This window comes from Pleurodeles waltl, chromosome 7 (assembly GCF_031143425.1).
Source record: "Pleurodeles waltl isolate 20211129_DDA chromosome 7, aPleWal1.hap1.20221129, whole genome shotgun sequence".
Classification (NCBI taxonomy): domain Eukaryota; kingdom Metazoa; phylum Chordata; class Amphibia; order Caudata; family Salamandridae; genus Pleurodeles; species Pleurodeles waltl.
Window position 1 is genome coordinate 1,453,132,148 of NC_090446.1, and position 144,179 is coordinate 1,453,276,326.

Here is a 144,179-nt window from a genome sequence, read left to right on the forward strand (position 1 = left end):
CCCTGGGAGTAGTTGTGTTATTCTTCCCTCTATCATCCCAAGGGAAATTCGATAGTAGAGAGAAGCAAACAACATATAAAACAGCCCTTATTGTGCTTTTCTGGAGGTGCTGTAACCAACTGTAAGTGGTGGATTAACTCAGAAAAATTAGTAATAGATTTATGTCCTTACCTTGAAGATAATGGTCTGGCTGCCTGATACATATGTGGATGGGGCATTGGTGTAGCCATGGGGAAGAATACGTCATTTGTGGCATTGTTGCACCCCTTCCATGTCCTGAATGAGTAAGGGCCACCTGAGACTGACCAATCAGGCTTCAGGATTTTGTTTTTAAAATTAAAAAACAAAATTGATAGACATCTACGCCATGTTTATGGAGTAGTACTTCAAATCTTAAAAGGCATTGACGGGAACCACCATTTCAGTGGCTCCTGTCAATGTTTTTGAACTGACTGCAAGCTTGGTGGTCATTTCTAAATTTGGCGGGTAGAGTAGTCTCAGCATGGATGTTAAGTCGGCTGTCAAGGCGATGGAGTCTTCTTTGTGAGCCAAAATATAAATTTAGCCCTTACTAAGAACTCCTCATTTTTGTGTTTTTTCCAATATGAATAGCTGTGGATTGTGGGCTCTAGGTCAGCTGGCACCTAGGCAAACCTGCAAAGTTTTTAAAAGTAGATAGCCATAGGAGTCCAGGCACTGTGTCTTTCATGGCTCTCTCCAAGCAACTTTACCCAGAAGCCCTTGCAAACATTAATCTTTGGTAGGAAAACACATTTTCCTCACATTTTTGTGAATAAAGACCTGGAATATGCAGGAGCTGCAGGTTTCCTGCCACCCAAGGTTCTCACATGTCTCCCGATAAGAACGGTACCCCACTTGTGTGGGTGGGCGGAGAAAACAAATGGCACAAAAATACCTAAATTGCTATGATGAGAGATAGGCGATAGGGATAAGTGTTATATTTGGTCTGTGCTGTGGGGTCACCAATGCAAATCTAGGAACCACAGACATTTTTGAAAGCTCGACAACCAGGGGAGTCCAGGGTGGTGGGTTTTGCATTGATTTCACAATGTCTTCTTACCCACAATGCTCTACAAACCTCAAACTGCCTGAACTCACACGTTTTCTTTCCATTTCTATGATAGAAATGGCTGGAATCCACAGGAATACACAAAATTCCTATAAGTCTGTATTACCCCACTTTTGTCAATAAAAACTGAGCCCCACTAGTGCAGCTGAACGTCAATGAGAGCCCTCGTCAGGAGACTCTTATTGACCTTGGTTCGATGTGTTTCTGTCACTGGCACTTGGTCTAGACACACAATTTAGTTACCATCTTTATCAAGAAACTTGAGGGAGTGTGTGGTTGGAAGTTTGTGGCTCCCTTCATATACCAGAACTTCCCATCACAGATACTTTGAAGTCACAGTGATGGTCTACATGTGACCATATTTTCATTGAAATGTGTGAAGCTCTTAATATGTTAATTGTTAAAAGTGATGCACTGAAACACTATATTGATGGGCATTCACTTTAGGCTCGCCACCTAACATGATGCGGTAGAGCAATTGTAATCTTAATGTAATCATTTGCTTCGATTTCATGTGATAGTTTATGATGTTACAAAGCAGATTTCATTAAAATGATAATGTATTTCTTAAAATTAATGCTGAATGCTATAGGCTAAAGATAAATTAATACAGTTCTGTTATATCTATCATTGTGATTTTTCAAGTTGTTTTCCTTAGCAAATCGATTGTAGCATGAACTTAGAATGAGACTGATTATGAAAATTACATGTGTTTTATTTCTGTTGAATAACATGTTTGATTAAACTGTATTTGCTTAGTCTGGCCATATTAATTTGCTAGGCCTCTGACTTTGCAGAAATGTGATTAAGCTGTTTTACTTTTGCTAACATGCCATTTCTTTTTGAATCCGTTACCATAGAATGTTAACTTGGAAATAGATGTCCTATTGTTTTATGCATAGAGAGCCTGAGAAAGTAACTTTGAATCTGGAACATTGAGGAGTTATGGACATGGATATACACAATTGTTTCAAAATTGCAAGGGAAAGGAAAATGGATGCCTTTCCCATGTTGGTAATGGGTATCCTTCCTAACGTAGCAAATGATTGTCATTCGATGGACACTGATTGATAATGGAATCTTTTGATCCTCATACTATTAATGATGAGCTTTAATTTACCTGTCACTGGTTGATTTGCATCATATGAACTTCAGGTCAATTTGTTATGTCCAACGAAGGTCTTTATGCATGCTTGTGGCTTCATCAGTGGCATAGAAGGTGGATTAGCATTTTCTTGCTATGGATCATTTAATTTGAGAATTATTGAGTGTTTGAGACAAATGTTATATGAGTTGAAACCACCTCCAAGACCAGCACAATTTGAAGCACTTTGTACTTGAAAACACATAGCTCGTCAGAGACAGAAAGACAAATATGAAGCTATAGTAAAGAAAGCAGTAAGAACAGTTGCAGAAGCAAGGTGGGATAATCAGCAAAAAACGTGATTGTCTTCAAAGACTCCATCAGCGTCACCACCCCCACCGAAGACACCCCTCTCGCCGCTGAACACCTGCATTTTCAGATTCGCACCGATCCGAGGACCACCCTCAGAGGATCCCTCATCTACCGTCCTCCCGGGCCACGCGCCCCTTTCAGCGACGCCATCGCCGACTTCATCTCCCCGCACGCCCTCGCCTCGCCGGACTACATCCTCCTAGGTGACCTCAACTTCCATCTGGAACAAAACAACGACCCCAACACCACCACCCTGCTCGACAACCTCGCCAACCTCGGCCTCAAACAACTGGTGAACACCGCCACCCACATCGGCGGACACACGCTTGACCCCATCTTCTCCGCCAGCAAACACGTCTTCTTCAGCCACGCCTCCACCCTACACTGGACCGACCACAGCTGCGTCCACTTCACATTCCGACGCGAGACCCGCCACCTCCGCACCCAACCCATCCCTCGTCTACAGTGGAACAAGATCCCCGAAGAGCAACTCTTCTCCGCACTCGCCGCCAACCAACCCACCCTCACCACCGACCCCAACGACGCAGCCCTCAACCTCACAAACTGGATCTCCAACTGCGCAGACATCCTTGCTCCCCTCAAACGCACGCATCGACAGACCAACACCAAAAAACCTCTCTGGTTCTCTGACACCCTCAAAGAATCAAAGAAAACTTGTCGCGCCCTTGAGAAAGCCTGGGGCAAGGACCGCACCGCTGACAACATGACCGCCCTCAAGAACGCTACCCGCGAACACCACCACCTGATCCGCACCGCCAAAAGGAACTTTTTCACCGACAGACTGGCCAAAAACAGACACAACAGCAGAGAACTCTTCAGCATCGTCAAGGAGTTCTCCAACCCCAGCGCCAACGCCAACGCCGTCACACCCTCACAGGATCTGTGCGAATCCCTCGCCACCATCTTCCATCGCAAGATTAGCGACCTCCACGACAGCTTCGGACACCAGACCCAACCATACACCACCGAACCGGCATCCACGGCCATCACCCTCAACAACTGGTCCCACATCAACACGGAAGAAACCAAATCCATCATGAACTCTATCCACTCCGGCCCCCCTTCGGACCCCTGCCCGCACTTCATCTTTAACAAAGCTGACGACATCATCGCCTCGCACCTCCAGACCATCATCAACTCTTCTTTTTCTTCTGCTACCTTCCCCGAATGCTGGAAACACGCCGAAGTCAACGCCCTACTAAAGAAACCTACGGCTGACCCGAGCGACCTGAAAAACTTCCGCCCCATCTCTCTTCTGCCTTTCCCAGCCAAAGTAATAGAGAAGACCGTCAACAAACAGCTGACCACCTTCCCGGAAGACAACAACCTGCTCGACCCCTCACAAACCGGATTCCGAACCAACCACAGCACTGAAACCGCCCTCATCTCAGTCACTGACGACATCAGAACCCTGATGGACAACGGTTAAACAGTCGCCCTCATTCTGCTCGACCTCTCGGCTGCCTTTGACACCGTCTGTCACTGCACCCTAATCACCCGCCTCCGCTCCACCGGAATCCAAGGCCAGGCCCTGGACTGGATCGTCTCCTTCCTCTCAAACCGTTCCCAAAGAGTTTACCTCCCTCCGTTTCACTCAGAACCCACCGAGATCATCTGCGGCGTACCCCAAGGCTCATCACTCAGCCCGACACTCTTCAATGTCTACATGAGCCCCCTCGCCAACATCGTACGCAAGCACGACATCATCATCACCTCTTACGCCGACGACACGCAACTTTTACTCTCCCTCACCAAGGACCCCGCCAGCGCCAAGACCAACCTACAAGAGGGTATGAAGGACGTCGCAGATTGGATGAGGCTCAGCCGCCTAAAGCTGAACTCTGAAAAAACGGAAGTCCTCATCCTCGGCAACACCCCGTCCGCCTGGGACGACTCCTGGTGGCCCACGGCCCTCGGCACCGCACCGACCCTCACAGACCACGCCCGCAACCTCTGCTTCATCTTGGACCCTCTTCTCACCATGACCAAGCAAGTCAACGCCGTGTCCTCCGCCTGCTTCCTCACCCTCCGCATGCTCCGCAAGATCTTCCGCTGGATCCCCGCCGACACCAGAAAAACCGTGACCCATGCCCTCGTCACGAGCTGCCTGGACTAGGGCAACACCCTCTACGCCGGGACCACAGCCAAACTCCAAAATCGCCTGCAACGCATTCAAAACGCCTCAGCCCGCCTCATCCTCAACATACCCCGCAGCAGCCACATCTCCGCACACCTGAGACACCTGCACTGGCTCCCAGTCAGCAAAAGGATCACCTTCCGACTTCTCACCCACGCACACAAAGCCCTCCACGACAAGGGACCGGAATACCTCAACAGACGCCTCAGCTTCTACGTCCCCACCCGCCTCCTCCGCTCCTCTGGCCTCGCACTCGCTGCTGTCCCTCGCATCCGCCGCTCCACGGCGGGTGGGAGATCTTTCTCCTTCCTGGCGGCCAAGACCTGGAACTCCCTCCCCACCAGCCTCAGGACCACTCAGGACCACTCCGCTTTCCGGAGACTCCTAAAGAGCTGGCTGTTCGAGCAGCGATAACCCCCCCTTTTTCCCCTAGCGCCTTGAGACCCGCACGGGTGAGTAGCGCGCTTTATAAATGTTAATGATTTGATTTGATTTGAAGAGCAGACATAATAGAAGGAACTAAATTATACCCTGTTTTAATGAGTGAAGAAGGAGATAGCACCAAACCAAAGGCAAATAAAAGGACATAAAAGACGGAACAAAAGGAACAGAGAAAAAGACTGAGGTCTATGAGAGCGATCCAGACGATGATGATTTTATAAATCAGTTGTTGTTGAATTGTCCGCCTCCATACAATTTTGAGCAGATACAAGTGTCAGGTGAGACATTGAGAAATGGTGTCTGTGATATATCTATTGCACCTATGGAGCAAAACACTAGTCAGACCGTACAGTGCCCAAATTGAAATCAAGTTGCACAGAGCCCTAACCAGACAGTACAGAGAGGTCAAAGCCTGAATTTGAATGTGATAGAACAAGGCTTGAATCAAATCATCCAAGACAGAATTTAAATACAAATTTTACAGACCAGTGTTTGGAAATGGCAATTCCACAGAACCAGATAAACCACATTAATCCAGGTGCATTAACTGTTCCAGTGACAATAGGTCCAGTTGTTCACCTGCGTGGTCCAGTTATGACAGGAAATGTTCTGCATGCATTAAATGTCCTGAATGCTGAGAATGTCCTGAATATTCCACATGTTCCAGTGGTTCCAAATGTCCCAAATGGTCTGGTTATTTTGATTGTCTCGAGAACCCTAGTGGTTCCGAATGTTCCTTTTTCAGCAAGTGCTAGGGATTTGTCAGTCCAAGGGGTTCAATGATAAAAAAAATGCGTTCACTTCCAAGACCTTTGAGCTCTACCCATATTTCAGATTCATCTCCAGTGAGAGGATAGACAGGATTTACTGCTGAAGCGACATTCTCTCAGAGATCCTGACCATATTTTTTGCCCAGATCAGAGATTAACCCACATATTGGTTGTAGTACCCCTAACAGAACATTAACCTTTAACTCTCCAGAAGATTAAATATGTACTAGAAATACTCCAGATCAGACAAATTGGGATCCTTCGAAAAGCGGAGCATTATTGAATGCTCCAATAAGTGTGAGAGGTTTAAATGCCCAGGAGCTAAATGAGTGGCTGGATAATTTAGATGTGTCAGGTACAACTGTAAGTGTAAATGCTAGGGCAAGATCATTGTATAACCCAGAGAGGGAGAGACCTTCGGATTTGACCAAATTGAAATTAGAATAGAATGAGATGACATTCTGAACCCTAAATACTGCTCACTTGGACACTTAAAGAGAGAATGAACTGCAGTTCATGTGCAATGACATTACCAAACGTGCAGGTCAGGCTTATGACCTACTAGCTGAATTAGCCCTGAAATATGATGTAATTTTGGACTGCTCTAAGCCCTTGAAGAAATGTTACAGATTATTATTCAGTGATAAAAAATATTTTTAACATGAGACCTCCTGGGATGAAATTACAGATTAGAGAGTTGATTTTTTACATCCAAAAATGGGGTGCATTAGATAAGTGGGAAGAACGATTGGCAGAGAAGAGAGATCAGAACAAAAAGTGAGAACAGGATCAAATCAAGGTGAAGGAAATGTAAAAATACTGCCCATGAGAGAAATTCCTGGTGGAGGGAATGTTCATGTACCTTGGAAAAGGAGTGACATTCTGTCATTTACAAATGATTTCCTGAAATTGAGAGAGGATCCTGGGAAATGGTGTACGCAAACTGACAAATTTGTAAAACCTTCAAAATGTTATTGAGAAGATTTTAATACATATTCGGACATTGTGGTTCCGAGTGATTTGTGGACCGAATGTAAAATTGCTGTTCATTGGCCTGTCCGAGAACCCCTAAGCGATCCCGTTACAAATGCACCGTCTGAAGAGGTGATGAAAAAGAATCAGAGGATAAAAAAGAAAAAGTGTCCCATAAATATATTGATGGGCTGAAAATTGACAGAATGACTCAGGAATCTAAGTAGTCGATACATTCCAATTATGAAAGATTGGTGCAGGCTTTCAACCACTTTAGTATTATTGATACCATACAGGGGAAAGGTATGGGTAATTTTGTGTTTCGATTTGTGCAGAGATTGAAACCAGAAGTAAATACCATGACTCAGAAGCATTTGTTATGCTGCAAGGATAAACTAATTGATGAGATTCTGTGGTATGGAGTTAAGGCTGAAAAAGTTAAAGGAGAAGCTGATGGCAATGCTATTAAAAGCTGTGCAGTGATCACATAATCCACAGTTTACAGGGAATGATGGTGAGATGCAGAGGATATATCAACTGGGAACTCAGGTGAAGCATGGAGGAAATGGTTTCTGCAACAAGTTAGAGGACGTAGTGTTCCAATAGATCAGACTGAAGGTGTGGATGTGACGACTTTGAAAATAACTAACTTGCGTCACTCATGCGGCCATTTGGGCCATTGGACCAGGGAATGTCCTCTTAATGCTGCAAATAATCAAATGCGAATAATGGGACGGTGCAGATGCAGGATGATAATCATGTTCAAATGCACGAAGTGCAGATTCCCTGAATGCAAACTTCAATATGTCCCAAAGACAACAGATGCAGGTTCTGCAAGCTCCAATGCCCATTAACAGTCATATGTTCCCCAACAGAAGTTCAGTCAGTTTACAAACATAAATTCAGATCAGCTGACATCTCAGTTTCTCCTGATTGATTTGAGTGATGGGGAGTTTTAAATGTTTGCCAGGTTAGATGCCCAAAAGATGAGGAGTGCCTCTTAGATGCATCCTTAGAAGTGTATCAGTGTGGTTGACATGTTGATGGTGATATAAATGGTCACCATGTGGCCTTTTTAATTGATACAGGAGGTACTCGCGCAACAGTGAGAATAGCAGAAGTACCAAACTTGCCCCTTTCTGGAAAAAAATTCAAGTTCTAGGTGTTGCAAATCAGCAATGGACTAACCCAGTGACAAAGTCTGTCCCCATAAAAATCGGTTTCTTTGAGGATGAACACCAATTAGTGGGTGGTGAATCATGCCCGGTGAGTTTGCTTGGACATGACTTGCTACGCGAGTTAAACTGTTCCATCAGTTGCACACCAAGTGATATTGAGATACATACTAAGGATGAGGATATGGCATTTAAAATTGTGACTCAAACTACAAGTGTCACATTGATCCCCTTGTTCACATGTAATTATGTAAGGATTTAAGAAATGCTGTCTCCCATGATGTTTGGGGCTTTTCAGGAAAGGAGGTTGGCCTCATCAAAGGTGTTGAGCCTATTGAGATAACTGTGAAACCGAAAAATGCTGTATATACAAAGATACCACCATACAATATGACACACAAAACAATTGCAGAAATCAGCCTAGTCATAGAGTCCTCGATTGAGCAGAGGAAACTTAAAGACATAATGGGAAGTCCATGTAACTCTCCCATTCTGGGACTGCAGTACCCCAGTGGAAAGTAACACATAGGGCCTGATTACAACTTTGGAGGACGGTGTTAAACCGTCCCAAAAGTGACGGATATAACACCTACCGTATTACGAGTTCCATAGGATATAATGGAGTCGTAATACGGTAGGTGGTATATCCACCACTTTTGGGACGGTTTAACACCGTCCTCCAAAGTTGTAATCAGGCCCATAGTCTAGGACCTTAGAAAGGTAAATGAAATAGTAATTTCTTGTTGTCCCTTTGTTCCTAATCCAGCAGTGATTTTGTTTCAAATTCCATGTGAAGCTGAGTAGTTCACTGTGATTGACCTGTGACAGGTATTATTCCCTATACCGTTACATGAAGAGAGCCAGTTTCTTTACGCTTTTCGGTTCGGCAGTCGTGCTTCGGCATTGTGCAGAGTCCCACAGGGGTACAGGGATGGTCCATACATCTTCAATCCAATTCTAAGGCAGAATCTGGAGTCCCTAGAAATTATTTTCACTCAGTCCCAATACAGTATATTGATACCCTGTTAGTGGCATAAAACACTCAGGAAGCATGCAAGTACTGTACAATTGCCCTGTTGTACCACTTAGCTAAGAATGGACATAAAGGGGGTCATTCTGACCCTAGCGGCCGGTGGCCGCCAGGGCCACCGACCACGGGAGCACCGCCAACAGGCTGGCAGTGCTCCCACGAACCGCCGCGGTCAGAAGCGGAAAGTCGGCGGTCTCCCGCCGACTTTCCGCTGCTCGGGGGAATCCTCCATGGCGGCATGGGGATTCAGACACCCCCTACCGCCATGAACAGGATGGCGGTAGGGGGTGCCGCGGGGCCCCTGGGGGCCCCTGCAGTGCCCATGCCAATGGCATGGGCACTGCAGGGGCCCCCGTAAGAGGGCCCGCAAAGTATTTCAGTGTCTGCCTTGCAGACACTGAAATACGCGACGGGTGCAACTGCACCCGTCGCACCCCTGCAACTACGCCGGCTCAATTCTGAGCCGGCGTCCTCGTTGCAGGGGCATTTCCTCTGGGCCGGCGGGCGCTCTTTTGGAGAGCGCCCGCCGGCCCAGAGGAAATGTCTGAATGGCCGCCGCGGTCTTCTGACCGCGGTGCGGTCATTTGGCGGCGGTACCTTGGCGGACGGCCTCCGCCGTCCGCCAAGGTCAGAATCAGGGCCAAAGTTTTCTAGACAAAATTGCAGTACTGCAAGAAAGAAGTCTTGTATATATGTTATACCAGTTTCAGAAAAATGCGAGGAAAGTGTCACAGGAAGAATCTTAGCAATTCTGAAGATGAATCCTCCAAACACTCAGAATAAAGTCAGGATGTGTTTGGGAAAGGGTTGCCTACTGTAGTCACTGGATTCAAAACCTTTCCATTTTGGCCAAGCCTTTACAGAGGCTGACACACAACGACGTGTATGATCCCGTACCATTGGAATACAAGTGTTTAAGTGCCTTCAAAGAGCAGAGAGAAGATCTCTGTTGTGTCCTTGCTTTGGGAATGCCTGATTATAATAAATGTTTTTCTTTGTATTGTTGTAAGAGGGAGGGAAGGGCTCTCTCAGTTTTGACTCAGTTTTATGGAAATTGAAACAGGCAGTAGCTTATTTTTTTGCTACTCTTGATCCTGTAGCTTCGGCATTGCTCAGCTGTCATGAGCCGGTTGCTACGACTAGTGTCAGCATGGAGCAATGTGAAAGCATTGTGAAAGCATTGTTATGGGTCATGTTTTTGTGCCCCACTCCGTGGAGATACTGTTAACATGTACCAAAACCCAATGTTGACAATCGCTAAGCTTAGGTGTTACGTGCAGAATCTGTAAGCCGTGCCCTTTATGACTCTGAAAAGGTGCACTACTCTAAACCCGGTTACATTCTTGCCTTCAACTTTTGATTACTAAAATAAAAATGGAAGGGATGAGTTTGAGCATGAGTGTCTAGAAGACACTGAACTATGCACCACGCCAAGACCTGATATCCAAGATTTTCCACTCCCTGAAAATGATTATGGGATGTTTGTTGATGGCTACTGTTTGAGAGACCAGGGTAGAAACCTGAGAGCTGGTTATGCCATATGTACTGTCTCAGGTGTGGTCGAAGCCGTCTGGCTTCAAGGAGTCTTTTCTGTCCAAGCAGCTGAACTAGTTGCTCTTCCTAGAGCCTGCTGAAGGTGACCTGTGTCTGGAATCGACCATGGCTCGTGTCACTGTGGAAAGGGCCCCTGCCTTACCCTTGGCGGAGTTGGAGAGACTGGTGGATGGGGTCCTACCGCCATACCGAATGCTGTATGGGCCTCCAGACCAACAGGTGAGTACAATGTGAGTACGATGCATGGGGCATGAATGCATGGAGTGCTGTGTGTGAAGGCCTCTTGTAGGGCGGTGTTGGTGGAATGGCCCAGGGCAGCGTGCTGCATGTATGTTTGGCCATGTCTGTGCGTAAGGGGATGTGAAGGGCTATGGTGGGCCATGAGTGTAACAGGCAGGACGGTCTCACTGATACCTTTACCTATGTGCATTTCTCTGCAGATCAGCACCCATCAGAAAAAGGGTATATGGCGTGCCATCGCCAAGGACATGCGGATCCTGGGGGTCTACGGCAGGCAGAGCACCCACTGTCGTAATCAATGGGAGGACCTGAGATGCTTGGCATGGAAGACGGCAGAGGCCCAGCTGGGGATGGCCTCCCAATGAGGAAGGGGTGCCTGTAGAATCCTGACCCCCCTGATGGCCCACATACTGGCAGTGGCCTATCTGGAGCTGGGTGGGCGCTTGGGGGCATCACAGCAGCCACAAGTGGGTGAGTACAGTGGCCCAATATACTACTTGTGCGTGGTAGGGTGGGGTCTGGGTGGGGGATATGGGCCTGTGGGTGCCCCTAGGCCAGGCCAGACATTGCAGGGTAGGTCCCATGTTGGGAAGGGTCCTGATGTAAAATACCTCCAACCAAGCTAGTAGGCATCCACTACAGGGTAGGGTCTGTGGGTCTCAAGTATGCTGCAATTGGCATTAGGTGTCCATGTCCATGGGCTGGTGACTAGCATTGTGACTGGTAGTGAGTTGCCTAGTGTGTAGGACTGTTCCCTGTGTGTGTGTGTCGTGTACGCCAAGTGGCGTTGTTGCCGCCATTGACCAAGTGTATTCTTTGTCTCTCCCCCCCCTTTTTGTTTTGTCACCCTGTCCTTATGTGCATTAGCATCATCTGGCAGAGGAGCAGAGGTACCGGCAATAGAGGGAGCTGCATCCCACAGGGCCCATGAGGCCGAATCCACCAACTGTGAGGGCAGTGGGACAGAGGGTGAGGGGAGCACCACGGCGGAGACTGGAAGGGACAGTTCGGACAGCGATACCTCCTCCGATGAAGGTCCCTGATGGTGGTGGACACCTCTCTTCCCACCCCAACTACAGGTACAGCCGCCCCCCCCCTACCAGCACTGCCCTCCCAGCAGCCCCTCAGCGTGTTTCCCGTGCCCGCTCACCCAGGAGGGTGGGCATCTTCTTCACCCCAGGCACCTCAGGCCCTGCCCCATTTAGCTCTGCTGCCCTGAGTGAGGAGGATATTGACCTCCTGCAATCCATCTCATTTGGGCAGTTAACCATTGTGAATGCCACCCAGGGGTTGGCAGCCCAAATGCAACGGACCAATGCATTCCTGGAGGGCATTCTCACTGGCATGGCAGCCCAACAGAGATCAATCCAGACTCTGACCTCCTCTGATGGCAGCCATTGTTCCTGTTTCTAGCCTCCCCCTCCGACCTCCTCTACCCAATCCCAATGCCCTCAACCCCAACCTATCCTAAGTACACAGGTAGACCAGCATGCACACAAGACAACACACAGGAGTGGTTCAGGCAAACACAAGCACCACACATCATCCCACAGGCACTCACACAAACACCATCCAGATGCAGACATAGCAACATCCACTGCCTCCACTGTATCCCCCTCCTTCTTGTCGTCCACCTACCTCCCAGTTTCTTCTACACTCACACCTGCATGTACTACATCCTCATCCACTCCCAGCATCACGCCTATCACTACACACCCCTCAAAGGCAGTCACCACCCCCACATCCATGAACACGTCCCCTGTGTCCACTCCCACTGTGTCTGTGCCCCCTCCTCCCAAAGTACACAAACGCAAGCACTCGGACACCCAACAGCCATCCACTTCACAACAGCATCCAGCCCATGCACCTGCACCCAAAATTAGCAGAGTAACACCTCCTACAACAACTTCCTTTTCCTCCACTCCCAAACCTTCACCCTCTTCCTGCCCCAATGTCCCTAAGAAGCTTTTCCTCTCCACCGTTGACCTCTTCCCTACCACTCCCCCCCCTGTCCTTCACATCGGGCCAGGGTGATCAGAACCAGGCGAGCACCTCAGCCACCCAGTCCGCAGCCACAGTAGTGTCGACAGCTACTCCAGGTGGGAAAGGATCCCGGGCACCAGGTGCTGCAAGGAAGGCTAACAAGGCACCACCAGCTCTGTCAAGGAAGGGAAAGGAGGCACCCCCAGCTGCTACAGGAAGGGCAAGGGGCCTGCACCAGCAGGCAGGAAGGACAGGAGGCCTGGTGCTGGGACTCATTCAGAGCCCCCTTCACCAACCATGGTGGTTCAGCTGTCCGAGGCTGCAGGGGAAGGGCTGGAGCCTCCGGCCACCACTGCCAGCACCGCCACCAGCACCACTGCCACCAATGAGCAGCCGTGACCGCCGGCGGACAGTGTGTAGTCCTGCATCCATGGGCTATTGTGCAGCCTGACCCCTGCAAGTACTGTGGGTCTGACACCCAGGTGAGAGACTGTGACCTTGCACTCCCCAAGATCTGCATCACAGGGCTCAATGCCCCCTCCAAAACCAGTGGAGAAGCCATCCACTCACCCTATCCTCCACAGGATAAAGCTCACTGGGCACAATGCCCCCTCCAGAACCAGTGGAGAAGCCGTCCACTCATCCCATCCTTCCCAGGATGAAGCTCACTGGGCACAATGCCCCCTCCAGAACCAGTGGAGAAGCCATCCACGCACCCCATCCTACACAGGATTAAGCTTACTGGGCACAATCCCCCATCCAGAATCAGTGGAGAAGCCGTCCACTCATCCCATCCTTCCTAGGATGAAGCTCACTGGGCACAATGCCCCCTTCAGAACCAGTGGAGAAGCCATCCACTCACCCCATCCCACACAGGTTGAAGCTCACTGGGCACAATCCCCACTCCAGAACCAGTGGAAGAAGCCATCCACTTGAGAGATTGTGGCCTTGCACTTCCCAGGACCAAGCAGTGGCCAAATCACCCACTTGAGAGACTGTGGCCTTGCACTCCCCAGGACCAAGCAGTGGGCAAACCACCCACTTGAGAGACTGTGGTCTTGCACTCCCCAGGACCAAGCAGTGGGCAAACCACCTACTTGAGAGACTGTGGCCTTGCACTCCCCAGGACAGCACACAGGGTATGTTGCCCCCTCCAGGCCCAGTGGTGTTGTACCATCTTCCGGCTGAGGTGCCCCCCATTCCCCGTCCCCCTGAGGTGCCTGGGTATTTTTGACGTGATGCCCCTGCATTGTTCTCTCCATGTTGTTGCAGGAGTGAGGTGGGGCCTTGGCCTATGTGTTGTGGCCATATGGCCCACTGACATTGAGGACTGAGCAGTGTCCCTACATTTGTAAATATGTACAGGGAGTGCAGAATTATTAGGCAAGTTGTATTTTTGAGGATTAATTTTATTATTGAACAACAACCATGTTCTCAATGAACCCAAAAAACTCATTAATATCAAAGCTGAATATTTTTGGAAGTAGTTTTTAGTTTGTTTTTAGTTTTAGCTATGTTAGGGGGATATCTGTGTGTGCAGGTGACTATTACTGTGCATAATTATTAGGCAACTTAACAAAAAAAAATATATACCCATTTCAATTATTTATTATTACCAGTGAAACCAATATAACATCTCAACATTCACAAATATACATTTCTGACATTCAAAAACAAAACAAAAACAAATCAGTGACCAATATAGCCACCTTTCTTTGCAAGGACACTCAAAAGCCTGCCATCCATGGATTCTGTCAGTGTTTTGATCTGTTCACCATCAACATTGCGTGCAGCAGCAACCACAGCCTCCCAGACACTGTTCAGAGAGGTGTACTGTTTTCCCTCCTTGTAAATCTCACATTTGATGATGGACCACAGGTTCTCAATGGGGTTCAGATCAGGTGAACAAGGAGGCCATGTCATTAGATTTCCTTCTTTTATACCCTTTCTTGCCAGCCACGCTGTGGAGTACTTGGACGCGTGTGATGGAGCATTGTCCTGCATGAAAATCATGTTTTTCTTGAAGGATGCAGACTTCTTCCTGTACCACTGCTTGAAGAAGGTGTCTTCCAGGAACTGGCAGTAGGACTGGGAGTTGAGCTTGACTCCATCCTCAACCCGAAAAGGCCCCACAAGCTCATCTTTGATGATACCAGCCCAAACCAGTACTCCACCTCCACCTTGCTGGCGTCTGAGTCGGACTGGAGCTCTCTGCCCTTTACCAATCCAGCCACGGGCCCATCCATCTGGCCCATCAAGACTCACTCTCATTTCATCAGTCCATAAAACCTTAGAAAAATCAGTCTTGAGATATTTCTTGGCCCAGTCTTGACGTTTCAGCTTGTGTGTCTTGTTCAGTGGTGGTCGTCTTTCAGCCTTTCTTACCTTGGCCATGTCTCTGAGTATTGCACACCTTGTGCTTTTGGGCACTCCAGTGATGTTGCAGCTCTGAAATATGGCCAAACTGGTGGCAAGTGGCATCGTGGCAGCTGCACGCTTGACTTTTCTCAGTTCATGGGCAGTTATTTTGCGCCTTGGTTTTTCCACACGCTTCTTGCGACCCTGTTGACTATTTTGAATGAAACGCTTGATTGTTCGATGATCACGCTTCAGAAGCTTTGCAATTTTAAGAGTGCTGCATCCCTCTGCAAGATATCTCACTATTTTTGACTTTTCTGAGCCTGTCAAGTCCTTCTTTTGACCCATTTTGCCAAAGGAAAGGAAGTTGCCTAATAAATATGCACACCTGATATAGGGTGTTGATGTCATTAGACCACACCCCTTCTCATTACAGAGATGCACATCACCTAATATGCTTAATTGGTAGTAGGCTTTCGAGCTTATACAGCTTGGAGTAAGACAACATGCATGAAGAGGATGATGTGGTCAAAATACTCATTTGCCTAATAATTCTGCACTCCCTGTATATATGTTTGGATTTTGATGCACTAGTATTTTATTGTATTACACTCACTTTCTTCGAATCATGTTGTCCTTGCAATATTCCTGAGGTGTACGGGGTAGATATGTTATGTTGCTGCTTCTGGTTGTGTGTATGGTGTTGGGGTGGGGTGTGTGTGTTGTGTGTGTGTGTCACTCTCTTTTTCCTCCACCTCCCTTGTGTGCTGGGCAGAAGTACTCATCGTGGTCGTCTTAACCAGCGTTGGTGTTCATAATGAAGCAGAAGGTAGACAAGCATGGGGAAAACTTGCAGCTCGGGCTCCATGGTGTCGTGGTTGTTTCCTGACTCTACACAGGTGAGTCCTTTGACTTCTGAGATCTGCTTCCGCCAGGCTTTTGATGTCGTACTGCCCCAGAAAAGGTGGCATAGAGGCCGGTCATAATAGAGTGGGAGGTACATTGTCTTCCGCCTGGCTGTTGGCGATTACCGCCGTGGTGCTTGTTGATTCCGCCCTGGCGGTTAGTGTGTTAAAGTGGCTGTCTGTCTGAGCGGTTTCCACCATGGTCATGATTCCATTTTTGTTACTGCCGGCCTGTTGGCAATATTACCGTCGCTTTATCACCGACCCCCAGGGTTGTAATGAGGGCCTTCACTCTTGCAATTAGAACTCTGTGTGTGGCGAAAATCGACGCACAGCCTGTCAGAAACATTACATATCCTGCATCGTAGTAAGATAATCACCGCACGCCGAACCAGAACTACGCAGCCCAGCTTCACAAGGAGAACATCGACGTGGTGGCAGCATAGCTACCGGAAATTTGCCGCACGGCCCACTGGATCGACATAAAGCTGACCGGAACAACGCAACCTGACTTCCTGAGAGGAGTAAACGTCTGCCATGCGGTAGAAGTTTCCACGCAACGCCCACCGGATCGACGCAGCCCCTGTGACTTCGTCCTGCCAGCACCGGATTTCAATGCATCGTCCCTGGGGCATCTGAAAACCCCGCAACCCGAAGAGGATTCAAGTCAGAGTGCCGGAAATCGATGCAAAGCCTTCCCTTTGGGAAAAATAAACAACGTATCACCGAAATTGACACACACGCCCCTGTTTTCCACGCACCTCCTCCTCTGTGGTTCCTTGCGGAGATTTTGAACGCAAACCAGGTACTTTGTGCTTGCAAGGGACTAAAGACACTTTATATCATTTTTATAGTGATATTTCAGCATATACTTATTGCATCTTAATCATTTTGACCTGCATCTTACCCGATAAATATTATATATTTTTCTGAACACTGTGTGGTATATTTTTGTGGTGTTCTACTGTGTTATTGCATGATTTATTGCACAAATACTTCACACATTGCCTTATAAGTCAAGCCTGACTGCTCATTGCCAAGCTACCAAACGGTAGGAACAGAGCAATTTGGACGGTATGTGACTTACCCTGTATAGTGAGGGTCCTTGCTTGGAAAGAGGGTAACCTGACTGCCTACCAAAGACCCCATTTCTAACAGTGGCCATCTCAATTAACTAGGCCTCTGACATTGCAGAAATGTGAGAAAACTGTTAGCTTGGAAATAGATTGTTTTATGAATGGAGGCCTGAGAAAGTAACCTTAAATCTGGAACATTGAGGAACTGTGGACATGGATATATACAATTGTTTCCAAATTGCACAGGAGAGGAAGATGGATGACTTTTCCATGTTGGTAATGGGAATCCTCCCTAGTGTAGCAGATGGTTGTCGTGCAGTGGACAATGATTGGATAAAGGAATCTTTTGAACCCCCATATCTTCAATGATGAACAAATCAGAACTCTCCTCCATACCATTCCCATTCTTCATGCACTTTCTCTTGTGCAGCAGACCAAAGATTTTGCTTAAACCCTTGGCTCCTTTTTCACTTTTGCTGGTGATGTCTCCTTGGGCATTCCAATGGACTCTTAGAGGTACAGACCTCAATGCCTTTGTCCCTCACCCATCCTAAACCTTTCGCTAGATTATATTTGGATTTTTTACCCTAATTGAGAAGACTCTTGATCAAACTTCTAAATACTGACACTTTCTATTTTTATCCACTTTTAACAACTTTGGTTAGTCTCTATTTGGCCCAAAATATTTCTATCCTATTTTTACTTTCCAGGGTCGGGCATGTGAGTGCATGTGCTGGCACATGCGTCTTGCTTGCAAAACTCTGTTGTGTACAGTAAAGGGCTTGAAGCCCGCATGTCACTTGCCATTTTTTGGCTTGCGTGGCACTCTTCTTTACAGCCTCATAATTCATGACTGCAGGCCTGGCATCATTTCTGTTCCTCCGAGTGGAGCAGGGAGCATGCACGGATTGATTTAACCTAATCATTGCCTGTCCGCTACTCCTGACATGATTAAGGTACTATTTTGTTCTTTTTAACTTCTAATGCCCTGCAAACAGATTTGCGACTGTCAAAAATATGCCCAGCAGGACAAACCAAATTGCAAAAATGTATTTTTTATGGCTAACTTGTATTTCGCCAAGTTGTCTTTTCTCAGCTTGCACTCATGTCTTCTTTTGTTTTTGCTCATGGGCACTGTTCTCAAAATATGACAATTATCTTGTTCTAATTATGGAAAAGTAACATTGTTTCTTTGATATGTGTAATTTCTGAACTGATGCTTTAACACATAATCGTGCAGTGTACTCCATTCCACCCCACTCCAATACACTCCACTACAAACCAACCACATCACCCCACCCCAATACAACACACTCAAACCCATCCAAATCTATTCTGTCTCACTCCAGTTCGTCCCACTCCAAACCAAAACAATCCACACCACTCCAAAACAGTCTCCCGCACTCCTATCCAAATCAGTCTGCCCTATCCCAGTCTGACTCACTCCATTCCAAAACAATATTCCCCACTCCAGTTAACCCCACCCCAGTCTGCCCCACTCCAATCAAAAATAATCTGCTTCACTCCAATCCAAAACAGTCTACCACACTCCAATCTGCCTCACTTTAACCCAAGCAATGCGCCCAATCCAGTCTGCCCCATTCCAATCCAAAACAATCTTTCCCATTCCAATCTGCCCACTCCAATCCAAAACAATATGCCCCACTCTAAACTGTTCCACCTCACCTCATTCCATTCCAATCCAACCCACACCAACCCAATCTAGCCCACTCCAATCCACCCACCCAAATTCACCCTAATACAATCTGCCCCACTCCAATCCAAAACAATCTGCCCCACTTTAGCCAGCCCCTGTCCATTCCAAAGTAATCTGACCCACTCCAAACCACCCCACTCCAGTTTGTCCCACTTTAATCCAAAACAATCTACCCAACTCCAGCCTGCCCCCCTCCAATCCCAAACAACCCACTCCAAACCAATACAATCTGCCTACTCCAATTTGCATCACTCTAATCCAGTCCACCAACTCCATCCAAGTCTACCCCCACACCAGTCCATCCACCCCAATCCAATCCACCCCAATGAAGACCAGTTCAATCTAACACAGTCAATCCAATTCACTCCACCCCAATCCACCCCAGTCCAATCCACCCCACTCCAGTCCAATCCACCCCACTCCACTCAAGTCAAACCCACCCCACTCCACTCAAGTCCAACCCACCACATCAGTACTTCAATCCAACCCGCCCAACTCCAAACCATGCCACCCCTCTCAATCCAACTGTTAGACTTTTCATCCTTGGTGTGGTTTCCCTTAACTGTTTGCCTCTGTTCCCCAGGCTTTTGATGTGTGCTGGACTCTGATTTTACTGTTTTTGTAACTATGGGCAGTTTACCACTGCTAACCAATGCTAAAGTGTAAGTGCTCCTTTACAAAATGTTTATGTAATTGGCGTATCCATGATTCGCATATTTGATTTATTAGTAAGCCCCTTGTACAGTGCACTAGAGGTGCCCATGGCCTGTAAATCAAATGCTACTAGTGGGCCTGCAGCACTGGTTGTGCCACCCACATAAGTAGTTCTGTAATCATGTCTCATACCTGCCACTGCAGTGTCTGTGTGTGCAGCTTTAACTGTAAATTCGACTTGGCAAGTGTACCCACTTGCCAGGTCTAACCCTTCCCTTTTCATACATGTAAGGCATCCCTAAGGTAGGCCCTAGGTAGCCCCAAGGGCAGGGTGCAGTGTATGGTTAAGGTAGGACATATAGGGGGTCATTCAGACCTTGGCGGACGGCGGAGGCCGTCCGCCAAGGTACCGCCGACAAATGACCGCACCGCGGTCAAAAGACCGCGGCGGCCATTCAAACATTTCCGCTGGGCCGGCGGGCGCTCTCCAAAAGAGCGCCCGCCGGCCCAGCGGAAATGCCCCTGCAACGAGGACGCCGGCTCAGAATTGAGCCGGCGTAGTTGCAGGGGTGCGACAGGTGCAGTTGCACCCGTCGCGTATTTCAGCGTCTGCAAAGCAGACACTGAAATACTTTGTGGGGCCCTCTTAAGGGGGCCCCTGCAGTGCCCATGCCATTGGCATGGGCACTGCAGGGGCCCCCAGGGGCCCCGCGGTACCCCCTACCGCCATCCTGTTCATGGCGGGTTTCCCGCCATGAACAGGATGGCGGTAGGGGGTGTCTGAATCCCCATGGCGGCCGCGGTCAGAATGCCCTTGGGAGCACCGCCAGCCTGTTGGCGGTGCTCCCGTGGTCGGTGACCCTGGCGGTCACCGGCCGCCAGGGTCAGAATGACCCCCGTAGTAATGTGTTTTATATGTCCTGACAGTGAAATATTGCTAAACTCGTTTTTCACTGTTGCAAGGCCTGCCCTTCTCATAGGTTGACATGGGGGCTACCTTTAAATCTGATTAAAGTGTAGATTCCCTTTGGGAGCGGATGAACATGTGGAGTTTGGGGTCTCTGAGCTCACAATTTTAAAATACATCTTTTAGTAAAGTTGGTTTTAAGATTGTGTGTTTGAAAATACCACTTTTAGGAAGTGAGCATTTTCTTGTTTATACCATTTCTGTGACTCTGCCTGTTTGTGGATTCCCTGTCTGGGTCAGTTTAACAGTTGGGCTGGTTGCACCTCACACTAGACAGTGACACAAAGGGAACTGGGGTGTAGCCTGCGTATCCTGATGAGCCATCTGTGCTAGGAAGGAGGGGAGGAGTGGTCACTTACACCTGAAAGGGCTGTGCCTGCCCTCACACAATGCAGTCTCCAACCCCCTGGTGAGTGTCTGGGGCCTGGCCTGGGCAAGGCAGGATTTCACATCCAAAAGAGAATTTACTTCGAAATAAGCCTACTTCAAAGGAGAAATTGGGTATAAGAAGGGAACCCAAAACCACAGACTTTAGAAACCCTTCTGGAAACAAGAGGAACCTCTACCTGGAGAAGAGCTGAAGAGCTGAGGAAGAAGAGCTGCCCTGCCTGTGACTGTGCCTGGTGGAGCTATCCTGCAGTTGCTGCTTCTGTCAGAGTAAGAGGGCAAAGACTGGACTTTGTGTGCCTTCCATCTTGAGAAGAAATCTCCAAGGGCTTGATTTAGAGCTTGCCTCCTGTTGTTTGAAGTCTCAGGGACAGCAAAGACTTCTCTCTGCCAGCACCTGGAGTCTCTGGAAAGACTCCTACTCTGCTCTGACGTGCCCAGCCAGTTCCTGGGACCCTGAAAGGAGAAGCTGGCAGCCTAAAGTCATGCAAATCCATGCACAGAGTGCTGTGCGGGGAAAAGATCGACTCATCTCCGATCTGCGGCAGAAGAAACGACACACCGCCGGCTCCGCAGCTGAGAATCAACGCTCGCTGGAAACGCGATCGAAGAATCGACGCACAGGGCAGGAGAAATTACGTGCAGCATCGCTGACAGAGGCTGGGAGATCGCAACCCGCGCTGCAGGGTTTTCGGATCATCGTCTGGCTGGATTTCCTACTCAAGTACTGCTGAGCGTGTAACAACAATGCAAGGCATGCCCAGACCCGAGAGTGCTGACCGGATTGACGCACTGCTCTCCTCCGGAGAGAAGCAAGGACGCGCCCGACTCGCCGAAAGGAGAAACAACGCAAGGTCCCACTCATAAGTGGAATCAATGCATCACAAGCCCATTTTGACGTGTACTCGCCCGTGCGGGGTTATTTTTGACGCACTCAAGGTATTTTTTCACGCTAACAGTGTTAGTGTGTGTTTAAAACTACTTAAAAAATATTTTTGCATTTTTATTCATGACTTGTGTATTGTGGATTTTTGTTGTTTTGGTCTTGTTTTGTTTAGATAAATATTTCCTATTTTTATAAACCTGTGTTGTGTCATTTTGTAGTGTTTTCATTAAGTTACTGTGTGTGTCGGTGAAAATACTTTACACCTAGCACTCTGAAGTTAAGCCTACTGCTCTGCCAAGCTACCAAGGGGGTAAGCAGGGGTTAGCTGAGGGTGATTCTCTTTTACCCTGACTAGAGTGAGGGTCCTTGCTTGAACAGGGGGTAACCTGACTGTCAACCAAAGACCCCATTTCTAACACCAACCCTCCCTACTCCAGTACAACCCACCCCACTCCAATCGAATCCTACCAATTTACCCACTGAAATCTACCCCACTCCAATCAAGACCAATGCTACCCAATCCACCCATATCACCTCAATCCATCCCACTCTGAAAAACTCTACTTTAATCCACTGACTCCAGCTAAAATCAGTCCACATTAATCCACCATACTCCAGTCGAATCCACCCCACTTCAAAACACCTTAATCTACCACACTCCAATCAAGTGTACCCCTCTCCAAGTAATCCACTCCACACCAATTGAATCCACCACACACCAATCCAATGCACCCCATACCAATCCAATCCACCGCAGTCCAATCCAAACCTCTCCAGTCCAATCCACCCCACTCCAGTCCAATACACCACAATCGCTTCACCCCACCCCACTCCAATCCACCCCACCTTTTCACCTCACTTCACCATAATCCACCCTACTCAGTCCTATCCACCCGACTCAATCCAATCCATCCCACTCAGTCCAATCCACCCTACTCACTCCAATCCACCCCAGTCAATACAACCAATCCACTCCACCTGAATCTGAGCCACTCCAAAATGTTCCACCTGAATCTGATCCACCCCACCCCAGCCCACCCTACTCCAGTACACCCCAAATCTATAGCAGCTCAGTCCAGTCAACCTCACCCCATCCTACTCCAATCGAATCCTTCCCTCCAGTGCACCACTCCACTCCACCCCACTCCAATCCACCCCACTCTACTTCTATCCACCCCACTCCAGTCCTACCCACTCTACTCTAATGCACAGCACTCTACCCCAATCCAGTCCAGTCCAGTCCACCCTATCCCAGTTCAGCCCACCACACTCCAGTCCAATCCTCCCCACCCCATCCCACACAAATCCAATCCACCCCACTGCAATCTACCCCACCCCAGTCCACGTCACCCCACCCCACTCCACCCCAGTTCAGTCTACCCCACTACAATCCACCCCACCTCAATGCTACCCACTACAATCCACCTTAACTCAATCCAACCCATCCCATTCTAATCCAATCCACCCCAAACCATCCCACTGCAGCCCACCACATCTCAATCCAGTCCACCCCACCCCATATCAACTCACCCCTCCCCCCTCCAACCCAGTCCATCCTATTCCACCCACCCCGCTCAGAACCACCCCACTCATACCCACCCTACTAACTCCAGTTCACCACTCTTTACTCCAATCCAACCCACTTTATCCCAATCCATTCCACCCCACTACAATACAACCCATCCAATCCACCCCTCCAATACTCCCCACTCTAGTCCGATCCACCCCACTCCAATGCAATGCTCCATACTCCAATCCAATCCACCCCACCCCACCCCACTACAGTCCAGTCCAACCCATTCCTATCGAGTGAATCCAATCTACCCCAATCCAGTTCAATCTAATCCATCCAACTCCACCCACCCCACTCCAATCCACAGCACTCCAATCCAATCCAGTGCAACCCACCCTAGGCCTATCACTCCAATCTAAACCATCCACCTCTTTCAGATTCACCCCAATCCAATCCACCTTACCCTATTTCACTCCACCCCACACCAATTCACCCTACACCACTCCATTCAATCCACCCACTCTACCCCAATCCACTCTACTGCACTATACTCCAATCAAATCCACCCCAATACCTCAACCCACACCAACACACTCCAGCCTATTCCACCACACTCTACTGTACAACACTGTCTACCACTGAATACTATTCCCCTCTACTCAACACTACAACACTCTACTCCTACACAGCTCTATGGCACTCTTCTCCCCCACTCCACTCTGACACTCCATGCCACTAACTTTTACCTAGACTGGACAGCAGCCACACTGGTTTACAACATGCTAAACACATTGCCAAAGACAACAGCTCTTGTATAAGTGAAACCGATTGGCTTTGCCAATGGTTGTTACTTTCTGTCCTCAAATCTGATAGCCCAGCACATGTCAGTTAGTGACTTGTCCTTGAAGGGATTTTTCCTTTTGCTTATTTAACTAACTTGATGCATTTAGATTGTCTTTATGTTAATGAGTGCTGGTCAGTTTGTTTTCTGACCACCAAGTACTTCTTTTATTGTTCTGTGTTGCACTGATAGTGTGCTTAGTATGTTTAATGTTGATTAAGCTTCGATTCTTTCAATGCCTGGGTCACCATAAGGTGATTTTGTACCTTTAGAATTTGGTTTTGAGACTTGTCTACATTAACCTGTGTGTTAACTTGTAGTAAAACTCTTTAACATTATTTCAACTTGTGGTTTTCTTTGTGTGGACAAATTTGTTATAGTGTAAATGCTAAATGTTTTGTTGATTTATGGTCCCCTTATCTCTTACTTCCAGATAGGGTAAAAATATTTGTTGACCTCAACCAAACCATACCTGGAAAATGCTTTATCTCACGTCAACCCACCCTGGATACCCCTAGTTATCTAATTTTACAAAATGTACAGGTTTTCTTAGTTTCCCTAGGTGTCAGCTGAGCTATGGTCCAAAATCTACAGCTACACGTGTTGGAAAAAATGGTCACCTTTCATTAGAAAAATGTGTTGTGTCCATTTTGTGTTTGCAGCATTTCCTGCCACTGGCACTAGGCCTACCCACACAAATGAGGCACCATTTTCATCAAGACGCTTGGGGAAATGCTGGATGAATAGTAGTTTGTGGCTGCCCTCAGATTCCAGGTCTTTCCAACACAAAAATGTGAGGAAGACATGTTTTCACATTCAGAGTTTGTGGTTTGCAAGGGATTCTGAGTAAAACAGCCTGGTGAGAGTCATGCACGTCACCCCACAATGGATACCCATAGGTGTCTAGTTTTTAAAAAAAATACTAGTTTGCTAGGTTTCCCTCCATACCGGCTGTATTTACTTCTACCCACATTAGGAAAAATTATCCATTTTCAGTGGAAAACTGTGATGCTTCCATGTTATGTTTTGGGCTGCTTCCTGTCGCTGACAGTAGGTCTAACCACATGTGAGGTACTATTTTAATCTGGAGACTTGGGGGAGTGCTGGGTGGATGGAAGTTTGAGGCTCCCCACAGATTCCAGAACTTTCCATCTCAAAAATATGAGGACAGTGTGTTTTTAGTCAAGGTTCGAGGATTCCAAGATTCTAGGTAAAACAACCTGGCAAGAGCCTTCAGGTCACCTTCCTCTGGATACCTCTAAGTATCTGGGTTTCAGAAATGTATAGATTTGTTAGGTTTCCATTGGTGCCGGCTGTGCTAGGGTCGAAAATCCGCAGCTCCCCACATTGAAAAAAAAGGTCAGTTTACAGGGAAAAAATTTGATGCGTCCATCTTGCATTTTAGGCCATTTCCTGTCACTGGCAGTAGGCCTAACCTCACTAGTGAGGCACCATTTTTATCAGAAGAGTTGTGGAAATTCTGAGTGGTAGGAAGTTTGTGGCTTCCCACAGATACCAGAACTTGAGGAAAATGTGTTTTTAGTCAAAGTTTGAGTTTTACAAGGGATTCTGAGTGGATAAACCTGGTGAGAGCCACACCAGTCACCCCATGCTGGATACCCGTAGGTGTTTAGTTTATAAAAATGTACAGGTTTGCTAGGTTTCCCTAGGTGCCGGCTGAGTTAGGGTCAAACATCTAATGCTACCCACATTAGGAAAAATGGTCTATTTTCAGCGAAAAACTGTGATGCTTCCATCACAGTTTCCTGTTGCTGCCACCCCTGTTGCTGATACCTCTAGGTGTCTGGGTTTAAAAATGTAATAGTTTGCTAGGTTTTCCTAGGTGCTGACTAAGTTAGGGTCAAAATCTAGAGCTACCCACATTGGAAATAAAGGGTCAGTTTTGCGATGTGTCCAAGTTGTGTTTTTTGGCCCATTTCCTGCTGCAGGCACCAAACCTACCCACACAAGTGAGATACCATTTTTATTGGAAGTCTTGTGGAAGCACAGAAAACTAGAATATTTGTTCTTACCAGTTGGATTTCACTGCATTTGTGCCTTTGAAAAATACCCTTCAAATCATACGCTAATAAGGGCACCTACAAATTTAGAGATGTACAAATAGCCACTGCTCCTAAACTCCAAACCTTGTGCCCATTTTGGAAATACACAGGTTTTCTTGTTAACTATTTTTCACTTCACATATTTCCCGATATGAATTGGTCTATACTCAGTAATCAATGAAAAACCATTGTACGGTGTAGCTCAGTTCTTGGCTCTGGGTACCTCGAGTTCTTGGAGAACCTACAAACCCTATATATCCCCACAATCAAAAGGGTCTAGCAGACATAGGCCCTCATTCTGACCTTGGCGGGCGGCGGAGGCCGCCCGCCAAAGTCCCGCCGTCAGGTTACCGTTCCGCGGTCGAAAGACCGCGGCGGTAATTCTGACTTTCCCGCTGGGCTGGCGGGCGGTCGCCTTCAGACCGCCAGCCAGCCCAGCGGGAAAGAGGCTTCCACGATGAAGCCGGCTCGGAATCGAGCCGGCGGAGTGGAAGCTGTGCGACGGGTGCAGTTGCACCCGTCGCGTATTTCACTGTCTCCACAGCAGACAGTGAAATACATGTAGGGGCCCTCTTACGGGGGCCCCTGCAATGCCCATGCCAGTGGCATGGGCACTGCAGGGGCCCCCAGGGGCCCCGCGACCCCCCCTACCGCCATCCGGATCTCGGCGGTCCGACCGCCGGGATCTGGATGGCGGTAGGGGGGGTCGGAATCCCCGCGGCGGTGCAGCAAGCTGCGCCGCCGCGGAGGATTCAATGGGGCCGCGGTACACTGGCGGGACCCCGCCAGTGGTGCCGGTCCGACCGCGGCTTTACCGCCGCGGTCGGAATCCCCATTGGAGCACCGCCGGCCTGTCGGCGGTGCTCCCGCGGTCCTCCGCCCTGGCGGTCAAAGACCGCCAGGGTCAGAATGACCACCATAATGTTATATTGCTATTGTAAATCAGCCATCATGACAAAACGTTACATATGAAAATGTTGTCACAAATAGCAGTTTTACCATACTCATTTTCAATATTTCTTTTTTCCAACAGTTATTTTTCTCGGGAAAACCTTGAGAGATTTACACATATGACCCCTTGCTGAATTTTCTCTACTTTTCTGAAATCTATACCTTTCCTGGGGCACCCATAGGTTTTAAACTGGTTTCTTCAACAAACTAGAAGTAGGTTGAGAGAACAAAGAATAGGAAAAAGGACTGCCTCTTTGAAAAGTGCCAAAACTGTGGTACAAAATTAGATTTTTTTGATTTGGCTCTGTATGTTCCTGAAAGTTGGGAAGATAGTGACTTTGGTACAGCAAAACATTAATTGAAGACATTTTTAGCATAAAACCAGCACTTTGTTCCTATTTTTCTAAAACAAAACAAAATGTTGCTACATTTTGCATATTTTCTTGGTCACCTTTGGGGGATTCTGCAAACCCTGCATACCTAGGGAATCCCCAGGATATTGGAAAAAAGGACACAACTTTGGCATGGATACCTTATGTGGAAAAAAGTTATGGAGCGCTAAGTGTGAACTGCCCCAAATAGCCAAAAGGGTTCAGCAGTGGAGAGGACAAAGCCAAGGAGCTAAGAGGTTAAGGAAACTGCATGCAGGGGTCTCAGGTTCTTCTTCAGCCGCCTTTGTAGTTTTTTTTTGCATGTTGCACACGCTTTGCACCCACAACAATACTGCACACTATGACATTTATCCAGAAACCGAAAGTCCCAGTTTCCAAGTATCAATAGCAAGCCAAATTTGAGCCAAACCAATTTTAAGTGAATTTATTCCTCTTCATACTATAAAGCTGATAAAGTCCTAAAAAAGAAGTGGGGCGACTAACCGAGTTAGACAGTGTGCAAGTGACATCATGGCCCGTGACATCACAGCATGTGACATCATGGCACATGACATTGCAAGTGGCATCACAGGAAGTGACATCACAGGAAGTGGCATTAAAACCCATACCTTTACAGGACGTGACATCACAAGAAGTGACATCTGATCTGAAGACTTCACACATATGTTTAGCAGGTCCATACGGAGTACATAACAGCAGATTACCAGATTTACCAAATGGGATTTTGCGTTGTAGTTGTGCCAAAACAATGACACAACCGGACACAAAATCTAGGCCTCAATTTCAACATTTAGTTAAAATTTATGTCACAAGAAACTGCCACAATGAGAAACTTGGCAATGAATCTGTTCTGCTTATTTGGTTGCTAAGACTGCATTTTAAAAATTATTTTGGGCTTAAGGCACCTGCTACAGAGAGATTTGTATGTCCCATAAATCTCAGGAAATAAACATAATGGTAAAATACCTCTGGTGGTTATGTGTCATGTCTAGTCCCAGTTTTCAATCAAAGTAGCATAGATAATTGACGTATGTCCTGCAAAACACATCATGACAGATTTTTATTTTATATAGATAGGTAAGTAGGCTACTGCTTTTAACATGGAGCTCCTTTTGTTACCTGCAGTTCATACATTGTAATCTTTATAATATAGCACAGTGAGCTATGAAAGGCATGTGACTCCTACACCTTGTAACCCTCAGTATCCTATGTAGCACATCCTGTGCATAGATTTAGACTCATGATTTATTGTCAATGTATAATGTGCTCATGTGATATAGAGTGCTCTGAAACACTGCATTGGGATAAGTAGCACTATAAAAGAAATAAAACAAAATAGCAATATTTAAAATGATATTTGTGTAAATACAGGAATAGACCAGCATACCTGGCAATCTTACTGTGCATGCATATCTCTTATATCAGGGACTGACCAAAGTCAAAATCATGCCTCTCTTAAGGATCTGTGAAGTGACAACAAGCTGTGTGCCTTTGTTTCCCCTCCATTGTATTTGCAGGTAGGTGTGAGGCTCCAGACAGCTCCAGCGAGAACAAAAGAAGGCCTGATGGCCACTTAACTTCAGCCTTGGTTTTAGCCCCAGCTAGAATGTAAAATTAAAAACCCCATCACTACCCTACCCTGCATGTTGGTGCTCAGAAGGAAAGCAAACAACTTGCAGAAGCTGCTGAATGTGTCGCTGTGTTTAAATATCACACCAGGACGAGTTCAGCATATTACAGTGCAGCACAACTACTAGGCAGGGTGGACGACGTCCGCCTTGTGAACATAGCGGGTGTACGCCGTGTATCCACATGCACCACCGACTTCTGCACCTCACACCTTCTGCACACATTGCTTACAACAATTTAAAGTGATGTGCTCTTGAAGGCACCTGCATACATGAATTGTGTTTTAGTAGCAAGTAATGAAAGGTGTTTAGCTCAAAGGTAGGCACTGCTTTATTGAGGTTGCCTACAGACTGTGAATAGCAGCTGCAACTGTGGCTCTGCTTGCCCACGTCTCCTCAGCTCAATGCGGGTCTCCAATTCTATGCGTACAGGCGCTACAAGCAGGGGGCTGAACCTGTCAGGGCCCCTTTAACCTTTCAAGTGGCCCACATGCAGCCCAAGGCCAATGAATATCTGAGAGATAGCAGACTTCAACTCTTCACATTCTGTAGAGGGGGTGGGGTAGGATGACCAGATTTTTAAGGCCAAAAACCTGGACATTTCATAAAAATAGAAGAGGGACTACAATGTTACTTCGACTGAGAGCACAGAATAACAGCGCTTTTGAGCACAGAATTACAGAAGAGACACTAAGAACATAAATAAAATTCAATTGTTAAAGCCAGTATAATACCTGTTAATTAAATGTATTTCTGAGAACACCTGCTAACTATTTTTTCTTTGGAAAACAAAAAAATTCACCTCTCACCGATTTCAAGCGACCTTCTCTGAAAAAACGGGACATGGGCTAAATTTCCTGACATCTCCCAGGACAGCTGGTGAAAAACCCGGACTGTCCCAGCAAATCCGGGATGCCTGGTCACCTTTGGGTGGGGGCATCATTTTGCGTTACGCCACTGATTACAAACTGTATCAGCCTCCACATTCTTTCAGCGCAATGGCTTGGGGCAGAGAGAGCCGCCCCCAGTGTCCCTTGCATTTCACCCTGCTGCCCGCTCAACTTGCCAACAGGCTCCCCCAGAGGGGGTGAGAGAGACAACATGGATCTCAGCCCTTGGTCCAGGGCTATAGGACCGGTTGCAGGCAGGCTCATGCTGAGAGGTCACAGGCCATGGCTGGCCCCATGGCTGGACTGCCCGTAGCGGGTGTCAGGCGTTTTCCCAGGAGGCTGCAAGGGTGCAGGCCAGTTTCTCTGCGGTAAGGGCTGGTTTTGTGACTGGGGGCCAGTTTTGCAGAGGTGCTGCAATATTGGCCCCAGTCACAAAAGCAGCAGCAATCTCACACCTGCACAGCATCTCCCCCCCCCCCCCCCAAGTGGGGCTGGTCCAACAAAACTCCCAGTCCAGCCCTGGCTGACCCTTTTTGTGGAGAAGGAGGTATGGGGGGGGGTGAGGAAGCTCAAGCCCAAGGTGTTAGTGTTTGCATTTCATGTGAGTTTTTAAGTATCAAATAATAATATTTGTCAGTGGGTGTTACAAATCGTGAGCGTTGTCTGCTGTTCTATGTTCACATATTTGGATACGGTGGCCACATTTAAAGGGTGGGGACATCCTTGTCTTTTTAGGACTGTGACTATGAGCCAATGATCCAGTTACTTACCATTAATATTCATTACTCTAATTCCTGGTCTTTTTAGTCACAGTTCGAAGGTCCCACCCTCCTCTCCTAGGCAATGTGTCCAGAGGGCCCGAATTAAGCTTAGTCATAACAGGAAGTCCTCTGATTGGGGCTAGCTTTTACATCGAGAAGGAGGGTGGGGCTTACCTAGGTCAATCACTGGTTTAACTAGCTGAGACACCTAAACCTTGTCATTGAGATGAGGGAGACCTCATACTTTTAGTACTGACTGGAAAAACACGGACTACGTTTTATCAGTAGGTAATCAGTCCATTAACACTACGCTATTGAAAACAATAGAGAATATATGTTTGTTAAATTAATAGAAGAGGCCGGGAAAGCCATTCTTTCCTGTATGTGTTGCCTGTATGTGAGCATCTAAACTGATATTTCCCTCCTAGTGTTAGCTTTGACCCCTGAAAGTTACAGATTGCAAAACAGGTATTCGACTTTAGCAAGGTTACTTCAGTATCTGGGTCCTAAGGTTCTAGAGGCAATTGCTAAAATGCGTTATAAATGTTATCGAAATGCCTCCGACCTCCCTAGGCCTGCTAGAAATGACGTGACACTTAGCTAAAGGCAATAGAAGTGCATATCATAGTATGAATCAAAACATAAACCATTTAAAACACACAATATCAAGCGATCAGAAGATTGAAAATGCATCACAAGGACAATAGTGAATTGAGTCTCAGAACATATGACGAGTAGGAAATAATTTAGTAACAGTACAGCAGAGTGTCAACTAAAGGAAGACACGAAATGATTTGTTTGAATGACCAATATTTTTGGCAAGCGTAATATATTTGCAGTATGTTATAATGGAAGGAAAATATTATCAGCTAGTAGCAAGAACATTTTTGGGATGCTTCATTTTGAAAGAACTGATTTTTGCCAACTTCATGACGGAAATAAAATTTAATTTTGCAGTTTAATATATTCAGTATCACAGATTAGTTTAGTGAGTTCTCTTGAATAGTAATATCAGCAATGCCACTCAGGTGGCAGGAATATCAAGTGCTTCAGCGGTGACCTCATCCTACCACCCATGCCTCAATGTGCAGCGTGTGCCTTGAAGGCACCGAGGCGATGGAATCAAACCTGTTTCACATTACGCATATGGCCTGGGCACCATAGCCATCTTGGTCTGCGATTCCGAAAGAGAGCAGCTCAAACCTTAAGTTGGGATGCGTGACACGATGTGACCCAGCTCTTTGACCTAATGTATATTTGTACGACCCCCAAGAGTAGTTGGTGTCCGGGAACTGGTACCACTGGACAGCTTTAATAGGCCGTCCATCGAATCGGAGCCCCTGGATGCCTGAGGTCTTTATCACAATTAATGCGGTGTTGATAAATTTAGTGCTGCCATAGATGCTGTAGGATGTGCAGAACTGACTGGTGTCCGGAATACCTATAAGAAACTGATCGTACTGTTTATATTGGGTCAGGCCGCCCGTGCAGTGGAACATCACTTGGATGCCGGCGCTTGCGGTGATGAAGAGTGGGTGACTGAACCTCACCCGAATTCTGAGAGCCTCTCCCGCCAGCATTTCTCTTTTCATCTTGGTCGAGCCACTTGTGTAGCTGACTGTTGTTTCCTGGGAGGCTACGACATACGCCACATCATACCTAGACTGGAAGGGCAAGGGAGGAACAAAGAACTCTGTGCCCCAGCTTTTAACAGGCATCAGCTGCTCGTAAACAAGGTCGCAAAGACTATGTAGCCAGGAGCACTTGTTGCCTGTCAGCACAGCAACTGGAATCTCAGACACGATTCTGGTGCCTGAGAGGTCATCGGCGCTTTGGAGCTGCAGGGCTTCAAGCGGCGCCATCTGAACCTGGAGTTTGTCACCAGCCATATAGGACTGTCCGTGGAACAGCACTCGCCCCTTGAGGTAGACATCTACAGTGTTGGCCTGGTCGTGGTTGATGATGGCAAATTCTTTGAAAGGCTCTTGTGGCTCCTCGTAGGGGGTGATCGCGTAGTATTCTGTGCCTAGGGCTGCCACAGGATAAACCACCGCCCTGCCAGACGAATGCAGTCTGCGACTTTGTGAAATCACAGAGATTGGTGTGTCAGATCGGACGGTAATCGTGGAGGCTGCGAACACTCCGCTCCCTGTCATCTCCGTAGAGCTAGGGATGCGTATCCATTTCGACTCTTTCCGATTGAAAAGATATTCCTTTGCTTTGGTCTGCGGGATGGAGATTGAGACAGTTGTGGGCTCCTCATAGGCTGTGATGACCAGGCTCAGTATGACGTCGGACGCGGCATCTTCTCCGTTCTGCATGAATGCTGTGATGAATTCCTGGCCAAGCTGCGCAGCCAAAGATGAACCTAGCAGGGACAAAATGAAACCGTGATTGTTCGCGAGCAGTTGCTGTACGTTAGCACATTTTAAACGGCTTTCCATTGCCTGATACTAATAATACAGATACAAAGAATTGTCTCTGGCTTTTCTGAGAACCTAATTAATTAGCCATGATCATTATCTGCCTTGACTGCAGGCCTCTAATTTTATGATGCAGAAAGTGATGTCCAACAGTCTGCACTTTGCCGATTTGTGGTTGCACGCTTTCCCAACCTAAGTAATTGGACATGCCATGGTCTTTGCTCACGCTTACGTCAGTGACCTGTGATTGTTTCTGAATGGGAGTGGAACGAGATTAGCATTATCGTCTGTCGTAAATACTGCGTCTTTAATATTGCCTGCAAAAATATTGCATTGTTACTAATGGAACCTCTAGGAGCCTGTTCACCAGTGGGTTTGTTGATTCCGACCATGGCGCATGTTTACGCATGATTACGGGTTTTTTAGTATTTAAGCATCTGATAACTATACGATGGACCTCAAAGATCGTTAAATTTCAGCAGCTCACACCTACCGAAGTTTAACAGGGGAAAAGTGTGTGGCATTTACCGTATCATGAGGATTTTGGTGCGCAAAAAAACAAAATCCGCATGTTATCCCCCACAAAATCGTATTAGGTGCGACTTTTTGCACCTGATAAAGAATGCACCCTGTGGTATCGTTATTTATCAGGTGCTCTAATAGAGTCTACACTTGTAATCAGGGCCCTAGAATCAAAGAGACAGCATTTTTGTAAGTTATCTCCGGGGAACGATTCTTGTCTTTATATGGTATCCTGACATAGACCCTGAGGGTAATCATCTAACATATATGCCCAGATTTATGTTAAATTGGCGCAGTGCTGTGCCATAAATAGCAGCATCTCGCCACTTTAGAAATGCAGAAGTGTGCCTTATTTAGAGGCATACGGCGCACCCCTGCGTTCCCTCTGCGCTGGCGCTGACTTAAGCTGCCTAGCGCCAAGTCAGTCATCCTTGCACCATAGTCCCAGGGTATCTGCAGTGAGGGGATAGATTGTTTATGTGCAGGAAGGTGTTCCTTCCTGCACATAAACAATCTACAATGGCGATTTGGCACTCTTATGTGTGCTGCAAAACGCAGCACACATGGAAGTACCAAAGCGTCATTTTGAAGGATTGTTTATGTGCAGGGATGTGTCCCTTCCTGCATGTAAACAATTGTCCATGGCATTTACCAGAATGTAGCACACATAAAAAAGCAAAAAAACGAGGAGGAATGAAAGCATTCCTCTTTGTTTTGCTATGGTAACACCACCCCTGGGGTGGCATTAGTTTTTGGCTCTGCCTCAGGTTTACGACAACTCGTAAATCTGAGGCAGAATCAAAAGCAATGGGTGGTGCGGTGGAACGCCCACTGCAACACCCATTGCACACCCCTCTGACACAGAAAACTGTGTCAGAGGGGCCCATATTTTCAAGGAGGCGTAACAACACAAAAAAGTGGCGTTACACCTTCTTGTAACTATGAAGCAGTGCTTAGCACCGCCGGAGCGTCACAAAAAATGATGATCTGGTGGCGCTAGGGGCTCTTAAATATGCCCCTTAATGTTTATTGACATTGTTGTGTTCTGTCTGCATTTGATTCTTCTACAGTATTTTCACCAGTGTCCCTCCTTATTCATTAAAATCCGGCTGTCTGAGTAACTTGGTTTGGTGACCCATCAATGTTTATTCAGGAGGAAGACTATGCTATATGATTGACTGTAGGTCGTTGGTTTCTAATTGGTGCTGTCAGTAAAAAAGCAGGTTAAGTTCTCAGTTAAGTTCCCTGTCTGTCTGTAGGGTACTACTTTGTAGATCCTTAGACATGACTTTTTGGGTAAGTGAAAGACAAACCACACTAAAATCATAGAACAATAGCTTCACATAAAAAACATATAAATGTCAATAAATAAAAATAATCGTAAAAATATAGTATCCCAGACAAATAAAGAAAAATATGAAAAATACATCAGATATTACATAGCCAATGAGGTCCTATTCTTGCTGGTAAATTGGATATAAACAGTAGTTAAAAACAGATTTTCACAGAAGGAAGAGTCTCTAGATAATTAAAAGAAGCTTTACAGTATCAAATGTTCCCCTCTTTAAAAAAAGGTAACAAATAGCATTTTCTCAGCAACTAATACAATTTGCTAAAAGAAAATGAAATGACGCGTGCTTTCTGCTGAATAATTGTCACAGGGGCAGACAAGTAGTCTATGGAAGTAAGAACTCTGACAAGGGAGATGGCCAAAACGTGCACTGTGCATAGTCGGAGTCTTACTAACAAAACTCTGTACGCTGATTACACACCCATATCAGATAAGGCTCAATGCTGACATTGACAATGATCCGCATATGTACCTGTACAGTAGACATATTAGCCACCCTTTTCATTCTGTCCTCTGTGCGACTAGCTAGAAAAGTGTCCTTTAGAGAAGCGATCAAGGCAACTTTCCCACTACTAGGAGAGGTAAATAAGTCCTCCTGTCCCAGGTTCAGGCAAGTATCAGGTATGTACCTTATCCAGGTAATTGTGAGGCAATGATTAAGTTTCAGGAAGTCAGGAAGCACAACCCTGTTAAATGAAGTTTGAACCACAGCAAAAGTAGTTGCAACCTTGTGAAATCTCTAATGTATCCAATCCCGACCTCCGAATGACATCTGAGAAAGCTGGTGCTTTTTGAGACAGATAAAGATCCTTTTAAGAAAGCCATGCTCAATAGCTTCTAGACCCCTTGACCATTTATACCCCATAGTTCAGCCCCAAAGGAGACAACAGCACAGCATTTAGCTTTGTAAATGGCCACAAGTTCCTTAATAGGCTTATGGCTCAATCTACAGGCAAAGTTCAGGAGACCCTCAACGACTTTGGAGAAAGCATCGGCTCTACTAGTATTCAAGGGACCCCATTTTAAATGGTTGACGAGGGGGAATTCCTAGGTACATGAACTGGGGAACAATGCTGACCTTAGAACTATTAACTACAAATGCAGTACTATACTTTTTCCTTGCACCTAAGATCAGAACGTGCACCATTTCCTGATTGACCCTGATATTTAGTCTAGTCATAAACTCACAAAAATGATCCAGTCAGTGTTGTAGGTTGATTGCTGTTATGGCTACCAGGACAGTATAATCAGCATAGATTAGCGTGGGGACACTGCAATCGCCTATGCCAGGGCAGTCAACCCTAAGTTCAAGCAGGTTCTCCTCCAAGCCCTTTATGTACAGCTAGAATACAAACAGGGCCAGAACTTAGCCTTGGCATACACCTTAAGCCATATGGAATGCTGACATTGTCTCTCCACCAGGGCCATATCTCGCACTGACTGTGACCTCCTTATGAAGCTCTCCCAAGAAGTGACAATGTGCTAATTCACCCCCATATCAGTCATCATGCTCCAAAGCTTGGACCTATTAACAGAGTTGAAGGTGTAACTCAGGTCCGAAAACGCCAGGTACAGCTTGCCCTTCCTAGCCAATGTGTGTTTATTTACTAGCAGGTATAAATTAAGAGACTGGTCCACAGATCCTAGCCCAGGATGAAAATCTAATTGAACCTCTGAAAGCACATTGTGTTCATAGGCCCATTTCTGAAGGCAATCCAACAAAGGGTGCCCCATGATTTTGGCAGTTGAATAAATCAGCGCTTTGAGGCTATAGCATTGCAGGTCACTTTTCAAGGCCTTTTTAAGTATTGGAAGTAAGGTGGCATTAGACCAACCCTTGGTCATATCAGATATTAGGGCTACATTGAGAACATTGGTCAAGAGGGGGGCCCATGGGGAGGTGTTAGCCCTAAACATATCTGATGGTATCCCATCTTGGCCAGGAGCATGCCCAACCGGGAATCTGGCTATTGCCAGCAGAACCTTACTCAACTCTATCTCTGGGGCAGCCAAAAATGTCATCAGTGGCCAAAGATGAGCAGGGGAACCTAAGGGCAGCCCAGCTCTTTCAGTGATAGAGTAATCTGATGGCACAGTCACCTCCATGGGCAAATTATCTAGGGTGGGACGTGTTATCAGGCGGCACAATGATCGAGAAAGTTCCTAATTTTAACGATTTGGGTTTTCTCTTTGATAAGAATAGGAAATGGAATCTGCTAGTTACTGTTAGATCACGAAAAATGGTGGTAGCAAGTGATGTGACTTTTAAATTTGCTTCAAGATTGGGATGTAAGCTGGTGCAAGAGCTCCTCCAAATTTATAATAGTAAATGAATAGTAATAGGTCCATATGGTGCAGGCGTTTGGGGGTTTGCTTCCGCAGGAAAGCTCCAGACTCTTAAAAACTGATTGATAGGGAGACTTATTGCTGCACCAAGAAATACACCGAGTTTGTTTTGCTTACAGAATTAGGAGCCACATATATAGAAGATCGTATTAAGTTGGCCCCTTTATGCCTTTGGTTGAAGATATGGAGTAACCCTCTAGCAGTTTTTTCGAGACAAGTTGTAATGGACTGCCTTCGACAGGATGGTGCATCCTCAATCTCTTGGCTCGCTTATATAAAAGCTTCTTTTTACAATCTTATGTGAAGAAAGTTATTTGATAATCAGGAGCATTTTATGTCTGATGCCAGTTTTAAACTGAGCAGCATTACGTATCTTACATGCAGGAGTTAAAATTAATGACCATATTGGATAACAAAACGGTAATACAATATCTCCAAGTAAGTGATACTAAACGGATGGCGCCGTGTTTGGCATGGATTCGAAACCTGGAGTTTTGATTCTATTTGACAAGGCTAAGGCTGAGCATTGCCTTTTTTTTGGTGGTCTTTCCTACTGTTTGCACATGGCATCCTGCCTTGCCACCATGTCCTTGTGATGGACATACTCCACAGTCTACACCTAATTTTATGTTTTTTTGCACTTTGTATAAGACCCTCAGATTGTGGTTTCTATGTCTGATTTTAAAGAAGCAACATTTTAAGTCATATAAAGAGCGATTATCATATATACAAAATCTTACATCTATTGAATCACGTTCTTCTATCATGAGCTCTGTAAGTGCTGCTATCTCATTGAGGAAAATCTGCTTCTTAAAATTAGATTTATGTGGAAAATGTTTTTTTTTAATTTTATGATGATGATGGAAAAGTTTAAGTCCTGGTTGAAATGCTGTATTTATGACCCAAGGAGATGAAGTTTTTAGTTATCTGTGTGATATTTTTGTAAATGGCTGTGTTTTATTTTTTTACTTTTATGGTCTTTTGGCCCAATAAAGTTATTTTTGATTTGATTTGCACCAAAAAACGAAATAAGAAAGCCAGAACACGCGAAAGAAAGAAGACACCACTTTATAAAAACAGTTTTATGAATTTTTAGAGACCTTGATGAACAAAATCTACCAGAGGGTTCCAGAGATACAGATTGTAGAAGATATTATCACTTTTAAATGCAAATTCAAACAATCATTGTCAACAAAAACTTTGGAAACTTTTGAAAAGTTTGAAATAATTTGTTCAGCCAGTTACAGCTCACAGTGTTAAAAGGGGCATGGTGGGGAGCGCGGCCGGGAGAGGGTTGCAGGGGGAAGCAGGGGGGTTCACGGGGGGTTAAAAATATTATTAAAGTTTTAAAAAATAAACTTCCCTGAAAGCTGTGCCACGTCCTGCTCCTCTGCTGGCTGCAAGCAGGCACAGCGTCAATATTGGCCGGGAGCACACCCAGCCAGGGCGCTACTAGGCAGACTGGGAGCCTGTGCAGGCTCTCTTCAGCCCGTCGACTGTGTTACTGGGCTGGAGAGAGCCCTGTGCACCCTGTGTGCATGTGTCTTTAGCCGACCCGAGACGGCCGGCCAAACACACAAGCGCTTTACTCCCCCTCACAATCGTCATCCCCATGGCCCCACCCCCTTACAAGGAAACAATAGTAAACACTAAAGGTTTTGCAGCTGCTGCTGCTGGAAGGTGGGGCGACGCTCCTCCGCCCTCATGGACAAGCCGCCCCTGAGTTCAGCTACTACGGCCCGGTTTGGGTAAGCAATTCCAGTAGGACAGGGTTCTGGGGGGCTCTGGGGGCACTTTGCACAGGTATCTGACCACCAGAGCATTTTGGAAGCAAAATCCAAACTTTACAGGACAACTGCCGTAGACGATAAAGTGATCCTGATGTGGAGGGATGCAGGCAAAAGATGCTCAAATAAAGCTATGGTTGTGGTGTGGTTGACAGGGGTCTATTTGTTGGTGCTCCGCGGTCCAGAGGAGAAGTGCGGTGAACTTGACCACAGAAATTGGGGTCCCTCAAAGTCCTCCACATTGCAGTAGCAAGCTGGTGGATGCTGGGCGGTTGGGGCAAAATCCTTAGATGGGGGCTAGTGTCCCTTGGGTGCAACAAATCTGGACCTGGATAGCACTTCTGAATCAGGCAGACACAGGTGCAACTTTTGGCTATCTTGGGTGCCCAGCGAATAGTAGTGCCAACATTTCTGAAGTGGCTGCCAACTTGTCAGTTTGGACAACTTCAGTTCTTCTGTCTCTGGAGCTGGTTGCAGGAGATCAGCCAACTGATCTTTGAAGTCATTGCTGTAGATTGGTGCTATGAATCAACTTTTTCCAGAGCCAGGGGCTGCAGGCACAGTCCAAACTTTTCTAGTCCAAAGTGCAGCAGGTACATTGCTTCCAACTGTACAGTCTCTCTTTGTGCGAGTTCAAGGACAGCTGGACAGTCCTTCTTTAGTCCCTTCTCCAATTCCAATGTGATCTGAGGTCAGAGAGCCAAGGGTGCCATATTTATCCTAGGAAAGTGCCTTGAGGGGACCGTGTAGATACTAGCCAATGGGCTACTGGGTACCTTCTACCTAGTGACAAAGGATGTGTGATGTGTGGCATCTGGCTATCCCAGAGTGCCACATTCTTGCCCCTTTCAAGATGGCACTACCCTTCCTTGGTCATTAGGAGCTTGGTAGCCCACCCTAGAGGTAGAACAGGTTTGGGGATGGGTTTCCCTCGGTGCCCCTGTTTCTACTTTGTCTGAAGGAACAAAAGGCATCCTGCTCAGGGATTTTGGTGCTACTTCCCTCACAAAGGCAGCTTCATCTTTGAAGGTCTCCTTTTGGGCTAGCATCCTGAGTGGCCATCCTTGGGGAGGAGGTGTCACCCTTCTCCACATCAACTGCCTTTGTTTCTGTGCTGGAGAGTCATTCACATGTCTCCCCAGGCAATCAGAAACCTGTCTGTGTATCAGGGCCTTTGTGAGGCCGCTGGGCTTCTAGAGCACAGAATGGCAACTTCTAAAAGTCGCTTACCTTTAACAGTGGTATTCAATTTGACCTGGGTATCATGTTAGGTTTAATGCCACAATTAATTTGATGACCCATTTAGGTAGTCCCATTCACGAGTTAGTTGCATTGGGATGCCAACTAGTAATCCCGTGTCAGACAATGGGGCTACTAATTGTATCCACAGCAAAACAACAAATTAGAAGTGTTGCTGTTAAAACATATCACAAATATATGTCTTACCTAACAAAATATAGCTCCCTGCCTAGGACTTCACAGGCCTTCCTTAGGGGAGACTTACATATATTGTTAAGAGATAGGGTGGCTTTGCCACTGGTGTGGATGGGAAACTCAAACTGGCAGTGAAAACATTGTCCTTTCAGTCTGCATTGGCAGGCTGGAGATGCCATTTTGTAGTTTGTCACACACAGGGTGGCACAAACAGTGCTGCAGTCCTGAGTGGGTTATCTACCTTACATGCCCTAGGTACCCTGGATACCATATACTAGGGACTCATAAGTAAGTCAGTCCTTGCCAATTGAATGTATCCAGTTCTACATGCAATTTGAGTAGAGTCAGAGCACTGGCACTGAGATTTGGTTAGCAGACCTCAGTGCACTCTCAGAGTCAGAAAAACCAGCAGCATCAGTCAAAAAAGTAGGGGGTGAACAGGAAAAAAGAGGCATTTCCTTACATACATTTTTTTTGTATTTTTTTCCTTTTAGGGTTGTTTACCTGTAATAGTATACTTCCATACCTGTCATTATGGTGTAGCTTGTGCTTTCTTTGTGACTTACCGTACAATGAGGGTGTTGAATTCTAGTATTAAGGGCCATATTTATACTTTTTGACGCTAAACTGCGCTAACGCAGTTTAGCGTCAAAAAAATTAGCGCCGTCTAATGCCATTCTGAAGCACCATGCGGGCGCCGTATTTATAGAATGGCGTTAGCCGGCGTTAGCCGACCGGCGCTGCCTGGTGTGCGTGAAAAAAAACCACGTACACCAGGCAGCGCCGGCGTAGGGGAAAATGGCGTATGGACGTCTCAAAATGGGGCAAGTCAGGTTGAGTCCCAAAAATCGCCTTAACCTGATTTGCGCCATTTTTTTACGACGCCTATCCCCCATTAACATGACTCCTGTCTTAGCAAAGACAGGAGTCATGCCCCCTTGCCCAATGGCCATGCCCAGGGGACTTCTGTCCCCTGGGCATGGTCATTGGGCATAGTGGCATGTAGGGGGGCACAAATCAGGCCCCCCTATGCCACAAAAAAAAATAAAAAAAATACTTACCTGAACTTACCTTAATATCCCTGGGGTGGGTCCCTCCATCCTTGGGTGTCCTCCTGGGGTGGGCAAGGGTGGCAGGGGGTGTCCCTGGGGGCAGGGGAGGGCACCTCTGGGCTCATTCTGAGCCCACAGGTCCCTTAACGCCTGCCCTGACGCAGGCGTTAAATTCAGGCGCAAATGCGGGGTTTTTTGCCCCGCCCACTCCTGGGCGTCATTTTTGCCCGGGAGTATAAATAACACGCACATGCCTGGGAGTCATTTTTTTAGACGGGAACGCCTACCTTGCATCTCATTAACGCAAGGAAGGTGTTCACGCCAAAAAATGACGCTAACTCCATGTACTTTGGCGCTAGACGCGTCTAACGCCAAAGTATAAATATGGAGTTAGTTTTGCGTCTAATTTGCGTCGAAAAAAATGACGCAATTTCGGCGCAAACGGAGTATAAATATGCCCCTAAATGTGGTGGCTGTCTGGAGTTAGAAGACGGTCTCGCTAATTGTAGTGTACCACTTCTACACAAGAATGCAACTCCATTATATTTCGCCTGACTGCAGATCTTTGATTATTACAATATTGGCAGCCTGATACTGCGAAGTCTGTCAGCTTTTTTTGATATGGTCGATCATACATACCTTCGATTGACCATCTGAGAAAAGCCAACCTAGATGGCTCTGCCCTACGCTGTTTCATATTCTTTCTAAGTAGAAACTCACAGGTTCTATCACTACCTTCATTTTATTCAGCAGACACCAGAAAGCGGGTGCACACAAGCATGAGTACTTTTATGATGTATTGGGGCGTTAAGGACATGCCCTGATACTGCTGGTGACACACCCCCTCATTGGTATAAAATAAAAAAAAACATTATGTACATGGTTAGATCAAGACCTAAACATTTTGGTTTTGCACTGTACTTGAGAGTTCCCAGGGAAGATCTGAGGAAACTCCAGTATATCCAAATATGGTTCTGCAGCTCATACTTGGATTAAGGAAGTTTTCTTCCTGGTTAAGCAACAGATCGATTCTGATGGCCTCTGCCTTATCCATGGATGATTCACCATGCAGGTATGTAGTTTTGGTCACACATCATTTGCCCTCGTGTTGTATGAGACCCAGCTTACTTTCCCTTCATAAGGTTTCTCACTTTAAGAAAAGTGTGCTGTAGATGAAGAGGGCCCATGGCCTTTGTTTCATGCGTTATGTAACGATCTCTTAATCCTGCCCTATCTGACTGATGATTACTGTCTTTTGTCATTCTCTTTTGTTTTCTAGGATGTTTCTGTCTGTGATTTAGGGTGAAGTTCTAGCAGTACGCATCAATATACTCCTGGGAAGCAGCCTGGTTATAGAATATTATGTGCAAGTGAATGTGGCAGCAACTTTTTTCCTACTATTGCCTTGTTTGATAGGAGAAAACTCAGAATATAAAGTTAATTCAGTGTCCTGAAGGTACCCATAACCACATAGAAATTCAGATGTTAGTAGAATGAGGGCCATGATAGCCCTAGTCCAAAACCTCAGTGCATGTTAGCACGCTTGTTCAGTCTTACGTTGTGTTCGGCTTTGCCAAATACTATTAAATTACCAACTCCAAATGCCAAAGATACAGGTGTGCGATACCATAAAAGTGTCCTACCCATGTTACAATATTTTTTGTTGTAGACAGTGCCTTATGTATAGTATCTATAGGCTGCCAACTTTGAATGGTACACCATGTCCACAATAAATGTGTCACCTCCTTAGAAAAGCACTCTCTTTTCACATGCCAGTCCATGAGGCCAACTCCTACTGCGGATGGCCACATAGTATGCACAGCGAGAGTTGGCAATACAGAACCAGAGTAAGTACGCAAAGGCTTTCTACAGTAGGGGTTGGCCATACAGAATATTGGGTAAAGGACCTGGCTGCTGGCAAGCCTTGTGGCTAACCCCCCCACAGTGCATGTCTAAAGGTGGCACACATTTTGATTTGGTCATTTGACTGGTTGGCCGCAGAGCCAGCCTCAAGCATCTACTCCACACAGCTAAAGGCTGTCCTAAGCTGGCTCAGTGGCAATAGAACTGCAGAGGAGACTGACTTCATGGGAGTTTAGGCACATGATATGGCCATAGGTGTCCAACCCTTACAGCACTAGGTGTGAGTCCACGTGCAGCAGGGGAGAGACAGAGATGAGGCCACCCAGTAGATTGTGTGCAGGCAGTTGGGTGTGTGCAGTGTTGAAATGAGGCACAGGAGTTTTGAAGCAGGTCCTGACTTGACCCTGCATAGCGTTTTGATCGCATGGGAAAGCGAGTACATCTTGGGGCCAACACCCTTCATAGGCTGTATACAGTGGTTCATGAATAAAGGAAATGGCTGCATGGTTGAAAGCCTCACACAGTGGAACTGGGCGTATGGGAAAACTGCATGGGAGGTTAGGTACAGGCCCTGCACCGAACCCCACAGTTAATGACTAAGGTCATGCCCTGTAAGAGTTGACTCCATGGGAGGTTATACGCAAAGACTTCTATGGACAAGGCTGAAATCTGTGCTGCATTATTGGGGTTAGCCAAAAACCAGGTGAGGCAACCAGCGCCTGATGTACATGGCTGTAGGCTGTGCCAAGCAGGGGTTGGGATTATGTAAGGCTCAATATGAGGCTGCGTTCAGGACCTGTGGACAGTCCTTGCTGTGTAGTGCTGAAGGAACTGTATAGGTCTTTAAGGGAGTTTGCACGTAAGACCTGTAGTAGTAGTAAATACGCTATTTTGACTATGAAGCCATAAAAGTGCATTCATGATAAATAAGTAAAACACATTAAAATCTTGTTCATACTAAGATCAATTAGAATTTATACAATTTGCTATGTCAAGTATTTGCAGCAGTCAACGCACAATAAGTGGATTGTATCTATTTGTGCCTGCATGAGTACTGGGTCTTTTGAGTGCTAGTTCACAGTCTCGATTTCCATTGCCAGTGCACATAACAAAAAACTCCAAATCATGTGCATACTAAAAATCATTTACAATTAATATAATTTGCCATGTCGAGTATTTACATCAGGCAGTCCACAATAAGTTCAACAATCACATAAAATGCTATACCAGAGTCATAAATAGATAGTGTCTATTTGGGCCTGCATGGTTGCCGGGTCTTTTAAGTACTAGTTCTCAGTCTCAGTCTCCAAGCCCAATGCAAATAACCAGAAAATTCAAACACGATTGTTTCTTGGGTTTCACTTTTTAAGATTCGTAACTTTACCTTATATTGTCTCACACCCATTAATTTACATAGTAGAGTTATCCTTTTTTTCTCCACCTGGGCATATTGTGGACAAAAATAAATAAATAAATAAATGAGCCTCAGGCTCACTAAGCACTAAGCTGCGCGCGCAGGAAAATTGGTCGCTGGATTTTTTCCCCAACTTGCAGTGAAGGACATTAGGGGAAGAACCCCACATCAGTAATTTTTCTTTGGAGGGATTGATTCTGTCAACATATGGTTCAAACTTAGGAATACACTTATGCAACAAAAACTGTGCTGTTATACTCCCATTTTTCTGTTCAACCCAGACTCTTAGCACAATATGATCCCAATATTCCTTTTTCAATTTCTGTACAATGTCTTTCCCCATTGACCAAGGCCAGCTCCACAGTATAGGTCTTTAAGGGATTTTGCATTTAAGACCTGGCCATAGGCACTATGCCTAACCACGCATCTGGTGAGGGACAGCTGTGCATGGCCTTGTGGCAAGGCCCTGTATTCAGGTTCCAGTATGGCTTCCTGTGTGGCTATTGGATGCAATGCATAGTGGAAAGCTGTGCCTAGGAGGAAGTGGCTACATAATATACTGGGCACTATGATAAACTCCTGCTATGCCCAGCCAGTGTCTGCAGTCAGCAGGGATGGCTGTGCAGGAAGTTGGATGGAGGCCCTTAGACAATCTCTAACTGTGTCAGGTCAAAGGCTGTGTGCAAGAGGCGTTGGCTATTGTGCAATAATACCTAAACGCATGGCTGCAGTGCATGCATAGTGGCGATTGATCACACAAGTGTTTGGCTGGAGGTACTCACTACCCACTATGCAAAACCTGAGGCCATGCACCTTGGAGGTTAGCTCTAGAAATAAGTTGTGTGAGACCTGCTTTCTGGCAGGCTCTCTGGCAAACCCTCATTGCATATAGCTAAATGCATGCAAGGAGATTTGGCCATATGGTAGGTTTTTTGCAGAGGCTGATCTTCAGATTCTGGTGCAAGTTCGTCCACAGCTGGCTAAGTGCCAAGGAGACTGTAATGGAGACTGACTGCATAGGAGGTTAGGCACAGGACATGGCCCCTCGACAGATTGTGTGGCCAAACCCTGCTGCACTTGGTGGTTGTCCATGTGCAGCACGGTTTGGATATTCAGGAGGCCACAGAGGAGGTTGACCTAGCCGGGGATGGGAGGTTGAATACAGGGACATATGTAGCTGAAAGCATAGTGTTGCCTGGTTTGGCCATAGAGGATGTTAAATAGGAGGTTGGGCACAGGACCTATGGACAATCCTTGCTGCTTTCTGAAAAAAGCCATGTACAGCATGGATTGGCCTTGATTGAGGTTGGATGCAGAGCCTGAACCTTTGGCAAGGAATTGCACACTTCCTTCAACATAACTTCTTGTACATCAAGCGACTGCAGTGTACAACAGAAAGCTGTGCAAAGCGTGAATTGGATTTATAGGAGATCGGACCCTGTGGCAAACCCTCACTGCGTGGGTTTTGACTGCAATCAACCGAAAGTGGCTCTATAGGGAGATGGGTGCAGACCTTATGGCGTAACACCACTGCACATGGTGTGGACTGACATAATAAAATATAAAACATTATACTATGATGAAAGTTTTCCACATATTTTATGTAACTTTCACATTGTTGTTACAATACAGTTGTAAAAAGTTGTAAAAAACATATGGCACAGTTTCATTAACGGATCAAGGGTATTGTGTATTATAAATACAGAGGGACCTATTCACAAAGGTACATTTACATGTGTACCTTCACTGTGAATACATTTACTCTTACACGTTTGAGTAATTTTACTACATTTCTCTGTTCACTATTACTGAGTGTAAAGGTATTCAAAAGTGCAGACTTGCATGTATCCTGAAACCAGGGGGTAGAATAAACTTTATGAGTGTAAAGTCACTACAAGTAATGTTTCACACAAAGGTAGAGATCTCTACCACCAGGACAGAGATCTTCTCATAATAAAGCATAGTGAAATTATAAAATGTTTATTGAACTTAAAATAATTACTAAAATATTTTATGGTAAATATTATTGTAATTAAATTGTATATATTTATTTTAAATGTAGAACATGTTTTTGACAATGCTGTAGCAAAACTAACTTAATCCCTGATTTAGGTCTTGGTGGAGGGAAATATTCTGTCACAAACATGACAGCTATCCAGTCCTCCATATTACCATCTCATTATCCCCTATAGTGATTGTAATATGGTAGACAAGATATCCATCATGTTTGTGACAGAGTATTCCCTCCCCCAAGACCTAAATCAGACCCTTCATTTTGAATTAAATATTTGTTATCCTGGCATCCTTGGAGTGTTTTGCTTACCTTGTTTTTGCTGGCTTTAGGACTGTGGGCATTTTATCCCTGCTAACCACTGCTAAAGTGCATGTGTTCTCTGCTTAAAACAACATGGTAACATTGACTCGTCCATAATTGGCATAGTTCATTTACTCATAAGCCCCTAGTATACTACCAGTGTCCAGGGCTTGTGAATTAAGTGCTACTAGCGGGCCTGCAGCACTAATTGTGCACCAACTTAATTAGCCCTTCAACATGTCTCAGGCCTGCCATTGCATACCCTGTGTGTATGGTATCAAACTGCCATGCTGACCTAGCAATTTTACCATCTTGCCAGACCCAGACCTTCCTTTTTAATATATACAAGTACTGGACCTCGGACAATACCAACTCAGTGCACTTCTGGACCTGTGGATATTCTGCCAGGAAGATGGACTGCTGTGCTGCTGAAAGGACTGGACTCTACTGGACTCCTGCTCTGCTGTGCTCACCTGCTGCCTGCTCGCTCCTTGCCTGGGAGTGAGAAGGACTGGACCTAATCTCTCCAACTCAAAACCAAATTAACTCCAAGGGCTTGTTGGTTCTTCTGAAGTCTGAGGGCTACAGAAGACTACCAACTCATCACCTACAGTACCTGGACTTTGCCATCCAAGAATCTTCCCCTGCTAAGTGGTGCCTATCCAGTATTAGAACATTGGAATGTTGGCATGTCCATTGAAGACAATGGACTGCTGCGGGCTTTTACAGGCCGGTAAAAGCCCGCAGCGCCAACATTCCAATGTTCGCTTTGTTCACAGCAACAGCTGTGAACAAAGCCTCACGGAGCCCGAGGGGATTTAAATCCCCTCGGGCTCCGTGAAGATTTTTTTTTTTTGATAGAACATTCTGCCCTGTGTGGCAGAATGTTCTAATAGCCTTAGAACCCGCCGTAGCGGGCTCTACCGGCTATTAAAGTCCCTCTCCCTTGTTAAATGCCCTCGCCTTCGGCTCGGGCATTTAACGCGGGGAGCGGGCCTTTAATAGCTGGTAGAGCCCGCTACGTTGGGTTCTAAGGCTATACTGAGCCCTTGGAAGCTGGTATTAAGTGCTTCTCCGGTCCAAAATCCATGCATCAATGCTGTTGCAGTGCTCATAACTGGTTCATCTCTATCGACGCCGATGCATCGCTGTGAGGACCTAAGACACCACATTGCCACTGGCGCATCACTGCTGCGGTGAGGATCGGAAACACAGCATTGCCAACTGCGCGGGGCATCACCTCAATTCCCAACGCACATCCGACCTTATGTAGCTCAGAGCCCACACATCACCTACATCTTCAGGACTGATGTCAACACATCGCCTTCTTTGCTCCTTGCATATTGTTCTCAGCATTGATGCAAAGTATTGTTTCAGTGGGCCAAGGCTGGTTCCTATATCGGACCCTCACTCCATCACAATTGGCCTGACTTTTCAGATTTGACCCAGTCTAGCATGACAAAATAACCTTGATTGCGCTTTATGCTTTTAAGCATTACAACTACGTTTATTCTTTAAATATTCATATATCGACTTCCACTTATTGGATTTTTGCCATTTCTGTCTTGTTTTGTTCATTATAGAAGCTCTATTTTTCTAACTAAGGGTGGTATCTTGTTGTGTGGTGGTTTCACTGTTTTACTGTTTGAAGTGTTGCACAAATACTTGCCTCTTAATGTAAGCCTAACTGCTCTGTGAGGTGAGCACAGGTTAATTTAGGGTGTGTTGGTCACTTACCTAACTAGGATTGTGGTTCATGCTTGGACAGAGTGCATATCTCTGCCAATCAGAAACCCAATTTCTAACAATATTTAATGAATTTAAATATAACAAATTAAATTACAAATGTTTTCTTAAAGATTTATTTAATAGCAATTCTTAGATCTATGAATAGAAATAATTTGATTAATTTAAAAGAAAGTTACATGCATTTTAAAGTAAAAACATATATTATTACACTAGTTTATAAAATAAAAACGTTTTATATTTATGTATTATATCTTCCATATTAAATTAAAATTATAAGAATTTAAAATACATTCATTTATTTTAACATTGTTTCCCATGAGGTTCTACTTTAAGTTCCTGGATTGATTATTTTTCATGAGAGGCTGTTTCTATACCAGTGGTTGGCCGTGTGTGACACAGGACCTACTCCAGGTCAAGGATGGAGTACATCTACTACTGGTTTGCGTCCTTTTGGGCTGTAATAACTTGACATGCTGTGTGTGAATAGAAATGAGCTTAATCTTTTGTGGGTGAGTGCTTTTTCCCTCCTTAACCCCTTATAACTCCTTACCATTTAGCGCAATGTGCTCCCCATTTTCCATCCATTCTCCACTGTCCTTCCTACATTTACTACTAAAATGTAGGCATTCATTCACAGAGATCTCTGCAGTTAGGTGCAGAGATTTCCCCACCTAAAAGATAATGGAGCAGATATCTCTGTATGTAGGTTTGTGAAAAATGTTCAGGAGTAGTACTACTGGTACGGTAGAAAGTGGTATAACCATGACACAATGACATATTGGGCTGATGGTGGAAGGTGGGTATTCTCTGGTCACCCTGGCTTACAAGATGTTTATGGTTGAACTATGGAGGTCATACATTGTAAACAAGGGTGCATCACTAAATTTATTGGAGTGTGATGATAAAGTACTTCGCAGAGTTTTTATATGAACACTGGTCGACTGCTGATTTGTACTTTTATTGTACCTTCTATAACGTATTTTGGCAAATATGCTCCCACAGTTTTATTTAGATATGGTTTAAATATTTGTTTTAACCCAAAAGAAACATGTTTTAACAGTAATCAGTACACCAATGTGTGGGGGGCTAAAGAGCAGAAGATTGAGGTTAATCCTGCAGAAAATTGTTTGCTACAGGGCCTTCTGCAATACCTAGGGCCATATTTGTTACATCAACAAAACAAGCCAGTATTGTAGTGAGCTCCTATGAACCCCCACAATGTCTCTGTGCCACTGGACAGTCATATATGCTACGACCGCTGAGTCACTTCTTAAACAGGACTTATACACTTTGATCTAATACTTTCACATTTTCTTGTGTTTTATGTTTTTTGGGACAAGCCCATTACTCTAAATAAAATTTCCTGAAAGCTTGTTTGGAAGTAAAGGTGTAGTCAATGCTCCTAGCCCTACCTTGGAGTATGGTAGCTCTTCTACTTATAGTGGAATGTCAGCTTGAATAAGTTAAGTTACAAATCAACTTTTTCTGGAGATAAATAGGCAGACCTACCGAGTTGGTGAACATCAACAAAAATCCCCCAATTAAAACTTGTATGAATATGATACTCTTCTACTTGAAATCCAATGCCAAACAGAATAAACATAGATCCTTTTGTGTATATGGGCCCAAATGTAAGAAAAGTGGTGCTGCATTGCATGCAGCGCCACTTTTCTTGTGCCCCTTAGTGCCTCCCTAATGCCACCATGTGTGCGCGTATTTTACATAAGGAGCACCATGGCGCAGGTTAGAGACAATAGCGTCATAATTTTTTACGCTATTCTTGTACATTGCAATATTTGTGCCAAAAATATTGGCGCCAATCCTGCAAAGTACAAAGGGGCCCATTAAGAATAATAGTGTGCACCTTTTTAATGCCTGCTCTGTGCAAGTGTTAAAAATGCAGCTAAAAATGGCACAGTGGAATTTCATTGATACCACTGCACCATATTTGCGATCCCCCTAATGAGGGAATGCCCCCCTTGCATACATTATGCCTGGCGCAGGCATAATGTGGCGCAATGCATGCATTGTGCCACTTTGTAAATCTGGCACGGAGAATTTGGCCTATTTGAGCCACATTAGCATCATAAAAAATGATGCTAATGTGGCCCAAGGAGGCACTAGGCCTTCTTAAATTAGGGCCATAGTGTTTTTCTCCTGAAGCAAAAGAAAGGTAATTTTGTTTTACACAGATGGGATAGGAGTAGGAAACGAGGTTTATGCTAACACAGGAGTCTCCAACAACTGTCTCTCCCAGTAGCTCGTAGTCTGTCTTTGAATAGCTCTCTGCCTCTCGTTTGAGTGTGACAGTAAGCAGGTGTCCCCCAGCTGATGCTGCACTTTTGAACTCCTATACTATGAGGCAGAGGAATTTGATAAAAGAAGCATGCAGCCCACCCTCGTCTTAGAAAAACAGTACTGTCCTGCTTCCTGGAAAGAACCCTTGTCATAAATACACGCCTCAGATCAGAGCACACAGTCTGTAAACTTTCATCCTGCTTAATATTGCCTCTATGAACCTTTGTTTCATTCAACCCAATGTAAAATATTCAGAGGATTATTATGATTTCTTTTCCGTATTTGTTTTTTTTCGCTTCTTCGTATGGTCTATACTTTTGTTACTTTCTTGCTTTTCCATTTTTTCTTCTTGCCTATGTTAATTCTTTGCTTTCTTTCTTTTGTTCACTCCTTCCATTTCCTTGTCTCTATCTCATGCTCGTTTTTTCACTTTTTTAGTCCTTTTTTAGTCCTTCTTTAGTCCTTTTTTGTTTCAGTCGTCCTTTCCTTTCCATCTCTTTCCGTCTGTTTCCTTGTCTTCTCCCATTTGGTATTGTTTTCCTTACCCCTCTCTTCATCATTCATTTCTGTTGCTTCTCCCCTTGATTCCTTACCCGTTCTTTCTGTTTTCTCCTTCCTTCTTTTCTTTCTTTTCTTTTAGGATTGTGGTTCATGCTTGGACAGAGTGCATATCTCTGCCAATCAGAAACCCAATTTCTAACAATATTTAATTTCTAACAATATTTAATGAATTTAAATATAACAAATTAAATTACAAATGTTTTCTTAAAGATTTATTTAATAGCAATTCTTAGATCTATGAATAGAAATAATTTGATTAATTTAAAAGAAAGTTACATGCATTTTAAAGTAAAAACATATATTATTACACTAGTTTATAAAATAAAAACGTTTTATATTTATGTATTATATCTTCCATATTAAATTAAAATTATAAGAATTTAAAATACATTCATTTATTTTAACATTGTTTCCCATGAGGTTCTACTTTAAGTTCCTGGATTGATTATTTTTCATGAGAGGCTGTTTCTATACCAGTGGTTGGCCGTGTGTGACACAGGACCTACTCCAGGTCAAGGATGGAGTACATCTACTACTGGTTTGCGTCCTTTTGGGCTGTAATAACTTGACATGCTGTGTGTGAATAGAAATGAGCTTAATCTTTTGTGGGTGAGTGCTTTTTCCCTCCTTAACCCCTTATAACTCCTTACCATTTAGCGCAATGTGCTCCCCATTTTCCATCCATTCTCCACTGTCCTTCCTACATTTACTACTAAAATGTAGGCATTCATTCACAGAGATCTCTGCAGTTAGGTGCAGAGATTTCCCCACCTAAAAGATAATGGAGCAGATATCTCTGTATGTAGGTTTGTGAAAAATGTTCAGGAGTAGTACTACTGGTACGGTAGAAAGTGGTATAACCATGACACAATGACATATTGGGCTGATGGTGGAAGGTGGGTATTCTCTGGTCACCCTGGCTTACAAGATGTTTATGGTTGAACTATGGAGGTCATACATTGTAAACAAGGGTGCATCACTAAATTTATTGGAGTGTGATGATAAAGTACTTCGCAGAGTTTTTATATGAACACTGGTCGACTGCTGATTTGTACTTTTATTGTACCTTCTATAACGTATTTTGGCAAATATGCTCCCACAGTTTTATTTAGATATGGTTTAAATATTTGTTTTAACCCAAAAGAAACATGTTTTAACAGTAATCAGTACACCAATGTGTGGGGGGCTAAAGAGCAGAAGATTGAGGTTAATCCTGCAGAAAATTGTTTGCTACAGGGCCTTCTGCAATACCTAGGGCCATATTTGTTACATCAACAAAACAAGCCAGTATTGTAGTGAGCTCCTATGAACCCCCACAATGTCTCTGTGCCACTGGACAGTCATATATGCTACGACCGCTGAGTCACTTCTTAAACAGGACTTATACACTTTGATCTAATACTTTCACATTTTCTTGTGTTTTATGTTTTTTGGGACAAGCCCATTACTCTAAATAAAATTTCCTGAAAGCTTGTTTGGAAGTAAAGGTGTAGTCAATGCTCCTAGCCCTACCTTGGAGTATGGTAGCTCTTCTACTTATAGTGGAATGTCAGCTTGAATAAGTTAAGTTACAAATCAACTTTTTCTGGAGATAAATAGGCAGACCTACCGAGTTGGTGAACATCAACAAAAATCCCCCAATTAAAACTTGTATGAATATGATACTCTTCTACTTGAAATCCAATGCCAAACAGAATAAACATAGATCCTCTTGTGTATATGGGCCCAAATGTAAGAAAAGTGGTGCTGCATTGCATGCAGCGCCACTTTTCTTGTGCCCCTTAGTGCCTCCCTAATGCCACCATGTGTGCGCGTATTTTACATAAGGAGCACCATGGCGCAGGTTAGAGACAATAGCGTCATAATTTTTTACGCTATTCTTGTACATTGCAATATTTGTGCCAAAAATATTGGCGCCAATCCTGCAAAGTACAAAGGGGCCCATTAAGAATAATAGTGTGCACCTTTTTAATGCCTGCTCTGTGCAAGTGTTAAAAATGCAGCTAAAAATGGCACAGTGGAATTTCATTGATACCACTGCACCATATTTGCGATCCCCCTAATGAGGGAATGCCCCCCTTGCATACATTATGCCTGGCGCAGGCATAATGTGGCGCAATGCATGCATTGTGCCACTTTGTAAATCTGGCACGGAGAATTTGGCCTATTTGAGCCACATTAGCATCATAAAAAATGATGCTAATGTGGCCCAAGGAGGCACTAGGCCTTCTTAAATTAGGGCCATAGTGTTTTTCTCCTGAAGCAAAAGAAAGGTAATTTTGTTTTACACAGATGGGATAGGAGTAGGAAACGAGGTTTATGCTAACACAGGAGTCTCCAACAACTGTCTCTCCCAGTAGCTCGTAGTCTGTCTTTGAATAGCTCTCTGCCTCTCGTTTGAGTGTGACAGTAAGCAGGTGTCCCCCAGCTGATGCTGCACTTTTGAACTCCTATACTATGAGGCAGAGGAATTTGATAAAAGAAGCATGCAGCCCACCCTCGTCTTAGAAAAACAGTACTGTCCTGCTTCCTGGAAAGAACCCTTGTCATAAATACACGCCTCAGATCAGAGCACACAGTCTGTAAACTTTCATCCTGCTTAATATTGCCTCTATGAACCTTTGTTTCATTCAACCCAATGTAAAATATTCAGAGGATTATTATGATTTCTTTTCCGTATTTGTTTTTTTTCGCTTCTTCGTATGGTCTATACTTTTGTTACTTTCTTGCTTTTCCATTTTTTCTTCTTGCCTATGTTAATTCTTTGCTTTCTTTCTTTTGTTCACTACTTCCATTTCCTTGTCTCTATCTCATGCTCGTTTTTTCACTTTTTTAGTCCTTTTTTAGTCCTTCTTTAGTCCTTTTTTGTTTCAGTCGTCCTTTCCTTTCCATCTCTTTCCGTCTGTTTCCTTGTCTTCTCCCATTTGGTATTGTTTTCCTTACCCCTCTCTTCATCATTCATTTCTGTTGCTTCTCCCCTTGATTCCTTACCCGTTCTTTCTGTTTTCTCCTTCCTTCTTTTCTTTCTTTCTCTTTCTTTAATCTGCATCTTTTCTTTCTTTCCATTATTCTTTTCTCAACTTCCATCCTTCGTTCTTTTTTTCAACTCTTCATTTTTTCCTCTCTCCCATCCTCTATCGGTTCATTCCTTCATGCTTCTTTTTTTCTGTTTTCCTCTCTTAATTATTTTTTTCTCTCTTTTTTTCTTTTCTTGTCTTATTTCCTTATTTCTCACTTTTCTCTTTGTATTTCTTTCTTTCTCCCTGTTCTGTTATCGTTCTCTCCTACCGTTGTACAAGAGTGCCTAATTCATTAATTTAATGACGCTCGCCTCTCACAGGTGATTCAAAAGCTAGAGTTAAAAGGACATAACAGTTCCGTTGGGGTCCTACAAGATATACTGTTTTTGCAATTAGTAATTCCTGCTCAATGCAGCACGACTGGGTGTTTCTAGAGGAAGAACTTAAGTCGCTTAGCCATTGTTCCACCCTAATGAAACCAAAGCTTTAGACAATAGCTCGAAGGGGGCGGGTGGGTTTGTGGGGTCATTAATTAGGTGAAGTTCTCACTATAGAAAAGTATGGAAACCTCTGGGCTAAAATCTATGATGGTCACATAAATGGGCTTTATACTCACCACATATCAGCAAAGTCCACATACACACCTGTAGGTTGGCCATAGAACACGTGTGTGTTTACTCCTGCCTACATGGAGTAAAAAAACACACAGACAGTTAGGAACAGAGCAGTGCTACAGTTCTCTATGTATCTATAAGTTATGCAGAGGTCGAAGTGTTTGGTGGGATACAGGGATATGAAGGGTGGATGGAAAGCGGAAATAAACAATCAATAACATGCAGGAGGTGCACAAAAGCACACCCATGGAGATTAATGGTAGTGGCGGGACGCCCGCTTTTCACAGCACTTGTTGAAGCCGACTGACATTTTGCTGCCTGCAGTACAGCACCCAATTAAGCGCACTGCCCTTTGAGGTGGTGAAATGTCAGTGGGCATGGTGGGGCGGAGGTATGGAAGACAGCCCTGTAAAAAAGAATAACAAAAGACATTTACCACAGGGAAAACACCTGCCTTGAGAGTTACTTAAGGACTGATTAGGAGTTTGGCGGATGGGAAAACTCATCTGCCGAACTTTCGATGGGTAGGTCGCCGCCACTCTGGCTACCTCCCTGGAAGACCCATTACCAGTTTCCCACAAGGCTGATGGGCGGAAACCGAGCTTTCTTCCTTCAGCATATTGGGAAACTAGCAGCAGCATTGTCTAGAGCTCGAAATCGAGCCGGCGGCAATGCTGTCCCCTACAGGGTGCACCAGCACCCGCGCAATGTTCACTGTTTGCCAGCAGACATTGATCATTGAAGGGTGCTGGGCAGGGGAACCCATGCACTGCCCATGCCAAGTGCATGTGGCCCCCTGCGCCAGCCTTTTCATGGTGACAAAACCGCCATGAAAAGGCTGTCAGAGAACAAGGTTGTAATCAGCAGGGCAGCAATGAATGCAGCGCCACCATGGCTGATTTTAACCTCCATCCACTGTCATCCCGTCAGGATCACCGATCTCGACAGACACAGCGAACCCTGATGGTCGGACCACCAGAGTCTTAATGTGGCAATCGGAGTGCCACAGCAGCAGCGGTCCTGACCACCACCGTGAGCCTGGGGGTCTCAAGACCGCCAGCCTTGCAATGAAGCAATTAGTTTTAATCCTGCAGTAGAAAGTACACAAACCAGAGAGTTGGAATATCCATCATGTGGTAAGAGTCACAAAAAGTAAGTAGCCCACAGTTACCTCGTTTCAGAGGTTTAAAAACTCTGATTTTCTGATTTTTTATTTTCTTCTCAGACTTCATTACCCACTTGCGCAACTACTAAGTGGTACTAGAGGTTTAGTATGGATGGTCATTCAGCCCACCCAGACTCATTGTGTATGAGACCTGTTTTTACTAACTTTCAAATTGTAAGTTAACATCATAAAGTCAAACGTGTTCCACAAAACATTGTTTCTGTTGATAGATGGTGTCACTAGCACAGTTATTAACTAGTCACTGAGCAAGACCGTAATACAAGCTGGCCACCACAACACCACTGAAATAACCATAAAGCCAAGATCACTATATGCATCAATGAGACTGCAATGCACAAAAAAAAATTCTTCAAAAATTGACCAACCTAGAATTGATAAAGATCACACAGTCGCTTTCTATCAAAATTTTAAGGAATTAACGAGGTTCTTCAAAACTAAAATAGCAAAAATTGTGGACATCTTCTAATCACATAGGTTTAAACTTTAGTTGGTTCTGTTGAAATAGGTAATAACAACTTCTTCAGGTTCACTCCTAAATGTAACTTTTTCCAAGATGGCGTCTTAGTAAGACACGCACTCGGCAACACGCTGCCGTTGTACTCGGAAGAGTTATTGTTTATGGTATTCGGACCTTTATTTGAAATGATGTCATAAAACTGAACATTATACCGCCTTGATGAAGCCCCAGGCAAAAATTACCGTAGGGGGCGAAACACGTGTTGGCTGTCACAACTGCATCCTAATCATCTAGCTGTGATAATTGACGTATACACAGTTCAAGTTTTGATATACCCATGTATTAATGATTGTTTAACTTTCACCTACCGCACTATGATATGGATCTGTGAATTTCCTAAATAAAGATTTTCCAGACATATAGAAACTTATAATGTGGGTTCTCATCTTTACATAGCCTTTGGATTCACTCCTAAATGTATGATTGCTCCATGATCATCACATATATGACTGACTGAAGAGTTTGGAAGACAGACAAACATCATCTACACTGAAAAAAATGTTTCATATAACTTGCGGGATGTAGGACATTTGGAGATTGAAGAGCAAGGAAGATATTCAATATTAGAAGAAGAGTTACAGAAAGAAAGCAATGCATTAAAAGCAAGATGAAGTACTAAAGAATTGTAGCCAACTTTTGCCATTTTTATTATCAAACACTCAATAAATAGTTTCCTTCACAACCCTGATGATACCCCAACATTCTATCTAAGTGAATCAATATTCAAAGAACTGAATATGAGTGTGGAATAAATATTCTAGCAATGACGATGTAGAATGTAAAGAGACTTGGTAGAGTAGGAACCCAGTACAGTCTGCCTTGCTCTAGAAGAGAAAAACACAACATACTGAAAGGTTGCAAATTGCGGTGGAGAAAATTCACATGCACCACATGGAAAGTATTAATACACACATGATTATAGTTCAAATTCAGAGTAAGGATTAAAGTATGAGTTCAATTTGGTGTTGGATGATTACGTTAGAGTTAGCGACTGGATTATGGTTATGGTTCAGTTATTATTCATTTGTTTGGAATGACATTTGTTGATTTTATCAGTGATCCTGTGCCTTAAAATAGGTATTAACAAAATCTAAATTTAGGTTTCCAGACAGATTTGCCTACATGTTAATTAGGACAATATGGTGTAAAATTACACTTGAGAAAGATTACTCACTTGTAGGAATTGGTTGCTCTAGGGTTCTAGGTCAGTATGTGTTACAAAGTGGGTGATCAGCCATTAACAGATTTGCTTGTGGGTATTTACAATTGTATACATGGTTCATTCACCTCATGGATCCACTCAGATACGTATGTCTGTATAAGGCAGGTGGAAATCTCTGTTGGTTTTACACATGTAGAATAACATATGCATGTAGGTTCTTCAGGTAGCTTCTCTAGAATACTTCAGGAATTCTTCTTTCACTTTATATATGTGAAACACCTATCATGGATCCATTATAGTTCCCTGCCTGGGCATAGGAGATAGCATAGCTTTTAGCTTGTGGACTTGTTACCATTTTTACCTGGTCCCCTTTGGCCTATTGTTATGCTCTGTTTTATTTAATTAAATTATTTATTTCCTTTTTTTAACTGCTTGCAGATGCGTGCAATCTAGAGAAGTATTTTCATTCTCCTATTCAGTGTTATTCTGAGGAAGCATCATTATCAGTGATGCACATGGTTAATGTCATTATGCTCCTTTTATTTTACGTTGACAAGAACAGAATGCAAACATGTGAGGTATTTGTTATGTAATTGCCGACACAAGTTTGCATTCACAATCGGATCGTTAGGTCCATACTTGCATCAGAATTCCTGCACAGGCAATGCCCCATAAAAACACCTCACAAGACCAAGGTCATTAGAGGGGGTTCCACTAGGATACATCATCTAAACTCCACACTGCTTTGCAGCAAATCACATCCTTGTGTCTCTACGATTCCTGATCCGGAGACTAAGGGGACAATGTCATCCCAAGGTAACAGGGTTGGGGCGTTTCTCATGAATGCTGGACTGGCAGATTAGGCTTATCTTGCCCAGCTTTCGCTTTAGGATAGTGTTTGGGCCTTATTATTACGAATTGCATATTTCATGTTTATTGCAATATGTTTTAGGGTGTTCATATTTACCACTTTTATTCTCTCCATTCTACTGCTTTTATTTCTCATTGTCATAGTCATTGTAGCACATGCACTCTATTGTTGATTGCAGTCTTTTCAATAAAAATATTAAAAACTGTCAGGCATCTTCTTTATTGCCTGTGTGTGTGTATGAGATGTATTTGTAACAAGAGAAAAGGGGTGAGGTTTGTTACACGATGACTTCCCTGAGAGTTCACTAGAGTCCAGGCGCTAGGCTGCCAGAAATCATCTTTACTACTTAGGGTTTGGGTGAGTTACTGCTAAAGAGCCGAGAGGTTTGGGCCGACTGCTTTTAACTGCCATAGGAGTGACTCGGTCACCTGCGAACAAAAGGGTTGCTGCCCCTAATGCAGCAGTTTCGCTGAGAGGTGAGAGTCATTCACAACTTAGTGCCACCAAAAATGGTTCTTAGGCACTCATTTAAGAATTGCTCTAAGTATCTCTTTCTCACACACCAGGTACCCTAAATGCAATTTTACGGAGAAGTCCGTGGTCTTAGGAATATTCCTCCACAGTTGAATAGGGAGTAGCTATCCAAACTATAGGTTGTTCAAGCTTGAACTTCGAAAATGATTTCTCCCTGTTTGATGTTCCGTTCTCTGTTACCTAATAATAAACATGGCTGATGCCATAAATATTGTGGAGAATTTCAGACAAGCCTTAGCACAGTGTCTCCTAGCCCATGGCTTAACAGATGAGGGCGTAGACGTAACATGTGTTGTAGAAGCAAATGGAGCTTACCAAACAGAAACATTTTACTCTCAGGTTACCTTTCCTGAAATAAATGCAAATACACATGCCTTTCACACAAACAGATTAGCAAATGTACTGCAGTGGTACCAAGCTTAACACTTAGAAATACTGTACCATACCAAGATCACCAAACTGGTTTAATGGTGTCCTACCACATGTTATACAACCTGTGATACTAGGTCCTCTAAGTAATGACAGACCAACATGGCCTCTGTTTGCCACATACACGCCATATCCAGGCATACAGGCTATTCAAAGAGCTGATGTACGCACAATTTACAATGAGTTAGTAGCAATTTACAGACAAATAGTACAGTTTGTTATGAAAACTCTGAACACCGCCCCAGCAAGGGCTGCAACAGCTGTTCAACAATTTGCCATTACAGGCATCAACACATAAACATTCCACTTAGTAATGTGTAAAGCACCCACGGAGCGGGAGAAGATTATGTTCTGGATAGGACCGAAAACAAATTGGCTGGAAGCAGTGTTTTCCCTTACGGGACCCCAAGCCAAACATAGAATTTTCACAATATGCTTGCCATTTGGAAAGGTTCCCTCAGCAGAGGACTGGTACTCTGACACTTGCTAATTCACCATAAGTGTTGAAACAAATTCCAAGTGATCATGGGGTTGCCCCAACCCTAGACTTGGGTATGCAACTGATGAACAGCTTTGACACAGTCTCCCCAGTTATTCTCAGTAACATTAAAAGGGGAAGAAGCTGCACTGACAATCCACCAGCAGCTCAAGGAGGTTCCTCAACAGGAACAGCAGCGCAAGACGCCAACAATAATTTCCGAAACCTATACAAGTATAGGATGGGATAATTTGGGTCCAGAACAACAAAGTCTCAAATACAAAGTACCACCCATAAGGAAGGTACTAAACAAGTACTAGAGGGTTCTAAAAATGCTGGGACAAACAAAAACATAATAAAGACAAAAGAAGTCAGAGAGCGGATTCTCCTTATCTGGAGACCTATTAAAGGAGACATATGCTCCGAAATAGATAAACATAAAAAAAAACAATAGATGCCAATATACGTCCCTCTCGTTCCTTTCAGGACACTACGGATAAACAGAGTGAGAGAATAGTTTGGTCAGAGCAACGCACTGACTATATGAAGATGAAGGACTCACATCGATCCACAGAAAAGAAGGACAACAAATCTCCTCAACAAAACCACAATTTAAAAAGAAAAAGGTGGCAGCAATGTCTAGTAAATATGTCAGCAACATTGAGAACATTGCTGAAGAACAAGACGTGGGTAGTGACTCTGCTAGACAGTGCAGCAGAGGTTATGATATGTTGCCAAAAACTGATAGATCATCTGGAGGCAACAGCAACTAATATCTTTCTTGTAGTCGAGACTGCGGACAGGCACATCTCCCCATCCAATAGGTTTTATGAAACAATGATCTAAATAGAGGGAGACTTGAAGCACACTATAGAAGTAATTTTCTGGGAAGAACTTAATTGTGATATCCTATTGGCAGAAAAAGACTGGCCATCTGAATATGTCTGCGAGCTCCCACGAGGGGAAGATGTCATTTTGCCTTCTTTCTCAGCCCTTGTTTCTGGTGCAGTAAAGGAAGCCTATGCTGTTGAATGGGCTTTAAAGCAGGAACCCATGCTGTACCACAACCACGTAGGGTGAGATAAAGACTCCCCCTTCCATGTAGTACCTACTAGGTCCACACAGCAGCCTTAACCTCAGTATAGTATTAAACACAATGCTAAAGCCCCAGCAAGAGAAATTCTTAACCAACTTGAGTATCAGGGAGTAATTGAGCTCTGCATCTCTGCAATGAATAACCTGTTATTTTCCGTTGCTAAACCAGACCATTCATATAGGAAAGACTTAGACTACAGACACGTAAACAACTAAACACGCACATATGCAATACAAAATTCACACAGCACAGCACTCATCAACAATATGGTGCACCAGAAGTAGAAAACAACCTTGGATATTTCCAATGGTTTCTTCTGCCAAAACTTAGCGCCTGAAAGCCGGGACCTAAGTGCATTCCTATTTGATCACAAAAATGCTTTTGCCATCCACCACAGGCCTTTAAGAGCAGCCTGTTTTTTTTTTAGCCTGCGTGACATCAATATTACATGATATTGATCAAGGGGCGTTGTCTTATGTGGATGACATCTATCTCACAGATGACGACCTCGACATTAATCTTGCAAGGGTCAATCAGATTGTTTTAGGATTTGCAGCTCTTTACTCCAAATTTATTTTCAAGAAAACAAAGATAGCCTTTCTCAGTGTCCTGTTTTTTTAGATATGAGCTATCAGATGAAGGCAGAACCTGGCCCCTCACTTTCTGGAGAAATGTGCTCAACTTCAACTACCAAATATGATTAAGAAGCTACAGTCACTACTTGTTTTTTCTTTAACTTTGGAGGAACATATATAATCCAGATTATGCTAAATGCATAAAACCACTCTAAGACTTAATATGTCCAGATTTTTTAAATAGACATTGGACGGTTGAACACACATCCATCTTTAGAGGGTTGTAGCAAGATATGCGAGAAGCAAAACACTAACACATCCATGACAGCAAAATAACCTTGGTCATCAGAATATTTGCTGGTGTCATTGGGTTCACCTATGTCACTTTCAATGAAGGTGACACAGTACCCATAGCATGTAAATTTAATTTGTACTCAAATGCAGAACAACGTTTTGCACCCACAGAAAAAATACTGACTGCTGAACAGATTGCGGTCATTGAGGAGAAGCCACTTTCCCAAGGGAAACACATTATTGTTGTTACCCTAGTGCCGGCCTTAGAGGCGATCACCAAAGCTATTGTTCCCAACACTAGAGCACTACCTCCATGCTGGATTCAATGGGCAACCTCCCTGACTGCCACTGATGTTGAGTAGATTTTTAACACAAATTCACAAACACAAGAATTTCTCCAATATGAACAAGAGTACCCCACACCTAATAACACCTTGCCACTTGATGAATACCAAACTTCTGTTTGCAAAGATGGTTAAGCACAGCCAGCTGTAGGCACTGAACATCAATACTCAGCTGCTTTTGCAGCGGTGAGCGGTGTGATGAGCGAGCGTGTAATTCACCCTCAGAATACCTGCACGCAGACCCTAGGAGACTGCACACCACAACTGGCAGAGCTCAAGGTTCTTATCTTTGCACACTGGAACACACGGATCCTGAACAGCTCACACCAATAGTGTTATTTGTATTACTGTGTCCAGTCCTACAATGATTATCTTAATCATTGGCGTCCAATGGAGTAATCATTGGTGACTCCAAAATGAACACCATCAAACACAGAACTCTGTGGGGGAGGGTAGCTGCTCATAAAGACAGACTACCAGAGGCGCATGTAGTATACATTGGGCCATTAACGGGTAGGAGTACATTGTGTAGGAAACACTTTGACTGATGAAGCTGTCAAATCCACAATTGTTACGGCTTCTGTTGCTACAATAACTTGTTCTCACACAAAGTTAGACAATGAGACACTAGCTGCTGTGAAAGCCTCAGCTGACGGTCAGCCCTTGACAAAACCATTCTCCCAAAAATATTCCTATCATATCAGTGCACAAAATGTTGCTTTTGCAACTATTCCTGGGGTGGGTGAGTGCATGATTCCCAACGAAGACCATAGATCAGATCTAAATAAAACAGCATTTGAGGGAGTCACCTCTGCTCATGCAGGAGTGGCGGACACTATTTCTCTCTTACAGAAATGCTTTTGGTGGCCAGTTCTATACAAACAGACCAAGCAATATGGGCCAGATGTATCAAAAAAGCCTTTTGCGATTCGGTAATAGAGATTTTTAAGAAATCGCTATTTCTGAGTCGCAAAATGCTATGTATCATATTTGCGATTCGGTAATAGCGATTTCTTAAAAAACGCAAATGCTATTACTGAATTGCAAATTGTGATACCAGCCCCATTCACACCCATATTTGCAATTTTTTTGCATTTCCCAAATTGCGAGTTCCTAATTGGAATTTGCAAATTTGGGAAATGCAAACTCCAGGGTGCTGGGGGCCTAAGGCCCCCTCTGCTGCACCCCAAGTATTTTTTTAAGGACATGTCAGGCACACACATGCCAAAGGGGCATGTGTGCATTACATGTCAATTTTAAAAATGCATTTTTAATGCATTTTTAAAATTTGCACATGGTTACCACCATGTTCAACTTGGCGGTAAAAGCGATTCCTTAGTGCCCAATTCACATTAAGGAATTGCTTGTTACATGTGGTTTAGAAATCGCAACTAAGGATTCCTTATTTGCGATATCTTACTTAGAGAATCCCAATTTGCGATTCTCTAAATGGGCTCTCAATTTTAAGGAATCGCTATTTTAGTGATTCCTTAAATTTGCGTTGCGAATGCCTTTCATATATACTGAAAGGCAGTTTTGCATTCGCAAACGGCCATTCGCACCGTTTGCGAATGCAAAAATGGATGAGACATCTGGCCCTATGTCCTTTGTTGTGACATTTGGCGGCAAATAAAGGGCTTAAACCTCTAATGCCTACCACAGACATCCCTCTTAGTGTCCAACAGGCCACTACAGTGTGTTTATCTGGACAGCTGTGGTCCCTTACAACCTGATGGTGCATACAAATTCATCTTAATTGCTGTAGACTCTTGTTCTAGATTCCTGCGGGTATGGCCACAACGGTCAGCTGACACGCAAACTTTTATTAAAGACTTGCTGGTCTTCACAATTACATTCCACTGAGACCAGAGTCCTGTATTTGCCTCCAGAGCATTCAGGGACACCATGGGAACAATGGATGTTGAACGTCATTACTCCTCACCATATCATCCCCGGGGCAACAGTGTTGTTGAGAAGAGGGACCGAGATCTAGAGCAGTCCTTAACAATGATAGTATTAGGTTCAGGCTGTGGTTGGCTTCATCACCTATATGGGGTCCAGAGAGCACTGAATAATCTGCCAAGGTGGTCCTTGGGAGGGCGTACTCCATATGAGATCCTGTTTGCGATACCTATATATGTCCCAGATCTGGGTAGTCCTGGCATGGTGGTAACAGACACACCATTTGACATACATGAACGAGTTACTGTTTTTCAGGAACAACAACAATTTTGAGATGACAATTTATTTGCCTGTGCTGCCACCTTGGTAATAAGGGATTCACCAGCAACATCTACAGTCGGGATTCCCAAAGTTGGGGAACTGGTTCGTGAAAAGATTTCTGTGAAGAAAGAATTCGGCCTGTCTGACAGAGCACCAGTTCCAGTCCGGGGAATACACGGTACCATAACTGTCATCATACCACCGATGCCTGGTTCCTAAGGAAAGAAATGGGACTGATTCTACAGAGTAGTAGTACCTGCTGCCCTCTCACTAACCAACAGGACATACCTCTACAAGCACTAAGCTGCATCTTTATAACTACATGTACAAGGAACCATGCTACAATTGCCTCCTAGAGCTTGGGGAGGGCGGATAATGAGCTTCTGCAGATTCCTGTTACAACTTCTTCATCAAGAACTGTCCAAGATATGGAACAACACTTCTCCAATTCAACACAGAAGGATAGAATCGTCTACTATGAATGACCGCAAGAAGTGGGTCCATCCACCAGTGCTACATGAGCTCCTGTGTTTGAACAGACTGCTTCTGGTTATTTTATCAATGTTGAGGATTTTTTAATCTAACTCTTCAACAGAAACTGTTTCAAAGACACGTAAGATGTACATATGGCTTAAAAATAACTATTTCATTTATCCATGGTATTATCTGTGGATATTAACGACATTGTTTGTCTTTCTATTATGGACTGGGTTTGTAAATGTTTTCTTTCTTTTGACAAATGGACATTATCTTCCTGAACGTTCTGCTGTTGTGCCATTGGATGAGGTTTTAACTCATTACCTTTCCTCCCATAAAGTTGGAAAAGACTTGTAATTTGTGAACATTTCAGCAATTCCTAGTCCAGATGGGATAGTTTGGGATAAAGTTGCCTTCGATATATACAGTCCTACTGAGGTCAATAAAATTCCACATGTGTTTACAATAACATTGACTCATGTAATTTCACCTGGTGTTGTTTCTGGTAACTTGGATGTTAAGACAGTTGATCCTATGCTTGCTGAACTAGACCACTGCACTGTTTTTGTGAAGATGTGTATATGAACACCGCAAATTATGGGGTAATGTACTGTTATCATCATTGGGGACATTTCTTTCTGCACCAAGCTAGTAAACACAGATTAGTTTACAATTACCCGCAATGGGAACATTGTTCAACATTGTTGAACTCCACCAGTGGGAAGTTCCAAAACAAATATAGTTAATTTTGCATATTTTACTGGTCAAGGCTCAGCTACACTATTCCAAATTACCACCATCCAAAATGCAGAAAAATACTGCTAACCGACACCAAATTAATCTATTCAAATTCTTTTGTTTCCCAGCTTACTGTTGAAGGCTATGAGTTTTGGAAAAACACTATTGAATTGAAGAGTGTATGGAGAACAAAAGATTGCCAAATACATATTAGGGAAGCATAATTTAGAGCATGACTTTTGAATGAAACTGTCCAGCAAATGTCCTGATTAAGTTTGGCAAAAATAAAATACATCAACATGCCCAGTATCCCCACACCGGCCAAATTTGATAATTGTCAAACATTCCTAAATGTCACAGAAGAAGTATTGAATGCTTGGATTTAGAATGGTACCTTTAATTCCTCACTTTCCAGTCCTTGCAGGTGGTTATTGTGGCCAAAGGACACAAATGGTTGCCAGGCACATTTTGCCAAATCTTCAGGGGGTTTCAAGACAAGCTGGCCAGACTCTCACTTTGTCTCATGTCAGCATTAGGGTACCATCACTATATATAGTGGATATCAACAATGCCAACAATGGTTACGCTTTTCTACCTTATCAGCAAGGAATGAAAATCTTAGTCTCCTGTCAGGGAAGAAGACTTATGATATTTCTTATTGGGATAAAAAAGCCACGCTCAAAAAGATTCCTGTATTCCAGCTATAATGAAATATGGAAGCTTTCTCAAATGGAAGCCGCCTCACATTTAAGGTAGATAGGTAAGGAAAATGATAATGGCATGAACACTCTGTCCAATAGAATGTTTACCCTAAATAATATTGTGTCTTCTGTGATTGATATCATTCAGAATGACATGACTTTTTTTACAACAGTGACAAAGTCAGCTGCGTTCGTATTAGGCGGCTAGGTTGGACTCTGCTTTGCTGTCCCATCTCAGCAAAGCAGAGTAATGGGGCTACCACTAGCCCAGCTGTGTTGTGAAAGCATGATGCAGTACTTTGGTGCTCCCTTGCTGGAGGAGCTGGAGAACGATTGGTCATTGTCATTCAGACCAGTCTTCTGGTGTGTACAGCCTGTATTCCATTTAATCTGGTGCTTCTTCAAATGCGCAACTACATACAAGCCATACAGCCCGTGCCTCCTGTGGACATGTAACTGGTAATGTTCTCGATGAGGGTTCATTCACCGCCACATCCCTTGAGACTGAGGTTGATTCACGAGGCAACTTCTGAGCCACCGCTTGTGAACTATATGGATCCAACACCGCTTGGCACAATGAATGAGGCTGCCTATGCTGGTTCCTCTGCATTTGAGACTACTGCACACTTCTGCTCCATGGATCCTTCTGCCAATGCGCTGGTCACTCTGATGCCTGCCAAAGTGGAGTCCTTTTTGGTCTCTACCTGTTTTGATTACATCAACGGCCTCCTGCTTAATCACACTTATTCTTACATACAAAATGTGACACCAAATTGCCTTTTTATTGGGCCTGTCTCTTGGCCTGCTTTCCTTGTCACCTTTGACATTATATAGCTCTCATATATGTTTTTAAATTCTTTTTAATATAAACACCAGAGAGATACAAGGTAGGTTTTAAATACAGTTATTAAAACAATACAATTCTTGCATAGTGAAATTGAGCTGTGATCATTAGGCAGGTGAGAAAAAAGCAAAGTAATTGTATTTTGAAAATGGCAAAGAGGATGAATAAACCAACCATTATAAAATATTTCTAGATGTTCTTACATGACCCTAAGCTATACTGAGAGCATAGCAGCTGTACCCTCTGCCTGTGCTGGATCCACAGGATTAGCCCTAGCCTCATACCTGAAAACTGAGTAAGTAGTCAGCTTGTAATGTGGATTGTAATCCTCTCAGGAAGCTGGTAGATTAGCACCAGCAGAGCTGCATGACTAATACAGCTTTCGTTCCAAGAGGGTCACAGCTGGAGGTTCAGAGTCAGTGCCCTATTTATATAATAAAAATCCACTGAGTCAGAAGCATGGCTCTGATGTAATGCTATGTCTAAATGTTAGAAGTTGTTTCCTGAATGGGCAGTACAAGCACTAGGATATTGCGTACTGTGTTCCTAGCCTTGAACACAATGTACTGAGTATATGTTAATGGAAGGCTCACTAAAAAATATATTCCTAGAAAAATATCATGCAAGTGGAGTGTGTAAAAATGTCACTGCTAAAAAGCCATGCTAAAAATAATGCAGCTGAAAGGAGTAAATTGAGGAATATAAAAGAAAGCTAAAATAGGTGACCAGCGTGGGCCCAAGAGGAATTATTACACCCTCCCCTTGGCCATAAAAAGACAGGTTCTAAAGAACCCATGTTATTAAAGGAAGAAGAGGAATAGAAATAAAATATTTACTCCAACAACAAAATAAAAAAACTGAATAAAAAATGCGCAAATTAAAAATATAAAGTTAATCAAAGAAATGTGCTCAAAGACAAGTGGCAAATTAAAACATTTGTGGAAACTTTCAAGATATTATCAAATTCTCAGTGTCAGTATAATCCAGAACAGATCAAGCTTCGGCAGATGATAGAGCCAAAAGAGTCTCGTTGAGCAAGTTGAAACCCGATCTCCACCTTTTGGAATCCAGCCAGTAAGTGCTGGTTGCTCCTTCACTCCTTTCCTGGCAGCATAATTGGTTTAAAACTCATCTCAGAAGTCTTGGAGATCTTGTAAAACAGCAAAACATTCATGTATGTCGTAAGGTGTGTCTGCCACTGCTGCACCGGGACCATCAGAATCTCTGACATACATCTAGATGCAGAACAAGACTTCATGTTGGCTCCAGCCACCCAAAAATCATCTAGGCAGATTATTTAATGCTCCCTGGACTCCATTTAGGTGATGAAGCCAACTGCGAACTTAACCTAATAATCTATCTGTTAAAGATTGGTTTTTCATCTCCACTATTGTGTTCCCCTCAGGATGATACGGAGAGGAATAATGCGCAACTACACCCAAACACTAAAGTGTCCCTGTAAGCTTTAGAGGCAAAAGCCAGGCCATGGTCAGAGTATAATGCAGCTACTGTATAGGTCCCAATAAAGACTTGCAAATCAGTGTGAGTCTCAGTAGATCACTGTGGCCACACCATGAGGAATCTGGAGCAAGAATCTACAGCAAGTAAAATGTATTTAAATGCACCATCTAAAAGTAATGGGCTGCAATGGTCTAGGTACATGCATTGTAGCGGTTTGTTTCAAAACTAAGTGAAGTGTCTGCGGTGGGAGCTTGATGGTGGAGCCGTTAATTTGTTGGCAAATGTCACAAATGAGAAAATACTACTTTGTCTGTTTATACACACCATCCCACCAATAGCATTTTTATAATAGTGAAGCTGGGGCCACCACACCAGCATGGAGCTCATGCTACACCCTCATGTACTGCTTTAATTAATTTTAGCCTGCGGTCTTCATTGGGGATCAGTTGATCACCCACCACTAGAATGGTAGCATAAGGAATGTTTTGGGCACCTAAGTGTTAGGAGTATTTTGTGGGATATGTTTTTGGTAAAGGAATAAGGTGGCTGGAAGCATTAATGGCTGCCATTATTTCTTCATCCATCCATGTATGAGTATGAGTAATATCAGCTACTGTTGCAGTCTTGACTGCAGATTTGGCTGCTTCATTAGCCAATGAATTTGATACAAAGTGCACTCCAACACGTTGAAGACTCAATGTACGTATTGTTTGAGTCTGTGGCTGATTGTCTTTGACTTTTCCTACCTTTCCCAAAATCACTTTGTGCTTCATAGTATTCCTTTTTGAGTCACTGAATTAATATAGGCACCAATAGTCCAAGTTGTCATTGAAAGACTGGGTAAAGAAATACAAATCACATGCTATAAGAGTGGAGAATTTAGGATTTGTATGATCAAGTTCCAGAATCAAAGCTTTGAGTTCAGCCATTTGTGCAGTGCAATCCCTTAGGGACTGTGTAAATGTTTGTTGAAAGTGAAACTTTCTATCCCTCAGCACTCCATGTACAGCTGTGCAAGCTGCTGATTCTTGGTGCTTGGTGCCTACAACAGGCTGAGCTGAACCCTCAGTATATATAATATATTTATACTCATCATGAGGCAATATGTTGGTGGGGATGAGGTATTTCTGTTCATACTGTAGGAATTCTTGAGATTGCAGTGTAGGGTCAAGGACAGTCTACATTAGTGGCAATCAAGTAGTTGACCCACTGTATCCATCTAGGATGTAAGGATTTCGTGTTCAGGGTGCTGTCCTTTGTGACAGCCTCTTAGGCTGGGACAGGAGTAAAAACAATGATGTGTTTCCCTTGAGACAGTAGTATTTCTTTATGACAGCTATCTGAACTGCAGTCAAAAAGATTTCAGTGGATGAAAAAACACATTTTTGCATTAGAATATTAATATAATTTATGTGCAATCAACACTGCATCACCTTCATTGAATGTGATGTAAGTGAAGCCCATGACACCCTGTATTTTTCAAATGACCAAGTTTGTTATATTTGCACATGTGTGTAATAGTGCATTGCTACAAGCATATCAGTCTGTAGTGATTTGAGAATTTGTGTATGTTCTGGTGTCCAATGTTTACTGGAGAAAACCGGCTGAATTAAATCGTACAGTGGTTTTATGAGTTGTGCATAGTGTAAGATGCATGTTCTGGCAAAATTGAAAAATCCTAATAAGGATTGTAATTTTTTAATAAGGTTTGATGGTTGTAATTGGGCACACTTATACCCCCAGAGAGCCACAAAAATGGCACAGTGAGCCGAGAATGGATAAATCAGTCACATCCCTGCTTTCCGATGATATGTTTTGGCAGAAAAACCTGTTTGAAATGTCCAGGGTTGTTTTGTATGTTTTACAGACAATATTGTTAATTAAGTCTGTACTGTGTGAAGTTTGTTTTCGCAAATGTGCGTTTATTAAAGTTTACATGTGTATAATCTAAGACTATTATATACAAGTGATACAGCGTAGGTACTGGAAATATAGGGTTGTTCATGGGAGACACATAGGGTTCAATTATTCATGGCAACTTTTTCTTCATGTTTAATTGGGTATTGACGTTGCAGTAGTGGGTTGAACCACATGGGTATTACATGATAAAGCAAGTTGTTATTATAGCCCACATTGTAGCGGAATAGCACAGGGCCTATTGCAAGGGACCATTCTGTATCGTAGGCTTGTTTAACGTCTTCAGGAGCTAGCACCAAGAAAGATGTTAATATTACATTGTCCCTTTGTGGGATAGTTTAAACAAACTTTGGAGGCCAATCCTTTTCAGACAGAATAATGTCATAGCCCATGTCCTTGCCTGGCAGTCCATGCTTGAATGCAAGGAGACCTGGGGTTGAAGCGCAGTGACACTCACACCTTAAACAAAGGAGCCTTAAGGCTTTAATGTTAATGGGCAGACACAAGGTGACACACACACACACCTTAAAGAACAGATCTTTTTGTAGTTGTTACGGATAAAATTCACTCACAGTAAGTAAATTTCAAACGCAATCTGGTGATACTTATCTGTGTCTGAGAAGGTAACGGTCAGCAGGGCTCACCAGTGAGGAGGGAACTTGGTTGAAGCTGCTGTGGAGATTTCAATATTCAGACTTAGGGCCTGATTACTACTTTGGCGGAGGGGTTTAATCCGTCCTAAATGAGACGGATATCCCACCCACCGAATTATGAGTCCATTATATCCTATGGAGCTCGTAATAGGGCGGGCGTGATATCCGTCACATTTGGGTATAGTATACAAGTTAGGTATGGTAATATGATTTTAGCTAACATTTTTAAAAAACGTAAATATTAACTGAAAAAGTTTAAAGGGTTGTTACAGGTTGACATAGGGTAAAAACAATAAAAAACACTGAAATTAATCAGTTAGTTTACAGTGCTTACTATAACTTGCACCCCATCCATGGCCTGCATAAATGCCTTGTGTGAATCTGGCCTTAAGAGCTCATTTACAAGGAGTTTGTGCTGCTGCAGTGTAATTTTTTGTTTTGATGCAGCGCTGCACAATCATTGCTCCACACTGCTCCATATTTATAAACTGATGTATTGGGCCCAATGCATCAGTTTGTAGAGGCTAGCATCACATTATACCAGCACCAGGTATTATGTACACATGGTAGGTGTTCCCACGTTAAAAGCCAAGTAGAAGTGATGCAGTGAAATTTAAGTCTTTTCATTGCCTTACTCCCTGACTTGACTGCATCAAAATTCCCATGCCTTTTCAAACCAGGCATAGAGATTGACACAGGGCTTTTAACATAAGACTCGCCTCTGCACGCATCACTTTAACGGCAACAGATGCATCAGAATTTCTCACGCATCCATACAGTGAGCCCTGCATTGTAAATACAGTGCATCCATTGCATCATAAGGGCATTCTGGCAGGCGCAAGAAATCATTAATGTCAATGTTTCAGTTCTTGTACATGAGGCAGTTAGTGTTTATTGCAGTGGGAAGCCAGGCAAAAAATGCCAAAATAAGGAAAATATTTATCAGCCTCAGGTTGAAAAGTGTAAATTGCATTTGTCGGAGTGCAGTAAATGACATGGGTGCACATTAATATGCATTTTACTATGTGGATGTGTTCTGGGAAAATGTGCAGATTTCATTACTTCCAAATTTAGCTCCTACTTAAGCAGAAGATATACTAGTGCTTTACATGTAGATGTTAGTGTTCCATCGTTCAGTCATGCCAGATCCTGCCTATGGCAGTCCAGGTTTTCCAGTGCTGATTTTTCATTATGGGACATGTAGCCTCTCCTGTTGCCTGACCTTGCTCTATAGTGTCCAGATGGTGATATTCAATTTGGCATCATGATTCTTGACTCCTGCAGATGAACCAATACAGACTCACTCCCTTGAATTGGCGCACTCAACTCCATTATGCACTCATTGTCTGGTTTCCATGTTCCCCTCGTTATGCCTGCTGGCTTCTATAGACTTCCCTTCTACCAGTTCTTGTGTAGCCTTTCCCTCAATTTTGGTTCCCTAATTCCTACTCTATTTCAAACTAGTTCCTTGTTTTTTCTACCTGTTGATTTGGCATTTCTTACCGGTTCAAGTGTTGGTCATGTGCTTACAAGGGTGGAAAATACAAATCAGGGAGTAACATACGCATGAACGAGTAAGTTAGCCTTGAGTTAGTGGTGAGACATGCCACGTAAGTAATTAATGAGTGTGTAAGTTGCACCAAAGTACTTTATTTGCAGTTTCAAGTTATATCATAACGGTTATCCAATGGGTGCACCCAATATTCATGAAAAATACAAATCATATAGGTGTGGTTATTTTTTATTGTCAAATTATAGGTAAAATCAAAAGTAGTGTAAATCAATTCCTTTTTGCTCATGTAAGTTGTAATTTAAGACTGAAAAATTGTAAAGTAACTGTATTACCCTGTTTGTGAATAAATTCAGCGAAAAATATTTGAGCATTATCCTAATGGAAGTTGTTGCTGATTTGCAAGAGGAGAAAAGAAAATCTGAAGACAATCTCAGGTTACTCTCAATGACTTTTTAAATTGTGATATTGTGGTTAAGAATGCTCTTAAACCTTTCTTAACATTTTCAAAAGTTAAATAGTTAAGAAAACTGACCCCATTGTTTTTTATTTTATTTTTTAACAGTAATAATCATGATTTAAATATGGTTTCCATGTCTGTAGTTTTTTTACTACAAAATGTGTTTTTAATTCTTATATGTATTTATCAATAGATTTTAAGACAAGTTTCACAGCGGTAAATATCAACCACCCCCAACCCTAATATATGTTTTTGTGGCATGAGTTTGAATGTGTGATAAAATCCCCCACGTATATGCATGTTCAGTAATGTTTTGGGACTGTTGTTAAGATATTTATATTAACACCCAAATATATTCATTTTTCCTAATGTTTGTGGGAGTGGACTTAGAATGGTAAGTGAGACCCCTGCCCCTAAATATATACACTTTCTCCAAAGTTTGTTCAACAGGAATTCGAATATTTTATCTGATTAGCACAATTAAACGCTTTCTCCAATGTATTTCAAACTCAAGTGCATGTGCAGTGCAGGGGACCCTTGTGGCCACCTGTACCTATTCTCCGCCAGCATTTTCATGGCAGTGTTACCGCCATAATAAAGGGTGGCAGAGATTGAGACGTAATCCCCAGGTCAGCGCTGCTTGCAGGGCTGCCCTGGTGAATTAGGATCTCCACCACCTCCAGACCACCGGGATCCAAGATCCTGGTGGAACTGGTGTTTCCCAGGCGGTCCAATCACCCGGGTTTTAATGTGGCGGTCGGACCACCGCATTGACGGCGGTCGAGACAGCCACCCTGAGTGTGGCTGTCTATATACCGCCAAAAGTAGTAATGAGCCCCTATGTCTGGGTCCTGCTGTGTTAGGTAATGCTGCACCTGCCGTATCTTGTTGGGGGAGTTAAGTCCCTTAACATTAAGGGATAGGATTTTAATGGTTGACGTTGGATCTTTGCAACTGAAATGGGAGTGGTCAGTATGAGGATCCTCATCTCTCCATGTCTCATGTCATCAACTAACAAAATCTGATGTCCACTTTGACATCCACTGAGTTTGAAAAAGCTAAGAGGGGGACTTGCGGTGGGGGGTGTATTGAAAATAACAGTGTCAACAGGGTTCAACCTGATGGGCCACTCCGTCTGGAGATAAGTGGGAGATCCCACTAAACCATTCTGAGGTTTCGCCCTCAACAGAGGTAAGCCCAAAAGGGAGGGGGCGTAAACCGGACAAAACAGTGTATGACAATAGCCTGTGGGAAAAAAGTTAGATCAAACAACAATCAATGAGGAGTATTTTGGGCCCCAGGCTGTGAGCCCTGCTGAAGGAGAAAGAAGCACCACAATGTTGTAGCGGCCCACCAGTGGGGGTCTGTTAAGGCCAGGAATGTTTTGTCACTGTGAGTGAATTGGGAGAGTTCCTGTTTCATACTCTGAAGAAGTGCAACGATATCCTGTTTTGCAGAAATAGCTTTTTTCACTGCTTTCTTACAGCCTAGGGGGCCTCTTCAGACCGTTCGCCAGTTGCCGAATTGTTGGACTGGGAGAGCTTGGGGTCTTCGCCTTGGGGACGCCAAACAGGCATTTCACTTCTTGAAGTCTGCGAACCACTTTTCTCTGGCCATTCCATTGAAAGAACAGTCTGGAAGGATGTCTCCATTGATCTTTAATTTCCCTCTACTGGACTGCCTCAGTAACAGGTTTGAAGTTGCACCTTTTTTGAGCGTTATTGTAGAGAGGTCTTGGAAACGTTTTCTTGGTTCTTGTTGAAGGTCATGATGTCATCACCTTTGGCCCATCGAGGTACTCCCCTAATTCATATATTATTGCACTGCTCTAGTTTTCTAAGTCTTCTTGTTTTTTCTGCAGCTCCATTTACTGTTGCTCCAAAGCATTGACTCATCTCCACAATGCCGCTTGATTCTCTGCATGGGAGTCCATTTTGCGCTCTAAATAGTCAACTCTATTACCTACTGCAGCGACATCCTTGTGTAGCTCCTGAAGGCAACTCTTGAAATCTGATTTCAGTGGTGTGATCTATCGCTAAAGAATCTTTCCAGATAGTCCTGCATGATGGCAGAGCTAGGGTGGTTCCAATTGGTGGCGGGGGATATCCTGATTTGTCATCCATTTTGTTTCAGGGGATTTTGGCCAGAGCGACATCACTGAAGTATCTTTAGCAGTCTTGGTTTGCGGCATCTCTGGAGAATCAGAGGCTTTAACAAGCCCTCAGGGGTTGCCGGGGAGAAGGAGCAGTGCTGTCCCTGATGGTTGTCTGTGGAGCTGTGGGTTGTGGAGCAAAGTCAAGGAGGCATTTGCGTGCCCAGGTCTCAGGTGGTGGAGGTGGGATGATCGTTCCCCAGAAATGGCAGAAAATGCTTTGAAACACTGTTAGGGTGGTGCCAGGCAAGCAGGGAAAGTAAAGGTGTGCCAGAGAAAATATCAGAATGGAGAAAAGCTCTCCTTCTCTACGCAGAGCAAGAATATTTTGTCCCTAGAGGTGCTTGAACAGTCGTGGAGACAAGCTGTGCTTTTTATTCCCTGCAAACAACTCTCACTGCAGATTAGCACAATCTCTCATTTCATCCACTCCGCACCTCAAGATGCGGAGGGGTTGATAGCTCGGAAGGGAAAGACAGGATTCAGTCACTGCCTTCAATTCACTCCCAGTGTAGCCTGCGGCGGGGGCTTTATGCCCAACAGTCCACAATTGCTAACAGTCTTTGAGGCCCTTTTATTCCTCACTTGGTGCTTGATGTAGAGTTGCAATGCGCAGTAGGTGCAGGAGCTATGAGATAATGCCACGGGGGCCAGAGTGGAGGCAATGATGCCCTAGTCCAATTTAAGGGGCCTGGAAAATGGTGTCCGCAGTAGCAGACCCCCAAGCTATGCCCCAACATGCTGAGGCCCATGAGTCAGTCACCAATATGGAGTTCAGGAGAGTTCAAAAAGCCCCTGGATTCCAATGGGGCAGCAGGCACAGGCACTCCACACAAGATGGTTGCCAGCTGGTGTCGCTCCCCTCTGCCCCAGGATGTAGGGCCCCCTGCAGAGTCCAAGCTGCATAGCTTCCCTCTCTCACCTACCTCATGGTGCTACTCAGCCTGCTCCGGCCTGCCACATCCAGGCCTGGCCCTCCTGCTGCTGGCCAAACTAAAAAGGAGGCAATTGTGGGCCTAAACGTAGTCTAAGACCCATTCTGGGCCTCAAGTAGTGTAGCAGGTGAGAGATTCAGGATCTTGTGCTCCACCCAGCACTGGAGAGGCTGCCGATTCAGGCCAGCATCAGGAAGCAATAGTGCGGCAGTGCAGCAGCAGCTTATAATCATTGCCACAGGGAGTGGGAGTTCCAGCGTCAAATCGGCTGGGGAAGCACTGTTGGGGTAGACACACCCTCCATAGAGACAGTCGGGCAGGCAGAAGCAGTCTGCACAAATCATGAGTGCCCAACAAAATGGCGCACGCTCTCCCGGCCCAAAACCTGTGCTCAGGAGTTTTTTGGTGCTGGCCGCCATTGTCTGCGTATTGGTGAGCTCAGAAGGATCACAGGTAGTAGGGTGGTCGGTGGAGCACAGTTGTTAGTTGATGGGCCATGATGGGAGTACCTGAGACACTAATGAGGCCCATGTCTCACTCCATTGCCAGCTCAACCACGCCCCACGCATATTTGTAAACATAGAAATCTATATTTTCAATGTTCGTTTTTAAATAGGAATTTCACAGCACATGCAGGTTTTGTCTTATGCTATTTTATGGAACTTTGCACGTTGTACAGTTGCATCAAGGATCTTCATATGTTTCTTATTACAAAAATGTCCACAAAAATAAGTAAACCATGTCCTAATGTACAATAGAGTTTGACACCCCCCTATTGTCAGCAGCACATTTATCATAGTAATAATTGTTTTGGCAGAAAATGAGAAGTGCCAGGTGTTGCATGATGCACCTTGATCTCAAACTACAAATGGCTTCAACATTTCAAAACAAAGTCAATGTCTGTAATTGTATAGTTCTCATCCTATGCCTATGTGTACTACATAGATAATATTCGATGGAGGCCATAGGGTGCAGTCACTCTTTGGGACTCTCTTCCACCCTAACACCAGGACTCTGAGGGCTGCTCAGAGATGGAAGGGAATCTAAGCAAGAGTCACAAAAGGGAACTTAAACTGCAAAATGGAAAAGGAGAGATATGGAGAAGAGGAAGAGAGGGCGAGGAGGTAGTAAAAGAAGAAGAGAAAAGCTATTGGAAATGGTGGAGACTTGAGGACAGAAGTATTACTAGATGGGCGGATGAGAGTGAAGAGCCAAAGATCTGAAGCCCGAATGCAGATTTGAATAACTTGGCCAGTCCTATTTTTTTTCAATTACTATAATTGTACTTTTGGTGCTAGCATTAGCCAAGGACTACTATTTGTAAACTTTGTGGCAGATTTGCACATTGTTCACTCCATACAGCACAACGCCCAAATGTGCTGCATTTGTAATGGGGAAAACAGCACATTTCCATAACTACTTATATACACCACCACTGCTGTTATCCCCCAGCACTTATGCTCTAAAAAGCTGCCTGGTATGAGACACAGCCTCACAGAGAACAATGTGTACTATCAAGCATAGGGGCAGATTTATGAAAAGTGGCACTGCACTTAGTGCAACAACACTTTTCTTGTGCCCTTTAGCACCCCCCCCCTCACACCACCATGTGGGTGCCGTGTTTAGAATGCGGCGCACCATGACGGTAGTCAGGGGTACTAGCGTCATCATTTTTTATGCAATTCCGGTGCCTTGCAGGATTAGCGTCAAAAATGTTGATGCTAATGCTGCAAAGCACCCAGAGGCCTACTGAAAACAATGGGAGCCTCCCTTTAATGTCTACTTGTAGCAGGTGTTAAAATGCCAATAAAAATGACTCTCTTAGATTGCTTTGCACCATTTTTTAGCCCCCCCCAGGTCCGGAACACCCCTGTTAGAAATGGGGTCTCTAGTTGGCAGTCGGTTTGCACCCTGTCCAAGTAGGGACCCTCACTCTGGTCAGGATAAGGGAGATACCCACTCCGATAACCCCTGCTCACCCCCTCAGTAGCTTGGCACAAACAGTGGGGTTTATCTCAGAAGCAATGTGTAAAGCACACAGTAATACATGAAAACACTACAAAAGGACACCACACCAGCCAATATTTATCTACAAAATAAAGACCTGTACGATAAAAATTGACCATACAGTAATAGATATATGAATTCTGCAAGATTCACTTAAATATACAGTTCCTTGAAGTCAATAGCTCCACCTGGAGCTATCATGGCGTCGTGATCAACAAAACCAGCAGTTCAGGCTGGCTGTGGCACCGCAAGCCAGTTACGGTGTCAGGAAAACCTGCAACCAGTACCTTTGGAATTGCAGGTTGTCATGATCCTCGCGGTGAGCTCCAGAGAGCGGCATCACTGGCAGCGCGGTGTCGGTTCTGGAGTCGTTGTGGGAGTCGTCAGGCCCTTGAAGTCACACACGTTGCAGATCGAACTCTGGCTGATAAGGTTAGGGGCGCTGCTGTGGATGGCGTCGGGGATGCGGTGCAAAGTGGGCAAATGCGACGTGCAGTGCCCACAGGTCACAGTGCAGGCAGCGGCTTGGTGACGGTGTCCAGCAGCGTCGGTGATACCAGGGCTGCAGGGTGAAGCAGGGCAGTATCACATGGAGTGCCACCAGATTACGTGCAGGCAGTGGCGTCGTCTTTGCTGAAGCGCTTTTGTTGGTAGACTCAAGCCAGTGGTGCGGGAAGGGAAGGTGCTTTGTGACCCTCATGAGCGGTGTCCACAGGCCACGGGGCAGACAGGGATGCCTGCCGATGACACTGGAGTAAATAGTGCTGGCGTTGTTCGGTGCAGGATGGTGCTTCATGTACCTCGCAAGTGGTGTCCACAAGCTACAGTGCAGGCAGTGGCACGGGTGTCAGCAATAGCATCGTCGTCGGGGATGCCCAGGATGCAGTGTGAGCAGGCGATGCTGGAGTGCGGGGCCCACAAGTCGCGGTGTTAGCAACGGCTTGGTGAATTTGCCTGATGACGGGCGTCAGTGAGACCTAGGTCGCAATGTGAAGAGGGACAGTGCGGCTCTGTGCAGTATTGGCAGGTCACAGTGCAGGCCAGTGGTTTTGTAGGCGCTGTCGCAGTGGTTTCTCCTCTTGAACAGCACAAAACACACAGGCCCTCATTCTGACCTTGGCGGGCGGCGGAGGCCGCCCGCCAAAGTCCCGCCGTCAGATTACCGTTCCGCGGTCGAAAGACCGCGGCGGTAATTCTGACTTTCCCGCTGGGCTGGCGGGCGGTCGCCTTCAGACCGCCCGCCAGCCCAGCGGGAAAGAGGCTTCCACGATGAAGCCGGCTCGGAATCGAGCCGGCGGAGTGGAAGCTGTGCGACGGGTGCAGTTGCACCCGTCGCGTATTTCACTGTCTGCGCAGCAGACAGTGAAATACATGTAGGGGCCCTCTTACGGGGGCCCCTGCAATGCCCATGCCAGTGGCATGGGCACTGCAGGGGCCCCCAGGGGCCCCGCGACCCCCCCCTACCGCCATCCGGATCCCAGCGGTCGGACCGCCGGGATCTGGACGGCGGTAGGGGGGGTCGGAATCCCCGCGGCGGTGCAGCAAGCTGCGCCGCCGTGGAGGATTCAATGGGGCGGCGGTACACTGGCGGGACCCCGCCAGTGGTGCCGGTCCGACCGCGGCTTTACCGCCGCGGTCGGAATCCCCATTGGAGCACCGCCGGCCTGTCGGCGGTGCTCCCGCGGTCCTCCGCCCTGGCGGTCAAAGACCGCCAGGGTCAGAATGAGGGCCACAGTTCCCAGTGCTGCAGGTCGAGGAAACTGAAGTTGTTGGTGTCCCTGAGACTTCCAAAAGGAGGCAAACTCTACTCCGAGCCCTTGGGGAACTTTTTCAAGCAGCACACACAGCAAAGTTCACCCTTTGCACTCTTGTCAGGCAGAAACAACAACTGCAGTCCAATCCAGCAAAGCAACACAACAAAGGGACAGTATTCCTCCACCAGCTCTTCAGCTCTTCTCCTAGGCAGTCGTTCCGCTTGATCCTAGAAAGATTCTACAAGTCTGGGGTTTTAGGTCCAATACCTATACCCCTTTCTGCCTTTGAAGTTGGCAAACTTCAAAGCAAAGTCTCAAGTGTTTGCAAGATCCTCTCTTGTCCAGGCCAGGTCCCAGACACACACCAGGGGGTGGCAGACTGCATTGTGTGAGGGCAGGCACAGTCCTATCAGATGCAAGCGACCACTCCTCACTCCACTCTAGCTCAGATGGCTTATCAGGATATGCAGGCTACACCCCAGCTCCCTTTGTGTCACTGTCTAGAGGAGATGTGTAAACAGCCCAATTGTCAAACTGACCCAGCCGGGAAATCCAGAAACAGGCAGAGTCACTGACTTTCGAAAAGTGGCATTTTCAAACTCACAATCCAAAAAACAACTTCACTAAAAGATGTATTTTTAAATTGTGAGTTCAGAGAACCTAAACTCCACATTTCCATCTGCTCTCAAAGGGAAGTTGCACTTTAAAGTTATTTAAAGGCAGCCCCCATGTTAATCTATGAGAGAGATAGGCCTCGCAACAGTGAAACTTGAATTTGGCAGTATTTCACTGTTACGACATGTAAAACACACCAGTACATGTCCTACCTTTTAAATACACTGCACCCTGCCTATGGGGCTTCCTAGGGCCTACCTTAGGGGGGGCTTACATGTATCAAAGTGTGGGCCTGGCAAGTGGGTACACTTTCTAGGTCAATCTGGCAGTGTACAACTGCACACACAGACACTGCAGTGGCAGGTCTGAGCCATGTTTACAGGGCTACCTATGTGGGGGCACAATCAGTGCTGCTGGCCCACTAGTAGAATTTGATTTAGGGCCCTGGGCACCTCTAGTGCACTTTACTAGGGACTTACCAGTAAATCAAATATGCCGATCATGGTTAAACCAATCAACAGTACAATTTACATAGGGAGCACTTGCACCTTAGCACTGATCAGAAGTGGTAATGTGCGCAGAGACAATAAACCAGCAAAAACAGTCCAGTAAACCATAAAAACAGGAGCTCAGAAGGTAAAAAGACAGGGGAGACACGCCAAAAAGATACAAGGTCCAACAACCCCTCTTGCATACATTAAGCCAGGTGCAGGCATAATGTGGTGAAAGGGGTTCCAAAGTGGAGCAATGCAAGCCTTGCGCCACTTTGCAAATATGGTGCAGTGTTTTTGGCCTTCCAACGCCACATTAACATAAAATAAATTACTCTAATGTGGCATTGGAATGGCGCTAGGTTCTCCTAACTCTGGGCCATAGTGTTTATACCCACACATAGCCTCTCATACACTATGCGCCGGAATTGCGTCGTTTTTTTTACGCAAATCCGACGCAAAGCTAACTCCATATTTATACTTTGGCATTAGACCCGTCTAGCGCCAAAGATCTTGGAATTTGCGTCATTTTTTAGCGTGGACACCTACCTTGCGTTAATGATATGCAAGGTAGGCGTTCCCGTCTAAAAAATGACTCCAAGGCAAGTGCGCCTTATTTAAACTCCAGTGCAAAAATGACGCACGGGAGTGGGCGGGTCAAAAAGAATGACGTCCAGCTGCTTTTGCGTCATTTTTTAACTTAACACCTGGTCAGGGCAGGCGTTAAGGGACCTGTGGGCTCGGAAGGAGCCCAGAGGTGCCCTACCATGCCCCCAGGGACACTCCCTGCCACCCTTGCCCACTCCAGGAGGACGCCCAAGGATGGAGGGACCCATCCAAGGGAACTTAAGGTAAGTTCAGGTAAGTATATATATATATATTTGTTTTGTGGCATAGGGGGGCCTGATTTGTGCCCCCCTACATGCCACTATGCCCAATGACCATGCCCAGGGGACTTAAGTCTCCTGGGCATGGCCATTGGGCAAGGGGGCATGACTCCTGTCTTTGCTAAGACAGGAGTCATGTCAATGGAGGGTGGGAGTCAAAAACAATGGCGCAAATCGGGTTGAGGCAGATTTTTTGCCTCAGACCGACTTGCCCCGTTTTTTGACGCCCAAGCTCCATTTTCCCCTACGCTGGCGCTGCCTGGTGTGGGTCATTTGTTTTGACGCACACCAGTCAGCTCTGCCGGCTAACGTCATTCCATAAATAAGGCGCCCGCATGGCGCTTTGGAATGGCGTTAAAATTTTTTATGCACAACTGCGTTGGCGCAGTTGTGCGTCAAAAAGTATAAATATGGCCCTTTATTTCTGCTCAGTGGCGCAACAAAACTTGACGGGGGCTGTAAAGTTCATGGAGGGATGCCCCCCATCAAACCTAGTCAGGAGGCCTCAGGCCAGGAGCCCACCACCTATGCACTGTGTACTGTGCTGAGGGGAGGGGGCCTTGGAGCTCGGGTCACTCTGCCCCCACACCACATGGACTGAGGGGGCTAATGTTATGCCGATGTGTAAGATGTTATGCCACTGTGTGTTGTGTAAGACCTGGGTTTCTTGAGAAATGAAAAAAAAGTTCCTTGTTGGCACCTGTTTGAAGGAGACAATAATTTTTTATACAAAGCCTTTGCTGACTATTGTAGTAGATTGGGCTTTGCATCAAGAACTAGGGGTGTTTGCACTGTAATACCCCTGTAGCCCCACCATGCCGTAAAGTAACACAAAGCAGGACAATATGGTACTTGCGCTGAGAAAAAGTACCACTCCACAGAAAAATACCTTTGTGCAGGAATGTAAATATTCTGGAAGACTATGCGTGGCTTTGGCATTGGGCAAAGCCTTGGTAAATCTGGACCTTTGCGTCTCACTTTTTATCTTCATAATATAATTGAACTGTAGATCCTCCAGATCATTTTCCTCTGGCTTTCCCATTCCCTTACATGACTTTTTCTTTCGTTCCTGTCCTTGCAGTGCTCAGAAACTGTTAGGTGACAAGTAAACGCTGTGTTAAACTCCATAAACGAATAGATAACTTGTATGCTCTGTTTCTTTCTTTGGGGCAGTCATTATGTTATTCATTCATTCCCATCTATTCGTCCATCCCATCAATAATTGCTGGACTTCTAGGGAGAACGATTTGATTGCATCATTTGACACAGGGACCACCCGGCAGAAGAGATCACAAGAAAAATATAAACTGTGTCACATGGTGGTATTTTGGTCCTCTAGGCCAAAACGAGGGAGTGAGAATTTGAGACGGCCCCTTCACTTTCTCAGTCTATAATACCATACATCAAATCAGATCAGACCTCTAAGTCATCATTCGTTTATCTCTCTCTCTTCCCCACTGGTAACGGCACCTTTCCAAAAAGTATTCCTACCCCCTAGAAATAACACCTGGAATGCTTCATCATAGAGTCCTCGTCCAGACAACTGTGACTGGACGGGCTCAACCTTAGACCCAAGAGAGCTTTTTGTTTTTTGTTAGGGATCCAAACAATGATTAATATTGCCTATTGTATGCTAATACTACAGTATTACAAGAGCTCATTGACAAGGTTAAAAACAGGCGGGAACTCTATTTGAGAGCATTAGTAGCCCCAGCGTCTACAGTTCAACATGTTTCAGCCGAGACACCATGGCCATTAAGGTTAAGGTCCTCCGATCTGCTTAATTCAGAATTCTTGTTATCACACTGTTTGTGATTTTGTGTTCATGCTAATCGCTATGTCAATCACTCATACAAGCACGCCATCCACACAAACCCACTGGTTAGACTTCTATATGTTGTATGAGTAAATGAACTCATCTTACACCATGAAGTATTGGCGTGGGTGGAGCTTAGTGTTGTGCATTCGTCAAACATCAACACCATACGTACTTCACCTGGTCAAATCCTCCAAACCCTGCATCTACAGATGAATACTGTTTCGAACAAACAGTGAGATAACACGAATCCGAATTAAATAAATTGAGGAATTACATTTCGGTCCTGAAGAAAGGCATCTGACCCTAAAGGGCAGGAAGTTCATTTGGGTCCAAGGTCAACCAATGCAGATACAGGAGGTATCTGGATGAGAATTACTTTATGATGACGCATGCCACTAGTACCCCTAGTGGGTTTGAGTCCTTTTTCAAAATACTTCCGGAGTCCTTACCCATGAGGAAGAGTGAGAAAAGAAAGATGACCTCAGGTCTCCTGTATTTTGACATTTGGTGTTATTTTGATATGAGAATACATGCAAGAAACTGTCACTGGGCAATAATAAAAAGTTTTTTTTTAAAAGAGCTTAGCACACACTCCTGTGTTTCATAATTGCTGTAAGCAACAGGTGCACCAGTAGCGCACCTCCACTTCTATCCGCCTGTTCCATCTGATCACTGTTTACTTTTGCTGAGAACACTAAAGTACAACGCCCTCACTCCTCCTGTCTGTGTTACATGCACAGCCTCAGTGCTCAGTGTAGGAGACATGTGTGCCCTGAAGCACTGAGTCCTTGACGGCAGGGGTACAGTTCCAATCTCTTCTGCTAACACAGTGTCTGTCTCAGCTCTTCGTGCTGCATTTCTGTTGTGCTTTTTGGCCAGTGCAGCGCTTACAGTGTCCCCTTCTACCTGACCCATGCCTCATTGCATACATGCACCACCAGTGTGGGTTTGGGTAAGTACTTCGGGTACATACTGGTTCTTGCATCCATAAACTACTTGGAAAAAACATGAGCATCACTCATTAATCACACAGTATTAACCAATATTAATGTATTGCTATAATAATTGACTAGCAGTTATTTTCATGTATATGCTTGACCGCGTAATCATAGATTTTTGGGATAAACATATCTATTTGAAAAAGGGATGAAACACATTTTGTGTTTAGTTTTGCCTGTTCCCCACATGCCATAAGAACATTTATTCAGGGCAGGTGATAAATCTGGAAGTAGGGGTGCAGGGGGTTAGGGGTGGCTGCAGCAACCTCAAAATAACCATGCTGGAGTTGGAAGGTGAAGGAGCAATAAAGATGCCTCTAAATCTTGTTTTTATCTTGTCACATTTGCTGTGTCCAAAGACAGAGATCAAATATGAGAGTATCGGCCTGATTTAGATCTTGAAATTATTACTGCCATCCCCCCACGATGGCGGGCCCGATTACTTTGTCAAGTCAACAGAGTTCCCGACTGCTGTATTCAGATGTATTGATGTTGAACCACCGACCGCACAATGGAGTGTTCTACCTAACTATCAGGCTGGTGGGCTCCCGCCGACTCAATTTAGATGTTACAGTTCTGCAGGCAGCGTACTCGTGGCGGTTTGAAGATGGAGGGAGATTGTTGCGGGACCCAATTCACAGTGTGCAATGGCAGTGGCTATGGAATAGAGCTAAATTACACACACACCACGTACCTTAGCCATATGTGTCCACTTGCATAACACACAACACACTACATACACACTATTATCCGTTGCCATTCCACCACAACACAACATGTGCATGTACGTGCTGAAATCACATTAACACAACATACACACCTTATTGATACTACTCTCACATACAACACAACCACAACAAGCAACGCATTGCCACACTCATGTACACAAACACACTCACACAAAAGCACAAGTATGCCCATCATGACAATGACCACAACACAACAGCATTAGTCACCAGAATGATACACACAATCAACCACAAACAACAAACATCAGACCGACATGAAAGTGGCACATATACAGCCACAACCAAATCACCCACTCCCTCTACCTCATCCAGCCAATCCATTCACCACACATGCAAGCACTGACTCACATGCACAACTGGAAGTATAATATTACAAGTGTAGGCTCCACTGCATTGGCCACACATGGACATAGTTGACAAGTGTGATGTTATCATTATATTGGTGCAAGCATTAATTTGGTAATGAATACTTACTCCAAAATAACACCTGTGTATGTGACTGATTTGTGTCTTGTATCGGTATGTCCCCCTCAATGTATAACACTGATGTACAAATATCGATGTCACAAGTATTTTTTTAAATATTACTGTCACATGTATGTGACTGGTCCAGAGTGCATGTGAAGTGGACAGACTACTGAGGCCAGTATTCCAGAATGCTTACTTTTGAGTCTGGTGGCGGCGGGGTTGTTTGTCTTTTAATCCAGTGGCAGTAGTGCGGCAGGTCTTGTCCAGTCTTGTCCAGTCGAAAACAGAAGTGGAAACGTGAAAAAAGGTATGTTTTTACCTCAATTTCCCTCCAATCCATCAACCCAGGTGTGGAGGTAACACCACCACAGGTGCCTTGGAGGGAAGGCCCATTGTAATCTCCTCAGCGGGAATAGTGGCTGGTGTCCAGCCTCTAGCCACTATTTCCAATGATGTCATTGACACAGGTGGAGTTTTCTGACACAGTCAGCGGGACTCAGGTAGTCTTTCGCCTATGTCCTGCCAATATTTAAATCATGCAGGAAGACCACTAAGGCGGTGGACAGGTTTACCATTGGAAAACTGACGGCGGAACAGTTACTGCCAAGATCTAAATCAGGCTCTATGTCTTCTTACAAATTGTTGCTTATTCTTTTAACACGGAACTTGGTGTTTACTTTTTCTTTGACTGCAAAGTGAGAGAATTTTGTAAAATGAACTATCTGACTGTCTTGCTGATGTGAAAGGAAAGGCTGCAGATGTAATTTTTTCAAACACACAACAAAATTTAAAGAGCTAAAAACGACCTGTCCTATTTCAAAACATATCAATGGTTAGTAATAGGTGCGTGGCTTCCATTTGTGTAGCTGGTACAATTGCACAGGAGCCCAGAAGCCAGTTGGGCCACTGAAACCTGATTAACTTAAACAGCACCAGATTCTTTCATGCATTAGGGCCCATGATACACTGGTTACGCTACTAGCTAGCAAAGCACAAATGAAGCACTTTTTTGTAATTCTGAAGTGTGATGGAATCGAGGATTTAAAAGGATCAAAATAAATCAAGACACTTTAATTGGTGGTTCACAAATGACAAATATGTGCTAAAGCCCAATTTCCACTTCCACTATATTGTTTGTGGGCTATGTGGTTTTATCAGTAAATCTGTATGTATTTACAGATGTAGTGGCCATTTCATTTTATATTGCATTTATTTAGTGCAATATGTATGAAAACACACAGCAGGTAAAATCTGCTGGAGTTACAATTAGATATACAGCAATTTCAAGCATAGCAGGGCAGGTGATAACCAATGGGGGGAGTGGAAAGGGTAAAAGAGACCAGGCACGGGAAGCCATGTCTCAAAACATGGCTAGTGGACATTTTATTGATGAATGTGCTGTCTGTAAATGACAGTGTGCTACTACACCATGCTTTAGTAATAAATGTGCAACAGTGTGCTCTAAAATTCACCACCAGCTACAAACTCTACCCTTACCACTCTTGCTGAATGCTGCACCTGCTATGCTTGTTATTTATGTGCCACTTGGACTTTTGACAACCCCTTTAAGTTCAGTGATGTGACGTGGATGGCAGCACCCTCACTCCGAATATTGTTCCAGCAGCGGTCTAAGAATAGTGTACATGTCTATACAGAATAACGGCATACTTGTAGAGACTTCATGAAGGTCATGAAGTTATATAGGGGCATATTTTCAAGCCCCCTTGCACCACTGGTGCGTCATTTTTTGTGATGTACCAGCAACGCAGAGTGCAGATCCTTACCTACGAGGCCACACAAAGAACACTTTACGTGGGTTTTCATGACCTAGTAGCTGTGGTGTAAGGCACTGCAGGTCAAGTCCCTGCAGTCCCCTACACTACGTCAGGGGGGCATTCCATGGGAGCTGCGGTGTTTTTTCCCATACAACACCCATGGGTTTTGTCACATTCCCAGATTTGCAAGGATCTGTAAACCTGGGAATGCTTCAAAATTTTACTCTTCCCCAGGGCAGGTGCAACGTGGAGAAATATCTTTATTTCTCCTCATTTGTTCCTCTTTCTATGTGTTTGCTGCAGAAAGAGGAAAACACTTCCATGAATTGTTTTTGTGCAGAAAGCATGCAACGCAGGCACCTGTGCACCACGGTGCAAGGGTGCCTGCGTTAGCGCTAAGCAGCAAATTGTGCACCAGAGGAGGTGGAAAGGACAGAAATACACCATATCTTGTAAATATGGTGCCTTTTTGCCTTTCAAACTGGTGTGGGGCTGTGCAGCAAAAATACCTGCAGCACTGCCCTGCGACAATTTCTTGTAAATATTCCTCATAGTTATAAATTGTACCACAAGCATTTCATATAATGCCAAATGCAGAACCAAATCCAACAGGCGAACAGGGTACAATATTGTTCAAAATCAGAATGTGATATCTTTGAGTCCTGCCCGACAGAGATGTAGTTTGAGTCCTAAAGGCGATCCGCACCACAGGTGCCCTAATATGAAACTGTGGTCTGGATGTGAGAAGGTGGAGGGGGCATAAGGCGAAGACACAGACCCTGGTGATGAATGGACTGTGTCTCCTTCATTGTTTCTGGTGGCTGGTCTCTGAACCGTGACTCTCTAGGAGGTCGGATACAATCCTGAATTTTTCACTTTTGCCTTCCAGGAGGCATGAGGCAGGAAGGGAATTTTCGGTATGAATCCTCCATGTTCCTGCTGTCATAAATGCCACCTCTAAATGTTTCTTTATATACTCTCATTAGATTTGCATTCTGAGTAATGAAAACCAGAGAGGCAGCAGTAATGGTTTACCAAACCCACTTTTTTGTTGTTGCCTTATGGTTCATGAAAATTTGATTTTTATATTTTCCTGTCCTAAATAGAATAGTTAAAATCTGATAACAAAAACTGTGAGAAACTGGGGCTGATTGCGGAGGCCCCATAACTTTTTGCCCCCATTTTCCACTTTATGCTGGTGTTTTCCTGACTCTGATGGTGCCCTGGGTACTGCTAACCAGTCCCAGGGCCTGTGCTCTGTGTAAAATGGATATGCAAATTAGGCTAATTATAATTGGCTAAGTTAACCTACCTATAAGTCCCTAGTATATGGTAGGGCATGTAGGTTTAGGGACCACAGCATAGGTGGTGCACACCTAGGTGCATTGCTGAGGTGCCCAGTGTCATTTTAAAAGCAAGCCTGCCTTGCTGGCTGCTTTTAAATTAAAGTTATATGCACATTCGACTTTGGAATTAAAGGTACTTCCAAAGTCTTAAACTACCTTATTTTTACATATAAGTCACCCCTAAGGTGTGCCCTATGTGCCCCTAGGGCTGGGTGCCATGTAACTATAAGCAGGGACTTTATAAAAATAGATTTATAAGCCCTGGTGAGGTAAAAACAGCCAAATTCGTTTTTCCCTCATTGAAGTAAATGGCCTTCATAGGCTAGAATGGGCAGACTTTATTTTAAATTTTAAAGTCTCCTTAAATGTTACATACCAAGAATTTGGTATCAAATTGATTGTTGTAATAAATCCCACAACTTCCAGTTGTTGGATTTAATATAACTTGTCCAGGTAAAAAGTTTAGACTTTACCTAAAAAGTTGCCAATTTCAGCTCTGCATTGTTTTTGCTGCTGTGCTCTGATTGGCCAGCCTGCAGCAGCTTCTGCCAGGCTGCCTTGATGAGGTGTGAAGTGGCCAGACTTCACACAAAGGAATGTGCTTGGGGGAGAGAATCTCCCCTCAGCAGATGGTGAGGCAGGAAGGGGGAGGGCTGCCAAACTGGTCTTCAAAGGCAGAGAAGGACATTTGCAGCACCCAGCAACACCCCCACATCCTGCAACCCCAGACAGCTAGGTGCCCCCATGATTAGATTAGGAGAGGGCAGGAGAGGGGTGTGTTTATGATTTTTAGCCACACCAGTGGGTGGGCTCAGCCAGATGTAACCTCCAAAAATCAGATTCATCCATGTTGGATTTTTAGAGACTGTTGCCTTCTGGGATGGATTTTTGCCACACTTCCCAGGAAGTGGTCATCACAGGGGGACGACCCTGTCCCTGATTGGAGAACCAGGGCCCCCCTGCTTTTCACCCAGGAGCAAGGATAAAACTGGCAGACTTGCACCCACACCTCAGATCCCCTCCAGAATTCAACAAGAAAGGAACTAAAGAAGAAGAAGGACTGCCCTGCTGGACCCCTGGCCTGCACCTGGAACCTGCACTCAGAAGGACTGCACCAGCTGCACACTTGGGCTTCACCACAAGAAGGACTTTGCCTGGCTTCAACTGGTTCAAGGAGGGACTCCCTGTTTGCTACAGGTGAAAAATTGCTAAACCAGAGTCCCCTGCACCAACTCCTGAAGAAAGCGACCAGCTGACCACTGTCCAGTGGCCAAAAAGGAGTTTGCGCCAGGTGCATTCTGGGAGTTGAAGTCCGCACCCCCCAAGGACCATCACAGAACTTCTGGACCCTTGGGGTGAGCTGTGGACCCCAAAAGAACCTTAAAAGAACATCTGGGTGAAGCCCCAGAAGTTTGGAAAAGATTGGAGAATTTTTGAAAAAAAGCTCCATAAAGTGACCGACCCGACGCGGAAATTCTAGCCGGCTTGCCTCAACCGCGACCCGGCCTGACTTCGTGGTTCGTCCCGGTAAAGAAAAACATCCAAAAAAGAGACTAAGTCCGAACGTAAAAAGTTGACCGGGACCTCCCAGCCATCGTATCCGAGAAGGGCTCCATGGACGTCGGATCAAGATCCAGGTTTACCCCGGTCGAAGGATTTTCATCTCGAAAAAACGACTAAGTCCGAAGGTAAAAATCACCACCGAGGAAACCGACTTCGCGTATCCGGACAAGGGCTCCAGGAGGTCGGATTCAACTGGCAGGTTCGTCCCGGGGAAGAAAAACATCAAAAAAGAGACTAAGTCAGAAGGTAACTTTTTAACCGAGGCCTCCCGCGACTTGTAGCCGAGCAGGGCTCCATCGCGGTCGGCCTGAAAGTTTGACTTTGCCCCGGTCCTGGTGCAACCAGATGACCCGATTGGCGCTTTTTGTTTCTAAGCGCTAGAAAATAATAATACTTTAAAAATTCATATCTCCGGTTCCCCTGAACCGATTTTAATTGTTTTTGTGTCATTTTAAAGATAAAAATATAAGCTATTTTTATAAATTGGTTTTGGATTTTTAAACTGTTTCCTGTGTTTTATTTAATTACTGTTTTGTGATATTTGAATGCTTTACACTTTGTCTCCTAAGTTAAGCCTTGACGCTCGATGCCAAGCTACCAAGGGTAGAGCTGGGATTAATTTACTGAGACCTAACTGTACCTATGTGGAGGTTAGTGGCTTGTTGCTAGGTGTAGGTACCTACCTGCCCTACCAATAACCCATTTTCCAACATAATTGGTGGCAGCGGTGGGATCCTGTACTTGTGTTCAATATCACGTTACAGTTTTAGGTAAAACAAATTAAAAATCCTTTAAATTGTCCTAGTGCAAAAATTGTTTTTAATTTTTAATTTGGATTAATTTCAATTATTGAATTTTTGTAATTTTTCTAAATTCTTGTTTCCAATTTTTGCAAAAAGTTTTTGTTGACACAAAACTAGGGAACCATGGAGCTTGATCTGGCTAGCCTACCCACACTGACAGTAGTTCAGCTTAGGGGGTTGTGTATTGAAAGAGGGTTGCCTGCAACCACTGATCTCAGGAAGCAAATCCTGATCACATCCCTGACAGCATGGGCTGAGGCCCAAGAGGTAGAGTCAGAAGAAGCTCCAGAGGAGGGAGAAAGAAGGGAGGATGCAAGCTCTAACCACTCAGGGGAGGGAAGGCATCTGACCCTAAGTGAGGACGAGGAAGAACGGTCCTCAGTAAATACAGTCACTAGGGGCAGATCCAAAGCTAGTGGTGGGAAGGGGGTCCTTTCAGGAGGAGAGAACCCATCCATCAGAGAAAGAGAGCTGGAGGCCCAGCTAGCATACATAGCTTTGGAAGCAGAGAAGCTGGCCCTAGAAAATAAAAAGTGGGCATACAAAGAGAAAAGAGATGGAAGCAGCGATAAAGAAGCTGAGGTGTCCTTGGGTGGGGGAGTTTGCCCCAGATTACCCAAGGGGGTGGTTCCTGCTTATGTAGAGGGGGATGACATAGATAAGTGGCTGGGGGCCTTTGAGAGGGCACTCCAAATGAGAAGGGTTAGGCCTCAATACTGGGGTTCCCTTTTGTGGGAGTTGGTCCCCAACTCAGGGAGGGATAGGCTTCTGACCTTAAGGGGGGAGGAGGCAGATTCATACCCTAGTATGAAGAGGTGCTTAGCCAAGAAGTTTGGTCTGACCCCAGAGCAATATAGAATGAAGTTCAGGGACACCCAGAAGGTCAGTACCCAGTCTTGGGTTGACTTTTTGGACATTTCACTAAAGGCACTAGAGGGCTGGATTATTGGTAACAAAGTAAATACTTATGAGGGGTTATACAATCCGATCATGAGAGAGCACATCTTGACCAATTGTACCCAAGAAAGGTTACGCCAGCATCTAGTGGACTCTAAGCAGACCAACCCTAGAGAGCTAGGGGAGGCAGCTGATGAGTGGTTGAGAACCAGGGTGGTTGTCAAGTCCCAGGGGGGAGACTCCAAGAAGGGGGGGACAGGTCCCCAAAAACCTAAGGAGGGAGGTGGTAAGCCCACCACAGAGACTCCCTCTGTACCCCAGAACCCTAAGAAGGAGGAGAGTAAATCCCACTCCCACTCTGACCAGCAGAGACAGTTAGACCCTGGGTTAAAAAAACTCTTGGACAGTAGGGCTTGCTTTGACTGTCAGCAGACAGGTCACTTCAGAGGAGATGCAGCCTGTCCAAAGAAGGTGGTTAGCATTGGGCTGTCCAGTGTAGCCATGGAGGAATTTTCCTCAGATGATGAAGTCCTCTTAGCATTAAGCTGGGAGACAGGACCAGATGGTAAGCTGGTGATCCCTGAGGGTGGAAGTAGGCACTTCCACCACATTCAAGTGAATGGGATCCCTACCACTGGCCTGAGAGACACCTGTGTCAGTCACACTATAGTGAGTGACCGGTTAGTGACCCCAGACGTGTATGTCCCAGGAAAGACAAAGAAAGTCAGGATAGCCACAGGGGAGGTCACCTCCAAACCTGTAGCCATAGTGCCCCTAGAGAGGGAGGGTATCCTTGACTGGATTAGGGTGGTAGTCAGTGCTGACCTTCCCCTAGATTGTATCCTGGGCAATGACCTCCCAGAGGTGAGTCTGGTCACAGATGGGGTGGTCGCCCAGGGCGCCCCCCCAACCCAAAGTCCTGGGGAGTCAGTCCCTCCAGTTAGGAGACAGGGGTCCCCAAGAAAAGGAAAGAAGAAAAGAAAGGGTAGGCCACTCTTAAAGAGAGTTCCAGGGAGCCAAGGGCCTTCTGCCCCAGTAAGGGGGGAGCCCAGAGTTGGCACTGGTGAGGCCTCACCTGACCCCAAGGAAGTCCTGAGTAGTCAGGCAGCTGTCCAGATGCAAGGTGTTGCCCCTGCACTGACAGAAGGGAGAGTGGAAGGAGGGTGTCTGCCACAGGAGGTGGTAGCCCCCCACTCTAGACAGCAAGAGGGGTGCCAGGACCCCAAAGAAGCCCCTAAAGCAGCTCAGCCACCTGTCAGTGGAGAGCTTAGGGTGTGGTTCTGGGTACTGACAGCTGTCAGTAGCCTCTGCTGGATGCTAGCCTTCCTGGCAGCACTGTACTTGGCCTGGGAGGCAGACCCCAGGGCCAATAGCAAAGTAGGCCCCCTGACCCTATTGGTCATGGTGGGGTTGCTCAAGTGTTGGGTGACCTCTTTGGGTAAGCTAGGTGTTGCCCTAGCAAAGTTTGGAGTAGGGGAGGTGGGCACCTCACTACCCAAGTTGGCAGAGAGAGAGGAGGAAGACCCCCCTAGAGGGAAGTTTCAGTTTGAATTGGGTCCTTTTACTGTTGGGATGGCTTCACTACCCAGAGGGAGTGACCCTGACAGGAGGATATAAGGCAGAGTAGGCCCTGCAAAGGGACAGCCAGTTTTCTTCACTGTCTTCCTCACCTAACAAGCCAGGAAGACTCTCCCAGGGTTGGGCTGAGTCTCCTGGGCGTGTGGGCTGGGGGGGGGGGTTGTGTGAGAAACTGGGGCTGATTGCAGAGGCCCCATAACTTTTTGCCCCCATTTTCCACTTTATGCTGGTGTTTTCCTGACTCTGATGGTGCCCTGGGTACTGCTAACCAGTCCCAGGGCCTGTGCTCTGTGTAAAATGGATATGCAAATTAGGCTAATTATAATTGGCTAAGTTAACCTACCTATAAGTCCCTAGTATATGGTAGGGCATGTAGGTTTAGGGACCACAGCATAGGTGGTGCACACCTAGGTGCATTGCTGAGGTGCCCAGTGTCATTTTAAAAGCAAGCCTGCCTTGCTGGCTGCTTTTAAATTAAAGTTATATGCAAATTCGACTTTGGAATTAAAGGTACTTCCAAAGTCTTAAACTACCTTATTTTTACATAGAAGGCACCCCTAAGGTGTGCCCTATGTGCCCCTAGAAGCCAGTTGGGCCACTGAAACCTGATTAACTTAAACAGCACCAGATTCTTTCATGCATTAGGGCCCATGATACACTGGTTACGCTACTAGCTAGCAAAGCACAAATGAAGCACTTTTTTGTAATTCTGAAGTGTGATGGAATCGAGGATTTAAAAGGATCAAAATAAATCAAGACACTTTAATTGGTGGTTCACAAATGACAAATATGTGCTAAAGCCCAATTTCCACTTCCACTATATTGTTTGTGGGCTATGTGGTTTTATCAGTAAATCTGTATGTATTTACAGATGTAGTGGCCATTTCATTTTATATTGCATTTATTTAGTGCAATATGTATGAAAACACACAGCAGGTAAAATCTGCTGGAGTTACAATTAGATATATAGCAATTTCAAGCATAGCAGGGCAGGTGATAACCAATGGGGGGAGTGGAAAGGGTAAAAGAGACCAGGCACGGGAAGCCATGTCTCAAAACATGGCTAGTGGACATTTTATTGATGAATGTGCTGTCTGTAAATGACAGTGTGCTACTACACCATGCTTTAGTAATAAATGTGCAACAGTGTGCTCTAAAATTCACCACCAGCTACAAACTCTACCCTTACCACTCTTGCTGAATGCTGCACCTGCTATGCTTGTTATTTATGTGCCACTTGGACTTTTGACAACCCCTTTAAGTTCAGTGATGTGACGTGGATGGCAGCACCCTCACTCCGAATATTGTTCCAGCAGCGGTCTAAGAATAGTGTACATGTCTATACAGAATAACGGCATACTTGTAGAGACTTCATGAAGGTCATGAAGTTATATAGGGGCATATTTTCAAGCCCCCTTGCACCACTGGTGCGTCATTTTTTGTGATGCACCAGCAACGCAGAGTGCAGATCCTTACCTACGAGGCCACACAAAGAACACTTTACGTGGGTTTTCATGACCTAGTAGCTGTGGTGTAAGGCACTGCAGGTCAAGTCCCTGCAGTCCCCTACACTACGTCAGGGGGGCATTCCATGGGAGCTGCGGTGTTTTTTCCCATACAACACCCATGGGTTTTGTCACATTCCCAGATTTGCAAGGATCTGTAAACCTGGGAATGCTTCAAAATTTTACTCTTCCCCAGGGCAGGTGCAACGTGGAGAAATATCTTTATTTCTCCTCATTTGTTCCTCTTTCTATGTGTTTGCTGCAGAAAGAGGAAAACACTTCCATGAATTGTTTTTGTGCAGAAAGCATGCAACGCAGGCACCTGTGCACCACGGTGCAAGGGTGCCTGCGTTAGCGCTAAGCAGCAAATTGTGCACCAGAGGAGGTGGAAAGGACAGAAATACACCATATCTTGTAAATATGGTGCCTTTTTGCCTTTCAAACTGGTGTGGGGCTGTGCAGCAAAAATACCTGCAGCACTGCCCTGCGACAATTTCTTGTAAATATTCCTCATAGTTATAAATTGTACCACAAGCATTTCATATAATGCCAAATGCAGAACCAAATCCAACAGGCGAACAGGGTACAATATTGTTCAAAATCAGAATGTGATATCTTTGAGTCCTGCCCGACAGAGATGTAGTTTGAGTCCTAAAGGCGATCCGCACCACAGGTGCCCTAATATGAAACTGTGGTCTGGATGTGAGAAGGTGGAGGGGGCATAAGGCGAAGACACAGACCCTGGTGATGAATGGACTGTGTCTCCTTCATTGTTTCTGGTGGCTGGTCTCTGAACCGTGACTCTCTAGGAGGTCGGATACAATCCTGAATTTTTCACTTTTGCCTTCCAGGAGGCATGAGGCAGGAAGGGAATTTTCGGTATGAATCCTCCATGTTCCTGCTGTCATAAATGCCACCTCTAAATGTTTCTTTATATACTCTCATTAGATTTGCATTCTGAGTAATGAAAACCAGAGAGGCAGCAGTAATGGTTTACCAAACCCACTTTTTTGTTGTTGCCTTATGGTTCATGAAAATTTGATTTTTATATTTTCCTGTCCTAAATAGAATAGTTAAAATCTGATAACAAAAACTGTGAGAAACTGGGGCTGATTGCGGAGGCCCCATAACTTTTTGCCCCCATTTTCCACTTTATGCTGGTGTTTTCCTGACTCTGATGGTGCCCTGGGTACTGCTAACCAGTCCCAGGGCCTGTGCTCTGTGTAAAATGGATATGCAAATTAGGCTAATTATAATTGGCTAAGTTAACCTACCTATAAGTCCCTAGTATATGGTAGGGCATGTAGGTTTAGGGACCACAGCATAGGTGGTGCACACCTAGGTGCATTGCTGAGGTGCCCAGTGTCATTTTAAAAGCAAGCCTGCCTTGCTGGCTGCTTTTAAATTAAAGTTATATGCACATTCGACTTTGGAATTAAAGGTACTTCCAAAGTCTTAAACTACCTTATTTTTACATATAAGTCACCCCTAAGGTGTGCCCTATGTGCCCCTAGGGCTGGGTGCCATGTAACTATAAGCAGGGACTTTATAAAAATAGATTTATAAGCCCTGGTGAGGTAAAAACAGCCAAATTCGTTTTTCCCTCATTGAAGTAAATGGCCTTCATAGGCTAGAATGGGCAGACTTTATTTTAAATTTTAAAGTCTCCTTAAATGTTACATACCAAGAATTTGGTATCAAATTGATTGTTGTAATAAATCCCACAACTTCCAGTTGTTGGATTTAATATAACTTGTCCAGGTAAAAAGTTTAGACTTTACCTAAAAAGTTGCCAATTTCAGCTCTGCATTGTTTTTGCTGCTGTGCTCTGATTGGCCAGCCTGCAGCAGCTTCTGCCAGGCTGCCTTGATGAGGTGTGAAGTGGCCAGACTTCACACAAAGGAATGTGCTTGGGGGAGAGAATCTCCCCTCAGCAGATGGTGAGGCAGGAAGGGGGAGGGCTGCCAAACTGGTCTTCAAAGGCAGAGAAGGACATTTGCAGCACCCAGCAACACCCCCACATCCTGCAACCCCAGACAGCTAGGTGCCCCCATGATTAGATTAGGAGAGGGCAGGAGAGGGGTGTGTTTATGATTTTTAGCCACACCAGTGGGTGGGCTCAGCCAGATGTAACCTCCAAAAATCAGATTCATCCATGTTGGATTTTTAGAGACTGTTGCCTTCTGGGATGGATTTTTGCCACACTTCCCAGGAAGTGGTCATCACAGGGGGACGACCCTGTCCCTGATTGGAGAACCAGGGCCCCCCTGCTTTTCACCCAGGAGCAAGGATAAAACTGGCAGACTTGCACCCACACCTCAGATCCCCTCCAGAATTCAACAAGAAAGGAACTAAAGAAGAAGAAGGACTGCCCTGCTGGACCCCTGGCCTGCACCTGGAACCTGCACTCAGAAGGACTGCACCAGCTGCACACTTGGGCTTCACCACAAGAAGGACTTTGCCTGGCTTCAACTGGTTCAAGGAGGGACTCCCTGTTTGCTACAGGTGAAAAATTGCTAAACCAGAGTCCCCTGCACCAACTCCTGAAGAAAGCGACCAGCTGACCACTGTCCAGTGGCCAAAAAGGAGTTTGCGCCAGGTGCATTCTGGGAGTTGAAGTCCGCACCCCCCAAGGACCATCACAGAACTTCTGGACCCTTGGGGTGAGCTGTGGACCCCAAAAGAACCTTAAAAGAACATCTGGGTGAAGCCCCAGAAGTTTGGAAAAGATTGGAGAATTTTTGAAAAAAAGCTCCATAAAGTGACCGACCCGACGCGGAAATTCTAGCCGGCTTGCCTCAACCGCGACCCGGCCTGACTTCGTGGTTCGTCCCGGTAAAGAAAAACATCCAAAAAAGAGACTAAGTCCGAACGTAAAAAGTTGACCGGGACCTCCCAGCCATCGTATCCGAGAAGGGCTCCATGGACGTCGGATCAAGATCCAGGTTTACCCCGGTCGAAGGATTTTCATCTCGAAAAAACGACTAAGTCCGAAGGTAAAAATCACCACCGAGGAAACCGACTTCGCGTATCCGGACAAGGGCTCCAGGAGGTCGGATTCAACTGGCAGGTTCGTCCCGGGGAAGAAAAACATCAAAAAAGAGACTAAGTCAGAAGGTAACTTTTTAACCGAGGCCTCCCGCGACTTGTAGCCGAGCAGGGCTCCATCGCGGTCGGCCTGAAAGTTTGACTTTGCCCCGGTCCTGGTGCAACCAGATGACCCGATTGGCGCTTTTTGTTTCTAAGCGCTAGAAAATAATAATACTTTAAAAATTCATATCTCCGGTTCCCCTGAACCGATTTTAATTGTTTTTGTGTCATTTTAAAGATAAAAATATAAGCTATTTTTATAAATTGGTTTTGGATTTTTAAACTGTTTCCTGTGTTTTATTTAATTACTGTTTTGTGATATTTGAATGCTTTACACTTTGTCTCCTAAGTTAAGCCTTGACGCTCGATGCCAAGCTACCAAGGGTAGAGCTGGGATTAATTTACTGAGACCTAACTGTACCTATGTGGAGGTTAGTGGCTTGTTGCTAGGTGTAGGTACCTACCTGCCCTACCAATAACCCATTTTCCAACATAATTGGTGGCAGCGGTGGGATCCTGTACTTGTGTTCAATATCACGTTACAGTTTTAGGTAAAACAAATTAAAAATCCTTTAAATTGTCCTAGTGCAAAAATTGTTTTTAATTTTTAATTTGGATTAATTTCAATTATTGAATTTTTGTAATTTTTCTAAATTCTTGTTTCCAATTTTTGCAAAACGTTTTTGTTGACACAAAACTAGGGAACCATGGAGCTTGATCTGGCTAGCCTACCCACACTGACAGTAGTCCAGCTTAGGGGGTTGTGTATTGAAAGAGGGTTGCCTGCAACCACTGATCTCAGGAAGCAAATCCTGATCACATCCCTGACAGCATGGGCTGAGGCCCAAGAGGTAGAGTCAGAAGAAGCTCCAGAGGAGGGAGAAAGAAGGGAGGATGCAAGCTCTAACCACTCAGGGGAGGGAAGGCATCTGACCCTAAGTGAGGACGAGGAAGAACGGTCCTCAGTAAATACAGTCACTAGGGGCAGATCCAAAGCTAGTGGTGGGAAGGGGGTCCTTTCAGGAGGAGAGAACCCATCCATCAGAGAAAGAGAGCTGGAGGCCCAGCTAGCATACATAGCTTTGGAAGCAGAGAAGCTGGCCCTAGAAAATAAAAAGTGGGCATACAAAGAGAAAAGAGATGGAAGCAGCGATAAAGAAGCTGAGGTGTCCTTGGGTGGGGGAGTTTGCCCCAGATTACCCAAGGGGGTGGTTCCTGCTTATGTAGAGGGGGATGACATAGATAAGTGGCTGGGGGCCTTTGAGAGGGCACTCCAAATGAGAAGGGTTAGGCCTCAATACTGGGGTTCCCTTTTGTGGGAGTTGGTCCCCAACTCAGGGAGGGATAGGCTTCTGACCTTAAGGGGGGAGGAGGCAGATTCATACCCTAGTATGAAGAGGTGCTTAGCCAAGAAGTTTGGTCTGACCCCAGAGCAATATAGAATGAAGTTCAGGGACACCCAGAAGGTCAGTACCCAGTCTTGGGTTGACTTTTTGGACATTTCACTAAAGGCACTAGAGGGCTGGATTATTGGTAACAAAGTAAATACTTATGAGGGGTTATACAATCCGATCATGAGAGAGCACATCTTGACCAATTGTACCCAAGAAAGGTTACGCCAGCATCTAGTGGACTCTAAGCAGACCAACCCTAGAGAGCTAGGGGAGGCAGCTGATGAGTGGTTGAGAACCAGGGTGGTTGTCAAGTCCCAGGGGGGAGACTCCAAGAAGGGGGGGACAGGTCCCCAAAAACCTAAGGAGGGAGGTGGTAAGCCCACCACAGAGACTCCCTCTGTACCCCAGAACCCTAAGAAGGAGGAGAGTAAATCCCACTCCCACTCTGACCAGCAGAGACAGTTAGACCCTGGGTTAAAAAAACTCTTGGACAGTAGGGCTTGCTTTGACTGTCAGCAGACAGGTCACTTCAGAGGAGATGCAGCCTGTCCAAAGAAGGTGGTTAGCATTGGGCTGTCCAGTGTAGCCATGGAGGAAGATTCCTCAGATGATGAAGTCCTCTTAGCATTAAGCTGGGAGACAGGACCAGATGGTAAGCTGGTGATCCCTGAGGGTGGAAGTAGGCACTTCCACCACATTCAAGTGAATGGGATCCCTACCACTGGCCTGAGAGACACCTGTGTCAGTCACACTATAGTGAGTGACCGGTTAGTGACCCCAGACGTGTATGTCCCAGGAAAGACAAAGAAAGTCAGGATAGCCACAGGGGAGGTCACCTCCAAACCTGTAGCCATAGTGCCCCTAGAGAGGGAGGGTATCCTTGACTGGATTAGGGTGGTAGTCAGTGCTGACCTTCCCCTAGATTGTATCCTGGGCAATGACCTCCCAGAGGTGAGTCTGGTCACAGATGGGGTGGTCGCCCAGGGCGCCCCCCCAACCCAAAGTCCTGGGGAGTCAGTCCCTCCAGTTAGGAGACAGGGGTCCCCAAGAAAAGGAAAGAAGAAAAGAAAGGGTAGGCCACTCTTAAAGAGAGTTCCAGGGAGCCAAGGGCCTTCTGCCCCAGTAAGGGGGGAGCCCAGAGTTGGCACTGGTGAGGCCTCACCTGACCCCAAGGAAGTCCTGAGTAGTCAGGCAGCTGTCCAGATGCAAGGTGTTGCCCCTGCACTGACAGAAGGGAGAGTGGAAGGAGGGTGTCTGCCACAGGAGGTGGTAGCCCCCCACTCTAGACAGCAAGAGGGGTGCCAGGACCCCAAAGAAGCCCCTAAAGCAGCTCAGCCACCTGTCAGTGGAGAGCTTAGGGTGTGGTTCTGGGTACTGACAGCTGTCAGTAGCCTCTGCTGGATGCTAGCCTTCCTGGCAGCACTGTACTTGGCCTGGGAGGCAGACCCCAGGGCCAATAGCAAAGTAGGCCCCCTGACCCTATTGGTCATGGTGGGGTTGCTCAAGTGTTGGGTGACCTCTTTGGGTAAGCTAGGTGTTGCCCTAGCAAAGTTTGGAGTAGGGGAGGTGGGCACCTCACTACCCAAGTTGGCAGAGAGAGAGGAGGAAGACCCCCCTAGAGGGAAGTTTCAGTTTGAATTGGGTCCTTTTACTGTTGGGATGGCTTCACTACCCAGAGGGAGTGACCCTGACAGGAGGATATAAGGCAGAGTAGGCCCTGCAAAGGGACAGCCAGTTTTCTTCACTGTCTTCCTCACCTAACAAGCCAGGAAGACTCTCCCAGGGTTGGGCTGAGTCTCCTGGGCGTGTGGGCTGGGGGGGGGGGTTGTGTGAGAAACTGGGGCTGATTGCAGAGGCCCCATAACTTTTTGCCCCCATTTTCCACTTTATGCTGGTGTTTTCCTGACTCTGATGGTGCCCTGGGTACTGCTAACCAGTCCCAGGGCCTGTGCTCTGTGTAAAATGGATATGCAAATTAGGCTAATTATAATTGGCTAAGTTAACCTACCTATAAGTCCCTAGTATATGGTAGGGCATGTAGGTTTAGGGACCACAGCATAGGTGGTGCACACCTAGGTGCATTGCTGAGGTGCCCAGTGTCATTTTAAAAGCAAGCCTGCCTTGCTGGCTGCTTTTAAATTAAAGTTATATGCAAATTCGACTTTGGAATTAAAGGTACTTCCAAAGTCTTAAACTACCTTATTTTTACATAGAAGGCACCCCTAAGGTGTGCCCTATGTGCCCCTAGGGCTGGGTGCCATGTAACTATAAGCAGGGACTTTATAAAAATAGATTTATAAGCCCTGGTGAGGTAAAAACAGCCAAATTCGTTTTTCCCTCATTGAAGTAAATGGCCTTCATAGGCTAGAATGGGCAGACTTTATTTTAAATTTTAAAGTCTCCTTAAATGTTACATACCAAGAATTTGGTATCAAATTGATTGTTGTAATAAATCCCACAACTTCCAGTTGTTGGATTTAATATAACTTGTCCAGGTAAGAAGTTTAGACTTTACCTAAAAAGTTGCCAATTTCAGCTCTGCATTGTTTTTGCTGCTGTGCTCTGATTGGCCAGCCTGCAGCAGCTTCTGCCAGGCTGCCTTGATGAGGTGTGAAGTGGCCAGACTTCACACAAAGGAATGTGCTTGGGGGAGAGAATCTCCCCTCAGCAGATGGTGAGGCAGGAAGGGGGAGGGCTGCCAAACTGGTCTTCAAAGGCAGAGAAGGACATTTGCAGCACCCAGCAACACCCCCACATCCTGCAACCCCAGACAGCTAGGTGCCCCCATGATTAGATTAGGAGAGGGCAGGAGAGGGCAGGAGAGGGGTGTGTTTATGATTTTTAGCCACACCAGTGGGTGGGCTCAGCCAGATGTAACCTCCAAAAATCAGATTCATCCATGTTGGATTTTTAGAGACTGTTGCCTTCTGGGATGGATTTTTGCCACACTTCCCAGGAAGTGGTCATCACAGGGGGACGACCCTGTCCCTGATTGGAGAACCAGGGACCCCCTGCTTTTCACCCAGGAGCAAGGATAAAACTGGCAGACCTGCACCCACACCTCAGATCCCCTCCAGAATTCAACAAGAAAGGAACTAAAGAAGAAGAAGGACTGCCCTGCTGGACCCCTGGCTGGCACCTGGAACCTGCACTCAGAAGGACTGCACCAGCTGCACACTTGGGCTTCACCACAAGAAGGACTTTGCCTGGCTTCAACTGGTTCAAGGAGGGACTCCCTGTTTGCTACAGGTGAAAAATTGCTAAACCAGAGTCCCCTGCACCAACTCCTGAAGAAAGCGACCAGCTGACCACTGTCCAGTGGCCAAAAAGGAGTTTGCGCCAGGTGCATTCTGGGAGTTGAAGTCCGCACCCCCCAAGGACCATCACAGAACTTCTGGACCCTTGGGGTGAGCTGTGGACCCCAAAAGAACCTTAAAAGAACATCTGGGTGAAGCCCCAGAAGTTTGGAAAAGATTGGAGAATTTTTGAAAAAAAGCTCCATAAAGTGACCGACCGACGCGGAAATTCTAGCCGGCTTGCCTCAACCGCGACCCGGCCTGACTTCGTGGTTCGTTCCGGTAAAGAAAAACATCCAAAAAAGAGACTAAGTCCGAACGTAAAAAGTTGACCGGGACCTCCCAGCCATCGTATCCGAGAAGGGCTCCATGGACGTCGGATCAAGATCCAGGTTTACCCCGGTCGAAGGATTTTCATCTCGAAAAAACGACTAAGTCCGAAGGTAAAAATCACCACCGAGGAAACCGACTTCGCGTATCCGGACAAGGGCTCCAGGAGGTCGGATTCAACTGGCAGGTTCGTCCCGGGGAAGAAAAACATCAAAAAAGAGACTAAGGCCCTCATTCTGACCCTGGCGGTTCCCTACCGCCAGGGCCAACGGGGGCGGGAGCACCGCCGACAGGCCGGCGGTGCTCCCTTGGTCATTCTGACTGCGGCGCTTTGGCCGCGGTCAGAACGGGAAAACCGGCGGTCTCCCGCCGGTTTTCCACTGACCCTTAGAATCCTCCAAGGCGGCGCAGCTCGCTGTGCCGCCGAGGGGATTCTGACCCCCCCTACCGCCATCCTGTTCATGGCGGGAAAGCCGCCATGAACAGGATGGCGGTAGGGGGGGGTCGCGGGGCCCCTGGGGGCCCCTGCCGTGCCCATGCCCATGGCATGGGCACGGCAGGGGCCCCCTAACAGGGCCCAACTAGGCTTTTCAGTGTCTGCGATGCAGACACTGAAAAGCGCGACGGGTGCTGCTGCACCCGTCGCACGCCTTCCACTCCGCCGGCTCGATTCCGAGCCGGCTTCCTTGTGGAAGGCGCTTTCCCGCTGGGCCGGCGGGCGATCTGAATCAGATCGCCCGCCGGCCCAGCGGGAAAGTCAGAATACCCCTCGCGGTCAATTGACCGCGGGGCGGTATTCAGGCGGATTCCGACGGGCGGGCGGCAACCGCCGCCCGCCTAGGTCGGAATGACCACCTAAGTCAGAAGGTAACTTTTTAACCGAGGCCTCCCGCGACTTGTAGCCGAGCAGGGCTCCATCGCGGTCGGCCTGAAAGTTTGACTTTGCCCCGGTCCTGGTGCAACCAGATGACCCGATTGGCGCTTTTTGTTTCTAAGCGCTAGAAAATAATAATACTTTAAAAATTCATATCTCCGGTTCCCCTGAACCGATTTTAATCGTTTTTGTGTCATTTTAAAGATAAAAATATAAGCTATTTTTATAAATTGGTTTTGGATTTTTAAACTGTTTCCTGTGTTTTATTTAATTACTGTTTTGTGATATTTGAATGCTTTACACTTTGTCTCCTAAGTTAAGCCTTGACGCTCGATGCCAAGCTACCAAGGGTAGAGCTGGGATTAATTTACTGAGACCTAACTGTACCTATGTGGAGGTTAGTGGCTTGTTGCTAGGTGTAGGTACCTACCTGCCCTACCAATAACCCATTTTCCAACAAAAACAAATCCGTCTAGTCTGCACCTGTCTGACTACTTATTATGGTTCATCACAGAAACAGCAAACCTTTTAGTTTTGCCAGTGCTTCTTGCGTTATTAGTTTTGCAACCCCATAATATTTGAGTTCAACTGATAAACTTCTGTCCGTTTGTATTGCTCATTTAATTGAACATTTTTCTTTGTGTTTTTCCTTTTTCTTATTAACTTGAGATCTCTCCTGACTCTCCTCTTGCTACCAAATGGGAAGTCTGCCTCTCTAACTTTTAATCTCCCTCACTCCAGCCCGCTTGTTTGCAATCTCAGGATCTGGGCATTTTTACACCATTTAACACTGCTTATTGAAGGTGGACATATCCCTGGCTTGTTGTTTGCTATCCCTGGCACTGCCTCTATGACCTCTGGCCTCAGAGGTGACAAATTCAGTGCCAGGAACACAGTGGCAGCTGTCCTTATGGAGGTCAGATGGAGCTCCACTGTCTGTTTTCTGTAAATGTTTTATTACATTAACAGTGAATAATAATAAATTGTTGGTGATTAGTATAGTGTAATACAAATGGAATACAATTAGCTGGAATATGCCCTTTCATGGCAGGTGAGGCAAGTACAAAAATGCTTTAAATGTATATTGTGTGCATGCTTGGGGTTGAGAGTGTCTTTATGTGAGACAGTGTATGTATTTGTGAACTTGTGTGTGTGTGTGAGAGTGAAAGCAGAAGTCAAAGGGCATGTGATGTCACTTCAGCTACCCCTGGCATTTAGGTGAACTGACTTACATGCATACAGCACGCCCGTCCCATTTTAAGACCACACCTAGAGGAATTTACATGGCACTCTAGTTGAAGAAAAATAGGACCATCAAAATATTTCCACATTTAATGAATGAATACTACTCGATAACGCTGTAAGAACATAGTTCATCGCTGTTTGCATTCAACTTTTCGCCTTGGAGAGAGACAGTCATTTGCCACCTGACGTTTGCGCACCATGGGTGGATTACACAAATGTGGCATCAGTGCTAACGTATAGAAAACTCATTTACCACGTTTTGTTGCTTGTGTAGTTTGCAATTGTGCGAACAGAATATGCTCCATTCCACACCATACAATGTAATTTGTACCAGTGTAATATGTAAAAATTGATTTCTAAACACATCTAAGTCTCTGAATATAAATCATTGAGATAGGGATTGTAACAGAGAAACCTTAATTAAACACCCCTTCAAAAATAGAGTAAAGTGAGTTTTCAGTTATCAACAAACTGTTCCTCCACCAGTCATCTTTAAATAAAATCAATTTTCTCCACGTATTATTTCGTAAAGAATCAGTGGCTCCCAACCTTTTCACCTCTGTGGACCCCCACTTTATCATTACTGGAAGTCGGGGACCCCGGCCTAAACACTATTGATGATTTGAACCACAAAACAATACCCAAAAATACAGAAGCAAGCATTCCATCACACGCATACACAAATGATAACATATTTTATTTAATTTACAAACAAATAAAATAAAAAGGTTGGAGCTTCTCTAAATTCAGTTGAAGCCACACATTGTCCATACTATAGTCTGTCTGATGCACCCGCACTGCTCCCACGAATCAATCTGAGGATACCAATTTCATTTTTAGCCTCCAATTTCAAATTCCTTGACATTTATAGTACGTTTTAACATTTTCAATTCTACATTTAGCCATTTTATTTATATACACTGTATTAAATTGCTAATATTAGTTAATTTTCTAAGTAGTCACAGACCCCATAAGGAGGCTTTGCACCCCCCCCCCCCGGGGTCACTAGACCACAAGTTGGGAACCACAGGTCTAAATGGTTTCTCGCCTTATGCACAAGTATCCGCAACCAAGTGTAAAGAGATGTTTATACAGGGTATGTCGCAATATTCTAGAAATTAGTCTACTAGTTGAGCTGTTAGCCGATCGAGTATGTGGTCGAATTTAACTAGATTCAGAAATTAAGCAGCAGGATTGTAGATTAACTTTTTAAGGCTCGGAATGCTCACATGGACTCACCTGAAAGGAAACGAAGCCACAGAATTGCTGGCTCATCCACTCACAAGCCTTTTAAGCTCTGCTTTCTTGCATCTACTGCCAATGTCTACAAGACAGCATGCCCTGAAGCAGTGAATAATTTGACGCAACATTGTTAATTATTATTTAGGACGTTAGAATGTACAGTTGAACAAGACTGCACCCATCTGAATATTATGTACTGTTAAACCTGGCATCCTTGGTATTATTTTCCCTGTTTGCATCTGCCTACTATATTTTTAACTGCATGCTTGATTTAGTTTTTGCTGTTTTTTGGTACTCTGAGCACTTTACCACTGCTGACCAATGCTAAAGTACAAGTGCTCCCTATGTAAATTGTGATTATGATTGGTTATCCCTGATTGGCATATTTTATTGATTGGTAAGTGCCTAGTAAAGTGCTCTAGGAGTGCCCAGGGCTTGTAAATCAAATGCTACTAGTGGGCCTGCAGCACTGATTGTGCCACCCATAAACATGTCTTAGACCGGCCACTGCAGCTACTGTGTGTGCAGTTTAGCATTGCCAATTCAACCTGCCGAGTGTGCCCACTTGCCAAGCCCAAACCTCCCCTTTTACTACATGTAAGTCACCCCTAAGGTATGCCCTAGGTAGCCCCATGGGCAGGGTGTAGTGTATTCAAAAGGTAGGACATGTACTGGTGTTATTTTACATGTCCTGATGTACTGCCAAATTCATTTTTCACATTGCAAGGCCTATCTTTCCCATAGGTTAACATGGGGATTTGCTTTAAATACCGTTTAAGTGTTTTTTTTAGACTGTCTGTTTGAAAATGCCACTTTTACAAAGTGGGCATTTTTTTGCTTAACCATTCTGTGCCTCTGCTTGGCTGCTGAATCCACTTCTGGGTCAGACTGACTGATGCAGCCTTGGCATCATCCTGTACAGCAAGAGCTCTCCAAGCAAAACCAGATCAACACAGTTCTTTCCTTCTGCTTCCTAACTCTTTCAATTCTTTGTAAGATCTTCAAATGGCTCCCCGTCAACACCAGAGGAACCGTCACTCAAGCCCTAGTCACCAGCTGGCTGGCCTACAGCAACAATCTCTCTACATAGGAATCACCATGCTCCTCCTGAAGAGACTGTAGACAATACAGTCAGCAGCCAGACTCATCCTTGATCTCTCTAAATAGACCAATACCACCCCCAACCTCATGAAGCTCTACCGGTTCCCCTTTCAGAAGAAATGGCAATTTAAGATGCTGCTCCACGCCTACGAAGCACTTCACAATCAGGAACCAGCGTACATCAACCACTGCCTGATACTCCACCAGCCCTCCAGGCTCTTGTACGCCACCTCCCTCTTCCTCATGGACAATCCCTTCATCTCTCAGAGCAACAGTGGAGGACGATCGTTTTCCAACCTTGTGGCAAAATCCTGGAACAACCTCCCCCTTAACCCATAGACCTCATCCTCTCTTCTGGATTTCAGGATGGGACTCACATCTTGGCTGATCGACTGAATGGAGCAGCTTTCTCTCAGTGCCTGGATAACCTTGTGTGTGTGTGTGTGTGTGGTTTGAGTGGGGAGATTCAAGATAGGATAGTTGATCGGATGGGCGGGAGATAAATTGAGATAGTTGTGCTGGGTGGAGCTGTACCTACTTGTATGTCTGTTGCTCCTTCCTACCTGATAGGAAATACATATTCTTCACAAGTGCAACAGTGCTTGGATAATCTTTGTTATGAAATTGTAACCATAACTTCTGCCCCATCATGTACTGCTTATAACCTCACATATTACTTCACTCATGAAATGGCTCATGATATAATTGATGACATTGCCAATTACATCTCAAATGTCATAATTATGTGATTACATCACTGATGGCATCATCCATAATACTACTGTTTGTATTAGGTTTGATTTTTGTAATGATGTGAATCAACAATTATTGATAATTACATTTTACGTAAAATGAGAACAGCCTGTTTTTTGTGATACGTTGTTTTGGATCTAGTGTGTTTCTGGCAGAATATTCTAAAGATGCTAAATATATTTCCATAGGTTAAGGATACTATTGTTCAAAATAAAGATGAATTTTAGACGCTTTTTCTGTGAATTTCTATATTTTTTATCATATTCCACTTGAAACTGTTGTAGCGTAGGCTCTCATTATTCTAAAGAGACTGCTGGATTTTTGAGCGGCAGAATCGCCTGCGGTGTGGGAGACTGAGTCATACCCACTAAAGGTGACACCTGTTGCCCCAATCCGGGTTTTGCTTCGGCTAACTAGCAGTGCCTCATCTCCACCGAAGGGCAGGGATGATTGGGCAGCCGAGCGCATGACATAATTGATTTCTCAGAGGAACCGTGGTCACTCAGGTCTCATCCGTTTCTCTCAGTTACACTAGTCTCACATACACAATGACAAACAGAGGCAATAAATGTTTCGATATGAATTTAATGAAGCAACTGCATCTTAGATAGCAACGAATGTGCTGCAATAACCAAGACGATACAGCATGACAAGGTTAAAATTGTGACTAGGAGAGTAAAGCATAGAAATAGCGCTACCATATTGTCACTAGAGTCAATAGACCAATTCCCACCTAGGCTATAATAGAGGACAGCTTGTTAAGCTCTAATTCTGCCCTTCAGGTTGTCCTGGGAAGACATCATTCCCCATACCTGAGCGAAGGCCTGAAGTCTGCATAAGCAACAGTAGCGAAGCATTCAGCAATCCGCATACAGTTGTGGTTCTCTGGCTGGAATCTCCCTCTAACATGTAAGGGACAGGGAAGTGTTTTTATAATAAAACGGCTGATGTTCTGAGAAAATGTCCCTGTGTAAGGATGTGTGACAGAACTTGTACCATGTTCATAAGCAACCTATCTTACTGCAGCCTTGAAAGAAGAACTGGGTGAGCAAGAATGTTTTGTTTGAGAATGTAGTGCTGGCCTAGGCAAAAACAGCTAGATAGAGAGAAATAAAACAAGACCACAAAAGTGGCTATTGTAAGAATAATAAGACAAAGTTGAATAAAATATATCTAGGTTAAAATGCACAGTGGCAGGCCTAGTATGCTAAAATAACATGCATGGTGCTATAAATAAAATGGCTGTACAGCACCCTCCCCTTGTCGGTTGAAGGTGGTTCAAAGCCTAAATATACATAAAAGCTACTACAACTCAACCTAAGATATATATAAAAAATGTCAATAATGACAAGTTAAAAGGACATTTGAGAATATAAAAAAGGACAATTTAAATTGTTGACATGTGGCATAAAAAGGACCGAATTTCAAGAGTCAAAGTCATTTTGAAAGTTGCCAATTGAATCTGGGATGATGGAGGACAGGAAATCTTCCACTTCGGCAGGTGTTAAAGTAGGGAAGGCATCGCTGAGAAGGAGCAGTCATGTTCCATAGCCTGGGCCTCAGACAAGGCAGCAGCGTTCCGTGGTGTGCCCAATAATGAGTTAGGAGCCGCATCCTCCAGGAAGGGCAATTCATAAGCAGCTTCCTGTAGCAAACGCACTCTCAATGCGCATGTCCGGTAATGAACCCTCAGCGAGAACATCAACAAATCAGTGTCCAATGAAAGAAAATGCTGCATAGAAAGACAAAGTTCCAGTTCATATCCGAAAGAGCACCAAAGGCACCGGAACACGGGCTGCACACAATGCAAAACCGGTCTGAATGACAGAGACCAGTCACACTCCAATTCCTGCAGGAGTGTTGCTCCAAAGTACTGCATCATGTGTTCACAACAAAGCTGCGCTGGTGGGAGCACTTTCATTCCTCCTTGTTGCGGCGGGACAGCCATTGTGCATAAAAAATAGCAACAGCAAATATACTAATTATACTAATTATAGCCAAAGTTATTGGAAATCCCCTGAAAATACTGGATAATATTGAGTGGATGACTGATGGTATTAAACCAAATAGGGAGAAGAAGGTGTGAACGAAACGAGAACCAACAGCCTTAAAGAAATTTGCAATTCCAGTAGTACTGGATGCATTAAATATTTGTCCCACAAGTTCACCAAAGTGTCTCAGAAAGTTGGTACTTAAGAGGGACTTAAGATGTGAGAGACACATTTTTGAAACAATAAAGCCTTGAGTCTGCTCAACTTGTCAAAATTCACATTAGAAGTAGCAATATGGGGCCAAATGTCAGCTATCTCTTTTATTCTAGTGGTAGGAAAAAGTAAGTTCCGGCTCGAATACCACAACAGTCTTCACCATTGAGGAGAACATAGCTGCCATCTCAAAGCAACTGGAACGCTGCAGACTCGTTACACGCCCCGTGCAAGGACAGCTGTTTATAAACCATCGAATGACTGACAGACGTCTCTCATTCACTACCGCTAAGAAAGACTTCTTTCATGCCACTGAGACATTAGTACGAGAAGGGTAGCTCCCACACCTCATGGATGTAACTATCTCCCAGTCTTTCATATCTGCCTACCGGACTGTGTTTTAAACAGGACGTGAATTGTAGTGTGGAAATAGGTAGATTAATGACCCAGTGTATGAACCACTCAGCAGATGCGATTTCAGCCACAGTAAAAGGCAACTTCTCTAACTTTTCGATGTTTAGCATAACATAAGTCGCTTCTTTCTTAGCCATTAGTTGTTGTTGTGTTAAATTAAATGTAGAAAATATGTCCCTTGTGCTAAGGTGTTGCCAGGGAACGCGACCTGCCTTCAATGTTTGAAGTGTCCAACTCAAATGCATAATGGATCTCAGATGACTCTGTCCATGGTGTAAGGAAGACATATCAGTTTGTATAATGTCTAGAGCAGAAGAAACAATGTTATTTAAGGTATATATCCGGTCGAACAGGGTATTAATCCCATTATCTCCAGCAGCCAATGCCTTCTGCAAGTTTTCTTGGTCTATTTGCCTTAACCAGGCAGCAGCTTCTTGATGGGAAAGCTTCCAAATCTCATTATATACTTCATATAAGAAGCACTTTCTGTGTTGTTTTCGGGGCCTAACAGGAAGTCCTGTATATCTTAATTATTAGACAGGAGAATGAGGTTTTCTCTAACCGCATCTAGTGAGGAACTCTTTAACCATTGCTGGCATAGTTTCCCTAGACTGTATGTTGTTACTACACCCGCATGTACGGATGATATGTAGCGAGGGTCCGGCCTACTAGTTCAAAACCCCAGTGGAGTTTATAAAACGTTTATGACATCCATTAGTATCCATTGGCCACAATAACCACCCTCCAGGGCATTACAGTGAAGCATTAAACATGCCATTCTGGACCCATTCATCAAGATAATCTTCAGTTGCATTTATATATTTTTGCCATTTATGAAATTTTGCAGGTGCAGAAATGCTGGGCGTGTTCAGTTCCTTAATCTTTGCTAAGCCTAAACAACTAGTTTAATTTAAAAATATCATTTGAACAGCTATTAGGCATGCTCTAAATAAAGCTTCCTTCCCCCGTATTTGCCAATGTCTAGACCCCTTCTATAGTCAATCGGGAAACAAAGGAATCCGAATAAATACATTTCGTATTTTTCAATAATATGCGTACATTTTCTGTAGGTGGCAATTTAAAATAATATGACTCAGCATTTTTAACATCCTACCCAAAAAAATATGTAAACTTTTCAGAGTATGTCTTAGAACTCCCTTGAGGTAGAGTTGGACAATGTTCCCATTGTGTGTAATTAGAAACAGTCTTTGGGGTACTCGCTCTGTGGATGAAATGGTGCCCATAATAATTATACCAAAACATATCACCATAATTTTCTTTAGGTTGATAAACATCTTTGTTTTCAAATACAGTATAATACAGCAATTCAGTCATCATAGAATCAACTATTTTCACATCCCAATCATCAGAAACAACTCCAGGAATTATTACATAATCCATTGAAAATGTAAACACATATGGTATTTGAATGACCTTTGTGGGGCCGTATATATCAAATGGTACTTTATCCCAAACAATCCCATCAGGAATTGGTATGGCCGAAATGTTCACAAAAGACAAATCTCTGCGGACCTTGTGAGAAGAAAAATTTGGTTTTAGGACCTCATCCACCAGATTTTTTCAGGAAGAAAATGACCACGTATTAACAAAAATAATGCTATAACAAACCCAATCCAAAGCAGGAAAGCCAGTAAAGTCAAGGAAAGCCACAGATAGTTCCATTGAAGAATAAAGTAAGTTGTTTTAAGCCAGGTTATCAGCTTACTTGTTTTTGACAGTTTAGGTGTCGAAGAGGCGAATGAGACCGAAACGTTGTCATTGATGTCGGCAAAGTATCCAGAAGCAGTTCGTACAAAAACTGGAGCCATGTTTGTAGGTAGAGTGGGTGTTTCCTGTGGTCTCTCAGAATAAATGACGCCATTCGTCTGTGTTGAAGTTGTGTCAAATCGATCAGTTATTTCTGTATTGTTTGATATCAGTGGAACTAATGCAAGATCATTTTCCACCCGCCCAAGCTCGGAGAGGTATCAGTGTTGCTGCTTACAACTTTGTAGCATCTTGAGCTCCATTGAGTGTGCGTGTAATCAGTCTTGTTTTACTGCACGAGCAATGGAGCGGAAAGCCTCGCTTGCACAAGGTTTTTCTTCCGAGGTTCAGTTTTCTGCTGCGCGTGTTTGCGCGACGAGAAAACTGAACATCTGAGATGAGCAGCGGTTGATGCGGGGGAGCGACAGGCTGCACTGCGCTGCGCTGGGGTGATTCACTGAGATTGTATTTATTTAATAAACCTCCCAGATCGGAACCTGCATTCCTGATGTTTTATTCATCACCTCATTTTAGCAATGAGCTTTGGAGCTACACTACCCCAAGCGCTCACCTTTATGAAGATATGCCCACACGCAGTTGATGGTGCCTGTCCTCACCAATCTCTGGGAGCCTCTGGACGACCTAAATCACGGTGAGGCAAAACAGAAATTTTTCTTGCTCTGTGCTGTCTTTCCCATGAGGAACTTGTTAGAAAGTGTGTCTACAAAATACGTTGTTCATAGGGAAAAGTGGCGGTCATCTTTAAACAGTAAGCCTTTCAAAGGTTTCAATGGTTATTTACAGGGAAATGCTTAATGTGTGTTGGTAAAGACATTGAAAATTATATATTTGTCGTATTTCTAAGAGACATTTTTACTCATTCAAGCTGTCATGCAATCTGTTAATCCCCACCACTATTTTTGGAAACATCTGGGAAGCCAGCTATACCATGGAAACAGTGGTATGATGCCCTTGAAACTTATTTGGGTGCTATTGGTGTATAAAGGTTTAGACCTGAAAGAAAAAAAATGCTTGTTGGTGCATTCCTTAGGATTCAAAGGAAGATCTGTTTTTAAACATTTACCTGATATTCAGTTGGAGGACGGCAAAGAACTTGATGAATTTGAAGAAGCTCTTAATAAATTAGTTACCAGATTTGATGCCCCACCTAGTTTGGTTGCAGAAAGACACAAGATTTTTAGGAGGGAACAGAAAAGCAGAGAAGATGTCAATACTTACATATCTGCTTTAAGGAAACTTTCTTCATAGTGTCGTTCTGAGGCATTTGCCGATCAGTTAATGTGTGATCAATTCATATGTCACTGTTCGGATAAATCCATCAAGCAAAAGTTATTGTCCATGGGAGATCCATCTTTATCGGATTCGATCAGGATTGCCAAAAGTATTGAAACAGTGATTAAATCAGCTAAAAAGTTGGAACATCCACATGTGGAACAAACTAATGTGCTTCAGAGATCAGACGACAGACGTACAATGAACAATTCTTCATCCAGCAAAGGAAACGGTGCAGCACATAAAAGTTTTTTCAAACAAACAAACAAATGTTTCCGGTGTGGTTATCCACCACATATGAAAGGAGGGAAGAGTTGTCCAGCAAAGAATGTTCAACGCAGATCTTGTGGCAAATCTGGACATTTTGCAAAAGTGTCAATGTGTCAAAAGTAGTAACACCAATGTCAATGTTGTCGTAGATGAGAGTGATGACAGAATGAAGGAATTGATGTGTAAGATGCAGGAAATGATTCTGGCGGTGGGTGAACATGACATAAGAAGTGGTAATCCTGATCACTGTATTGACCCTTACTTTTTAGTTCAAGTAGGTGATAAACATTTAAGATTGTTAGCTGATACAGGTGCCAGGATCACTATGATTACCCAGGAGTTATTTGAGAAAAATTGGGGTACACGGAAATTGAATCCACCAGACAGGTCACTGGTTTCAAATGAAGGGAGGAGGATTGACTTAGTGGGTTTCTTTGAGGATGTCCTTGTTTTCAAAGGGCAACAGATTTTTGTGAAGGTCTATGTGGCTGTCAAAGGATTGTACATTTTAGGTTGGTTTCATCAAGGGTTGTTTGGCATGGTATTGCGTCCAGGCACGGGTGACCAGGTGACAGTTATAAGGGATTCCTCTTATAAGGAGAATTTGCTTAATGAATTTCCCAAAGTTTTTTCTAGCAAACTAGGCAAGATAAGAGGCATTAAACATAAAATAAAAGTCAAAGACAATGCCATTCCTATAAAGCATAAATTGAGACGTGTATAATGTAGTGTCACAGATGAACTTGAAAGAGAATTGGAGAGTTACGAATGAAGGGAATCATTGAGCCTGTTGATTCTTCTTAATGGTTGTCACCTTTGGTAGTAGCTAAGAATAAAAATGGAAAACTGAGAGTATGTGTCAACTTGAGGGCCCTTAAAAGAGAGATTTGGGTAGACTCTCATCCTCTGACAAAGATTGGTGAGATGCTTTCTTGCATAACTAGAGCAAAACTGTTTTCAAAACTTGATTTAGCTGCTGCTTACCACCAGGTAGAATTGACACCAGGTTCTTGTCATTTCAATGCTTTTTTTTCCCAATGGGGGACTTATCAATACTGCTGAATGCCGTTTGGGCTGGCATCGGCAGCTTCGGTGTTTCAAAGAATAATGTCTACTTTACTTAAAGGCATAAATAAAGTGTGTGTTTTTCAAGATGACACATTAATTCATGCAGGTGATCGTCATGAACATGATGAGATTTTGAGACAAGTCCTGAAAGTGTTTGATAATGCTTGTGTTGTATTGAAAAGAGAAAAGTGTCAGTTTTTGCAAACATCTGTAGAATATTTGGGGCATGTCATGACAGCAGAAGGTGTTTGTCCCAAACCTGGTCTTGTAGAAGGGATCGTACGAGCACCTGCACCTCAGGACAAAGTAGGTATCAAATTGTTTGTTGGACTTTGTGAGTTCTATTCTACATTTATCAAAAATATTGCTACTTTAGTCAGACCCATTTTGAATTTTCCAAAAATCAAAAGCACAGTTTGTTCAGGATGCTAAGTGTGCAGAAGCTTTCAACACTATCAAACAAAAACTGGTTAGTGTAAGTGTTCTACGATCTTATGATCATAATTTAAAGTGTTGTTTGACCGTTGATGCCAGCAAATTCGGTGTGGGGGCTGTCAGTGGGAAACAGGAATCTACTATTGGTTTTGCGTCAAGAGTTCTTAGACTGAATGAAGTACACTATTCTGTAATAGAAAACTAATTGTTAGATTGTTGGTGGGCTATTGAGAAATTCAAATCTTGTCTGTGGGCAAGACATTTTTTACTCCAAACAGACCATAAACCATTGGTTACTATTTTAAATGGTACTAATGTCAAGAGCAGCACACTAAGAATTGCAAGATTTGCCTCCAGGTTAGTGCAATTTGATTTTACTGTTGTACACATTTCTGGGGGGAAAAATGTGAGGGCAGATCATCTCTCTAGGAATCCAATTACTGGAGAAATTGGTAAAAAAGATGACATTCAGGATGAAAGAAATGTCATTGCTGGAATCGAATTGGAACGTACTGGGTCCTTTTCTGAAGTGAATTGGAAAGAAGCATCCATAAATGATCCCTTACTCTCTAAAGTCTTGACGTATGTTGATGAAGGATGACCTTGTGTGAAAAGTTGTTGTTTGGTCAACTTTATTTTAAGGTGTCAGATGAACTATCTATTGAAGAAGGAATTCTATTGAGGAATGACAAGATTGTGCTTCCTGAAGTTATTAGATCTGTCATTTTGGAAAAAGCACACGAGGGTCATTTGGGTTCCACACTTACCAAGAAAAGGCTGAGAAATACTATTGGTGGCCACAAATGGACAAAGACATTGAAGCATTAGTCAAGTATTGTCACATCTGTTCAACCAGTGACAAGACGCTGAAGACGTCAACACCTCCGCTAAAACCTATTGAGTGTCCATCGGGTCCGTGGGAATAGATTGGTTTTGACCTATTAGGGCCTTTTAATGCGCTTCCACCAAAATTACTATCTGCCTATGTGGTAGTATATTACTTTTCTAAGTGGCCTCATGTGAAGTTTGTAGATGATGCTAATTCTAAGTCGGTGATGTCTTTTCTGAAAGATATTTTTTTGGAGGAGGGTTTTCCCAGGGAGCTTGTTTCTGATAAGGGAGTGCAGTTTGTTTCAACTGAAGTTGAGTGCTTTCTGAATGAATGTGCAATCAAACATTTGAAGAGTTCTCTTTACCAACCGCAAACTAACGCTTTGGTTGAACGTTTTAACCAAGTGGTTGGTGAATGTGTGCAATGGGCTTTGGCTAATGTGTGTTGTTGATGCGGCTGTGAAAAGTATGCTCTGGTTCTACAGAACAACGACCATCTCAAGCACGGGGGTGTCTCCATTTGAAGCACTTAGAGGGAGGAAACCTGCCACTCTATTTAGACCAGCTTGGTTGGCCAAAGTTTTGAAACATTCTACATGTAAGGAAGACATTGACCCTAACATTTATTCTAACATGGAGAAATTTCAAGCAAAATAAAAAACATACTATGACAAGAATAGATGTTCAATTCACAATTGGTGATTGGGTACGGGTCAGAGTGCCTAGTTTTGTCAAGAAGGGTAAATCAATGTTTTCTGAACCTTTAAGGCTTGACAAAGTGTGTGATAATGCTGTTCTTATTAATGGACATATTTGGTGGAATATGAGAAAAGTGGTGAAAGTTTCAGCAGATGTTAGTGTCTTGCCACCAAACGACTCGCTGATTGATGTAGGACAGAATATAAAAGTGAAGAAATCCTCAAGTGTAAAAAATTCCTGCGAGGTGGTGGACACGAGGTCAGAACTTTTGCCTGTTAGGAAAAGTCTTAGGACTTAGAATTTACCTCTGACATACCTTTAAGTGAGAATCTTTGTATTGCTAGGTTTTAGTATTTTATGGTAAAAAGAAGACATAATGTACATGCAAACCATTTGTGTTCGGTTACCAGTGTAATATTGTAAAGTAAAATGTTGGATGTTTGCTGTTGAAAAAAAAAAAGGGAAAACTAAATGTAGGATCTTGAGCTCCATTGTGCCCGCATGTTAACATTCTTGTTTCATTGGACACGCAATGGAGCGGAAAGCCTCGCTCGCACAAGGCTTTTCTTCTGAGGCTCGGTTTTCTGCTGTGCATGTTTGTGTGACGAGAAAACCAAGGCCCATATTTATACTTTTTGACGCAAAACTGCGATAACGCAGTTTTGCGTCAAAAAAATTTGCGCCGTCTAACGGCATTTTGAAGCGCCATGCGGGCGTCAAATTTATACTTTGACGTACGGCGGCGCAACCAACAGGTGGGAGTCATTATTTCGTGACGCACACAGCGTCGGTCTGTCGTAAAGGAAACCAACGTAAATGCGACGCACATCACTGTGGGTCGATTTACGACAGCGCAATTGTGAAAACGCTGGTTTTTTTCACGCTATTGCGTTACATTTTTATGCGAAAACTGCCCTTTCAGCAGAGGAGAGCCAAACTGGATCCCAGATGCCCCAACAGACCCCAGGAGGATGAGAGCAGACCAGGAACCAGCCAGGAGGATCCATACAGGAACCAGGACATTTTTTTAAAAAAAAGAAAGTGTCGCTTCAGTGAAGAGGAGCAGGAAATCCTGGTGAAAGAGGTGACGGAACACCAGCACCAACTTTTCATCTCCTCAAAATTGCCACTCAGTAGGAGAGAGGCCATCTGGAAACAAATAGTGGACAAGATCAACAGTGTGGCTGAAGAACGCCGCACAGTCACTGAGTGTAAGAAACGCTGGCATGACTGCAAACGTAGGACAAAAGAGAAAATGGCCAGGAACAGGAAGGCAGCAATGCAGACTGGAGGGGGGAGTCCAGCACAACAGGAGGCCCTGGACCACATGGAGGAGATGGTCGCAGACGTCATCCCGGAGGAGATCGTCACAGGGATTCAAGGACTGGACAGCGCAGACTACCACGACACAACGCACATGCAGGGTAAGTCGCATGGGGAATTCAAATGCAATAATGGGGACTGTAAGCAGGGGGGGGGATACCTACTACACAATGCATGTAAGTTAGCACATATATGAAGTGGCATGGGTAAAGGGGCACGGCAGGGGGGCATGCCCAGTACTGACCGAAGCTGGGGCACGACAAAATACAGCAACAATAACAGTCCCATGGGGACATCCTGTAATTACAACAAGAGAGCCAAGGGAAAGCAGTGACAGGTGGGAAGGCCACTACCTCAAATCCACATCCAGGCACTTGTAGTGCAAAATCTAATCTACATCAACTAGGTCCCTATCTGTAATGCAGTAGCAAAAACAACAACTGCAATGTAACTGCCACAACAGTTGACAATAACACCTCTCATCTCTGTGCAGCTATAGTACCAAATGGCAGGAACCCCCCCCTGGAACATACATACCTAAATTAGGGGGTGAGGATGACATCCGCAACTACTCCTAGAAATAAGACAAAGGTACCAGTACACTCAAATGCCGAATGTCCATACCTGACACATACATAAGCCTAAGTAACCAGCAATAGGAGCCACACAGCACTAACGACACACACATGCTGCATACGTCCGGGTCCCTCACGTGCCTGGCTAACAAGGCTACATCACTAATGTCATACTGCTCAGACAACAACATTGAGGAGGGGACACAGGCAACTGGTCACTGAAACACACCTGCACAGTCTGACAAACAAATAGGACATTCATACGATAAACAGGCCAATCCCGTAAGACACACATGACCCAACATCATCTGCAAACATCAGCAATGTTTACATCCATACCACATCCTAACAGTGACATGCATAGGTAATGCCACGTAACATGTACAGTTCATGCAATGTGAATAAAAAGTGTATGGGGCAGGGCCTGAGAGGCAAGTGTCCTGGCAGGGCAGTCACAACACCCACAGTCAGTCAAAGTGTATTGTGGCAAGTGAAACGTATACATTGCGCATTAGCTTAAGGCTTTAGGCCTTTGTGCATCTTACCCTGAATGTACTTATACTCATTTGCTCACATCTAAGAGCCTCAGAGCACTTTGCACTAAATGATTCTCATTGCCCTTCCTATCAGTTAATGTAGCAAATAGCCAGTCTTAAGGTGTGGTCAATTAGTCAAATCACACTGTTTTGCCTACTTCTGCACTGGAGTTTGCCAGAACATATTCACTCTGTGCCACAGTCAAGGATACAGTCTGGTATGTTGCTGATAGATGTGGTAGGGGTTAAGGTTTGGCATTCCTGCGTAGGGAAACTTTGTCATCACCATGACATATGACTTTTAAAATCACTTCCTTGTCCCAAGACACGCAAGAGGGAGTTTCCAAACAGAAAATCACAACTAGATGCTGCCTGCCTTGCTGCTGATGCACAACCAGATCACAGCCCATTCCTCTGATATGAGGGATGATGTCTCCCCTGTGATTCAGACAGGCAAGCTCCAAACTTAACATGCTGTGCTATACATAGAACAAGCAGAGGGAGAGTAGAAACTGTTAGGCACCATGATAGCTGTGTACTAATGTATTACTCTCCTGCGGACTATTTCAATTCTAACAGTGTGTATTGTTTGGGTTATTGGGGCTCACACCTAAATTTCTACAAGTCAGTTGTACAATGAAACTTCATATTAAACAAATACTGTCTTTGTCCTTTGTGTATGGGAACATACCGGAAAAGACATAATTGTGTAGGATCTGAGTGACCACGACTTCCCTGAGAAGTTCCAAAGATGTCATGCGCTCGGATGTCTAAACATTCCTTTGATGTGGGAGACCAGAGGCACTGCTAGTTAGTCTGAGCAAAATGAAATATCTGGGTGAGAGAGTTATTTACAAGTGGGTCAGACTTAGTCCCCCACACCATTAGCTATCCTGCTACTTAGAAAGCCAAGAATCACATGTAGGATAATGAGAGCACACCCAACGAAATGTCCCTCCATAACAATAGTTAAACACCGAGGGAGGAGTAGGACAAAAAAAAGCCTATTCCTAAATTATTACAAAGCAACACCTAGAGGTGACCTGGCAGACATGTCTGATAGCTCCATATCACGGACAGCAGATACCAAGACAAACACAGAGTACAAAGTTAAGGCATCCAAAGGCTTGTATCTTAGTGCAAAATTGTCACAACACAGACACACTAATTGTACCCTGTTTCATTGCAGAGGAACACGGATCTCCTGCCGATCTGCCTGTCCATGAGTTCCCTGATGACATGGATGACGAGACCATCAACCTCCCACCAGAGACCATTCAAATGGTCCTTGAAAGCCTCCAAACCCCACCTTCAGTCACAAGGAGGAGCACAGAAGAAGCAGCCACCACAGGAGAACCACCCGCCACCCCAATTGTAAGACCTGCCAGCTCCAACACAGCTGAGGACTCTGACGACACTGGCACCAGCTTTGAAAGAACAGTCGTTGGGGTCCAGCGGGAGTTGGCCAAGGAGGTGCGGGTGGGGATGCAAACTATGGCAGCCAGCCTTGAGGGGGTGCGTTCGTGCATGTTGTCAACTGCAGATCAGGCAGCTGCAATGCAAGCACGAACATCGCTCTTGGAGGAACTTTTAAAAACACAGAAGGAAATCTGCACAGCTGTCATCCAGTTGACATAACAACTCCAACTGCAAGCCAGTCAACGTGTGCACGAATGCAACTTAGAACCCCTCAGGGCCGACCTGGCTGCCTACCATCGTGATGTGGCTGCCATTCTGAAAAACCAGCAGGCCCTCCTTGCTGCAGTACTGCCCTTCATTACTCGACAGGGAGCAGCCCCCCGGATGTCTGCCTCCATGTCTTCTAACACTGAGGTGTGTGTTGCCCCTTCACAACAAACAACCACAAGGACACACCAGGCAACACACACATCAGAAGAAGAAGACATGGAACAGATTACATTCACACGCAAGAGTACCCGGAAGCCCTAGTCCCTGCACCATGGCCTACTCTGACCAAGGTCCTACGTTTTGACACATGCCAGTCTCACTACAACTACACTCAATGACTGTATGGCAATCCACTGTATGACTTGTCCCTATTGCCAGTGAATGTCTCTCTCCTACTATTTGGCAATTCCTGTTCCTCTGCACTGTCTGTGACATCACCCCAGCATGTCAGGAGCATCATCCACACCCCGTCTGTAGGATCACCATGTAAGAATGCACCAGAACGGACTCAGCTAACATTGTGAATGGACATTTTGCACTACACCACCTATAAATAAATATCACTTGCACACCTATTGTGTCTCTGTGTTATTTCACACTTCAAATGTGCAGTACATAACTCCAAAGTGGCTGTGTGGCAACCATGTAGATTCTCTATACTACTGTCCTGATTTCATGTATACTGAAACATCTGTGCATCGGCCAGGATTGCATCATAGCCTTACTATACTGAGGAAAATAACTGATGAAGGGACTAAGCACACACAATCATGCTGTGTTGGACAGAATGATGCACCATCTATAGCTATTCTAGACAACTAATGGTGGCTGAGAAATGTAGGCACCATGCAATACTAAAATTAGAATTAATGCTGTAAAATGTAAGGAATCATAAACAAATTACACTGCATCAATCACCCTTACGGCGTATACTTCCATGAAGGAAATTCATGCTGAATCAGTACACACATGATGTAGGTCAGCAATGACAGCAACAAGACAAGAGTGTGAACAAATCCTCATCTACAAAGATCTCCCTGAACTTCACACTGCTGTCCGACCTATCTATTTACCTACAATAACAAGTCTGGAAGCACTCTTTGTGAAGTAGGATACATGCCAACCCAAAACCTTGATGATCAATGCACACTACCAATGGTGGGTCTCCCACATGGTGGATACTTACCAAGTTAGCACACAGGTAGCTGGCATGTTAAACCTCAATAGCCTGGGGATAGCGAGCATAGGACACAAATGTCATACTAAAACATTCTGCTACACTGATGTCAAGGCCATGATAATGTAGCACCTAACGCATCATGTAAAGGGTTAACTAAATTTTTATTTCAAAGAAGTAATAAAAGAGGCAACTAAGGGAAAGGTAAACCTACACTAATCTAACCTGACTACTACTAACCCACAACTGTCCCTAACTAACCTAAGCTAAACTTACTCTACACATGTAACGAAACGATCTAAACATCAACCCCCCACCCACCATTATGAGACAAGACACATGCAGGACAACACTTACTAACCTACACACATACAATACTATCCTATACAAACATATATATATATATATATATATTTTTTTTTTTATTTAAACAGGAATCCCAACATTGCCCCCCACCCACCCACCCACACAAAAATAGAAGATAGAAAGAATAAGGACCCCCCACCCTCTTACCTAACACTAACTAAGCTAATTACCTACACTTATCCTATAACTAACCCCCCAAACCCAACTAACAGTATAAAATAGGAAAGAGGTGAGAGGGGAGGGGTAAAAGTTCAGGAGGGCAAACGTACTACAGATTTGCCCTCCGTAGTGTGCGCCTGATGGAGCGCACCTTCTTTTTGACCTCATTCATGTCCTCCGTCAGGTTGTCCACCTTTCTAATCAACTTGTCCAATTTTCGGGACAATGCCTGGAAGGCCGCTGGGTCGATAGGAGGGTCAGTGCTGGTTTGCGTGCCGGTGGAGGAGGATGTTGTGGCAGGAGTTGTGTGGCCACGGGACAGTCCTGCTCCCACCACACGGCTGGGTCCAGGTCTGGAGGAAGATGCTTGGTCCGTTGCTGGGTCCACTTGGGCAGACCTGGTGGATGTAGTGTCGGTGGTTGTTGGTGGCACCGTTGGGGGAGCCTGTGGTGTGGCCCACCACGCCCCGGAGGCCCGATCTGAATGGTACTTGCGGGCCATCCTCCGATACCCACACTGCACCTGCAGGATGTGCCTGTATCTCATCGCACGGCGCTCAAAATGGTTGCGATCAGCGGCTCTCAGGTTTGCAGCTGTGAAGAGAAAAGGCAAATATTTAGCTTTGGATTTCCAGTGGGTGGAATACCACAATGGGTCATTTGTCCATTACTAGAAATGTATTGGTTGCAGCAATTGTTACAACATAGTTCACAGAAAGGCTCAGAGAAAGTACATGTGAAGCATGCATACATAAGGGCATATCACACCTAGCATATCCATGTCTCTACATGATGTATGACATCACCCTAAACTACTCATCCAAATCAGACCTAAGGCATTTGACATTATGGCACCACCTCTTCCGCATACTGACTTCACTACATATGTCATTCTATGTGATAACAATCACACTCCTCACTCAATGGCATTTGGAATTAGTTGTGTGCTAAGATTGAACCCCTGGCCCAGAATCATATGTCCACACTAGGGGCCAGATGTAGGAATTTGGAAAATGCAACTAGCAATTTGCAATGCAGAACGGTGTCTCTGACACCGTCTGCGAGTCGCTATGGGGTCCCTAAGACCCACCTCATGAACATCAATGATGTGCGTTCCAAGTTGCGCCACCTTAGCGACTATGGGCACTCACGGGGATGGAGGCCTGCTGGGAACAGCAGACCTCCATGGACGTGACTGCTTTTAAATAAAGCAGGTTATTTTTCCCCAAGTGTAGGCCGTTTACCTGAAAGGAAAATGAGCTGCAATTAGTTAAAAATCACAACAAATTCAATCTTGGATCATTTCACGGTAATTAGTGGTCCCTTAGACCACTGGCTGTTTTGTGCAGGATTATTTTGGTCCACTCACAAAGGTGAAGGATTACAATGGGGCCCCCTTCCAGTTAGCAAGTGGGTTACCATCCACTTCAAGTGGATGATAACAGCGACTCACTTTGCAACCACGTACTCGGTTGCAAATGGGATTGCCTACCACTGTGAGTTGCAAGTAGGTCTGGTAAACCCCTTAATATTTAGCAATTTGAAAAGCATTTTGCTAATATGTTCATGACCACCAACAACAATTTGGAATCGGAAACAGACGTTTGCAACTCACAAACAGAAATTTATGCCATTTGCAAAGTGTAGACATTTTGCTACATCTGGCCCTAGGTACTCACTCAAGTCACAAAAGGTGTCAAGTACGTGTAACATACTGGTTGCTACAGTCCTAGGTACCCTGTTTCACAGTAACATCCCAGTCTTTGTCGGTGGTGTGGGAAGAACAAATAACAATCCCATGTTCAATGCACACCCAGGAGTGTTTAGAAAGTTCCACAAGTATGTGCCTTCACACACAACACCTATGAAGGGCTAGCAACACGTTGTAGTCAGCCAAACATTGTCACATCCCAGGTCCACACATGTCAAAATGATATGACTTAGGCCAACATGACATACTATCAGTGAGGCATGTTTTACAACACACACAGAGGAGGTAGAACACCCATTCTGATGATTCCACAGAACACCTAGGCCATTGCACTCAAGTCACACACACTTCTAGTTCACCTTGTGGAAGTACATGCCCCCGGAAGATCCGACCTACAGTGTACACAGTCCATCCTCAACTAGGAAGAAGCACTTGTCATCAAAGCCATGTGCCTAAGCTATCTGGGAGACTGTCAGTCTGATATGCAGACTCAGTTCATGGCAAGTCCCTGACCAAGTCTAACATTGACCAGTGTATTCCAAATGAGTCATACCATTCCCCATTGCCGCACAACTGGAATGACCTACAGCCCCTCAAACTGAGAGATGGCTAGGTATTGCTTTACAGAAACAGAAGTCCTATTTGATATCACACTAAAACAACAATGCCAATGAACGGCGAGCGCATCAAATCATGAATTCTCTTGAACACACAGTAATCCATCATGCTTCTTTACCAAACAATGAAAATGGCACTCAGGCGACACTCACTGTAGGTATCGGGTTCGTCAAAATGTGCCACCTCTCCCACGGTGTACGGGGCTGGTCCACCTGTAAAGCATGAAAGGAAGAATATACTCAGACTGGGTGAACTGACAAATAATTTAAGTTACAATGACACTGTGTGAATATGACATGGTAATGATAGACTTTCAGACATGCTCATACTGCATGGATGACTTTGTATTCAACATTATCATTGGATGAGTCTCCTGCTACAGTGACACTCCCTACTACACACATGCAGTGGCCAGGACAGTCATGTGTTGGCCAAGTTAATCCTCCATTAGTATGCCCCACCAATAATGTTATCCATACATCTCAGCATGTGCATCCCAGAGAGACATTCCAAAACTGGTTCCATGAGGACTGCATGACCCCTCACAATCAAACAGGCCAGGTGGACATGTTCAACACACAGCAACCACACACACATGTGACATATGTGTGGACAACATAACTAACTTCATGTGACGTGAAGCCAACACACATGTATAGCATCATCATGGGTATCTAATTTTCTGTCTAGCTATGGTGTCTACATATGTAGGTATGTTGTTTCAACATGACTTACTCACTGGCCATTATGACCAGTAGAGTACAAATAGAGCCGTTCACGTGTTGCTTTTCTGACACAAATGCAACACTACATTACATACAGCTACAGGCATCTGGTATGTGTTGCAAAAATGAGCCATCGGACTGGTAGCATTGGTCTTCATACACATTCTGCAACAAATACACATTAGGGCACATATGTATACCTTTGTAGCGCATCATTTGCATCATTTTGTTACGCAGAGAGGGGGCTACTTAGCAAAATACAGTTAGAAGTTGCAATTTTCTGCTGTTCTTGCGTGAAAATGTTTTGCAAAAATGGGGATATATGTGTATAACCATGGGCCTAGGTTTACCTAGCATTACACACAGTCTGCTACTTATTTAGCAGATTGGGTAACAATCATCACATGTTCCCACACAGATTTCTAATTTTCCCATGTAATTGATTTGTACTCACCAACATGGCCACCAATCCGGAGTCCCAGGTGGTCCAGCAGGTCCTGTTCCCTGGTGATCAGATCTGCCCAGCGGTGCTTGAGTTGATGGACATTTCGCATGCTCCCGTAGACCCGGACCAGGTGATGACGCACCTTCTCCCACCGGATTTTCCTAGCCTCCGTGTGATACCCCTGTATCACACGGCCCCCAGCCTCCAGCATCAGTGGGAGGAAATGGCTAACTAGCCATATGAATCCCCCCAATTCATCTTCACCCATCCTGGACAGGCGAGGCCTACCTGACATATTTAGAGCTCTAAAAATGGACAAATGAAATATGAAAGTAAAAGTGGGAAATGGGAAAAGGTAGAGGTGTGAAAGAAAAAGAAAAAGTAGAAAAATAGCCCAACTAACCCCCCAAACTATGCTACCCACAACAGACTCCCACAGACAATACAAACTATCACAGGAATAGACAAAACAAGACTAAACAGACAGAGACAATGTTATACAACAAGAATAGATTGACAAAAAGACAAAATACAAGGGACACAGGACACAAAAGCAGTAAAACACAGGACAACACCTTTCACACAACCACACAGTCTAGATAAATCTGAGACTGCAAAGTGAAAGTGAAAGTTAACTCCCAGTACAGATTTGGTAAACAGGATATCCTATTACATCACTTCCTGCATAAAATGGCCGCCGTTTTTATTTTCCCGTTATGCGTCATATTTTCACGCATACACAATTGTGCGTCATTTTTTTTTGACGCATTACATTGCACATGATGCCGAGTCAAAAAATATGATATGAATATGAATATTTTTTATTGTACATGAGATGACCAACATATTGTCCATGTAGCGTCAATTTTACCACGCATACATCATGGGCGTCATTTTTTTTCCACGTACAGTAGTGCACATGATGCGGAGTCAAAAAATATGATATGAATATGAATATTTTTTAATGTACATGAGATGACCAACATATTGTCCATGTAGCGTCAATTTTACCACGCATACATCATGGGCCTAATTTTTTTTCCACGTACAGTAGTGCACATGATGCGAAGTCAAAAAATATGATATGAATATGAATATTTTTTAATGTACATGAGATGACCAACATATTGTCCATGTAGCGTGAATTTTACCACGCATACATCATGGGCGTCATTTTTTTTCCACGTACAGTAGTGCACATGATGCGGAGTCAAAAAATATGATATGAATATTAATATTTTTTAATGTACATGAGATGACCAACATATTGTCCATGTCGCGTCAATTTTACCACGCATACATCATGGGCGTCATTTTTTTTCCACGTACAGTAGCGCACATGATGCAGAGTCCAAAAAATTGATGATGTAAATTATACTTTGAAGGCGAAATATTAAGACACTTTTGGATACATTCGTATTTGACTCTGCATTGTGTGCACTCATGTACGTGAACAAATTATGACGCCCATGCTGTATGCGTAGAATATGGAGCAAATTTTTCCTTATGTCTTCATGTTTTTACCTTTGGAAAGGTGATTTGTCATGGTCAAACGGTGCGATGTGATACACATTTGTGTTTGGATATGACACATGTCCGTTGTTTTATGTATAGAAGGCATTCACACTGTAATGTTTTGGATACGTTAACTAATGTATTGACCATATTTGTCAACATATTTGGGTTAATTGCTGATGGCTATTTTGAAATGATGGATGGGATACCATGATGTATTCCTTCTCCAAAATGTGTCCACAATTAGGATGGTGATGCTTTTATCTGTAGTCCTAACAGGGAGTGGAAGAGTCACTTACAGTTTTTATGGGGCTAACCATGTCCCATTATGATTTTGTGTTTCAGATTTGTGTTGGACTTATGACATGTAGGCCACACATGTGCCTTATGCATGTGTTTAGTTCCCAAGTACATGATTCTTGTATGTTTTGGGGGTGGTAGAGGTGGACTTAGGCCCCCAGCACCTTAGGATTTGACCATCCAGAATAGCTACTGTATCCATGGAGTATATTTATTATATCGTGGCAAACCTGCAGCAGCAGGCTAATGTAAGGCCATATGGTATGAATGACTGTTGACCATTCATTCATCTCATTAGCCCATTTGACGTTTGCAGTAATGATGAATTGGAGCAAACTTGCATACCATTTTCAAATGACTATGTTTGCAAGACTCTCAGCGTTCCCGATGTGATAATGAGAATAATTTTGTTGTTGTCTGTGTCCCTTTCTGCATAAACTGGTTTAGTGGCATGTTACAATCTTCCTGCTAGGTTCAAACTGGGACACAACTGTGATGGTCTATTTTCAAATATTAGGTTGATTGTATGACATATGTGTACATGTGTGTGGGAATGTGGATCCACTATCACCTGTCTGGGTGTATGTTGTCACTGTGACTTCAAGGTCTCCTCCTGAGTTAGTGGCAGCTGATGTTGTACCAATTGAGTATTGCTCATATCACACACTTGAGAGAAGCCATTGATGACATGGTCACGTACACATGGATGGTCCCACTCTGTCTCTGAACACGTGTGATGTGACTTTCAAATGATCTCCAATTTTGGGCTGGATGAGAGACTGTTTCAGTTGTTTGGATCCGGCATGTGTAATTGCCACATTTGTACTCCTGTTGTGCTCTGTGTATGGTAATGTATCATGTCACATCCTACCCTCTGTGCATACATTTGTGATGTTTTTTTTTGGTGTGATGAATGTTATAGCATTCTTGCTCAATGAGACGACATTCATCTTCAGCAATTTCAAAATAAAGGTGGTCAGAAATGAATAGGCCAAAGCATGATGTGGTGTCTCTTATCTGTGTTTATTTACAAGTGTGGAATACAAGTGATTATAATAAATTATGAAAAAAAATTATTGACAAGCTGTTGGCGCCTACGCACTCCTGCTGCCGTGTTAGGTTGTTCCCCCTCCTGTTGCAGGCCAGCATCCTCCTCTTCGTCATCCTCAGGCATGTCTGGGTCCGGTTCAAGGAGGGGAATGTTCCTTTTTACACAAATATTGTGTAATATGGCACAAGTGAGTATGATCTTACAGACCATCTCTGGGGAATAGAGTAGGCTACCGCCAGTGATGTCAAGGCAGCGGAACCTTGACTTTAGGATCCCAAAGGTCCGCTCCACAATGCTGCGTGTCCTCTTGTGGGCGTCATTGTATGCCCGCTCAGCAGCAGTATTTGGGTTCCCATATGGTGTCATTATCCAAGGCTGGATGCCATACCCCTGATCAGCTGAAAGAGAAACACAGAATGGTATCAATTAGATGTAGGAGGCACTGTTGTACGTATCTTTGATGGAAGTAGTTGTGTTGTGTTGTCTGTGACTATTTTGTGTACTAATGTGACAACCTATGGTTGTTGGTGAAAACTTTGGCATTGTTTTTTTTCCTTGGCTGAGCAAGTGTTTGTTGGCTAACTGTTTGTCAGCAGGATGTATTGGTTTCTCCAGTACAGTGTGCCCTCCCTTGCATTGTGACTTGTGATACAGGTGTCCGTGTGTCCTCACTGGGGGTGTGATGATAGTTCCATGCAGAGTTGAAACATGAAAGTGTATTAGAAACGTTCATATGAACATACCCAGGCCATCCCATCCCTTTAAACTTATGCATTGTATTAGTGTACAGGTTATTGTGAGCCTTCAAATTTGCAAGGTGACATTTAGGCAACCACAGTCATTAATGTCTTCACACTAAGCTGTAGAGTAAATTCCAATGTGTGAGAGGTTCAATGGTGACTTGTGAAACATGGCTAGTGATGTGAGTACCTCAGTGTGTTCCTGTCTAGGTGTTGCTATTTTGGTGTATGTGTTGTTTATCCTAGAGGGTTTCTGGGCAGTGTGTATATGAGTTTGTTTTTTGTCCTTACCAACAAGTAGTCCATTGCCATACCGTCCATCCTAGAAGTGTTGGTTGATGGAGGAGTGACGGAAGATGAATGCGTCATGTACACTCCCAGGATATTTAGCCACAATGTTGGTGATCAGTCCTTGGTGATCGACTATGGCCTGCACGTTGATTGAATGTGTGTGCTTCCTGTTGCGGTAGAGGTGTTCTGTTGCAGCAGGTGGCACAAGGCGTACGTGTGTGCAGTCGATTGCACCAAGGACGTGCGGAAAGCCACTGATGGCGTAGAACCCCTGTTTAGTTTCCTGCTGCTTCTGCACTGTATTAGGGAAGCAGATGTGGCGGGGTGTCAGGCGAATGATGGCATCCAGTACTTTGGGTAAAAAGGCGGAGAATGAGGGTTGTGATATTCCACCAACCAGGGCACCAGTTGTCTGAAAGGAGCCACTTGCCAGCAGGTGAAGTACGGCAAGCAGCTTTGTTTCTGTTGGGATAGTGCGTGGAGTCACTAAAGTGGGGGCCAATTGCTGTTCAATATTTGTCAGCAGCTGCTGAATGGCCTGCCAGTTCAACCGGTACCTCTGGATGATGTCCCGTTCCCTGAGGCCATGCAGGGTTGTTCTTGGGCGGAATATCCTCTCCTGCCTTCTGCGCTGTCTTTGGGGTCCCTGCTGTTGTTGTTGTAGCTGCTGTTGTTGCTGCAGGGCTCTGCGTCTACGTGCACGCTGAAGAAAAAGCACCTCCATGTCTCCCTGTTGCTACTCTGCTGCTCTGCTGCTCTGTTGTTTGTTCTGTGTGTTCTGATTAAGTACAGGTGTGTTTGCCCCATTTTAACGCCTGCCCTGACCCAGGCGTTAAAATTTCACGATATTCGTGCTTTGCGCCATTTTTTTGCGCCGCCTGCCGCGCGGGAGTGATTTTTGCCCTGAAGCATAAATACGACGCACCGCTGTGTGCGTCGGTTTTTGGACGGGAACGCCTACCCTGCATGTCATTAACGCAGGGCGGGGTGCCGCTTCCAAAAACTGGCGCACATAGCGCCATTTTCCTTGTGCGCCGGCTCGGGCGTCAGGGTTTAAATATGGGGCAACGTTTGCGCTGAAAGAGCGTCAAAATTTTTGCCGCACATTCGGCGCAAACGGAGTATAAATATGCCCCCAAATGTCTGAGATGAGCAGCGTTTGAGGCGGGAAAGTGACAGGCCACGGTGCGCTGGGGTGAGTTACTGAGATTTTATTTATTTAATAAACCTCCTGGATCAGAACCTACATTCCTAACGTTTTATTCATCACTTCATACTTGTAAAGGAACTTCTTGACCAGTAGTGAGTTGGATTCGGGAACTACTGGGTGTTCCTTTTGGTCGGCTATGCAGGATCGGCCACATGGTGTAGTTTGACATTGTCGATAGATACAAAGCGGTTTTCTTTGGCGCCATCCAATGGCAGTAGAATGACAGTTCTGGTAGCGTGTATTCCCAAGACTGGGACAGGTGCACGATAAAAAGAACCAAACTCCTTTATCACAGGAACTTTTTCATGTACTAGATCCCCAACTTTAGGAATCCAGCCTGTAGGCGTTACAGGCACATCCTTAATTCCTGTGCAGGCAGCACTGGCAGAAGAGTTGTTGTCACAGAACTGTTGCAATTTCTGTAAGACAGTAACACGTTCATTTATGTCAAAGGGTGTTTCTGCCGGCTCCACGCCAGGAACATCAAGATCTGGAACATACTTTTGAGTTCCAAAAAGGCACTCATAGGAAGTATCACCCTCCAACAACCTTCTAGATGGATTGTTAAGTGCTCTCTCTGGACTCCATATAGGTGATTAAGCTAACTACGACCCGTACCTAAGATTCTGGCTGCTAAGGATTGCTTTAAATCACGGTTTAATCACTCCATTACACTATTTCCCTCCGGATGAAATGGAGACAAGTACTGGAGTTGGACCCCAATGAAGCCATGGCGTCCCTGAATGCCCTTGAGGCGAAAGCAGGTCCCTGGTCTGAGTGGAAAGCCGCAACTGCATATGTACCGATAAAGACTCGCAAATCTTTTATAACAGTCCGAGCGTCAGCTGAGCATTGTGGCCACACCCATAGAAATCTGGAGCAGGAGACAACAGCGTCTAAGATGTATTTCTATGCACTGTCCGGTGTTAAGGGGCTGTAATGGTCCAAGTACACACATTGTAAATGTTTGTTGGAAATTAGGAGAGGTGTCTGCGGTGGGTGCTTAGCAGTAGAAACTTGAATTTGTTGACAGATGTCACAACAAAGGACCTACTGCTTGGCCTCCTTGTATAGGCCTGGCCACCAATAATGGGCTTGTAGCAGTGATATTGTAGCCGTCACACCAGCATGGGCAAATGTTACTTCCTCATGCGCTGCTTTAATCAACTCTGGTCTTATTTTTTTGTTGGGAATATCTCAAACGCCTACGCCTGGGATAATAACCTCAGCATTCAGGCAGCCTCCCATTCAGTAGGAATATTTAGCAGGAAATGCCTTTGGAAAGGGTGTACCATCAGCAGTAGGTTTCACAGCAGCCCATATGTTTTCGTCTGGTTTCGCACCTAAGCGGGTTACTACAGCAGCAGTGGCCGTAGTGACTGATGACTTTGTGGTTTTATCAGCCAGTGTATCCCCAGCGATGTGTATTCCAAAGCGCTGGTATACAAATGTATGTACAACATGGACATTTGGTAGCGTTTCTTTCAGATCAGCTACTTTCCCCCACAGAAGTCTGTGTTTAATGGTGTTGCCTTTAGAATCTCTGAACCCAATCTGGCGCCAGTAATGCAGGTATTCATTGAAGGACTGGACACAATAGTACGAATGACAAGCAATCAGTGTAAACTGTGTAGGATCCGTATGTTCCAGCGCCATCACCAGAGCTTTTAGCGCTACTAAGTGTGCTGTGCAATCCCCTAGAGTTTGCGTGTATGTATGTTGGGGACAACATTTATTATCCTCCATGTAGCCACTTTTGACTGCGCAAGCAGCGGAGTATTGATGCTTTGTGCCAATTGCAGGTTGCATTGAGCCATTGGTGTACATGACTCTTTGATACCCATTAATAGGCAATGTGTTTGCAGGAACTGGGTATTCTAGTTCATTTTGCAAAAATTCTTGAGTTTGTAATTTTGGGTCAAAAATGTTATCTACATCAGTGGCTGTCAAAGATGTGCCAAATGTATCCAACGTGGATGTAATGCCATAACGTTTGGAATGCTGGCTTTGGTAACAGCCTCAAGGGCTGGAATTGGAGAGACAACAATAATGCAATTGCCCTGGGCTAGAGGTCTTTCTTTAATGACAGCCATCTGTACAGCAGTGCAAATTTTCTCTGTGGGAGTAAACCATTGTTCTGCTGCTTAGTACAAGTGTGATTGTTTGCAGTCGGGACCATCTCACCCTCATTAAGGGTTACATAGGTGAAACCAATGGCACCAGCAATTACTCTGATGACAAAATGTGTTTTGTTGTCCCTTGTGTATAAATGTTGTGCTGTAAGCATGTCTGTTTGCAGGTCTCTGCGAAGGCATGTATGTTCGACTGTCCAAAATTTACCTGAAAAGTCAGGACGTATTAAGTCATATAAAGGTTTTATGCGTGTTGCATAATCAGGAATGTAAGTTCTGCCAAAATTTTGAAAACCCAGTAGAGATTGGAGTTTTTTAATGGTATTTGGAGGTTGCGCACTTTTCTAAAAATTGTGGCGCTAGGCTTTTTCCTTCACTCGATAGCTCATAGCCCAGAAACAGGATGCTGGGGAAGGCTATTTTCGTTTTTTTAAAATTTAATTTGTAGCCGAACTCTGCAAATCCCACAACAGTGTGGGATACCCTTCTTAAATTTTGTAATAATTCATCATCCATGAAATAGATATCATCTACATAGGACAATGCTCCAGGATCAATGTCGTGCAAGATTGAAGTTACACAAGCCGTAAACAGTCCTGGACTGTTTTTGTACCATTGGGGTAAACACCCCAAAAACTTCTTGGAGCCTAGTGCACTGAAACTTGTTAAGTCTCTACTCTCAGGCGCTATATTTTAGCAGAAGAAACCATTGGAAATATCCAGTGTTGTTTTGTATTTCTTCACACTATGTTGTTCATAATTGCATGTGCCATGTGAGTTTTGTATAGCATATGTGTGTGTATGACTGTTTAAGTGTCTGTAGTCTAAGGCTGTTCTGTACGAATGGTCCGCTTTAGCTACTGGGAATAAAGGATTATACATTGGGGAGACACTGGGTTCAATTACGCGCTGGTACTCCAGTTGTGTGAGAATTTCCCTCACAGGTGTTTTAGCATCATGTTTTATTGGATACTGTGGTTGTGGTTGATTTTTGATAGGAATTATGTGGTTGGTGGAATCCTTGTCCCATTCTACATGGTTACGATACAACACAGGTGCCTGTTCTAATGCCCAATCAATGGCGTAGGATTCTGTGAGGTCTTCGGGAACAAGAGGTGAGAAAGAAGGTTTAATAACAGGTACGGCAAATTCAGGTGTCCAGTCTTGTTCAGCCAACAAGATATCATAAATATTAACTATGCGATCCGAAAAGATTGCATCTATTGTGCGTTCAATGTCTCCTTCTAACTGTAGCATTACTTTATACACATTATCAGGCGTGGAAACAAGCAAGTTTCTATTTGTAGAAAGTCATCAGTTGCTTTCACCTCCAGATGCTCTAGAAGATTCTGACGAACTATTGTGACCTCTGCCGCACTGTCTAATAGCGCTAGTGTCCACTTCTTGTTCTTCAAGAGAGCCCTCTTCTTGAGTGGCATGTCGGACTGCAACTGCTGCCACTTTTTTCTTTTTAAATTATGGTTTTTGTTAAGGAGGTTTCTCTTCCTTCCTTTTTAACAGAAACCTCTGTTCTTCGCTCTGACCGCCCGGTTCTCTCATTGCGTTTTTCCAATGAGTCCTGAAAGGAACAAGATTGGCGCGCATCAGTATATTGATATCTGTCAGGCATTTTTATATTATTTCTGAGATTACATCTATTCTGTGGGGTCTCCGTGCGCGGAGATTCTTCCCTTTCTTTTTTAGGAATTTGTTGTTTTTTTGTCCCAGCATTTCTTGTTACCCTCAGGAGCTTGCTTGGTAAAATCTTTATTAGATTTACCCTGAAGTTGTGGTTTTGTTGGTCTGGCCCCCAGACTCTCTCGATTAATACTAGAGTAGGTCTCTGCGATAATCTTTTGCAGCTCACGTTCTTGATCCTGTTGAGGAACATCCCGAAGCCGCATGCGCACCGCTAGTGTGACTGCTTTCCCTTTAAGGTTACTTAAAATGATTGTATCCACTGTTGCAAAATTGCCCAATTATTTCATCACCAAATCTAGGACCGGGGCAGCCCGGTATTTATCTTGAATCTGTTTTAACACTTCCGGTAAATTGGCAAGTGTCGGTGTACTGTGTGCAGAAGTATAGAGCGCAGCAAATACTGTGCCCCATGTATTACAGTTATTTAATTAGGGGACCATCCCAATGGCAAGCACATTGTTAATATTCTATGTTTATCCTGAGGTCCCATATGGAGAAATACTGCTTCCAGTGCATTTATTTTTTGAGCTAACCAAAACAGAAATTCTTCTCGTTTGGCGGGAACCTTACCCATGAACGAATGTACTGTCGCAGGGTTAATGCCTGGCATCAATGCATGCTGGAGCAGCATGTGCTTGGTTCGTATTTAATGTTTGCATTACAAACTGTACTAATTGTCTGTATATTGCCATCAGTTCAGTATATAAGCGACAGACTACAGCTACTTCTATGTTTGCTACAGCAGGGTGCGGTGTATAAGTGGCCAATAAGGGCCAAGTAGGACCATCATTACTTACAGGACATAACTTAACAGGTAAAATCGTGTGGGGTAGGGTAACATCAAGCCAATTATTATGTTCTTGATAAGATAAAGGTATTTCTAAATATGCGTATGCTCTGTATTGTCCAGGTACGTTTGCAAGTGTATAGTGATGAAATGTGTTTGTGTTCCCATCAACTGCTGGAAATGTGACCCAAGAATTGAAGAGTTCTGTTCTGTAAGCTGCATGTGCATCCATCACAAATGTGACTGGACCTCCCTGGGCCGTTAGGCCATTTGCCAATAAGTGTGCAGTCAGGGGTTGTCTCATATTGACTGCAATTGCTACCTTGTTGCAGATTCACCATATTAGATGGTAAATTTGTTCAGAGTTAAGGGGATTTTCCATTTAAGGTTCAAGCTTGAACAACCTCCAGCCTCAGATAGGGTGCCCTACTTAGCTGAGGAGGAAATCCTCAATACCACAGACGCCTCTGTATATAGTACTGAGGTGTCTTTGTATATAGTGAGACAGAGATACTCAGTAGGACCCGAAAATTAGAGCCTGACCAAATGTTTGCGGCGCCATGCAACGTAGGCTCTCATCATTCTAATCAGACGACTGGATTTTTGAGCGGCAGAATCACCTGCGGTGTGGGAGACTGAGTCTCACCCACCACAGTTGACGCCTGTTGCCCTAATACAGGTTTTGCTCCGGCTAACTAGCAGTGCCTCATCCCCACCCAACAGCAGGGATGATTGGGCAGCCGAGCACATCACATAATTGTTTTCTCAGGAAAACCGTGGTCACTCAGGTCTCATCCGTTTCTTTCAGTTACAGTAGTCTCACACACACGATGACAAACAGAGGCAGTATATGTTTTAATAAGATTTTTAATGAAGTGACTGCATCTTAGATAGCAACGAATGGGCCGCAATAACCAGGATGATACAGCATGACAAGATTAAAATTGTGACAAGGAGAGTAAAGCATAGAAATAGTGCTACCATATTGTCACTAGAGTTAATAGACTAATTCCCACCTAAGCTATAATACAGCACAGAGTGTTAAGCTCTAATTCTGCCCTTTAGGTGCCCCTGGGAAGACATTATCCCCCATACCTGTGTGAAGGCCTGAAGTCTGCATAAGCAGCTGTAGTAAAACATTCAGCAATCAGCATACAGTTGTGGTTCTCTGACTGGAATCTCGCTCTAATGTGTAAGGGACAGGGAAGTGTTTTTATAAACAGCTAATGTTCTGAGAAAATGTCCTTTCGTACGGATGTGTGTTTTTCTATGAATGTCAGAGACAAAACTTGTATCACGTTCACCGGCAACCTATCTTACTGCAACCTTGAAAGAAGCACAGAGTGAGCAAGAATATTTTGTTTGAGAACATAGTGCTGGCTTAGGCAAAAACAGCTAGATAGAGAGAAATAAAACAAGACCACAAAAGTGGCTATTGTAAGAATAATAAAACTAAGCTGAATGAAATATATATAGGTTAAAGTGCACAGCGGCAGGCCTAGTATGTTAAAATAACGTGCATGGTGCCATAAAATGGCTACACAACACTGTATGTTGGACCTCTTCCTCTGTTTATGGCTAAATGGTGCAGAGACTTTGCCTATGCCCAGTAAGAAATGGCTGTGTGGACAGTGTACCCATAGAACATATGTTGTGTAGGCATGTGAAGTAGGAGCTGGGTGCAGAGCATGACCAATGGTAAAACCTTACATCCTACCTAGACTGGGGCAGTCCAGCAGCCCCTGTTACTAAAATAGCTGGTGGTGTCCCAAACCCAGTGCTCGAAGCCTTTATCCTCAATTGTGTTAATTCTTTGAAAAATAATCCTCATTACAGTTTTTCAGAAACTGATTAATTGCTGAGGAGATTATGCTTTCCCACGTTTCCCCTACCAAACCTTTATGGTGAGTTAGTCATTGTATATGGCAGCGCAGTGCTGTGATGCCTCGCATTGTGTTGAGCACATTCATGTGGAATGTATGGAATGTGTGTGTGTGTGAGTGTGTATGTGTGTGTGTTGTGTTTGTGTGCAGTTTCAGTGGGGCGATTCCATGCAGGACAGTTGAAGGAATGAGCTCGAGATATGTGCGGAGGTAATGTTGGGGCGAGCTATACATGCTTCTATTTCTATAGCTTCTTCCTACCTTTTAAGAAAAAAATATCCTTCACAATTGCAACGATATTTGGATAATCTTTAAATGTAACAACCTTCTTGCATTGGTTGCAGTATGTTGAGAGCATTTTGAGGCAGTCCTATTCTTCTCCTTTTGCTTGTTGGAGGACTTCTGGTTGCAAGGTTTCCTCCTCTCCTTCCTTCCGATGCTGCCTCTGCATCGTTGCTTGAGTGACTTTTTTAGGTATATTGCCCTGAGATGTTTCATCATGTCACTGTGTTGTATTTGGGGTTATTGTTGTGGGTTGTAGACATGAGCTTTCTCAGTCCTGGTGAATTCCAAGTTTCATGTTATCCAAACACAGTTTTGCGGCAAAAAGTATAGCGCCTGCTTGCGCCATTCCACAGCACCAGCCGGGCGCCATATTAAAGGAATGGCACAAGCCGGTGCTAAACTTTGGCTAGCGTCTTAAAAGAAGATGCTAGCTGGGTGGGGGTGGGGGTGGCGGTAGGGAAGGAGGGGGTCATGCATCAAAAAATGACGCTAGCCTGGTTAGAGGCAAAGCAAATGCCTCTAACCAGACTAGCCCCATTTCCAGGCACTCAACCACCAAAAACATGACTCCTGTCTTAGGAAAAAGAAGAGTCATGCCCACCACTCCAATGGCCAGCACAGGAGACAAGTATCCCCTGGCCATGGCCATTGCACCCTGTGCCATGCAGGGGGCCCCAAGTTAGGGCCCCTGATGGCAAAAAAAAAATACTTACCCAGACTTACCTGGGAGAGGTTCCCCATCCTCCGGTGTCCCTCTGGTGGGGGCTGTTCCTGGGGCTTGGGGAGGGCACCTGTGATTGCTTACTCTACTCACTGATTAACCAATTAATTTCTATTGATGATTTAATAAAGATGAGCTTCTAAAAGATTGAATAATAAAGCTTTCAAACTGACACCAAACTCTCGTTATTGACTCAGAATAAGATTGAAAACTGTGATGACCACTTAACTTATATACAGCTCCTGCTTAATCTCATTGAATGTCAAAGATCAATTGGCCTAGCTGCTGAATGCAAAGCAAATCTCCCATGAGTGTCTCAAGGCACTGTAGTTTGCTGCTTTGCGGTGCTCTGTTCACTCGAACAGCCATGTCTTGAGTTCTTTCCTGAATTCCCTGAGCGATGCCCCTTTCCTGAGGTGCAGGGGAAAGTCGTTCCAGACTTTGGCTGCCAGTGAGAGAAGCGGTGTTTTCTGCTGCTGAATCGGCAGATCCGGGGGGTGTCTGCAAGGAAGCAGGAGGCAGATCACAAGAATCTGGTCTTTTTGTTGGAAGGTAATTCATTTGTTGATGTATGCTAGTCCTTCGTTGTGTAGGGATAACACTTTCTCTTGAACTGTTAATTGTTAACCGAAGTCCCAACAGCATTTTCAACTGCAGACACGGGTAAGTGATTTTAAGTTCAATATGTCACAAGGCTATTGTTTGTTCGGGTGGTAGTCAAGCATTAAAAGCTGACTTGTTATCTAACTTAAGAATATGTGGACATTTTATTTAATCACTTCAGTACATCTTAACTTTCTTTGAGAATGTTCTTTAAGAAACAGCATATTTAGTGACAACACGTCTACTCTGTGAAGTGTCAACCAACCTTGCTGTGAATGCAAGACAAATGGTTCCAAGAGGAAAACAAGCCAAACACCTAATCACCAGTTGCATGGTGTTTGGTCATCTTCTTTAAGCATTAAACAGAGGGCCACCAGTACTCATTCAGCTGATGGGATGAGTACAAGGAAGGAGATCAGAAATAATTTGGAGAGGAACCAAAAGTTGTATTACAATGCTATAATTTAATCAACTGTTGATGACTGCATTGCAGAGCTACACATTATTGCAGCTACATGACAATTTGAGAATAGCATAACATATATTTAAGTGATCCCCTGGAGCTGTACTGTTTCTCAAAGAAAATAGGGAAACATTTGTTGTGTTCATGAAATTCCACGTTGAATAAATTAATTACTATCATCAAGGGGAGTGAAGTGGCTATTCCTTCCTCTAAAGCATTGGTGTGTGCTGAGGGCATTCATTAAATAAGTATAGGCGTTGATCAAGTGGTTGAAAAAGAGAAAAGGAATGAGAAGAGTTTAGTACAACAAAGGAATTAAACATGTTACTGATATGAGTAAAAATGCATGTAGACAAGTATCTAGGTGTTAAGGGGTTGGCAGAGGGTGCAATAAATGCACATAAAAATGGCACTTTGTCAAGGCATGAAAAGCAAATGATATACGTAGTAATGGTATGTGAAGAAATGCCAAAGAGTCCGTCAATACCACTGAGAAGATGAGTGTAGCTAGCATTATTATTTTGGTCATGTATGATTCTGATGGAGCTGAGAAAGAAGGACTATTTTAAAGTGCACATAAAGCCATGGAATTGGTAATCTTGGCAGCCTGGTTCTTTAGATACCATTTTAGCAAAACAAATATTTAGGAACCTCTGGAAGGTTTTTACTTTGTCAACCCTTTATGGTAATCTCAGCGCTTTTGGTAATTTTTCTTTTCATCTAAATATACCACATTTTAAAAGATGTATCCAAATTGAAATATACAGTTATGTGGGTGGTCAAATGTGTTTGCCTGGTGTTACTTTGCTTGATTAGGTATCATACTCAAGCTCAGCTCTGATAAACCAGCTGGTCTAGATCCAGAGTTGAATGGTTATGTGTTAATTGTGTAACCTAAAAATGCTTTGGGTACATGTGATATTGTGACTGCTATTTAGAAACTGTGTAAACGTTCTAAGGAGAGAGATGGATGTGTTAAAGTTTTTACACATATAGTTGTGTTAAAGAAGAATGTGATTTCTGACTCAAGTAAGGAGTGTTCCTTTTAGTGTGTGTGAGGACTTGACTGTGATGTTCCATGAAGTGTGTATGAATGGTGTTATCACTTTGGTAGAATGATCTGTGTAGATTTGCAGTCTAGTAAGTTACCTGCAGGAAATCAGGTGACATAAACTGTGTATATCAAAGGTCCCTTAAAAAGAATATTCTTTCTGTCATCCTCTTCGAAGCATTTGAAATGTTAACACATTTAAGCCGTGTGTACAATCCTCAAGACTGCTTATCACTAGGTGGCTTTCACCAAAGTGTCTCTTTTAACTCATTTCTAGCAACTTTCATTACCCCTTTTGGGGCTTTCAATTATTTGAGATTAATGTTCCAACACACATCTTATCTTGCAAAAACTCATGGACTTCATGCTCAAGAATGTTGTTGGTGTGCAGTCATTCCAAGGCAACAGTCTTATTTATGAGAAAGTATTCAAGAGTTCATTATCTTTTTGGAGATGGTGTTGGCCATATGGCAGTTCATAAAGCACCTAGACTGACAGAAAAAATGTTCTGCAATTGTTTATTGGCTTATTATTACAAACGATATATATCTATTTCAGCCATTATTTACAACCACTAAAAACTATTAAAAGAAAGAAGAAAAATGGTTTGGAATGCTGAGCAAGAAAATGTGCTTGTAGGTGAGGAAAAATGATTGTGAATGAGCAGGCATTGAAATTCTTTGTTGCTGGGTATGTGTTTTATTTGAAGCCTGATTCCAGAAAAGGGTAAATAACACACTATTGGTTTCCTATGATGTGCTCTAAGGGAAGCTGGGTTTCACTTCAGCACAATTAAAAGAGAAGCTCTAGCATGTGTCTGACAACAGAGTTATGGAGTAGGAAATTCAGGTTTTATACAGGTCGTAAACCACTTTTGTATTTGATGGGTGAGAAGGGAGTAGGTAATGCTACTTCTAAGTTGGCGAGACTTTATCATGAGCTAGAGGGATGACATTTTAAGATCATGTATATACCAGGGATTTCTAATGTTAGATATGACTGCTTTTCAAGAATACCTGTTTCAAACATAGACATAGATGAGGAGATTTTATTTGGTGAGTGTATGGGTGGCTACAGTCGACGCAGTCAAACCAAATAAAGAATCCCTTTCTGCAGACAATGGATAAATGTCTTGTTTTAACAGATGAGCAAAGAATACAAGAAGTGTTTCGGCTCAGTTGAAAGGTTTAAAGATTTTTACAAAGTGGCTTTGGCTTTGAGCATGAAGAGTGCCATTGTCATGAAAGGGTCTAATTCCATGCCACTTAAAACGCTCAGGATGTGTTTGGTGGAGGATGAACATGAAGGACATTTTAGATCCTAAGAACCACTAAGAATATTCTGAGTTTCCATTATTGGTGGCCTGGGATGGACAACATAGTGGAAAATCATATGAAG

General features: G+C 44.4%; 1 protein-coding gene across 1 annotated transcript; it reads right to left on the bottom strand.

Moving 5' to 3' along the window:
- Positions 1-31,586: 31,586 nt before the first annotated feature.
- On the bottom strand, positions 31,587-107,924 carry LOC138247433 (IgGFc-binding protein-like). The gene is made up of 3 exons (XM_069202065.1): positions 107,887-107,924; positions 55,609-55,676; positions 31,587-33,226 (listed from the first exon to the last, which is right to left on the bottom strand). Exons 2-3 carry the CDS (start codon positions 55,649-55,651, stop codon positions 31,992-31,994), a joined length of 1,278 nt encoding a protein of 425 aa, XP_069058166.1. The 5' UTR covers positions 55,652-55,676; positions 107,887-107,924; the 3' UTR covers positions 31,587-31,991.
- Positions 107,925-144,179: the final 36,255 nt, after the last annotated feature.

Bases quoted from the DNA above. Each gene is read 5' to 3' on its own strand.
- LOC138247433 (XM_069202065.1), bottom strand. From the start codon at position 55,651: ATGGCCAACCTACAGGTGTGTATGTGGACTTTGCTGATATGTG. The intron at 33,227-55,608 runs GTGAGTATAAAG...TGTCCCTGCTAG, and splicing joins GTGGACTTTGCTGATATGTG to GTTCATCTTTGGCTGCGCAG.